The sequence below is a fragment of the Saccopteryx leptura genome, chromosome 4, assembly GCF_036850995.1.
Source record: "Saccopteryx leptura isolate mSacLep1 chromosome 4, mSacLep1_pri_phased_curated, whole genome shotgun sequence".
In the NCBI taxonomy this organism is placed as follows: Eukaryota; Metazoa; Chordata; class Mammalia; order Chiroptera; family Emballonuridae; genus Saccopteryx; species Saccopteryx leptura.
In genome coordinates, this window is record NC_089506.1 from 189,280,995 (window position 1) to 189,418,614 (window position 137,620).

The 137,620-nt window shown below is 50.3% G+C and overlaps 7 protein-coding genes across 17 annotated transcripts; 4 read left to right on the forward strand and 3 right to left on the reverse strand.

The window, feature by feature from the left end:
- The first annotated feature begins 20,867 nt into the window (after positions 1–20,867).
- ZAN (zonadhesin) lies at positions 20,868–58,447 on the forward strand. Its single transcript, XM_066383655.1, is given in 39 exon segments — positions 20,868–20,922; positions 21,807–21,869; positions 22,373–22,519; positions 22,703–22,974; positions 23,153–23,240; positions 23,981–24,133; positions 27,198–27,362; positions 27,669–27,760; positions 27,941–28,019; positions 28,150–28,304; positions 29,199–29,462; positions 29,759–29,843; positions 30,920–32,191; positions 33,679–33,723; positions 33,726–33,862; positions 36,948–37,089; positions 37,267–37,383; positions 38,249–38,277; positions 38,279–38,374; positions 38,630–38,775; positions 39,382–39,525; positions 40,316–40,423; positions 40,525–40,703; positions 41,401–41,603; positions 43,172–43,322; positions 43,848–44,095; positions 44,341–44,521; positions 44,810–44,921; positions 45,307–45,401; positions 46,231–46,407; positions 47,588–47,796; positions 48,034–48,178; positions 49,535–49,779; positions 49,883–50,047; positions 50,228–50,352; positions 50,692–51,002; positions 55,906–56,137; positions 56,465–56,604; positions 58,341–58,447. Coding segments are annotated over 39 exon segments (6,879 nt in total).
- A 1,864-nt stretch (positions 58,448–60,311) lies between these two features.
- Positions 60,312–79,062, reverse strand: EPHB4 (EPH receptor B4). Its single transcript, XM_066382288.1, has 17 exons — positions 78,559–79,062; positions 75,734–75,804; positions 74,856–75,143; positions 73,737–74,133; positions 71,905–72,060; positions 71,390–71,722; positions 70,962–71,086; positions 70,416–70,581; positions 67,417–67,519; positions 67,146–67,210; positions 66,918–67,031; positions 66,563–66,810; positions 64,009–64,224; positions 63,553–63,702; positions 62,960–63,153; positions 62,614–62,769; positions 60,312–61,392 (listed from the first exon to the last, which is right to left on the reverse strand). Exons 1-17 carry the CDS (start codon positions 78,608–78,610, stop codon positions 61,263–61,265), a joined length of 2,964 nt encoding a protein of 987 aa, XP_066238385.1. The 5' UTR covers positions 78,611–79,062; the 3' UTR covers positions 60,312–61,262.
- A 15,385-nt stretch (positions 79,063–94,447) lies between these two features.
- Positions 94,448–105,621, forward strand: SLC12A9 (solute carrier family 12 member 9). 4 transcript variants are annotated; one of them, XM_066382292.1, is made up of 15 exons: positions 94,448–94,658; positions 95,445–95,498; positions 95,882–96,104; positions 96,271–96,405; positions 96,859–96,990; positions 97,399–97,707; positions 98,342–98,449; positions 98,583–98,694; positions 99,240–99,397; positions 99,505–99,587; positions 99,757–99,881; positions 100,019–100,211; positions 100,347–100,521; positions 101,825–101,971; positions 104,336–105,621. In XM_066382292.1, exons 3-15 carry the CDS (start codon positions 95,924–95,926, stop codon positions 105,223–105,225), a joined length of 2,748 nt encoding a protein of 915 aa, XP_066238389.1. In that variant the 5' UTR covers positions 94,448–94,658; positions 95,445–95,498; positions 95,882–95,923; the 3' UTR covers positions 105,226–105,621. The 4 variants fall into 4 exon arrangements, with proteins under 4 accessions (XP_066238389.1, XP_066238386.1, XP_066238387.1 ...); XM_066382289.1 differs by lacking the exon at positions 94,448–94,658 and adding an exon at positions 95,035–95,154; XM_066382291.1 differs by lacking the exon at positions 94,448–94,658 and adding an exon at positions 95,046–95,158.
- Positions 105,622–105,756: 135 nt separating this feature from the next.
- TRIP6 (thyroid hormone receptor interactor 6) lies at positions 105,757–110,235 on the forward strand. Its single transcript, XM_066382303.1, has 9 exons — positions 105,757–106,194; positions 106,471–106,598; positions 106,691–106,816; positions 107,081–107,467; positions 108,469–108,562; positions 108,679–108,848; positions 109,307–109,485; positions 109,740–109,860; positions 109,969–110,235. The coding sequence occupies exons 1-9, from the start codon at positions 106,086–106,088 to the stop codon at positions 110,098–110,100; spliced, it is 1,446 nt and encodes a 481-aa protein (XP_066238400.1). The 5' UTR covers positions 105,757–106,085; the 3' UTR covers positions 110,101–110,235.
- A 1,171-nt stretch (positions 110,236–111,406) lies between these two features.
- Positions 111,407–125,129, forward strand: SRRT (serrate, RNA effector molecule). Of its 3 annotated transcripts, none has more exons than XM_066382294.1 (20): positions 111,407–111,716; positions 111,971–112,110; positions 116,894–117,022; positions 117,229–117,375; positions 117,623–117,811; positions 119,596–119,765; positions 119,897–120,081; positions 120,294–120,392; positions 120,476–120,593; positions 120,776–120,933; positions 121,651–121,712; positions 121,823–121,901; positions 122,525–122,713; positions 123,040–123,213; positions 123,301–123,454; positions 123,624–123,817; positions 123,995–124,151; positions 124,514–124,615; positions 124,731–124,857; positions 124,945–125,129. In XM_066382294.1, the coding sequence occupies exons 2-20, from the start codon at positions 111,989–111,991 to the stop codon at positions 125,015–125,017; spliced, it is 2,628 nt and encodes an 875-aa protein (XP_066238391.1). In that variant the 5' UTR covers positions 111,407–111,716; positions 111,971–111,988; the 3' UTR covers positions 125,018–125,129. The 3 variants fall into 3 exon arrangements, with proteins under 3 accessions (XP_066238391.1, XP_066238393.1, XP_066238392.1); XM_066382296.1 differs by having other exon boundaries at positions 124,526–124,615; XM_066382295.1 differs by having other exon boundaries at positions 111,407–111,622.
- A 138-nt stretch (positions 125,130–125,267) lies between these two features.
- Positions 125,268–125,875, reverse strand: UFSP1 (UFM1 specific peptidase 1). Its single transcript, XM_066382304.1, has one exon. The coding sequence runs from the start codon at positions 125,742–125,744 to the stop codon at positions 125,322–125,324; it is 423 nt and encodes a 140-aa protein (XP_066238401.1). The 5' UTR covers positions 125,745–125,875; the 3' UTR covers positions 125,268–125,321.
- A 67-nt stretch (positions 125,876–125,942) lies between these two features.
- ACHE (acetylcholinesterase (Yt blood group)) lies at positions 125,943–132,111 on the reverse strand. 6 transcript variants are annotated; one of them, XM_066382297.1, is made up of 7 exons: positions 131,086–131,219; positions 130,754–130,938; positions 129,365–130,451; positions 128,538–129,022; positions 127,599–127,768; positions 127,420–127,480; positions 125,943–126,736 (listed from the first exon to the last, which is right to left on the reverse strand). In XM_066382297.1, the coding sequence occupies exons 3-7, from the start codon at positions 130,427–130,429 to the stop codon at positions 126,652–126,654; spliced, it is 1,866 nt and encodes a 621-aa protein (XP_066238394.1). In that variant the 5' UTR covers positions 130,430–130,451; positions 130,754–130,938; positions 131,086–131,219; the 3' UTR covers positions 125,943–126,651. The 6 variants fall into 6 exon arrangements, with proteins under 6 accessions (XP_066238394.1, XP_066238395.1, XP_066238396.1 ...); XM_066382298.1 differs by having other exon boundaries at positions 129,365–130,454; XM_066382299.1 differs by lacking the exons at positions 130,754–130,938; positions 131,086–131,219 and adding an exon at positions 132,018–132,111.
- Positions 132,112–137,620: the final 5,509 nt, after the last annotated feature.

Below are 137,620 nucleotides of genomic sequence, written 5' to 3' on the forward strand. Positions count from 1 at the left end.
GGGTCACCATCAATGTTGTGTCCTGAGACTCACAGCAGGGGCAGTAGACAGTGGGACAGAAGGAGCCACTTTCCCAGACAGCCCACTCATTGAGCACTCACTTTGTGCCCAGTGCTTCTCTAGGAAGCTCACTTCTGGGACCTCATTTTATTCTTCACACAGCCCCGTGAGGAAGTTGCCACTGTCATTCCAATTGTATAGAAGTAAAGTAACTTACTGAAGGCCAAGACAACAGGAATTCTGCCAGCATTCACCCTTCCCTCTTCTGCTTATTCCTCCCACATAATCTCTACCCGCTTCAAGCTGCCTCCTCCCCTCGGATGGGGAACTCAGAACAAACTAACTCAACCTTCACTCCCGATCCCTACTTCTTATCTGACCCTTTACCCTGACAATCAACTTCAAATTCTTTCCCAGAAGTGATGCTTCCAGGGGCAAAGCAGTGCCCAAGAGAGACCTGTGCAGACAGCAAAAGATGTCATAAACTGTATCTGTACTCCAGTCCTGGCCATTATAGTACACATGGGGATCAATTTTTCCACTTATATCACAAAACTTGGAGAAGTCTGCCTGTGCCCCTGAAAATATGCAAAAGGGAGAGAATGTTTTGCAGTTTGCAGCAGAAAAAAATTATGGGCAGGTTGGGGGGTTGGAAGGTATTTGCCAACCACATGTGAGGGGAGGGGACGACGCTGTGGTGGAAGGAGACAGCAGAGGGGTCTCCTCCAAGGCAAATTTTTATCTTGGCCAACCCAACTCCTGGTCTACAGTGCCCTCTTCAGGCCCTATTAGGAAATGCTAGAGAAATCTACTAGCAATAGAATCCTTGCGGTTCTGGCATCGCACGTTTCAATAAAAATTTGTATCGTGGTTTCCACATGTGGCATCTGGTTCTTGCGCCACAGTTGTGAAATCAGTAAGGGAGGAATCTCTCTTTCTTGCTGGTGGAATTGAAGCCAAGGAATCCAGCTAAAAAATGACAGCTAGGATCTGAACTCGAGATTTAAGACTCATAACTCCAAAGCCTTGTCCGCCTCTTGTTTAGCCTGATTTGCTGCTTACACATTTCCTGGCTCTTTTGTCCCCAGAATTCAGGGCCACTGACCATCGATTTCTCTTCAGATTTCTTCCTGCTTTCAATTAAACATAAAAGGTAGTTAATGGTACCTGAACTATGTGATCTGGGCAAGTATGTTAAGAACGTTAAAACATAATTCATTTATTCCACATTCATGGAGTGCCAACTGTCAGCTAGCCTTTGCACTACGTGCTAGTGAAATGTCGGTCTGTGCTACTCAAAGCCCAGTGTCCTCCAAGAGCTGGCAGTTCGCAGGGATGAAAAGACAAGAGCTCATTAATTTAGCCATAGTCAGTTTGGTGTGTGACTTGAGGGCTGGGATGTGGGATACCCAGGGACCCAGGATGTAAAGAGCCTGGTAGAACCAGAGTCATTGTGCAGAGACACAGACGCACAAGGACGGCGCTGGCAAATTTGCAATGTTCTTCAAGTGCAGGACTGAAGTGTGAATTTTCTTCCATGCTATTATTATTATGATTAACAGTACATTAAACTCTGGTACCTACATGATCTGCTGTGATTCACACCACAATGCCATGAAATAGGAGAACAATAGGTACCACTCCCATTTGTCAAGTGGGAAACTAAAACTAAGTTCTGCCAGGTAAGTGATGTAACCAACTCTTCTGACTTTCTGGTGGGACAATAGCCAGTGCAGCCCAGTTCTGAGTCAGTAGGTTACATAATTAATTAATTAATTAATTAATTAATTTTGTGTGTGTGTGTGTGTTTTTTTCTGAAGCTGGAAACGGGGAGAGACAGTCAGACAGACTCCTGCATGCGCCCGACCGGGATCCACCCGGCACGCCCACCAGGGGCGACGCTCTGCCCACCAGGGGGCGATGCTCTGCCCCTCCAGGGTGTCGCTCTGCCGCGACCAGAGCCCCTCTAGCGCCTGGGGCAGAGGCCAAGGAGCCATCCCCAACACCCGGGCCATCTTTGCTCCAATGGAGCCTTTGCTGCGGGAGGGGAAGAGAGAGACAGAGAGGAAGGAGGGGGGGGGTGGAGAAGCAAATGGGCGCTTCTCCTATGTGCCCTGGCCGGGAATCGAACCCGGGTCCCCTGCACGCCAGGCCGACGCTCTACCGCTGAGCCAACCGGCCAGGGCCTACATAATTATTTAATAGAGATACCTTCTGTTCATAGAGTGCTTTGCGATTTACAAGGCACTTTCCTGGGCATCTTTCATTTGCTTTCCTGATCCCACGAGGAAGGCAGGGACGGTAGAGGACCCCCACTTTGCAGTATAAGAAACCGAGTTCTAGGCCCTGGCCGGTTGGCTCAGCGGTAGAGCGTCGGCCTGGCGTGCGGGGGACTCGGGTTCGATTCCCGGCCAGGGCACATAGGAGAAGCGCCCATCTGCTTCTCCGCCCCTCCCCCCCTCCTTCCTCTCTGTCTCTCTCTTCCCCTCCCGCAGCGAGGCTCCATTGGAGCAAAGATGGCCCGGGCGCTGGGGATGGCTCCTTGGCCTCTGCCCCAGGCGCTAGAGTGGCTCTGGTCGCAACAGAGCGGCGCCCCGGAGGGGCAGAGCATCGCCCCCTGGTGGGCATGCCAGGTGGATCCCGGTCGGGCGCATGCAGGAGTCTGTCTGACTGTCTCTCCCCGTTTCCAGCTTCAGAAAAATACAAAAGAAAAAAAAAAAAAAAGAAAAAAAAAAAAAGAAAAAAAAGAAACCGAGTTCTAGAGAGTTTATGAGCCTTCTTCAGGTCATTAGACATTGAGAGGAAGGGCCAGGATTATGAGTCAAGCTGCCTGAGTCCATGTTCCTCGTCTATTGGAAGCACACATCACTGGCGTAGAGGAGAGAGTAAAGGGAGTGGACAAAGTGGAGGAAACAGCATTAGGCCTGTCTGTCTCTCACTACCAACTCCTTCCCACTCCATTCCCTGCCTTGGGTTCCCACTTCTTCCCTGGATAGGCAGAAAACACCTGCCATTCTCCCCATCACCCAGTCTTCCAGCTCGAGGGGCCAATTCAGCCACCTCCTGCAGCCCCAGCTCCCACCTTGACAGCAGCCTCTTGGCCTCGGGCACTACAGCTCTGAACCCTCTCCCTGGGCCTGAGCATCAGGCTGACAAACGCATCTGCCTGACCCCTGCTCAGGACTTCTCTGGAAGCACTCAGTCTACAAATCTCATAGCAGGTGACTATTGCCGGAGTTGAGTTAGTTAAATGGGGCTTTTAAGACATTGGAATCTAAACTGAAACTTAACTGTATTATTTCCAGCTGGTCAGGCTAATTACTCTAAAATTTCATCATAAAGTTGTGACATTATGGGAGAGTATTGGCAACAGAAAAACAGACAGCATTATGGTTTTCCAACTTATGTGAGTCATGCTTAAATGTCTAAAAACTCTATTCTTTTTTCTTTTTTACAGAGACAGAGAGGGGGACAGACAGGGACAGACAGACAGGAACGGAGAGAGATGAGAAGCATCAATCATTAGTTTTTCGTTGCGACACCTTAGTTGTTCATTGATTGCTTTCTCATATGTGCCTTGAGCACGGGCCTTCAGCAGACCGAGTAACCCCTTGCTTGAGCCAGCAACCTTGGGTCCAAGCTGGTGAACTCTGCTCAAACCAGATGAGCCTACAGTCAAGCTGACGACCTTGGGGTCTCGAACCTGGGTCCTCCGCATTCCAGTCCGATGCTCTATCCACTGTTCCACTGCCTGGTCAGGCTACTCTCTTCTTGATTTTTAAAAATTAATTATTAAAAAAAGAATGTGACACACCATTTTAAAAAAGATTTTATTTATTTATTTTTTTAGAGAGAGAGAAAGATGGCTAGGGGGTGGGGGTGGGGGTGGGAAGAGGAGTGAGAAGCATCAACTCATCTAGTAGGTTTCCTGACCAGGCAAGCCTGGGGTTCGAAACTGCTGACGTCAGCATTCCAGGAGGATGCCTATCCACTGTGCCACCATACGTCAGGCCACAGTTTTTTGTTTTGTCTTTTTTTTTCATTTTTAGTTTATTGTGTTGAAATTATTTCAAGTGTCCCACTCAATAATAATATCCTTGACATACCGCATCACGCCTCCCATGCCACATGGAAAGTCTCTTCCTACTCCCACTTCCCCTCTTTGCCTCCCTTCTTCCTACTTCTTCCTCCCTTTCCCTCTGGCTATTGCTACCCTGTTGTCTGTACCTATGTGTTCTGTATATATGATTTTGGCTATTCCCTTCACCTTCTTTGATCCCGTCCCCTCTTTCTCCTTCCCTCTGACAGCTGTCCATCTGTTCCCTGTGACCTTGTCTCTGTTTCTGTTTTGTTCTGCAGTTCACTGTGTTCATTAGATTCCACATATAAGTGAGATCATATGATATTAGTCTTTCTCTGCCTGCCTTATTTCACTTAGCATAATAATCTCCAGGTCCATCCATGTTGCAAAAGGTAAGATTTCCTTCTTTTTAATGGCCATGTAGTATTCCATTGTGTATATGTACCACAGCTTTTTATCCACTCGTCCACTGATGAATACTTGGGCTGTTTTCAGATCTTGGCTATTGTAAACAATGCTGCAATGAACATGTGGGTGCAAAACTTCTTTTGAATTAGTGTTTTGGGATTCTTAGGATGTATTCCTAAAAGTGGGATAGCTGGGTCAAAGGGCAGTTCCATTTTTAATTTTTTGAGGAATCTCCATACTGTTTTCCACAGTGGCTGCACAACTCTGCATTCCCACCAGCAGTGCAGGAGAGTTCCCTTTTCTTTACAACCTTACTTCACTTATTGTTTGTTGATTTGTTAATGAGAGCCATTCTTGTAGGTGTGAGGTGGTATCTCAGTATGGTTTCAATTTGCCTTTCTCTGATGATTAGTGACATTGAGCATTTTTTCATATTAGGCCACAATTTTTTATTTTATAATTATTTTTATTTATTTATTCATTTTAGAGAAGAAAGGCAGAGAGAGAGATACAGAGAGAATGGGAGGAGCAGGAAGCATCAATTCCCATATATGCCTTGAGTAGGCAAGCCCAGGGTTTTGAACTGGTGACCTCAGTATTCCAGGTCGATGCTTTATCACAATTTTTTTATTAAAAAAAGACTTTGGCTGGCCCTGGCCAGATAGCTCAATTGGTTAGAGTATCATCCCGAAGCACAGAGGTTGCTGGTTCAATTCCGAGTCAGGGCACATACAAGGAACAGATTTATATTTCTCTCTCTTTCTCTCTCTCTCTCTCTCTCTCTCTCTCTCTCTATTTATCTATCTCTCTCCCTTCCTCTCTTGCTGAGATCAATTGGAAAAAAAAAGCAAACAAAAAAACTTTAGCTGTGCTAATCTGTCCTCTCCATCTTACAGATCAGGAGACTGAGGCCCAGAGAGAGTGATCAAAGTGCCTGAGGGCAAACAGTGATCCCAGGAGCGACTCCAGTTCTCTGAAATAATTCCCAGGGGTTTTCTACTTCCCAGGGTCTCTGGCACCTATTCTTGCAGTTGCCAACCTTGTCAGGTGACAAACCCTCTGGGACCTTGCCTGTTCCTAACTCCCCAAAGTGCGGAGCTTAACGATTCTCTCCCATCACCACACCCTTCCCTTTCTGTCCTGCCGTAAGCTCCCAACCCCCACCTGCTGGCAGGTTGGAAGCTGTGCCTGTCCAACTGTGGCGCCAAAGGGCGGTCAGGAAAAGCAGCCCTCAGAGGCCTTATTGCCCAACCAAGAGGGGCTGTGGATCAATTGGCTTCTGCTGCTCTTCCCTGGGTTAACCATTTCTTGGCTTAGTCCCTCTATTGATTGCTCTGCTAGCTTGGTCTGGAGGAAGTGTATACCAGGTTTTATATGGGCACCTTTAGATGGGCATCCTTTATATCCCCAGCTTAGATGTAAAGGGGCTGAAGATCGCTCTCTTCCTGGGTCTAACCCTGGTATGGGCCTTGTTGGTGCTCCTTTGGGCAGAGGAGTCCCCTCCTTCCCAGTTTCCAGACTGTAAAAGGGGCCTGCGGACTTCCATCTTGGATGCCTGGTGCTCAACTGTGCCAGACCCTCCCTGATAGACCAGGATGCCTGGTGCTCAACTGTGCCAGACCCTCCCTGATAGACCAGGATGGCCCACCTAGGCCTCGCTGTCACCTGTCAGGCACCCTGGGCAGAGATAAGGTAAGAGGGGGGGGGGGTCAGACATGGTTAATGAAGGACACTGAAAGTTTCTAGGAACATGTAGGTGTGATGGGATATAGGAAATCTGGACTCACGATAGTTCAGCACACTGTGGGCCAGCCCTCCAGCATAGCTACAGCTCTGTACATGCAATGAGAGCCAATGGAGTTTTTACCCCCCCCCCAAAAAAAAAACACCCTTTCAGCTGAATCTTATATAGAATTGCCACTTATGAAACTGATAAAAGCATAGCTGTTTTGGCAGTGTATCCCCCCACCCCCATTTGAATGCTCCCAACAGCTCCTGAGGGGCTCCTTACAGAACTGTGGGACTAGGCAGGACATAGTGTGGGGACTGTCAGCGCCATACTGTTATGCTAGGCAGTTGACTTCATCTCTCCAAAGCTCAGTTTTCACATCTGGAAAATGAACACAATATCTTTGCTATGAATAGGACATGAAGTTTAGTTAGGTTAGCCTGTAAGAGATGCTGTTTCAGGTTCTGTTGGGTAAACAAGTGTATTTTTTTTTTTTTTTTTTTTTTTTTAGTTTTGTTTGCTTGTATTGGGGCAGTGCCTTGTGTGTATAGTCTATAGAAAGCTGCGGGTGCTTGCCTCAGGGTGGTGGCAGATTGCAAATTGTGGACTGCCTGCTGCCATGGGGAGGGGCGATTGTTTGCTGGAGAAGGGGTTTTTAACCCCAGTCTGTTCTGCTGGAGATGGCAGAAAGAGAGAGAGAGAATTGAAGGACTTGGAAGCTCTACTGAGGCTGGTGTTGGCCTGTGAGTCCAGAATGCTGAGCGGCTTGGAAACCCTGCCTGTTTGCTCATCTGCCCCCATGAGACTTTAATAAATGGAACGGCCCACTATATAGAAAGTAGTCGCTGCTCTCGTGGCCATGCACATGCAGGTTCACATTAGATTCGAACAGACAGTAAAGAGACAGTGGAGTCAAAAAATGGTAGGCCATTCTTTTATTCAAGTCTCCTACTGGTTGACAAGCAAACACACAGGGAAAACACTTCCCTTTCACTCAGAGCTCACAAAGCTACTGACACATTATTCGGTTCCACAACCAGGAGAATCTTCTTCGGTTTCTCCTAGAATCAAAGGCCTCACCAGTCCCAAAGCCCCTTACCTCTGGTTCCCCAGCTTCTCCTTCAGTATTTTGCCTTCTCTCTCTCCCTGTCATATTGGCTTCTCTCCTTCCTCCTTCTCCTTCTCTCCTTTCAAAACTTTTCTGAGTGTCGACCTAGAAATGCTGAGGTTGCCGGTTCGAAACCCTGGGCTTGCCTGGTCAAGGCACATATGGGAGTTGATGCTTCCAGCTCCTCCCCCCCTTCTCTCTCTCTCTCTCTCTCCTCTCTCTCTCTGTCTCTCCCTCTCCTCTCTCAAATGAATAAATTAAAAAAAAAAACTTTTCTGGTGAGAAAACCCTTCCTCCAGCAAACATTAGCAAGACAACAGCCCTTCCCAAGCAGGAAGGTAATTAGCAATTTCACAGACCACATACCTGGTGCTGCCCAGCACCCTTTTTAACAATAAAAGTAAGCAAACTTAAAAAATACAAATTTTACAAACTCATTTGCCCAACACCTACCATTTAGAGTCTCCATCTACACATACATTAAATCCACCTCACTTGACAGGTGGTAGTGCAGTGGATAGAGCATCAACCTGGGATGCAGAGGATGCAGGTTCAAAACCCCGAGGTCGCCGGCTTGAGCGCAGGCTCATCTGGTTTAAGCATGAGCTCACCAGCTTGAGTGTGGGGTCACCAGCTTGAGTGTGGGATCATAGACATGACATGACCCCATGTTCGCTGCTTTGACCAAGGGTTCGCTTGCTATGCTGTAGCCCCCAGTCAAGGCACATTTGAGAAAGCAATCAATGAACAACTAAGGAGACAAAAGAGCCTCAACGAAGAATTGATGCTTCTCCTCTCTCTCTCTTCCTGCCTGCCTGTCTCTGTCTCTATCTGTCCCTCTCTCTGTCTCTCTCTCAAAATAAAACAAAACAAAACAAAAATCTACCTGCACTACATCTCACTTTCCACAATCTACTCTCCTGCTTTCTTGTCTCCCTTGCTCTGACCAGGCACTCTCTGATTCATACTCCTTCCCACCCAGCCCACCCCACCCCCAGCAGCCTTTTGAAAATGTAAGTGACTTAATAGTCACTCCTGTTGCTTAAAAACTTTTGGTGGCTCCTCAAAGCTATGGTATTTGAGGTCTCCTAAAGAGGATCCCTGCCTTCTCCCAGTCTTACACACACACACACACACACACACACACACACACACACACACACAGCCATTCTTTTTTTTCTTTTTTTTGTATTTTTTCCAAAGCTGGAAACAGGGAGGCAGTCAGACAGACTCCCGCATGCGCCCGACCGGGATCCACCCGGCACGCCCACCAGGGGGCGATGCTCTGCCCATCTTGGGGCATCGCTCTGCCGCAATCAGAGCCATCCTCAGTGCCCGGGCAAACTTTGCTCCAATGGAGCCTCGGCTGCGGGAGGGGAAGGGAGAGACAGAGAGGAAGGAGAGGGGGAGAGGTGGAGAAGCAGATGGGCGCTTCTCCTGTGTGCCCTGGCCAGGAATCGAACCCGGGACTCCTGCACGCCAGGCCGACGCTCTACCACTGAGCCAACCGGCCAGGGCCCACACAGCCATTCTTGAAAAGTGTCATGCTCCCTGCAAGATTGGAACATTGCTTAATTACATCTCTTTGTCATTTAGAAAGCTCCTCAGGTGTCAACTTCTGCAGAAGCCTTCCTTAACCGGCTCCCTCCCCTGCCTGTCAAGGTGACCTGAGTCAAAGACCCCTTCCATAGGCTCCCTACCAAGCACTGATCTGTCTGTCCACCAGAGCAATGCAGATTGGAGTAAAGTGTTGACAACATTGTAAAGTGTGACAAAAGTTGAGAAGAGGTGGGTGGAGGAGAGAGGGCTAGCATCAGCACAGCAGAAAGGTGTGGGTGAGCTGGCCATGGGCAGAACTAGCATGAAGCTCATCTAAGAGGGTACTACTGTGGCCTTCTTGTTATTGAAGACTTCTCCATTTGCCTCCTACTTCACAGATGTATGGCCAGTAGTCACCGCCATCTTCGTCATGGCCATGCACATGCAGGTTCACATTAGATTCGGACAGATGGTAAAAAAACAGTGGAGCCAAAAAATGATGGGCCATTCCTTTATACAAGACTTGCACCAGCCGACGAGCAAACACAGGGTTCCCAAAGCCACTGACACATTCTCTGGTTCCACAGCCAGGAGAAACTTCTTCGGTTTTTCCCAGAATCAAAGGCCTCACCAGTCTCAGCGGAACTCACAAAAGCCCGTCACCTCTGTTCCCCATCTTCTTCTTCAAAATTTCTGCACAAACTGACTTCTTCTTCAGCACTCTGCATTCTCTCTGCTCGCACTCTGCAAACATGACTTCTCTCCCCTCCAGCACACATTAGCAAAACAATGACCCTTCCCAAGCAGGAAGGTAATATGCAGTTTCACAGATCACAAACCTGGCACTGCCCAGTGCCATTTTTTTTTTTTTTTTTTTTTTTTGTATATTTTCAAAGTTGGAAACGGGGAGGCAGTCAGACAGACTCCCGCATGTGCCCGACCGGGATCCACCTGGCACACTCACCAGGGGGCGATGCTCTGCCCATCCGGGGTGTCGCTCTGCCGCAATCAGAGCCATCCTAGCGCCTGAGGCCAAGGCCACAGAGCCATCCTCAGCGCCCGGGCAAACTTTGCTCCAATGGAGCCTCAGTTGCGGGAGGGGAAGAGAGAGACAGAGAGGAAGGAGTGGGGGAGGGGGGGAGAAGCAGATGGGCGCTTCTCCTGTGTGCTCTGGCTGGGAATCGAACCTGGGACTCCTGTACGCCAGGCTGACGCTTACCACTGAGCCAACTGGCCAGGGCCCTAGTGACATTTTTTAACACTAAAAGTGAACAAACTCAAAAAATACAAATTTTACAAACTCATTTCCCCAACAACAGATGAAACAGAAGTCACTAAATATGTGTAAGGCTAGGAGCTACCACTGAGGCCTTGCAGATTCAGATTCCCATTGGATTCGGGCAGATGGTAAAGAAACAATGGAGTCAGAAAATGGAGGGCCATTCCTTTATTCAAGTCTCATGAGGGTGGACGAGCAAACAGGCAGGGCTCCCAAGCCCCTCAGCATTCCAGACTCACCTGGACTCATAGGCCCCCACCAGCTTCAGCAGAGCTTCCAAATCCCTCAATTCTCTCTCTCTCTCTCTCTCTCTCTCTCTCTCTGCCATCTCCAGCAAAACAGGTTGGGGGAAAAAAAAACCTTCTCCAGCAAACAATCGCCCCTCACCATGAGGGCAAGACAGTCTGCAATTTGCAATCTGCTGCCCTGAAGGCAAGCACCCGCAGTTTTCTATAGACTATACCAGTGGTTCTCAAACTTTTTGAAGTCGGGGCGCATTTAAAATCTTACAAATAATTGTAGGTGCCCTGTTGGTCAAATAAGTTTATAAATGTGATATATATATATATGTTTGCTCACTTATAGTTTGCATTGGGTGTAGGGGACAGGCTGTAAGCAGGAAGGGTGATTATAGCCTAAGGCAGGGGTCCCCAAACTACGGCCCGCGGGCCGCATGCGGCCCCCTGAGGCCATTTATCCGGCCCCCGCCGCACTTCCAGAAGAGGCACCTGTTGGGCAGATAAAATGTATTATGCCCACTTTGTTAAAGATAACACGAGGAGGCTGTCGCCCAGGTGATATTAGTGTGTGTTGGGGTGGGCTAAAAGCAGGTAGAATCCTTGTAGCCTGGGGCTTGGTTTTGGGATTAAGCCTTTCCTACCCTTTTTGATGTGGGGTGGTACAATCCAATCATGCCTTAGAAAGTGACTTTGTATTAGAGACTTCCTTATTTTGTATATTGGATTAAGGGTTTGGATTTCTACACTATAAAATGGGGACGAAGCGGGAGCTTGCGCTCTTGGTTCCTGAGGTTAGCATGAGAGAGCAGAGAGAGTAGAGCCAGCAGCGGAAGGAGGCCACGTGGAGGAGGCCAGGAAAAGCAGCCAAGATGGCGGAGTGCTGAGTGAGATGCCAGTTTGTGCAGAGTTTGTATCTGGGATAAGGAAGGAGATGGGGAACTGAGGAGAATAAGTCTGGTGAGCTAGAAACCTTTGATTCTAGGAAACTCGGATAAGTCAGTGGCTTTGTGAGCACTGAATGTGATTGGGTTTTGGAGCCCAGTGTGTGTTTTTACTTGCCTGCCGGGTGCAAGCTAGGATTAAAGACTATGGCCCACCAGTTTGTGGCTCCGTTGTTTCTTTACCGACTGTCCGAATCCAATGGGAACCTGCATGGGCCGGGCTGCTTTGATGGTGACCCTGGCCCTGGCTGCTGGCTTTACAGCACCTCTTTCATTGGTGATCAGTGAGAGGAGCATAGTTCCCATTGAAATACTGGTCACTTTGTTGATTTAAATTTACTTATTCTTTATTTTCGATATTGTATTTGTTCCCATTTTGTTTTTTTACTTTAAAATAAGATATGTGCAGTGTGCATAGGGATTTGTTCATAGTTTTTTTTATAGTCCGGCCCTCCAATGGTCTGAGGGACAGTGAACTGGCCCCCTGTGTAAAAAGTTTGGGGACCCCTGGCCTAAGGCTTAGTTTTAAGACTAAGCCTTTCCCACCCTAAGTGACCTTGTATCAGAGACTTCCTTGTTTGTATATTGGATTAAAGGTTTTGATTTCTACACTATAAAATGGGGCAGAGGAGCCCATGCTAGAGGAGAGCAGAGAAAGGCCATGTGGAGGAGAGGAAAAGCAGCCACGATGGCGGAGTGCTGAAGGAGAAGCCAGTTTGTGCACAGTTTGTGCAGAGAGAAGGAGATGGGGAACAGAGGTAAATAAGGCTAGTGAGGTAGAACCTTTGATTCTAGGAAACTCGGATAAGTCAGTGGCTTTGGGAGCCCTGAATGGAAAGAGAAGTGTTTTCCCACTGTGTGTATTTCTTGCCCGCTGGGTGCAACCTAGGATTAAAGCTGATAACCCACCAGTTCTTGGTTCCGTTGTTTCATTACCGTCTGTCCGAATCAAATGTGAACCTGCACTGGCCAGGCGGCTGTGACGGTGGCCGTGGCAACTGGCCATACACGCACTATATACAAATTTCTGAAAAATATGTTATAATAATTAAGTCAAATATTAAAGAAAAAAAAATAAAGTCCAAGCGTGTTTTTATGGTAATTAAATGAAATAAATATGACAATATTAAATTTATTCTGGCATTAAAAAACATTTTTATGTTATATTTTTTGAGTTATGCTTTTTAAGAATTCATAAAAAAGAGGGGTTAAAAAATTTAAAAAATGACAAAAAAGTTATCTTTTCATATATATAGATATATTCTTAGCAAGATTTAGTAAATTTGGCAGGTCCCAGTGCGAATGTGTTAAGTTTTTTCATTCTTGTGTTTATGAGAAACATAAGCCTAATGTGTCCTAGCGATTTCTTCAATGTTTGGGCATATATCTGAAAGGCAAACTCTCATTTCCTCGTCAATATATTGAAGAATTCCTCTCTTTTTACTCTTAATTGTGTTGAGTGCAGAAAACCCCCACCACACATATCATCTTAACTTTACACCAAACAAAGGATAGAAGAAACTCGCCTCCAGTCTTTCCCAGGAACATGGGGGTAGTGTAAACAATCCATTACCACAGCTTAACAGCCTTCCTTTTGCAACTTAATCAGGCAAATAAGGTGGGGGTTGGGCAGACTGTCAGTTTACAGCAAATTCCCCACACCTCTGTCCCCCAAAAATCTAAACTCTAAACCATAGGGCTCACCTGGAAATCTTCTAGGGTGCACCAGTGTGTCCTGGCGCACACTTTGAGAACCACTGGACTGTACACACATGGCGCTGCCCCAGTACAAGTGAGCACACTAAAAACATTCATTTACCCAACAATATACATTTGTATGGTCCCCTCCCTACTCCCTTCACATGCTGCTGGTCCCTCCTGTTGTCTATGTTCTAGAGTTCTCAGAAGCCCTTTTCTCAGCCCTCTCACTTGTTGCACGCTTTCCTTTTTTTAAAATTTTATTTATTTATTTATTTATTTATTTATTTATTTATTTATTTATTTATTTTACAGAGATAGAGAGTGAGTCAGAGAGAGGGATAGACAGGAACAGACAGACAGGAACGGAGAGAGATGAGAAGCATCATCATTAGTTTTTCATTGCGCATTGCAACACCTTAGTTGTTCATTGATTGCTTTCTCACATGTGCCTTGACCGCGGGCCTTCAGCAGACCGAGCAACCCCTTGCTGGAGCCAGCGACCTTGGGTCCAAGCTGGTGAGCCTTGCTCAAACCAGATGAGCCCGCACTCAAGCTGGCAACCTCGGGGGTTTCGAACCTGGGTCCTTCCACCTCCCAGTCCGATGCTCTATCCACTGCGCCACCGCCTGGTCAGGCTATTGCACCCTTCCCATGATCATTTACGTAGGCTCAAATTTCTATTTCTCTCTTTTTCTTTTTTTCTTTTCCAAGTGAGAGGAGGGGAGATAGAGAGACAAATTCTTACATGTGCCCCTACAGGGATCCACCCAGCAACCCCATCTGGGGCTGGTGCTCTGCCCATCTGGGGCCATGCTGGCAACTGAGCTATTTTTAGTGCCTGAGTAGGAGGCTCCAATGAGCCATCCTCAGCGCCTGGGTTGCAGGTGGAGAAAGAGAGAGAGAGAATAGGGAAGGTGGAGGGGTGTAGAAGCAGGTGGTTGCCTCGCTTGTGTGCCCTTACTGGGAATCAAGCTTGGGACATCCACACACTAGGGTGATGTTCTACTACTGAGCAAACTGTCCAGGGCTCTTTTATGTTTTAAAAAAAATTATTGATTGATGTTTAGAGAAAGAGAGGAAGAGGGGAAATAGAGAGGGAGGGGGAGAGAGAGAAACATCATTTTGTTGTTCCACTTATTCTTGGTTGATTTTTGTATGTGCTCTGACCAGGGATCGAACTCACAACCTTGGCTTATCTGGATGATGCTCTAAGCAACTGAGCTACCCAGCTGGGGCATATGTCTCTTATCTTGAAAAGACCCTACTTTGTTCCAATTTTTGCACCTACTCTCCAAGTTTCCTCTAGATGGCCAACCAGCTTTAAAACATTGTCCCTGCTTCTTGTTGGAATCCTGTTCAAATTCCAGTCTCTCCTCATACCCTCTAGTCTGGCTTCTTCCCAGTCAGATACCTCAAATGACTTCCACTAAGGTGTCTATTTAAAAAAAAAAGATTTTATTTATTGATTTTGTGTGTATGTGGGGGGATAGTGATGAGAAGTAGTTGCTTGCCAGGCAAGCCCAGGGTTTCGAACCTGTGACCTCTGCATTCTAGGTTGACATTCTATCCACTGTACCACCACAGGCCAGGCTCACTAAGGTGTCTATAAAAAACCAAATCTATACACAGGAACGCCTGGATAAATAACTATGCGGAAGACATTAAAACCTTGCTTGCCACTTCTCAGGGGTCACCATTGTGAACAGCTTGCTGTGTGTCCTGATAGTTCCATCTTATACCTCGACCTGAATATGTACATAAACTCATACCTTTGTTCTGAGATTTTATATAAGTGGGCTCACACTATAAATTTTTTTCTGTGTCTTACCTCTTTTGTTTGATATATCGCTAGATGTTCTTTCCACTATTGGACTCTATGGACCTACCACTATTCCTTTTTTGGTTTTTTAAGTTTGGAATAAACTCTAATCATATTATATTATCAAGTAATTCTTTAAAAAATTATTTCTTAAAATTGTGGTAAAATATTTATTGTCTTAACTGTTTTTATTTTGGGGTTTTTTTTGTTTTTTATTTTTTCTGAAGTGAGAAGCAGGGAGGCAGAGGGACAGACTCTTGCATGCGCCGGACCAGGATCCACCTGGCATGCCCACAAGGGGGCGATGCTCTGCCTATCTGGGGCGTTGTTCCGGTTTAAACTGAAGCTATTCTAGCGCCTGAGGGAGAGGCCATGGAGCCATCCTCAGTGCCCAGGCCAAACTTGCTCCAAGGAGCCTTGGCTGCGGTAGGGGAAGAGAAAGATAGAGAAAGATAGAAAGAAAGGAGAAGGGGAGGGGTGGAGAAGCAGAAGGGCGCTTCTCCTATGTACCCTGGCCAGGAATCAAACCTGGGACTTCCACATGCCTGTTTTTAAGTTCACAGTTCAGTGGCATTAAGTACTTTTATATTGTTTGTGCAACCATCTCCATCTTCCATCTCCACAACTTTCATCTTGTAAAACTGACACTTGATATCTATTAAACACGAACTCTCCATTCCCCAGTCACCACAGCCCCTTGCCAACTACCATTCTAGTTTCTGTCTCTATGAATTTGCCTACGATAGGTATCTTGTATGGGTGGAATCATATAGTATCTGTTCTTCTGTGACAGACATGAATTACACTTAGCATAATTCCTCAAATATTGTATCATGTGTCAGATTTTTTTCTTCCCTTTTAAGGCTGAATAATATTCCACTGTATGTATATATTACATTTTCTTTATCTACTTATTGGTCTTTGGACACTTGTGTTATGTAAAGCCAGTGGCCACGGCCAGGTCCACCATCACAGCAGCCTTCTGGCCTATGCAGGTTCGCATTGGATTCAGACAGTCGGTAAAGAAACAATGGAGCCAAAAACTGGTGGGCCATAGTCTTTAATCCTAGCTTGCACCCGGCAGGCAAGTAAAAATACACACTGGGCTCCAAAACCCACTCACATTCAGTGCTCACAAAGCCACTGACTTATCCGAGTTTCCTAGAATCAAAGGTTTCTAGCTCACCAGACTTATTCTCCTCAGTTCCCCATCTCCTTCCTTATCCCAGATACAAACTCTGCACAAACTGGCATCTCACTCAGCACTCCGCCATCTTGGCTGCTTCTCCTGGCCACATGGCCTCTTTCCGCTGCTCTCTGCTCTGCTCCCTCTGCTCTCTCCTGCTAATCATTCCAGGAACCAAGAGCGCAAACTCTCGTTCTGCCCCCATTTTATATTGTAGCTTCACAACCTCTAATCCAATATACAAAATAGGGAAGTCTCTAATACAAAGTCACTTCTCTGAGGCATGATTGGATTGTACCACCCCACATCAAAAAGGGTGGGAAAGGCTTAATCCCAAAACCAAGCCCCAGGCTACAAGGATTCTACCTGCCCACAGAGACACACATTAATATCACCTGGGCGAGGGCCTCCTCGTGGGCAGCACCGTCTTTAACAAAGTGAGCATAATATATTTTATCTGCCCAACATGTTACTTTCGTCTTTTGGCTACTGTCAATAATGCTGCTTATGGACATGGGTATACTAATAGCTGTTTGTAAGGCTAGGAGCCGCTGTTATGGTCTTGCAGGTTCTCATTGGATTTGAGCAGGTGGTAAAGGAACACTGGAATCAGAAAATGATATTCCCTTTATTAAAGTCTCATGAGGGCAGATGAGCATACAGGCAGGACTCCCAAGCTTCTCAGCATTCCAGACTCAGCCAGATTCACAGGCCCCCACCAGCCTCAACAAGGCTCAGCCAAACAGGCTCTGCTGAAATCTCTGGTCTCCCAAGCCAGAGACCACGGGCCTTCAGCAGACCAAGTAACCCCTTGCTCGAGCCAGCAACCTTGGGTCCAAGCTGGTGAACTTTTTGCTCAAGCTAGATGAGCCCGCGCTCAAGCTGGTGACCTCGAGGTCTTGAACCTGGGTCCTTCGCATCCCAGTCCGAGGCTCTATCTACTGCGCCACTGCCTGTTCAAGTTTGTTTTTTGCATTGTATTGTGTGTACAGTCTAGGAAAGGCTGCTGGTGCTTGCCCTCAGGGCTGCAGATTGCAAATTGCTGATTGCCTGCCAATGGGGAAAGGTCATTGTTTGCTGGAGAAGGTTTTATTTCCCCCAGCCTGTTTTGCAGGGGAGTGCAGAGATAATCCAGAGAGATAGGAGAGAAAGGGTGCTGAGGCTGGAGGGGGCCGGTAAATCCTGGAGAGTCTGGAGAATGAGTCAGGGCTTTGGGAGCCCTGAGTGAGAGGGAAGCGATCTTCCCTGCCTGTTTGCTCATCTGCTGTTATGAGACTTTAATTAAATGAATGGCCCACCATCCTCTGGCTCCATAGTTCTACCGTCTGTCCGAATCCAATGGGAACCTGCATGGCCAAGGTGATGGCCACTGGCCTTACAGTGTGTCTACTATGCTGTGCAAGGGCACAGTGCAGAGTTGCAATTACTCATGGATGGATTTTAGGGAGAAATTTATGATTAATAACTGTAAAGCCAGAAGCCACGGCCAGGGCCACCATCACAGCAGCCCGGCCCATGCAGGTTCACATTGGATTCAGACAGTTGGTAAAGAAACAATGGAGCCACAAACTGGTGGGCCATTTTCTTTAATCTTAGCTTGCACCCGGCGGGCAAGTAAAAACATACACTGGGCTCCAAAACCCACTCACATTCAGTGCTCACAAAGCCACTGACTTATCCGAGTTTCCTAGAATCAAAGGTTTCTAGCTCACCAGACTTATTCTCCTCAGTTCCCCATCTCCTTCCTTCTCCAGCGTCAAACTGCACAAACTGGCATCTCACTCAGCACTCCGCCATCTTGGCTGCTTCTCCTGACCACATGGCCTCTTTCTGCTCTCTGCTCTGCTCCCTCTGCTCTCTCATGCTAGTCATCCCAGGAACCCAGAGCGCAAGCTCCCACTCCATCCCCATTTTATAGTGTAGAAATCCAAACCCTTAATCCAATATACAAAATAGGGAAGTCTCTAATACAAAGTCACTTTCTGAGGCATGATTGGATTGTACCACCCCACATCAAAAAGGGTAGGAAAGGCTTAATCCCAAAACCAAGCCCCAGGCTACAAGGATTCTGCCTGCCTTTAGCCCATCCCAACACACATTAATATCACCTGGGCGATGGCCTCCTTGTGTTATCTTTAACAAAGTGAGCATAATACATTTTATCTGCCCAACAATAACAATAAAAAATAAGGCAAAATCAAAAGGGTTTTGAACTTATGTAACCCTCAAGTAGAATAAAGAAAAAGAATCAATGCAATGATAAGCTACACAGCATCACCAGATGGAGAAACATCAACCTGGGCTCTAGAGCAGTGGTCCCCAACCCCTGGGCCGCGGACCGATACCGGTCCATGGGCCATTTGGTACCGGTTCACAGAGAAAGAATAAATAACTTACATTATTTCCGTTTTATTTATATTTAAGTCTGAACGATGTTTTATTTTTAAAAAATGACCAAATTCTCTCTGTTACATCCGTCTAAGACTCACTCTTGACACTTGTCTCGGTCACGTGATATATTTAGCCATCCCACCCTAAAGGCTGGTCCATGAAAATATTTTCTGACATTAAACCGGTCCGTGGCCCAAAAAAGGTTGGGGACCATTGCTCTAGAGTAATACACTAATAAAAAGAGATTCATGAGTACGTATGTACACATCTCACCAAACTACGGAGGAACACATCACCAGACGTGGAGGCCTCAGCCTAGGCTCCAAAGTGGGCCACCCATCCTGTGCATCCACAAAGAAGAGTTCTCTAGCTTCAGGGGTGGTCTGAGACCCTACCTATTTTATGGGGAAAAATTTTGGCTGGAGGTTATTACACAAGGGACCTTTGTGCATAGCCTCTAGGAACAAAGAAAGGTCACCACATTCTGGAATAATTAACTAGGCCAGCAGTCAAGTGATAAGAACATCCTCTCTGACTTCAGGGGGAACTGCAGCAGGATGTCTTACCCCACCCTGAGTAAATGACTCAGTCATTCCGGTAACCATTCTTTGTGACTGTTGGGCAGATAAGATATATTATGCTCACTTTGTTAAAGATGGCACTGCCCACCTGGATAGCTGTTGCCTAGGTGATAATATTAATGCCCTTCTTGTTTGGGAAGGGGCATGGCTGTGCTAATGTGTGTTGGGGGAGGGCTTTCACACCAAAAGATTTTAAAAAGTGGAGCTAGAAAAAAAAAAAAAGTGGAGCTAGGAGGCCAGGTGAGGAGAGTGGTTGTGTTCTTGTAGAAAGGAAAAGCCCATGGAGGCAGGGCAGGGAGGCTACGTGGAGGAGGCAGTCAAAATAGTGGAATGGGGAAGGAGAAGCCAGTTCATGGAGGAGAAGGAGATGGGGGACAGAGGTGAATAAGACTGATGAAGTGGAAGCCTTTGATTCCAGGAAAACTCAGACAAGTCAGTAGCTTTGTGAGCGCTGAAGGAGTGGGTTTTGGAGCCCAGTATGTGTATTTTCTCGTCCGCCGGGTGCGAGCTAGAATAAAGGAATATGGACTGCCAGTTTTTGGCTCTGTTGATTCCTTACCGTCTGTCTGAATCAAATGCGAACCTGCATTGGCCAGGCGGCTATGATGGTGGCCGTGGTTACTGGCTATACAGTGATCCTTATTGTTCATGTTCACTTGAGCTCAAATTCATATATTTTTTAATATACTGTTCTTCCACATCTACCTGCATATTGGCCAACACTCATTACTATCAATCTTTAAAAATTTTTTTTATTCATTTAAGAGAGGAGAGGGAGAGAAAGAGAGAGAGAGAGAGAGAGAGAGAGAGAGAAGAGACAGAGAGAGAGAAAGGGGGAGGAGATGGAAGCATCAACTCCCATATGTGCCTTGACCAGGCAAGCCCAGAGTTTCGAACCGGTGACCTCAGCATTTCCAGGTCGAACTATCAATCTTTTAAATTGTCAATACGCCTTGGCCAGATTGCTCCTTTGATTAGACAGAGCATCATCCTCATATGTAAAGGTTGCTGGTTCAATTCCCTGTCAAGGCACATACAGAAATTGATGTTTCTCTTTCTAAAATTAATCAATAAAAATTTTAAAATAAATAAATTGTCAATATGACAGTTTCATTTGTTTAGCATTTGCCTTATCACTAGTGAAGCAGTGTATCTTTTTAATGTTTACTGGCTGATTACATTTCTTCTGTGACTTGTCCTTTTTAATTCTTTGTCAATAAGCATTTCAGTCCTCACTTTACTTGACCTTCCTGTTGCCTCTGCCACTGTTGCCAGCAATAGAATTTTAGGTTTGAAATGATTTTCTGTTGGAATTCTACAGACAAGGTTCTGTTGCCTCTTAGAATCCATGGTTGCTATTGAAAAGTCCAATGCCAGACTGATTTCTGATACTTAGTATGTGACCTACTTTTCTCTGTCTGAGTGTTCAGGATTTTCCGTTCACCCTTGATATTCTGAAATTTTATGACATGCTTTTCATGGGTCTCTCTGCACTCATCATATTAGACTCCTTTTAATCAGAAGATCCATGTTTCAATTCTGGGAAATCTTGTGTAGTTTTCCTCGAGTAAATTTTTCTTCTGTGTTTTCTTTGTTGAACTCTTTCGGTTGGACGTTAGACATCCTAGACTGATTCTCCAAGTGGCATTCTCTTTTCTTTCTCTCTCTCACTCTCATTTTATTTCTCTCAATTTTGATTTATAACTCTATTGGATTTTAAATTTCAGCCCTCAGAGTTTTTATTTTCAGTTCTCTGTTCAGTTTTCATGGCATCCTTGGAAGGATGCCCAGTGAGGAGGGTTGGGGTGTCTAAAGCAGCCTGGGCTTCTTACTCTGCCTTTCCCCTTATTCCCTGAGAGCCGATTATGAGGTCCTGCATGGCTCCACCAGTCTGGACTCTGGTGCTAATGATGGCAGCTGCCTGCAGCCAGGGTCACATGCCCACCGTTGTCTGGTAAGCTGGGCTCAAGGAGTAATTGGGAGTGGCTCTGAGGAGGAGTGAGGGACAAAGTGGGAGGGGATAAGCAGGCTAGTGATGAAGAGCACAGTCCTGGGGAGGAAGGCGGGAGCCCCATGGGATGGAGAGAGGACCAAAATAAGAGACTCTACAGCCTCAGAACCAGGAACTGAGTGGTGTGGGAGCTCAGTGTGAGCAAGACAGAGTCAAAACGTGAGGAAAAAGGGAGTAGGTGCAAAACTGGAAAGACAGGTCTGAGGATGGCAGGGGAGGAGAGAGAGGCCAAGCCCTCAAAAAATGGACAGAACCTAGAGCAAACCCAGTGCGTAGGAGAAGCAAGAAGCGATAGATAGCTCAGTGTCCTGGAGCTTGCTTGGGGAGATTTGAACAAGTAAAATTTGAAAAACTAAAACCAACAGCTGTTTTATATGACCCATGCCACCTGGGGAGGGACAAGGACTTCTCTGTAGAATGCGTGGGGTGAGGAGGGGTGTCCTTCTGTCAGTCCTCTCTATGCTCAGTTGCATGTAGTTGAGGCGATACCACTCCTGCCCACACTTGCAAACAGGGAATCCATAGAGTCCCCACTTCATGGGGAAAAGCTGGGTTATAGGATAAGATCTCAACACCAAGAAAGGAGATTCCCCAGGTTTAAACTGGTTCCTCCTCACCTGAGCCTCCATCACACCCAACGTCCAGGGCATAGAGGGATGGAGGGTACTGGAGGGGATGTGAAGACCTCTCCTGGAAGACAGTTTCGTAGATGAGAACCTAAGGTGAGCTCGCAGTCACTGAGGCTTAAAATTCTTGATAATGACAAAGATTACATTTTGTTCTTTCTCCAAATCAACCTCCAGGAAAGAGAAACCTCCAGGCCAGAAGCCAGTCGCCCACAGTTCTAGGGACAACTGTGAGTTGGAAACCAGGGCTGCTCAGAATTTCTCTTCCTCCTAGGGTGGCCACCCATGCGCCCTCCGGGCCGGGCAATAACATAAACATGTAATAAATGTCTCCAAGGTAGCCCTTGGATGACAGAGGGCGAAGGGAACTGTGGAGGAATACAAACCCTGCCCGAAAGATTCACATTAAAGTTAATAACAACAACAAAGTGGATGCTGCCCAGACAAAGCCTGCCCGCCCCCTGAATCCAGCGCCCTGGACCTCAGTTTGTGATTCCAGACCTAGACATTCTGCCACTCTCCCACCTGCCCTGAGGTTCTCCTTAGAGATGACTTGTTTCTCACATTCTCTTTGCCAAATCTCTGCTCTGGACTCTTGGTAGCTGCCTTCTCTAAGTTCAGCAGTCTGGCTAACACCTCCCCTTAACCCCCCCCCCCCCTCCCGCATCACCAGTTTGGCTCTATAGCTGGCCCTCTTCCCTCTCTGGGCCTCACAGTGGCCTTTTCTTCCCAGCCATTATCAACCAGTGTGATTTTGAGGACAACTTCAAACCCTTCTGTGACTGGACTCAAGCATCCACAGATGATGGGGACTGGATTCGAACCAGTGGGTCCTCTCCTATTGGCAGCATTGGGCCTCCCGGGGGGTATCCCAATGGAGGTGAGAAAGCCTAAAGTTCAGGGAGGTGCCTGGGAGGTGGACATAGGCAGGTTTGGGTGGAGGGAGCAGGGAAGCAGCTTGGAGCGGGCCCCAGGGCTCTGGGAAAGGGTTGGGGGCAGCCTACGGGGTGGGGGGAGAAGAGGGTGGTGGCAGGGCTCATCAACCTGGGCTTTGCCTCCTCAGAGGGCTACTACCTGCACGTAGACTTGAATCCCTTCCACTGGAGTGGGGTGACCCGCCTGGTCAGCTCCCCCATATGGGAGCAAGGCCCCCTGTGTGTGCACTTTGCTTATCACATGTTCGGAATGCCATGGAGTGCCCAACTCAAACTGCTGTTGTTCACGGGCACCGAGAACAAGCACCCTACCCTGCTCTGGAAACACGTGAACACCCAGAGCACCTCCTGGATGTCCACTGCTGTCACGGTGCCCAAGGGGCGTGCCCTGCCCAACCAGGTAAGGCTGAGGGCAGAGCCTGGAGCACAAGTGGGAATCTGGGTATCAAGGGGAACCCAGGAGGGACTGGGACAATAAGGGCGTGTGGGAGTGGCTGGGCCATCTGAATTCAGGCAGGACACTGGGAGCCTGAAGCAAAGGGGCTCACAGGGTGGTTGATCCCTTCTCCCTTCCACAGCTGATATTTGAAGGAGTGAGGGACAGCACTGCTCTTGTGGACATCTCTCTGGATGCTGTCTCTATCCGTCGTGGCTCCTGCAGTTGGGGTGAGCCCCTGCCTTTCCTTCTCTTTCTCTCCACCCACCATCGGCCTGGGGGAGCTGGGGCAGCTCAGCGACCAGGACCCTGGTTTCTTCCTAAGTTGAGGCCACTTGCTCTTTACCTTCATACCCTGTACCTTTGAACTCCTGAAGCAGCCACATTGGCAGCATTGGGCCCCCAGGGGGTATCCCAATGGAGGTGAGAAGTTCTCTTTAAACACAGAGTTGTGGTGATACCTGTGCTGGAGTGATCAACCACGCTGGTTTGCCCTGGGCTGTTGCTATTTTAGCACTGACAGTCTTACATCTCAGGGAACCCTCTGTCCTGAGCAAACCTGAATGTTTGGTCACTCTGGCTGCTACCTCAGCTCTGTCCTGAATTAGTCCTCTAAACTAATGTTAGAAATTTGAGGGGAGCAAATTCAAGGGAAGGACAATTCCAAAAGCTGTGTGCAAGGAACTGCGAGTTACTAAGCACAAGTACTGTGCTAGATGGTCCCCCCACACAATCTAGTTTAGAACATGTGGATGGATGCTGTGATTACCAGTTTACAGATGAGGAAACTGAGGATTGGGCAGTTTAAGTAATCTGTGCCTAGAACACAGCCACTAGGAAGCAAAACTATAGCTGGATTGAGAGCTCTCCAGGGTTAGGGTTAGGGTGTCTGACTCCAGACTGAGGCATACTTTTCAGAAGTGCGTCCTCTTAGGAAATGCTAAATCCTCCCTTCTTTCATGCCCTTCAGTCTGCATGATGCAAATGTGCAGCTTCGACACTCAGAATGATCTCTGTGGCTGGAGCTGGATCCCCACAGACTCTGGGGCCAAGTGGGTTCAGAAGAAGGGGTCATCAGGAGTGCCAAATGTGGGACCTAAGGATGACTTCTCCAGCCCTGGCAGTAAGTAATGGCCATGCTCCTGTCCTCTGACTTCCTGGACTTCTAGTGACCTCACAAGAGTTTCTGAGGTTTGCCTGACAACTGTACAGTAATTGAACTTGGAGAGGTCTGGGGTGAACCCCAGCAATCTCAAACCTCTATCAGCCTGAACTGTCTGGTGGAATGCAAACTCCAGGCTGCCAGCCAGCTTCCCCCACTGCCACCTCACAAGCTCTACCTGGCAGAACCAGCACAGCCTGCTCTTTGTCTGCCTTCCCTTGCCCCTTTTACTCTTCATTCATCCAACCAATATTTGAGGCCCTGGCTAGTTGGCTCAGTGGTAGAGCGTCGGCCTGGCGTGCAGGAGTCCCGGGTTCGATTCCTGGCCAGGGCACACAGGAGAAGCACCCATCTGCTTCTCCACCCCTCCCCCTCTCCTTCCTCTCTGTCTCTCTCTTCCCCTCCTGCAGCGAGGCTCCACTGGAACAAAGTTTGCCCGGGCGCTGAGGATGGCTCTGTGGCCTCTGCCTCAGGCGCTAGAATGGCTCTGATTGCGGCAGAGCGACGCCCCCAGATGGGCAGAGCATCGCCCCCTGGTGGGCATGCCGGGTGGATCCCGGTCGGGTGCATGCGGGAGTCTGACTGCCTCCCCGTTTCCAGCTTCGGAAAAATACAAAAAACAAAAACAAAAAAACCACCAAGAAATATTTGAGCACCTATACTGAGCACCTACTGTCACAGGCAGTTAAAATACATCAGCTTATAAAACAAACAAGGAGCAGTGAGGGGCCATGGTTTTAGAGGGGACAGTTCCTGAAACAATAAAGAAGCAGTTATACAGTTGGAAGGTGAGCAGTGCTGTCAGAAAAATATTAAAAGTTAAATAAAGTAAGGGGATTGGGAGTGCAGGGGTATGGTGGGCTGTTTGTTTTAAGTAGGGTGGTCAGGGTAGGTCTCATTCAGGTCACATGTGAGAACAAACTTGAAGGAGGTAAGGGAGTGAGGCATGAAAATTTTGAAGAGAACCTTCTAACCAGAGGGGCCAGTCACACAAAGGCCCTGAGGTACAGTGGGCTGGTGGGGGGGGGGGGGGTTGAGGGGCTGTTGAGGTACAGCAAGGGGCCATATGACCGGAATGGAGAAGAAGAGCTCAGGTAGGTTCTATGAGTAACAGATTATGTGGAGCCTAGAAGGACTGTGGCTTTTATTTTACATGGATGGGAGCCTTTGCAGATATTGAGCAGAGGAGTGCCTTGATCTAACTTATGTTGGAAAGAATCACCTGGTTTTTCTGTTGAAAATCCACTGAAGGGAATGCAGGGAGGCCATTTAGGAGGTTTTGCAATAGTCCAGGGTGATACTCTTTTTACTTCTTCTATTCCGTGTCTATCCTTAGCTTCTTTTCCACCACCTCCCTGTGCTTTGGGCTGGGCTTTTCTTCTTTTTTCTTCTTCCTTTCTTCCTTCCTTCTTCCTTTCTCTCCTTCTCCCTCTCCTCCTGCCCTCTCTCCCTCTTCCCTTGTTTCCTCCCTCTCTTTCCACCCTTCCTTCCTTCCTTCCCTGCACTTTGGCTCCTTTTCTCTCCTTCACACCAGCCACCTCCTCTCAACCTGCTCCACACAACACACACTTCTAGCCATCACCGTGTGCGTGCTCTGCCAAGCTTTGCAGGTCAAACAGAGAAGATCATGCTCACTAATTTCCTCTTTGAGTTTTTACCTCTTCTTTCTACTCTTTCCCTTTGCCTTTCTCCACTCTCAATTCTTTTCCTTCCACCTTATTTTCATTTTCAAATTTTTATTTGTTGATTTATTTAAGAGAGGAGGGTGAGGGAAGAGAGAGAAAGAGAAACCTGGCTTTGTCGTTCCACCTATTCATGCATTCATTACTTGACTCCTGTATGTGCCCTCACTTGGGATCAAACTTGGCATATCCAGACGGCGTATCCCAATCCCCTTACTTTGTTTTGGGTTGCACATATGCAACCTTGTCATATCTGGACAACGCTGTAACCAACTGAGCTACCTAGCCAGGGCTTATTTTATTTCTTTTCTCTTTGTCTCCAGCTTTCCCTCTCCCTACTCCATATTCTTTTCTGCCCCGTCCAATTCCATGCTCTCATTCCTCCTAGCTTTCCTGCTGCCCGAGGTTTGCCTTCCAGATAGATACTGAGAAACCCCCAGTACACCTGCATTCTCAGCCCCTGGAGAGCAGGGCAGGGCCACCCATCTCTGTAACTCCCCCACCCCTGCATTTAGCACTGTATCCCATGCCTAGTAGTTTCAGAAAATGTTGCTGTTTTTTACTTTCTCTCCTTTTTTCCTTTTTTTTTTGCTCCATTATATTTTTTCACCTTCCTTTTTCTCCTATTTCTTCTTTTCCATCTCTCACATGTCCCAATGTTGCCACTCCTTGCTTTCTCTTTCACCATTTACCATTTCTTTTCTTTTGCCTTCTCCGTCGCTGTTTTTTTCTCTTCTCTCCCACTCCTGCTTATTCTCCTCTTCAGCCCTCTGCTCCCCTTTTCCGAAGCCCACTTTCTGGGGCGGTGAATGCGCTCACCAGGCAGGACCCCTATCATTGGGCGCGTACAACATGCATGCTGTCAGTGGCCGCCTTAATTTCCCCCTGGCTACCAGTTGCGTCATGGAGCGAGGTCCAGGCTGATTGGCTGCCTGAGGTGGTGGCAAAAGTAGGTTGGGGAGATGACAGCTCATCTTTGTCAGGCAGGCGCTCTCTCACCAGTGTGTGTGAATCAGCTATGTCCAGGGTCAAGATAAGGGAGAGGATATGACTCTGGGGGACATAAAAAGTCAGAAGCCAAAGAACAAGGTTCTGTCTGCTGCTTCTGAGAGGATTTTACATATGGTGACGCCCACGTCCTTACCCAGACCTGCCAAGCACTTCTGGAAGGATTCAAGGCCACAGTCAGTAGTGAGAAGTGTGTTGATCTGCTTCAGCTCTGGCTGATCCTAAGCAGCTTTGGGGATCCCCACGGCCAGAACCCCTACCCTCACAGGACCCTATCACTGTGCCGTACTTCCCCAATTTCAGCCACCCCATCTTACTGACCTTTTTCTTGGCAGGTGGCTTCTACATGCTCCTGGACCCCAAGAATGCAAAACCAAAAGAGAAATCTGTTCTCCTGAGCCCCGTGAGCCAGTCGTTAGGCTGTCTGGGTCTGTCTTTCCACTACATCCTCCACGGCCAGTCTCCTGGCGCAGCCTTCACCATCTATGCTTCTGTCTTGGGTGAGAGTGGCGAAGTCCCGGGATTTACTGACCTGAGGCTCATCTCCCAGGGTTTTGTTGATGGAGAGATATGGGTCTAGAGAAATCTGGGCTATATGCAAGACTATTCCAGAATGGAATCAGGAAGCTGGCCAGGCACTGGGTTCTGAAAAAATAGAGTGCTGGATGAGAGAGAAGGAGGTGCTTGCATCTGGGGGAGAGGAATACACCCCAAGTATTCCCTTTACTACTCATCCCTCTGAGTACAGGTTTGAAGTCACTTTCCAGTCCTCTTAATCTCACTTCCTCGGATGACTTTCATTGCAGGCAGCATCCAGAAACACACTGTTTTCTCAGGACAATCTGTATCCAACTGGCAACGTGTTTCTGTCAATTACACCGGCCAGGGACAGATTCAGGTACAGAGGAGCAAGAGGTCAGGTTTTCTTGCCCATGGTAGGTACCCCAGATATTGAAATGGACTGAGGGCCTGGGCACTGGGAACGAGGTGCTTGGGCCTCTGAATAGAATAAAATCAGATGGGGTCTTAGGTATTTAAGCTGTTTTCTCATGCCTAGCCCCCACCCCTCTCTCCTCAGTTCACTTTGGTGGGCATGTTTGGAAACATCCCAGAACCAGCCTTGGCAGTGGATGCAATCAGCATTGCTCCCTGTGGGGGTAAGAGCAATGCCCTGGGAGGTCCAGATCACATAGAATCAGGGTTGGGATGGAGGAGGAATAGAGAGATGGCCAAATTTTCTTTTCTTTTCTTTTCAAATTTTCTTAAAGTCCTATTTTTATATCCTAGAGTGCTTTCCTTGCTGTGACTTTCAAGATGCTGCCCATCCCTTCTGTAACTGGGTCCAGACATCAAGGGATGGTGGACACTGGACTTGGGGGAATAAAAATATGTCCATCCAAGGTACAGGCCTTGTTGGAGAGTCTCTTAACAGAGGTGAGTATATTGAGGACCCCTCAAGCCAATGAATTACTGAATCTTGCTCCTAGCTAGAAGGTTGGCTGGTGTGATTGATGGAAGAAGATGTTGTAGGTTGTGAAGATCGGTCAGCAAGTGTTTAATGGGAAGTCTCGTGGGGCTAGAACTGTGGAGATGACAGAAGTAGAGTGAAGTGAAGATTCACATGGCTGTGGAGTCATTGAAATCCCAAAAAAATCCAAGCATCTCACTTTGAGCCCAAGACTTCAAAATCCACTGTCTCATTTTTAGTTAAGACATTTATTGGTGTGGCCAACAAAGGAATCTGGGTTGCTGGTTTGGTTTTCCCTTTCTTTCTGATCCTGTCAGTTAAAAAAATCCAAAATGAGCCTGACCAGGCGGTGGCGCAGTGGATACAGCGTCAGACAGGGATGTGAAGGAGGCTCGAGACCCCAAGGTCGCCAGCTTGAGCGCGGGCTCATCTGGCTTGAGCAAAAAGCTCGCCAGCTTGGACCCAAGGTCACTGGCTCGAGCAAGGGGTTACTCGGTCTGCTGAAGGCCCGCGGTCAAAGCACATATGAGAAAGCAATCAATGAACAACTAAGGTGTCACAACAACAACAACAAAAACCCTTGATGATTGATGCTTCTCATCTCTCTCCGTTCCTGTCTGTCTGTCTCTATCTATCCCTCTCTCTGACTCTCTCTCTGTCCCTGTAAAAAAAAAAAAAAAAAAAAAAAGATCCAAAATGAGCACACACACACACACACAGAACCCAAAAACACTATAATGTGAGGAATCTGTGTATTTGCATTAAATCTCCATTTGGAAAGCAAGATGTTGCTAAAGAAAGCAGCACTAGACTTGTCTTGTGGAGGTTTCTCATCTTGCCCATTCCCTTCCTTTGCTCAGAACGTGACTATATCTACCTTCAAGCTGACAAGTTCTCCAAGCCAGGCCAGTCTTTCAGACTGGTGAGTCAGCCCTTCTGTGCTCCGGGTGTGATCTGTGTGTCACTAACCTACCACATGTATGGCATTGGAGAGGGCACTGAGCTGAAGCTCCTGTTAGAGAGTCCTGCAGGCAGTTCCCCAACTCCTCTCTGGCAACGTGTTGGGTCTCAGAGCCACGACTGGCTGAACGCTTCCATCACCATCCCTTCAGGACATCAACAGCCCCTGCAGGTGAGCATTTGGAGAGAGTGGGCCCTATAAGTGTCTGTGTGGGGCATGGTAAGGGTGACACAATGCCTGGTATCTGGGAGCATAACCTGGCACACTGGAAGGAGAGCAGAGCAGAGGTGAAGCTGGTAGAACTTCCTGAGAAAGCTCTCTGGCACCAAGAAAGGGGCAAGGGAAGAGTTGGACTATTGAGGCTGAAACAGGGTGACATTTTGGCAGAGGGCAGACTCTATGCCTGGCAGAATCATTGAGGTGCCAGAGTTTCACTTCCATTTCTCTTTTCCCCTCATTACCTTTAGCTGATACTTGAGGCCATCAGGGGTACAAACATGTCCTTTGTCGTTGCTGTGGGTTTCATCTGGATCAATCATGGGACCTGTCAAGGTAAGACAAGACCCAAGACCTCAGAAAGGGGGCCAGGCTCTGGATCAGGCATCCCCAAACTACGGTCCATGGGCCGCATGTGGCCCCCTGAGGCCATTTATCCGGCCCCCCACCACACTTCTGGAAGGAGCACCTCTTTCATTGGTGGTCAGTGAGAGGAGCACTGTATGTGGCGGCCTTCCAACGGTCTGAGGGACAGTGAACTGGCCCCCTGTGTAAAAAGTTTGGGGACCCCTGCGTCTGGATGGTCATCTCCTGGGCTTTGCTACACGTACTGGTTAAAAAGCAACTCTTCTCTGTGCCTGAGTTTTCAGATAGCTTTGTTTTCTGTATTCTGCCTGCTTCTACCTTCCTGGCTCCATCAAGATGCTTGCTTAAATGACTTTGATGCCATGAATTTCTATGGTGAGATCCAGAACTCCTTACCTAAGGAATGGTGATCCTGAAGAGAGGACCATATCCTATTTACTTTGTGTTTTTTGTATTTGGCACAATTGCTGACATATATTAGGAGAAGTAGTTTTTTTGTTTTTTTTTCTGAAGCTGGAAACGGGGAGAGACAGTCAGACAGACTCCCGCATGCGCCCGACCGGGATCCACCCGTCACGCCCACCAGGGGTGACGCTCTGCCCACCAGGGGGCGATGCTCTGCCCCTCTGGGGCGTCGCTCTGCTGTGACCAGAGCCACTCTAGCGCCTGGGGCAGAGGCCAAGGAGCCATCCCCAGCGCCCGGGCCATCTTTGCTCCAATGGAGCCTTGGCTGTGGGAGGGGAAGAGAGAGACAGAGAGGAAGGGGGGGGTGGAGAAGCAAATGGGCGCTTCTCCTATGTGCCCTGGCCGGGAGTAGAACCCGGGTCCCCCGGGTCCCCCGCACGCCAGGCCGACGCTCTACCGCTGAGCCAACCGGCCAGGGCCTAGGAGAAGTAGTTTTTGAGTGTTTATTAAGTGAGTGCAGGTGTGGTAGGGAGTGGAAGGAGGAGTATGAATAAGTTACTCTTCCACTTCAGTTAGATATGAATAAAGAGGGTGGTGGTATGATTTTGACTAAACTCCAGGTATATTGTTTTTCTTTGCAGGACCTGTGCCAACAATACTTCCTTCCAAATTTCCAGTTCCCCTTACTGGCCCTTCTGAGACTACTCTCTCCACAAAAGAATCCACTGGCCCCACCAAAAAGCCTACCATCCCCACAGAAAAATCCACCATTCCCACTGAAAACCCCACCATCCCCACTGAAAGGCTCATAGTCCCCACCAGAAAACCCACTATCCTCATCGAAAAATCCAACATCCCCACTGAAAAGCCTACCGTCCCCACCCAAAAATCCAATGTCCCCACTGAAAGGCTCACAGTCTCCACTGAAAGGTCCACCATCCCCACCGAAAGGCCCACTGCCCCCACCAAAAAGCCTACCGTCCCCACCGAAAAATCTAACATCCCCACTGAAAGGCTCACAGTCTCCACTGAAAGCTCCATCGTCCCCACTGAAAAACCCACCATCCTCACTGAAAAACCCACCGTCCCCACCGAAAGGCCCACCACCCCCACCGAAAAACCCACCATCCCCACTAAAAACCCCACTGTCTCCACTGAAAAACCCATGGTTCCCACTGAAAAACCCACCATCCTCACCAAAAAGCCTACCATCCCCACCCAAAAATCCACCATTCCCACTGGAAGGCTCATGGTCCCCACCGAAAAACCCACCATCTCCACTGAAAAACACACCATTTCCACTGAAAAACCCACAGTTCCCAACAAAAAACCCACCATCCCCACCAAAAGGCCCACCACCCCCACCGAAAAACCCACCATCCTCACTGAAAAACTCACCATCCCCACCAAAAAACCCACTGTCCCCACCAAAGAGCCCATTGTCCCCACCGAAAGGCTCACCATCCCCACCGAAAAACCCACCATCTCCACCAAAAAGCTCACCATTCCCACCAAAAAGCCTACCGTCCCCACCGAAAGGCTCACAGTCCCCACCGAAAAACCCACCATCTCCACCGAAAAACCCACCATCCCCACCGAAAAACCCACCGTCCCCACTGAAAAACCCACTGTCCTCACAGAAAAATCCAATGTCCCCACTGAAAGGTCCACCATCCCCACTGAAAAAACCACCATTCTCACTGAAAAACCCTCTATCTCCACTGAAAAACTCATGGTCCCCACCAAAAAACCCACCATCTCCACTGAAAGGCCCACTGTCCCCACTGAAAGGCCCATAGCATCTACCACACTTGTACCCACTGGGCCTACAGTTTGGGTGATGCCTCCTAGTGATCCAAGTACCTCCATGACCACTGTGACCCTGGCCATCTCTCCAACCCCTAGACCTCCAGGTATGTGATCACCGGACAAAGAGCTGAAAGTAAGAGAAAATGACTAGAAAAGAGAATTAGGGAAAGGGATGCTTCTAGTAGAAAACTGCAGTCTTAGAAGAGAGGTGAATTAGACATGGTTACTTTAGAAGAAATAATGAGGACTGACTACCCTGAGCTACCCTGACAGTAGGGCACAGTGGGTGGGAGCATTTGGGAACCAAGCACCAGAATTTCTTCTCCTTTTTTTAAATTAAAATACAATTTATATACTATAATAGTCATTATTTTAAAATGTACAATTCAGTGATTTTAGTATATTTACAAGTTTGTGAAAACATCATCATTTTTTTCCCTTTTCTAAGTAAGAGGAGGGGAGATAGACAGACTTCCACATATGCTCTGACCGGGATTCACCTGGCAAATCCCATGTGGGGCTAATGTTCTGCCCATCTGAAGCCATGCTTGCAGCCAAGCTATTTTTAGCACCTGGAGTGGAGACTTCGCAGAGTCATCCTCAGCACCCAGGGCCGATGCACTCTAACCAATTGAGCCATGGCTTTGGGAAGGGAAGAGAGAAAGAGAGAGAGAGAGAGAGAGAGAGAAGGGGAGGAGTAAGGGGTGGAAAAACAAATCATCACTTCTCCTGTGTGCCCTGACCAGGAATCAAACTTGAGATGTCCACACACTGGGTCAACGTTCTACCACTGAGCCAAATGGCCAGGGCCCATCATTATTTTCTAATTCCAGAATATTTTTATTTATTTATTTATTATTTTTATTTTTTTTTATTTTTCTGAAGCTGGAAACGGGGAGAGACAGTCAGACAGACTCCCGCATGCGCCCGACCGAGATCCACCCGGCACGCCCACCAGGGGCAACGCTCTTCCCACCAGGGGGCGATGCTCTGCCCCTCTGGGGTGTCACTCTGCCGCGGCCAGAGCCACTCTAGCACCTGGGGCAGAGGCCAAGGAGCCATCCCCAGCGCCCGGGCCATCCCTGCTCCAATGGAGCCTTGGCTGCGGGAGGGGAAGAGAGAGAGAGGAAGGAGGGGGGGGAGTGGAGAAGCAAATGGGTGCTTCTCCTATGTGCCCTGGCCGGGAATCGAACCCGGGTCCCCCGCACGCCAGGCCGACGCTCTACCGCTGAGCCAACCGGCCAGGGCCCAGAATATTTTTATCACCCTAAAAAAACCCAATACTGATTAGCAGTCATTCCTCATTCCCCCCAAGGCCTCCATTCCTGGCAACCACTAATCTACTTTCTGTCTCTATGAATTTACCCGTTTTAGGCATAAATGGAGTCTTTTGTGACTGGCTTCTTTCACTTAGCATAATATTTTTCAAGGTTCATCCATGTTGTAGTTCCTATTAAGACTCCATTCTTTTTATGGCTGAATAATATAGACCTACATTTTAGGGAACCTGAGTGTGGGGGTAGAGGAGAAACAGGAAGTCTCCCTGACAAAGTTGTACTGTGGAGGCTTGATGGAGGCTGTTTTCCCTTAGCAAGCTGCCCCCCAAATGCCCACTATGAACCCTGTGCCTGCCCAGCATCTGCCACAGTCCCAAGCCCAAATGCGAGCTCCTCTGCAAGCCCGGCTGTGTCTGCAATTCTGGCTTTTTATTTAGTGACTCTCACTGCATCAATGCCTCTTCCTGCAACTGCTTCTACAACAATAATTACTATAAGGTAAGACTGCTGGGATGCCCAGATCCCTTGAGGGAGATTGTGAGAGGAACGCCTGGGTTTTGGTTCCATTTGCTCCCCAAGTGATGTGAATTTGGATCCATGGAACAGTCCCAAGGGGTCAGCTCTCAAACACTGGTTACACAATGGTGGAGTCATTCATTAGTCATGTGGTTTTGATTGTCATCTCAGTTCATACAATAATTATTTGTTAAACACCCACTTTAGCCAGGCATGATGCTAGGCCGTACAGATGGGTCTGTCATCCTGTGGTTTTGTGCTAAGTGCTCCTAACTTAATGTTTCTGTGCTTCTCTGCTCCATACTGGCAGTCTTTTTTTTTAATATTTTATTTATTCATTTTAGAGAAGGGGGGAGAGAGAGGAGGGGGAGGAGCTGGAAGCATCAACTCCCATATGTGCCTTGACTGGGCAAGCCCAGGGTTTCGAACCAGTGACCTCAGAGCTTTAGGTTGCCGCTTTATCCACTGCGCCACCACAAGTCAGGCCAATACTGGCAGTCTTTATACATTAAACACTAGACCAATCAAGTGATGCAGGGCCCTTACCTCCATCCTGAGGCAAGTTGGGGTTTCTGGGTATAGAGAGACACCTGGATATTGAGTAAAGCTTCTGGCGCATTCAGGGAAGAACAAAGTCTTTCAGAATCTTCCAAAGGGACTTGCAAATCTTGATAGAATAAGTCAAAAAAGAGGTGTCACTGTTCTTGTCTCCCCTCATTGATATCCCCTCTGGGGAGACATTTGTCAAGAGCACAGGCCCTGAGGGGGCACAGGCTCTGGGCCAGCACTATCAAAAGGGATAGCATTCGTGCTCGCTTCGGCAGTACATATACTAAAAGGGATAGCATTCAAGCCACACATCATTTTATGATTCCTAATAGCCACATTAAAAACAGTAAAAGTAGCCTGACCTGTGGTGGCACAGTAGATAAATCGTTGACCTGGAAATGCTGAGGTCGCCAGTTTGAAACCCTGGGCTTGCCTGGTCAAGGCACATATGGGAGTTGATGCTTCCAGCTCCTCAACCCTTCTCTCTCTCTGTCTCTCCTCTCTCTCTCTCTCTGTCTCTCCCTCTCCTCTCTAAAAAATGAATAAATAAATAAAATAAAATAAAATAAACTCTTTCTTAAAAACAGTAAAAGGAGCCCTGGCCGGTTGGCTCAGTGGTAGAGTGTCGGCCTGGTGTGCAGGAGTCCTGGGTTCGATTTCCGGCCAGGGCACACAGGAGAAGCGCCCATCTGCTTCTCCACCCCTCCCCCTCTCCTTCCTCTCCGTCTCTCTCTTCCTCTCCCGCAGCCAAGGCTCCATTGGAGCAAAGTTGGCCCGGGCGCTGAGGATGTCTCTATGACCTCTGCCTCAGGCGCTAGAATGGCTCTGGGTGTGACAGAGCAACGCCCCAGATGGGCAGAGCATCGCCCCCTGGTGGGCGTGCCGGGTGGATCGCATGCAAGAGTCTGTCTGATTGCCTCCCCGTTTCCAATTTCGGAAAAATACAAAAAACAAACAAACAAACAAACAAAACAGTAAAAGGAAACAGGTTAAACTAATTCCAATAATCTACTCAATCCCAGTTATTCTCATTTTAACATGTAATCAATAGTTACTAATAAGACTGTTTTGCCTGACCTGTGGTGGCGCAGTGGATAAAGCGTCGATCTGGAAATGCTGAGGTCGCCGGTTCGAAACCCTGGGCTTGCCTGGTCAAGGCACATATGGGAGTTGATGCTTCCAGCTCTTCCCCCTTCTCTCTCTATGTTTCTCTCTCTCCCTCTCTCTCTCCTCTCTAAAAATGAATAAATAAAATTTAAAAAATTAAAAAAAAAAAAAAGACTGTTTATATTCCCCTTTTTTCAAAATTAATAGTCCTCAAAATCCAGTGTGTATTTTATACTTGCAGTATATCTGAATTTGAACCAGGCACATCTCAAGAGCTCAGAGGCCACTGTGTGGAACAGAGCCACTGTGGAGTCAGGCCAATGTGAGCTGGAATCCTGGCTCCAGCACTTGGCTGGGTGACCTTAGGCAAGGTTCTTTACCTCCTCAAATCTGTTTCCGTATCTATAAAATGTGCTCAATAAGATGTCCTGCTTCATAAGATAGTTGTGAGATGAAATTAGATCCTGGCACAGACCAATTACTTAATAAATATTAATTAGTATTATTATTATTAGCAATTTATGATAACAGACGTAGCCTATTAATTAACAATACATTCAGTTATTTATTGGTGTTCAGTGACTCATCTCGGCTTTGGGTGTACTTCCTTTCTGTCGTCAGAGTTCCTACTTGTCTCCTTGGGGGCTACTTCCCACTCCAACCCCCTTAACCAGTCTCCTGAGTGACCCCGTGTCAGTGTTGGAATTGGCTGCAGCTGCAGCCTGGGTGGAAAGACCTGTCATAGTTGCCAGCATCAAACATCTCTGCCTTGCCCTGAGAGACGTGTATTAACTTATTACATATTCACTTATACATTCAATGAATGTTTATTGAGTACTTTGAACCCTCCTGGCATTGGTGTCACCATGAATACAGCATTATCCTTGCTCTTCTAATCCTGTCGGATTCTTTGGGATACATAGGGTCTTGGTTCACTCTTTCATTTAGCAGGTATTTATTGAGAGCTCTCTGCCAGGCACTGTGCCATGTGTTGGGGCTAACGAGTAAAGATAGACACGATCCCTGACAGGATCATAATCAAACAACCCCCAAAATAAATATAAAAGTGCAGCTGTGGTAAGTTTTTGGAAGGAAAGGTACCCGGAGCTATGAGGATGACCTAGTCAGGGAAGTCTGGAAAGTCTTCCTAAGAAAACAGTGTCCCTTAAACTAAACCTGCTGGTTGCCTAGGAAACATTTAGAAAGGGGAGAAGAAGAGCATTCTAGGATGAGAGAGAAGCATGTGCAAATGTCCTTTGGTAGGCATGAATATCTAGTAGGGGGTAGGAAGAAGAAAAAGTATGAGCAAGGTGAGGGCAGGTTCGGTGGAGGAGAAGGGAGCTATAGCATGGGAGGACAGGGTCTACCCAAGAGCTACATAGTGTTATGGCCCCTGATCCTTTGCTCCCAGCCTGGGGCAGAGTGGTTCAGCCCCAACTGCACAGAACGTTGTCACTGCTGGCCTGGCAGTGAGACAAAGTGCCAGATCTCTCAGTGCGGGACATACACGGTGTGCCAGCTAGAGAACGGCCAGTATGGATGTCGGCCCTATGGTAAGACTCTCCTCTCATTCTTTTCTTGCCTGCCAACCTTTCAGAGTGCATGTGACAGCAGGGTTCCAATCCCTCCCTTGACAAGAGAAGCTGGGGCATGCCACTGGGTGCGTGAGGTGGCTGTGGGACCGGCCCTGGTGAACCTGCTTTCCATGGTCTCCTCTCTTTCCTCCGCAGGCACTGCCACCTGCTTTGTCTATGGAGATCCTCATTATATCACCTTTGATGGGAGGCACTTTAAATTCATGGGCAAATGCACTTATATATTGGCCCAACCCTGTGGCAACTCAACAGGTAGGGTCCTGAAGATGCTTACACGGCCTGGGGGAGGGGTCTGACAGAACAGTTTGGCATGAAAGCAAATGGGAAAGGCAAGGAAAGTAAGGGTTGACATGTCTATCTAGAACCAGGACTTTCTCAAGACCAGGCTATTGGGGAAAATGCACCGTAAGACACTTCTCTTTATCAGTTGTGTCCTTGGCCAGGTGTTATTTTATTTATTTATTTATTTTTTACAGAGACAGAGAGAGTCAGAGAGAGGGTTAGACAGGGACAGACAGACAGGAACGGAGAGATGAGAAGCATCAATCATTAGTTTTTCGTTGCGCATTGCGACACCTTAGTTGTTCATTGATTGCCTTCTCATATGTGCCTTGACCGCGGGCCTTCAGCAGACCGAATAACCCCTTGCTGGATCCAGCGACCTTGGGTCCAAGCTGGTGAGCTTTTGCTCAAATCAGATGAGCCCACACTCAAGCTGGTGACCTTGAGGTCTAGAACCTGGGTCCTCAGCATCCCAGTCTGACGCTCTATCCACTGCGCCACCGCCTGGTCAGGCTTGGCCAGGTGTTATTGAGAGGTTCACTTGGCATAGTGGCAACAAAAGAATGAGAGAAGTACCACAAATGCCCACCCTGGAGGACATCCCAGTCCACTCAGGGGAGATGGATTGGTGACACGCCATGACAGACTGTTCTGGAAGAGGCAGTCAGTCAGGCCCCACTCCCATGTGGGTCGGAGCTTCCCTCTTGAACTGCAGAGCTGGTGTCTCCGTGGCCCTTTATCCCCCTGGGGCAGGTGTGGGTGCCTCCCTCAGTCAAATCCGAGAAATACTTTTTGAATGAGTCCCTGGGCACTCTTCATTCCTTTCCCCAACCAGAGCCCTTCTTCAGGGTGGTGGGGAAGAGTTGAGGAACAAGGACAGGAAGGCATGTCTTGCTTGAGCACAGTCTCCGTGATGCTGACTGAGACCACTATCACTCTGCTCAGGGGCAGGCGCACACTGGTGAGTCCATTTTCTGTTCAGCTCTGCTGGGGCCACTAGGCCTACCTTTGGCCTGTCCTGTGGGCTGCTGCAGCCTTGCCCTGGCCAGTTCCTGCAGCCTTGCCCTGGCCAGTTCCCGCAGCCTCCAGACCCTCTCAGGGACAGGCTCCAGAGCACTCTGAGTAGAGAGGTCTTTAGGATTATTGTGGAGGGTGGATGTGGGAGTCTTCCTAACCCTCATATCTGTCCATCTCTTTCCTCGGCCCTACTTTCTAGGTTGGAGGTCAACAAGTCACTCTCCCAACCACACCTTCTAAAGGCATCTTCCTGGCTCCCAGTGGGCGGTTTGTGGAGCTGCAGACTGAGTTTGGTTTGCGGGTGAGATGGGATGGTGACCAGCAGCTGTTCGTGAGTGTGCCCAGGTGAGACAGCTGCCACTTCTTCCTGCTCTGCACCCACCTCTCCCAGGACCCTCCAGTCTTCTTCCCCTCCCATTCTAGGCACTAATTCTCAGTCTAGGTAGGAAGCACCTAACTCAACTGGCAGGCCTCCCTTCGGATGAGGAGACAGGAGAAAATAGTTTCCGGGCAGTGGATAATAGCAGGATCTACTCACAGTGCTTTGGGAATGTGCTGGAAGGAGTCGTTAATGGGTTGTGGGAACTTTCAGAAGAGTGGTCACTTGACCCCCAGTCCCTAAGAAAGAGGGGCTCACAAGGGGAAGAAAGACTTTGTAGAAATAGTGAACAGCAAATGCAAGAAAAAACCGAAATGTCTTAGGGCCAGCAAAAGGTTTGTATGGCTGGAAGACGAGGTGTGAGCAGACGGAGAGGAGGGGAGACGGTACAGATGGCTTGGGGATGAGGGCTGTGGGGTACATGTGCCTGGCGCCTCGCATGGAACCCTTGGTCTGGGTCTGCACCTCAAATTTCTCTGCCTCACTCATCCCACGCTGCCCTGCCGTGGTCCCCCTGATGACTAAAGCCTCTTCTATCCACTGACACCTCCTCCCCGCCCTGCCCACCACAGCACCTACTTCAGCAAACTCTGTGGTTTCTGTGGCAACTATGATGGTGACAGTAGCAATGACAACCTGACGCCTGAGGGCAAGCCAGCACGCGATGAGGAGGAGCTGGGCAACAGCCTGCAGACAACGGAGAGTCTGGACCAGGAGTGAGTGAGGACAGCCCCCTCCCTCTCTGTCACTGCCCTCCTGCTCCTTTGCTCCATCTAAGGACCCAGCACTCTGACTGGCATCACCCTTATTCTCTTCTCTCTTCTTCAGCATACCCCCACTTCTGTCCCAGCGAAGTTCACGAACTTAGTGCCAACATGCTCACATGCTCACCCCTACCATCAATGGCCCTCAGGCAACTGTGAGCAGACCCCCTCTTGCTTGCCCGGCCCAGGTTTCTCATCCACTTTAGGTCTTGGTGTTTATTTATTTTATTTATTTTCATTTTTTTTCTTTCTGAAGCTGGAAACGGGGAGAGACAGTCAGACAGACTCCCGCATGCGCCTGACCGGGATCCACCCGGCACACCCACCAGGGGCGACGCTCTGCCCACCAGGGGGCGATGCTTTGCTCCTCCGGGGTGTCGCTCTGCCGAGACCAGAGCCACTCTCGCGCCTGGGGCAGAGGCCAAGGAGCCATCCCCAGCGCCCGGGCCATCTTTGCTCCAATGGAGCCTTGGCTGCGGGAGGGGAAGAGAGAGACAGAGAGGAAGGAGGGGGTGGGTGGAGAAGCAAATGGGCGCCTCTCCTATGTGCCCTGGCTGGGAATCGAACCCGGGTCCCCCTGCACGCCAGGCCGACGCTCTACTGCTGAGCCAACCGGCCAGAGCCTAGGGCTTGGTGTTTAAATGTCCTCTACTAGGAGTTGCTAAGAGCTGGGAGACTAATAGGGTAGGGCCAATGGAGGCAAGCCTTGGCCCTTAGGGCGTTTGGGGTGGGTCTCTTCCAGGTGCCGGAAGAACAAAACAAATCCTCCATCTTGTAACTCAACCTTGCAGAGCACTCTATTCGGGCCAGAGTCCTGTGGACGGCTTATTGTCTCCCATGGACCCTTTGAGTATGATGGATGTGGGGGGAGCTTGGCATCTGGGTCCTCCAAGGCAAGAAGCTCTGCCCTCTCTGCCCCCTCAGTCCCTCTGACCTGGCCTCTTTCCTCAGGGAGTGCTTGCTTCACCTGCCTCACTACCTGGCCTCTGTCTTCTTCCACAACTGCATGTTTGACATGTGTAACTTCCAGGGGCTGCCGCAAATGCTGTGTGCCCATATGGCGGCCCTGACTGAGGCCTGCCAGGATGCTGGCTACGCAGTGCAATCCTGGAGAGGACCCCGGTTCTGCCGTGAGTTGTGCCAAGAAAGGAGGATGCTGTCTTCATACACATGTGGGAGCAGAGGGCCAGCATCTGAGAGTGTTAGCACAGGCTTGGGGGTGCTTGGTTGAACCCCTTTGCTTCCACATGTGGACAGGGAAATCTGCACAGTCAGAAATATCCACTGAGAAAATCAGTTACCTGCAGACACAGAAAGCCTTTTCAGCTGCCTGAGGCTATGCAGAGCAACAACTGGGCGCGTACCTGCCCAGGTTGCCTGACGCATACATTAAACACAGATCTGTGGTTGGGAGGTTGCACCAGGACTGCCGCACAGCTGCTGATTATGACCCAGCTCTCTGGTAGTTTGCTTTAGGGCAGGGCCATGTCCTTGATCAAGGCCCCATGGTTGCTCTTCCAGCTCCTCTTCCACCTTGACCATTTATCTGGGGCATGTCTACATAGCAGCACTGTTGAGGTTCTTGGATCAGTCTGATCCTAAGAACCTGCTTCTTGGTAGCTCCCTGCCGGCCTCTCCTCCCGGCCTAGGGTGGAAGCTGAGTTCCTCGGCCATGCTTCTCCTGGTCCCTCTCTTCTTCTCAACATGGTGCGGAGGCCTCTAGCTGTGTGTCTTCTGAACTCTGGGCTACAAACTAGCTACAGACGTTCTTTCTCTTGTCCTTGGCCTGCCTCACACCCTTCTCACCTGTGCTTCTCCCTTCACCAGCTCTGGACTGCCCACCCAACAGCAAGTATACCATGTGTGCCAAGATGTGCCCCAACACCTGCCATTCTAAGTTCTTTGGCAGGTCCTGCCAGGACCGATGCGTGGAAGGCTGTGAATGCAACCCCGGCTTTGTCCTCAGTGGTCTCCAGTGCATCCCCCAATCCCAGTGTGGGTGCCTTGACCCCACGGGCCACTACTTCATGGTGAGCCCCTGGGGGGGGGGCTCTTAGCCATGCAGCTAGAAAACCCTCCTCCAGGATCTGAAGTCTGCAGCAAGAGAGCAGGGGCTGGGTGGGACCTGCAGGGCTGGGGTTGGGGAAATTCTGGCTCAGATCTCCTTTCCCTTTTCCTTTCTTCAGCTCTAGTTCTTTTCACACAGACAGGGATGGGATCATACAGTTACTGCCTACACTTCCCAGCAGAGCCTGAGACCCCTGCTTCTCTTCCTTCCCATCTTCCCTGCCCTCTATGTCCCTGAGTCACTTTCTTGAATCTGTGTGTCCCCTGCACTCTTTCCAAACACCATCTTCTCTCCTACCAAGTCCCCTTTCTCTGCTGAAGGACTGCAGCTCCCTCCTGGGCCTCTGTCTTCACAGACTTCTCAGAGGCAGCTTTTGGAGCCAGACACTCCTCTGTGTCACTTCTTTCTTCCTTCTTTACTTGTTGCTCACCCAGGTCCTAGAAATGACACTGATATCCATCAAAACTGTCTACCACCTGAGGTCCACTTGGATGTCCTCCCATCAGTCCCGGTCCCAGGCCCATTGCATGCTCTCTGTCCATGCCTTGCTCTCTCAGTTTCACCTTCTTCTCAGCCCCTTTCATCCTGCTCTGCCTCCAGCCACCCAATCACCCATACCTGTTGAAGTTCCTCACCTCCTTTGAGGTCCTGTTGAAATGCTGCCTCCTCCTTCAAGGCTTCTTGATAGGCAAAGTCAGAAAGCACCCCTCTAAACTCTGTAGCAAGTGCTTACTGTTTGTACAGATGGCAGGAAACTCTCACTGGGTGCCCTGCTTGTCCTCGTTGGGTGCATATTGTGTTGGAGCACACGATCTATCAGTTTACATGTTTCCTGCCCTCATTGGGTCATGAGTTCCCTTAGGACAGGGACGTTGTCCATTTAGTTCATTACTGAATTCCTAATGCCTGGCACCATGCAGATATAGATATCTATTGGAATAGTGAAGGAAGAAACAAATGATGGAATGACTGAATAATTGAGTGAATTCCAAACTTTTGCAACTAATCTTGATGCTTTGCGGAGACAGGAATGCCTCCCCAGTGAGCAGGCCAATGATCTGAATAACAGTGGGCTAATAGTCAAATTTGGGAATAACCTCTTTTTCTTCCCTTCTTTCTCTTTTTTTTTTTTTTTTCTGAAGCTGGAAACAGGGAGAGACAGTCAGACAGACTCCCGCATGCGCCCGACCGGGATCCACCCGGCACGCCCACCAGGGGGCCATGCTCTGCCCACCAGGGGGCGATGCTCTGCCCATCCTGGGCGTCGCCATGTTGCGACCAGAGCCACTCTAGCGCCTGAGGCAGAGGCCACAGAGCCATCCCCAGCGCCCGGGCCATCTTTGCTCCAATGGAGCCTTGACTGCGGGAGGGGAAGAGAGAGACAGAGAGGAAGGCGCGGCGGAGGGGTGGAGAAGCAAATGGGCGCTTCTCCTGTGTGCCCTGGCCGGGAATCGAACCCGGGTCCTCCGCACGCTAGGCCGACGCTCTGCCGCTGAGCCAACCGGCCAGGTCCCTCCTTTCTTCTCCCAGGTAGGGCAGCACTGGTTCAAGCCAGGATGCAGACAGCGCTGCATCTGTGAAGGAAAAAATATTCGCTGTATGCTCTGGAGGTGCCGAGCCCAGGAGGTCTGTGGTCAGCAGGGTGGCATCTATGGCTGCCATGCCCAGGTTGAGCAGTCGGGTGGAAGGTGAACAGGGGGGTTACCCCTGCAGCATGAAGCATGGGCATGGCCTTGCCCTAAAGCAGGCTCCCCAGAGAGCTGTAGCATGTCCAGGGGCTGGAAGGCAGTTGCCCAGAACCAGAGCAGTGTCTTCAAAGACCCAGAGAGTGAGGTTGGGGCAGCCCCGGTTCTTTTTTTTTTTTTTACGATTTTATTTATTGCTTTTTCAGAGAGAGGAGGTGGAGTAGGGTTGGGGGTAGCGAGAAGTATCAACTCATAGTTGCTTCACTTTAGTTGTTCATTGGTTGCTTGTCATATGTGCCTTGACCAGACAAGCCCAAGGTTTCGAACCAGTGACCTCAGCATTACAGTAGCTCAACACTTTATCCACTGCGCCACCACAGGCCATGCATTAGCCCCTGTTCTTCACCTCTCCAAGCCAGTCTGACTGCCCAGTGAGCTATGGGGACCCCCCCCCAATGTGGATTTACCAACATGGCACCTCAGCACCAATGTGCCTCCGAACTCCATGTCCCCTTTCCCAGGGTCTGCCACCTGTACTGTCTCAGGGGACCCCCACTACCTGACATTTGACGGAGCCCTGCACCACTTCATGGGCACTTGCAGCTACACCCTGACCCAGCCTTGCTTGTCAGAGTCCTTGGAGAACTACTTTGTCGTGAGCGCTACCCACGAGTTCCGCGGTGGGAACCTGGAGGTCTCCTATGTGAAAGCTGTCCACGTGAAGGTCTTCAAACTCAGAATCGCACTGATAAAAGGCCGCAAGGTTGTGGTATGTGCCTCTGCCTACCTCCCCAGACCCCACAGCACCAGCTTGCTCAGAACCTCCGCTGTGCCCCTCCTTGCCCGCAGACCTGCCCGTCTGGCTTCTGGGGCCCCTTGGGGAGTTTCCTTGCAGTAAACCCGGCCCCGGTTCCTGAGACACAACCTCTGCCTCCCTCCTGCTCATCGGTCGTGGTCCTGTTGCTGTCCTTATTCCAAATGCCTTTCTCTACTGTGTCCTCTCTGCCTTTGTAGCTGAATGGTCACCAGGTGACCCTGCCTGTGTGGACTGCACAAGGTCGGCTAAGCATAAGGCCCAGTGGCTCCTTTATTCTCCTCTACACGGATTTTGGGCTTCAAGTTCGCTATGATGGGAACCACCTGGTCAAAGTGACAGTGCCCTCCACCTATGCTGGCCAGCTCTGTGGGCTATATGGTAAGTTCCCTGGGCACCTGCAGGCAAAGCCATGACAATGGGAAAGAGCCTGTCCTTGTCCTTGCTCACACACACACATAATTAGATGTCCTAAAGTGTTGTCCACCACTTCATGGGTGGAGGGCATTGAGCATGAGGGTGAATGTTAAAGAGAAGCTCAAGCTGAAGAAAAAGTTAACCCTGGTCGGTAGAGTGCAGAGTAAGGGGCCCCTCGGGGGAAGGGAAATGGTGGTCCTGGGACTGGGTCTGCTTGCAGGTTACTTCTGTGGTCCCTGTTTCCTCCTCCAGGAAACTACAACAACAACAGTTTAGATGACAATCTGAAACCCGATAGAAAGCCTGCAGGGAACTCCATCCACCTGGGGGCTGCCTGGAAGTCCAATGACTACTCGGAACCTGGGTGAGCTGGGAATGGGGGTGCCAGGCGTGGGGAGATGGACCTGGGGAAGAGCCTCAGCAGGCGGCCTGCATGTGTCCGCTGTGTGTCCTCAGTCTCTCCGAGACTGGACTTGATAAAAGATTGTTCGGACCTCCCATGCCCCCACCTACTGATTTCTCCTGTGCTTACTAATCTGTCTCTTTGGAGAACCCTTTTGGGAAGTCTGTATTCAGATCTAACCTCTTTCCTTCCTGCTGTATCTTCTGACCTTCCTACTTGAGGGCACCACCTTGTTCTCTTCTCTTGTCTTTATTCACGTCCCTGTTTTCCTCTCCACTTTGCTTCAGTTTTTGGGAAGTTTTCTCCAACCCTAAATTCCTATCCTTTCCCCTCTCTTTTTATTTAGCTGCTTCGTTGAGGGTGCCAGGTCTCCCAGATGCCAGGAGAATGAAGAGGCAGACATCTGGAATAAAAACTGTAATATCTTAATTAACCCTTTGGGTAAGTCTCATTCCCTGCTGGCCCCATTTTCCTCCTCCAGGATAAGAGAAGGAGGAGGGAGATTGGTCAGGGAGGGAAGAAGAGTGAGGCATGAAGTAGACAACCTGACCTGTGGTGGCGCAGTGGATCAAGTGTCCACCTGGAACAGAGGTACCCTGGTCAAAGTACATATGGGAATTGATGCTTCCTGCTCCTCCCCCCTCCTCTCTCTCTCTCTCCTCTCTTCTTTAAAATGAATTTTAAAAATCTAAAAAAATAAAAAGAAATAGGCAGTCAGGAGGAAGGCAAATGAAAATGCAGAGGTAGTGTGCACCTTTTTTTTTCTTTTTCTTTTTCTTTTTTTTTTTTTACATAGGCAGAGATAGGGACAGACATACAGGAACAGAGAGATGAGAAGCATCAATCATTAGTTTTTTGTTGCACGTTGCGACTTCTTAGTTGTTCATTGATTGCTTTCTCATATGTGCCTTGACCGCGGGCCTTCAGCAGACCCAGTAACCCCTTGCTGGAGCCAGCGACCTTGGGTCCAAGTTGGTGAGCTTTTTGCTCAAACCAGATGAGCCCGCGCTCAAGCTGGCAACCTCGGGGTCTCGAACCTGGGTCCTTTCGCATTCCAGTCCGACGCTCTATCCACTGCGCCACCACCTGGTCAGGCGGTGTGCACCTTCTTGGGAGCCTGACAGATAAGCCTTTTTTGCATCTCAGGAAGTAGATTCTCCGTAAATAGAGATTTTGATGGAAATGGATGTTGAATTCACTTCAAGCAGCTGCCTGGTTCTGCTTCCTTCCTAGGCTTCTGCTCTTACACACCTGTGGTTTCTACCTTCAGGACCCTTCTCCCAGTGCCACGAGGTGGTACCCCCACACTCCAGCTTCACCAGTTGTGTGCATGGCCAGTGTGGAACCAAGGGTGGCGCCCTGACCCTGTGCCGCTCCCTGCAGGCCTATGCGTCCCTGTGTGCCCAGGCTGGCCGGAGCCCTGCTTGGCGGAACAGCACCTTCTGCCGTGAGTCACCTGACCATCACTCCTGCAGCCTGGAGGAGTCCCCCTGAACCTCGTCCTTTCCCTAAATTCTGTTCCTCTGCTCTTCCCTTCACGACCTGGTCCTCAGCCCCCAGAAGGGACCTCCTCTGTTCTCTACTTTCCAGTGTCTCCAAGCCCAACCCTCATCTTCTACTTGGCTCCTTGCACTGGGGCTTCCTCTATCTGATTCTCAGCTCACCAAAATGTCCACCTCGTTTGTGTACTGCATCTTTTATCTCTTATATAGGCCAGCTCTGTTAGCTTTCTTCCTGTCTTTCCCAAGAACTCTTTTTTTTAACAATCTCATTGTATGTATGTATGTATGTGAGAAGGTGGGGGGGACAGGGGCAGACAGACAGGAGGGAAGAGAGATGAGAAGCATCAACTTATAGTTGCAGCACATATAGGTGTTCATTGATTGCTTTCTCCTATGTGCCTTAAACTGGGAGCTCCAGCTGAGCCAGTGACCCCTTGCTCAAGTCAGTAACCTTGGGCTTCAAGCTAGTGACCTTTGGGCTCAAGCCAGCAACCATGGTTCATATCTATGATCACATGCTCAAGCTGGCGACCCCATGCTCCAGCGACCTCAGGATTTCGAACTTGGGTCCTCAGCGTCCCTGACCAATGCTCTATCCACTGTGCTGTCACCTGGTCAGGCAGAACTCTTTTTTAAAAAAATTTTTGGTAAAGTATACATATTGTAAAAGTTCCCATTTTAAAGATTTTTAAATGTCCAATTCTATAGCATTAAGTGCATTCACATCACTGTGCAACCATCGCCACCACTCATCTCCAGAACTTTTTCATCTTCCCAAACTGAAACACGAACTTCTCATTTTCTCCACCCCAACCGCAGACACCCACCATTCTCCCCTTTGTCTCTATGAATCTGACCGCTCCAAGGACCTTATGTAGCATAATCACATAGTATTTGTCTTTTTGTGACTACTGGCTTCTTTCACTTAGCGTAATATAATCAAGGGTAATCCAAGTTGTATGTGCTAGAATTTTCTTCTTTTTAAGGCTGAATCATATTTCATTGTGTGTATTGATTCCATTTTTCTTATCCAGTCATCTGATAAACAATCCCAGGAATTCTTGATACCCCAAAATCAGGGAGCTGGAAATCACTCAGCCTTTCCTAACACTGGTTTGTTCTTAGCTCTAAAGTGCCCATCTGGCAGCAGCTACAGCCCTTGTGCCAACCCTTGTCCAGCCTCCTGCGTCAGCCTGAACACCCCACGGGACTGCCCAGAAGCACTGCCCTGTGCCGAGGGCTGCGGGTGTCAAAAAAGTCACATCCTGAGTGGAACTTCCTGTGTGCCCCTCAGCCAGTGTGGCTGCACCGACCCTAGGGGCTCCTACTACCCGGTAAGAGGCCAGACCGCAAGGCGTGCCCTGCTCTTCCAAGCTCCACAAGTTTGGGGCCAGAAGGTATAGGGCAGGCCAATGCTGGAGGTTGAGGAGCAAGCCCAGAACCGAAAGGCTGGGAAAGGGTAGCAAGGAAGGTAACCACTGAGTGAAGTGAGCCTCATGGGCAGTTCGGGGTGGTAGGGGCCCAGTCCGTCTCTGGCTTCCAAGTTTCTATTGCATACTCACGCCCTGCAGGTTGGGGAGAGCTGGTACACGGACAACTCCTGCTCCAGGCTCTGCTCCTGCTTCACCTACAATAACATTTCCTGCCTCCAAACCTCTTGCAAGTCTAGCCAAATATGCCAACCCTTGGACGGGCTGATACTTTGCCGGGCTGCAGGTATGAGGCCACTGAGCATGCAGGAGGACCCCACAACCACCAAGACAAGCTTTCTCCTGTCCTGACCAGTAACTCAGTAGGTTAGAGCATTCTCCCAGTATGCCAAGGTTGCAGGTTCGATCCCCAGTTAGGGCACATATAAGAATCAACCAATGGTGTGACCAGGCGGTGGCACAGTGGATAGATTGTCGAACTGGGATGCGGAAGGACCCAGGTTCGAGACCCCGAGGTCGCCAGCTTGAGTGCGGGCTCATCTGGTTTGAGCAAGACCCCAAGGTCACTGGCTCGAGCAAGGGGTCACTCAGTCTGCTGCAGCCCCTGTGGTCAAGGCACATATGAGAAATCAATCAATGAACAACTAAGGAACCGCAACGAAGAATTGATGTTTCTCATCTCTCTCCCTTCCTGTCTGTCTGTCCCTATCTGTCCCTCTCTCTGTCTCTGCCAAAAAAAAAAAAAAAAGATTAAATTAAATTAAATTAAAAAAAAGAATCAACCAATGAATACATAAATAAGTGGAACAACAAATCAATGTTTCTCTCTCTCTCTCTAAAAATCAATAAATTTTAAAAATTGTTTTTAGTTCCTTTAAAAAAAAAAAAAAGAAGAGCTCTCTCCAATTTCCCCTCGTACTCTCCTCACTGCCATCTGTAGCACTCTGGTTCATGGCCCTGCTGTACCGAAGGGCTTCTGGTGGAGAAAGATGACCATCGCACTGTCGGGAAGTTTTCCTTGGAGTCACTAATGGTTCTCTCATAGCAGACATGAACTTAGATGGGACATTAGACATCTCTTCCTGACACAATAATATTTATTCCACCCCTTAGCCTCACGTCAGCCTGGCCCTGGTGTCTTGATTCTTTTCTTTCCTTTGTTCCCTTTGGAGGCCCCTCTCATCTTTACATCCTTTCCTTGAAGGTGGGGAGACCGCCTGTCCTTTTTTTTTTTTCTCTTGATTTATGAGAGAGAGAGAGAATGAGAGAGAGAGAAGGAGGAGAGAGATGAGAAGCATCAACTCATAGTTGCTTCACTTTAGTTGTTCATTGATTCCTTTCTCTATGTGCTTTGAGGAGCCCCTTGGGGGGGGGCTCCAGCCAAGCCAATGACCCCTTGCTCAAGCCAGCGACCTTGGGCTCAAGCCAGCAACCTCTGGGTTTAAGCCAGTGACTATGAGATTATGTCAATGATACCTCGCTCAAGCCAGCAAACCCACACTCAAGCTGGTGACATTGGGGTTTTGAATCAGGACCTCCATGACCTGGATCATTGCTCTGTCTACTGTGCCACCACTGGTCAGACGAGAGCACCTGTTCTTGATAGGGCTGGGCACTCCTTAGCCACTTCTCTCTCCTGCAGGTATGGGAGTATGCCGAAGCTCAGATAACTCCCAGATTGTGAGCTTTGATGGCAGTTACCATGCCGTCAGGAGCACGTGCACTTACGACCTGGTGAAAACATGCCACTTCACCATGGACCTGCCTTTCTTCAAGATCAGTGGTGAGAATAGAAAGAGAGACCAATCCTCTGAGTTCTACCTCAGCCAGCTCAACATTAATATCTTTGATTCCTTGGTCACCTTGCAAAAGGGCCACCGTGTGCTGGTGAGCTGAGCAGCAAGGAGCAAGGGCAGGGACAAAGGAAGCAAGCTCTGGGGAGAGGGCTCTGGTCCTTCTTCCTACTCACGTGCTCCGCCCTCCTCTGTAGATCAATGGCAAACAGGTCACCCTTCCTTCAACCAACCAAATCCGGGGTGTCAGCATCTCTGCCAGTGGCATCTACACCGTGCTCAGCATTTACATTGGGCTGCAAGTCAAGTTTGATGGCAGCGGGTTCCTAGAGATTGAACTGCCTATAGCCTATCACAGAAAGGTGAGGAAAACACCTGGCTCTTCTCCCAGGGGAGCCAGTCTCCTTGAAAGGGGTCACTCCCCAGAACAAGAGAGGGATGTTGTGCGCTTCTTTCTCTTTAAAGTGGAAAAAGAAGGTGCCAATAAGAACTGTTCTCCTGCCCCCCATCCCATATGGTGAGATTCCCCTTTACCCACCCAGGTCTGCGGCATGTGTGGATACTTCAATGGTGAGGAAGAGGACGAACTAACGATGCCCAGTGACGAACTAGCCCAGGATGACATTGAATTTGTGGATAGTTGGAAAGATAAGGAGGCCAACCCAAAGTAACTGTCCTCAGTATCCATCTGCCTTTTCATAGGAACATGAATTGGGATTCTAGATCACGTGACAGACCTGGGGTCGGGAAATTGGAGCGCTTCCTTTATGTGTGCAACCTGACCTGGAGTGGCTTCTGGGTTCTGAGAACCTGTTTGGGGAAACCTGCAAGTCTTCCTGTTTCGGCTTCTAAACACGGGAGGGAACGAGGCTGCACGGAAGGTGACCAGAGCTCAAACCAGCTTCCCAGTGAAGACAAGAGGCATTTTCAGGGTCATTTGAGAATGCCGAATCATTTTCATAGGTGGGGCAGTGGCTGTCCCTATGATGACCCTTTCCCTTCCCAGTTGCCAACAAGATGACCAAAACGATGACCAGACGAAGACCAAAGTAGAACATCAGGAGAGGCGGACTGCAAAATGCCAGCCAGCTCACCTAGCGGTAGCTCAGGAGCAATGCCAAGTGGCCTTTCAAGCTCCAGCCTGGACAAAGTGTGCCACCCATGTGGCCCTTAATCCCTTTCTGCTCAGCTGTATACACAAGCTCTGTGAGTTTAGAGACCTAACTCGTGCCCTCTGTGAGTCTCTGCCAGCCTTTGAGACTGCCTGCCAGGCCCAGGGCCTCAAGCCACCAACCTGGAGAAACAGCAGTTTTTGCCGTGAGTGTCCCCCGTGGTTACCCCAAATAGTCCCTAAACCCTGTTTCTGTCTGTGGATCCTTTAAAGCTGCCTTGTTGTTTTTCCAATTATTTCCAACCTATTTCTGACCCTTTACTGTCTTTGATGAACACTATTTATAATACCTCCTAACTAGTGCCCCTCTCACCAGGACAGCACAGGCTGCTTCTCATCTACTTCGCTAACACTGTCTTTCCAAAGGATATGCGACTGTGTTACTCCCCTGCATGGTTGTTGCCTGCAAGATTAAGTCCAAGTTCCTGCCTGAAATGTGCAGTATCCCGCACACTCTCCCAGCCTCTCCTCATTCATCCCTTTCCTGTACACCTGCCATCAGCTGCACCAAAGAACCCCATTCCCCACACAAGCCTTACTTTTCCACATCTCTCCCTGCCTTTATACACACTGCTCCTTGCACCTGGAAAATTCTCCTCCCCTCCTGGCACAATGTTAGGCATCCTTCTGTAACTTTCCTTTCAAAAAAAAGATTGGTCACATACCATAATATTCACCCTTTTTAACATGTACACTTCACTGGTTTTTAGGATCTTCACAAGGTTCTGCAATTATCACCACTATCTAATTCCTGAACCTTTTCAATTTTCAAACAGCCTTGGCCGGGTAGCTCAGTTGGTTGGAGTATCATCCTGATACACCAGGGTTGCAGGTTCAATCCCTGGTCCAGGCACACTGAGGAGTTAACCAGTATATACATGGATGAGTGGAACAACAACAGATTGATGTTTCTTTCTTTCCTTCTCCCCATCCCTCCCTTCCTACCTCTCTCTCTAAAATCAATTTAAAATATAAAATAAAATTTTTAAATGATTTAAGTGTTTTTAGTATGTGGTACATTCATAGGATTTAAAAACTTTAAATGTATTAAAATAATCCCAGTGAAAAATCTCCCCCCCACTCTGACCTTATGGGTCCAGTTCCCAGCCTGCTCTTATCAGCATATCAGTATTTTTCCAAAGGTCTTTTATGTTTTTTAAATTTTATTTATTTATTTATTTTTTACAGAGACAGAGAGTCAGAGAGAGAGATAGACAGGGACAGACAGACAGGAACAGAGAGAGATGAGAAGCATCAATCATTAGTTTTTCGTTGCACGTTGCAACACCTTAGTTGTTCACTGATTGCTTTCTCATATGTGCCTTGACCGCCGGCCTTCAACAGACCGAGTAACCCCTTGCTCGAGCCAGCAACCTTGGGTTCAAGCTGGTGGGCTTTTTGCTCAAACCAGATGAGCCCGCGCTCAGGCTGGTGACCTTGGAGTCTTGAACCTGGGTCCTCGGCATCCCAGTCCAATACTCTATCCACTGTGCCACCGCCTGGTCAGGCCAAAGGTCTTTTATTTATGCATATACAAACAAAGACAAACTTTCTTTATTTTCTTACAAATAACATATGAGACACACTGTTTAGTACTTTACTGTTATTACTTTTTTTTGAAAAGTTAAAAATTCTGTAATTTTTTATTCCTGGTATCACTACCACAATTTACAGGACAATATACCTGATATAATAAAAAGAAAAAGATGAAGACAAAGACAGCCTGACCAGTGGTGGTGCAGTGATTGAGCATTGGCCTGGGACCCTGAGGTCCCCAGTTCAAAACCCTGCAGTCACCCGCTAGAGTGCAGTTGTTACTAGCTTGAGTGAGGGCTTGCCAGCTTGAGTGCAGGGTCACTGGCTTGAGCATGGGGTCAACAATGTGATCCCAAGGTCGCTGGCTTGATCCCAGGGTCACTGGTGTGACTCCCCTGGTCAAGGCATGTATGAGAAGCAATCAATAAACAACCAAAGTGAAGCAACTAGGAGTTGATGCTTCTCAACTCTCTCCTTTCCTTCTCTTCTCTCTCCCTTCCTGTCTCTCTGAATGAATGAATGAATGAATGAAAAGACAAAGCTACAACAGATAAAAGACCTCAGAAATGTACATTTAATTAACACTACATTGTATTAATCAAGAGCTGCATTTTTTGCAAACTGTCACTTCAGCTATGACTGTCCTGAACAAGAAGAGTTTCCTTTTTAAGCTGCAGTAACTCTTCTGACATTGTTCCTTCTGTGGCAGATTTTTACAGTTCCTCTAATGTGTTTGGGACAACTGTCTCAAAGTAACCTAAAGCTTTCCTGACAATTCCTCGCTTTCTCTCCTGCTAAGAACTGTAGCCCTTTTCTGCTGAGCCTTTAGAACCTTCTGCTACCATATCCATCACTTCCACCACCAGATCTATAACCACCACCATAGGGACTGCCCAAACTTCTTCCACCAACACTGTCCCACTTCATGGGTCCATAATTTGATTGCTGTTGTTCACTGTAATTTCCAAAATCATTACAGTTCCCACCACCACTGTAGTTACTGCCAAAATCCTCCCCTTCATTCTAACCACATATCCTCCTCCACTGCCGCCATCTCCACCACCTTGGTTTCCATATCCTGGTCCACAGTCACCACCATAGCCTCCTCTACTGCTATAACCAGGATCACCACCATAGTTGCCACCATCACCTCCAAATCCATTATACCCACCTTCACCTCCTCCATAACTACCTCTGCTGCCACCTCCACCACCATAGCCTCTTCTTCCACCACAGTTTCCACCACAGCCAACGTTATCTCCGCCACCTCCAGAATTTCCTCCACAACCCATAAAGTTGCCAGATGCACCTTCACAGCCTCTTTGCAATCCAGCAGACTGCATTTCAAAGAGCCTTTTTCACTTCACAGTTATACTCATTAATAATGTGGTATTTCTTTCCTTTTTTGTGTGTGAGAGAGACAGAGACAGAGAGAGGGACAGATAGGGACAGACAGGCAAGAAGGGAGAGATGAGAAGCATCAATTCTTCGTTGCAGCACCTTAGTTGCTCATCGTTTGCTTTCTCATATATGCCTTGACTGGGGGGCTACAGCAGAGCGAGTGACCCCTTGCTCAAGCCAGTGACCTTGGGCTTCAAGTCAGCGACCTCTGGGCTCAAGCCACCAACCATGCAGTCACGTCTAACATCCCACGCTCAAACCAGTGAACCCATGCTCAAGCTGGATGAGCCCGCTCTCAAGTCGGCAACCTTGGGTTTTGAACCTGGGCCCTCTGCATCTCAGTCCAATGCTCTATCCACTGTGCCACCGCCTGGTCAGGCAATAATGTGGTATTTCTGAACAATATTTTTTCCCTACTGTATCATGATCATCAAATGTTACAAAAGCAAATCCTCTTATTTTCCCATTCTGCCTGTCTTCCATAGTTTCTATGGTTTCAATCTTTCCATATTTTCAAAGTAGTCTCTCAAATTATATTCTTCTGTATCTTCTTTAATACCACTAAAATTTTTCTTTACTGTTGGCTGGGCTCCAGGCTTTCCAGAATCCTTTCTAGAAACAGCTCTTCTGTTCCAATACATGTCCATCAACCCTGTGTGGTCAGCACACATTGCTGCATCCACCTCTTCAACACAGAGAGTAAGTCACAAAACCAAGCCCTGGGGGGCCCTGGCTGGTTGGCTCAGTGGTAGAGCATCAGCCTGGCGTGCAGAAGTCCCAGGTTCGATTCCCGGCCAGGGCACACAGGGGAAGCGCCCATCTGCTTCTCCCCCCCTCCCCCCCTCCTTCCTCTCTGTCTCTCTCTTCCCCTCCTGCAGCCACGGCTCCATTGGAGCAAAGATGGCCCGGGCGCTGGGGATGGCTCCTTGGCCTCTGCCCCAGGCGCTAGAGTGGCTCTGGTCGCAACAGAGCGACGCCCCGGAGGGGCAGAGCGTTGCCCCCTGGTGGGCATGCCGGGTGGATCCCGGTCAGGCGCATGCGGGAGTCTGTCTGACTGTCTCTCCCCGTTTCCAGCTTCAGAAAAATACAAAAAAAAACTCCAAAAAACCCCCAAAAAAACCCAAAAAACAAAACCAAGCCCTGGGAATGTTCTGTTTGGGGAGGGTGTCTCTCATCACCACACACTCTGTGTGTGCCCCGTTTCTCAAAATGTTCTCCTAAACTATCAGCTGTGGTTTCAAAGCTCAGAACACCAATAAACAGTTTTCTCAACTGCTCTGGTTTCTTCGGATCATGGCCCTCCCTCCAAACCCTCTTCCACAAACCCTATCCCCTCCCCCAAATCCCCACCTTTCCACCCTTCTACCCCCCAACTCCCTGGCAGTGGCAGCCAGAATAGGGCTGGGGGCAACCAGGCAGCAGTTTCACCTCTATTTTGAGACCTGACTAGCCTCTTCCAACCCGGGTTCACTGTGACCAGGAAGAGGCATGCGCTTGTTATTTTCTTCACTTGACAATCTAACTTGGAGATCTTTTTTTTTTTTTTTTGACAGAGACAGAGAGAGAGAGTCAGAGAGAGGGGTAAATAGAGACAGACAGATAGGAAGGGAGAGAGATGAGAAGCATCAATTATTCATTGTGTCACCTTAGTTGTTCACTTATTGCTTTCTCATATATGTGCCTTGACCGGGGGACTATAGCAGACCAAGTGACCCTTTGCTCAAGCCAGCAACCTTGGCTCAAGCTGGTGAGCCTTGCTCAAACCAGATGAACCCATGCTCGAGCCAGTGACCTCAGGACTTCGAGCCTGGGTCCTCTGCTTCCTAGTCCAACGCTCTATCCACTGCGCCACTGCCTGGTCAGGCTGGAGATCTTTTTATGTAAGATACTCTCTTCCATGTCAGATAGCCACATTTCATTTTGCTTTACAGCTGAGGAATATTCCATTATTATATCATAATTTATTTAACTAGTCTTCTATCAATGGAGTTTGTAGTTGTTTCCAATCTTTTGTTTCCATGCTGAATAGGGAGAGCCATTCTTTCTTTCTCCCCTTGGGCCCTGGCACTTAGCCCTCGCTCACCAAGTCTACCCCTCCCCCCTTCCCCCCAGCTATGGAATGCCCCACCCACAGCACCTACATGTCCTGTCTTCCCTCCTGCTCACCTTCCTGCTAGGACCTGGAAGGCCAGTGCAAGGACACCCAAGTCCCTTCCACCTGTGAGGAGGGCTGCGTTTGTCATCCTGGCTATGTTCTCAGTGAGCAACAGTGTGTGCCCAGGACTCAGTCTGGCTGCGGGGATGCCCAGGGCCACTCCTCATATGAACGAGGACAGAAGTTGGGGTGGGAACAACACACCTTGTGGATGGCGCTTTCTCCTTTCCTCAATCTCTATCAGCTTGGGGTGCTGATGTCTCTATGACTGGCTCTGCCTGGGGTGTGAAGGCTGGTGACTGGGCAGGGATACTGCCCACCTCTGTTCCTCCAGTTCCTTGACATGGTTTAATGTCACAGAAAACTAGACACTCAGAGCTGCTCCACAGTCTGGCTTCCTTACCTATACCAAGCTGTGTTCTGTGAGTGACCTCGTTCCCCCTCCAGCCCCACACTCCCCGCACCTGTTGAGCCTGCTCCAGCCTGGACACTCTCTGACTGTGACTGTGCCTTCAGCCTTGGTGTGCCCAGCCAATACTATCTATCAGAGCTGTATGACACCCTGTCCCACCTCCTGTGCCAACCTGCAGCCCCCAGGAACTGTGAGGGCCCCTGTGTGGGAAGCCGTGCCAGCCTCCCAGGCTACCTTTACAGTGGTGCCAGAGCCTCTCTCTGATCCTCTGTGGTTGCACCAACAATGGCATCTACTACCAGGTCAGGAGGGCTTGGGAGGCCCTAGGAGGTGGAGATGTAGAGGAGGAAAACCGGCCCTTCTCCCCAGTTCTTCTTCCCTCTGCAGTGGGGTGACAGCTTGGGACTGAGGATTGCTGTCAGCGCTGCCCTGTGCCAGCTCAGATGCCCTGCTGTGTGAGCCTCTCAGCTGCAGCACTGGGGAAGTCTGCACCCTGGGAACTCACTTGTGGCTGCTTCTGAGGCGAGCTCAAACTGCCCCTTGACTTTAAGCTGCTTGCACACCTCGGGCGTCCCTGGACCAGTGATTGTTCTTCTCAAATCCTATGCCTGGGACTCCTCCCCATCAATGCCAGGAAGTTTGTGCCATTTAATTCCACTCCTCACTTAACTCCTTCCTTTTTCTAGGAGGACGATTAAAGACCTGATGTGTCCTGAGCATCTGCTATCTGCTGAACACTTAGCATCAGCTTCCCACGATCTCCTTTAGTCTGTACTGAGCACTTGGTAGCAAGCATAGTCTCTTCATTTTATAGGTTAAACAGAGTCCAGAGGTGAACAATTTCCCTAGAGCCCAAGGCTGGTGAGTGCAGAGCCAGGAATGGAAGCTGCTGGATTCCCTGGGGCCCCTGCTCCCAGCCCCTCTCCGTGACTGTGGGTGCCTCCCAGAGTCGCCCCCCCCCCACAACCCCTCTTTTTTTCCTCCCACAACCCTCTTCATCATTGTATAAAGTCCATGTTTATGGAACCCCTGTCAGAATGGTGGACACTGTCAGGAGCATGGCGCCCACTTCACCTGTGTGTGTGCAAACTTGGTGATGGGAGAGACCTCTGCACGAAGTGTCAGGACGTCGTTCCACTGAAAAGCCGGGTAAAAGCTTCCTCCCAGGCCCTGTCTCCTCACACCTTCCCCACCACCAGCTGCCACTATTCCATGTGTATAATATGCATATCTAATAGATAGGCGTTGTAAACATATAACAGATTGGTAACATAGTATTAATGTAATCTATAATATAAAAAATATAATAATAAATAATATGATCCCGGCCTGACCTGTGGTGGCGCAGTGGATAAAGCGTCGACCTGGAAATGCTGAGGTCGCCGGTTCGAAACCCTGGGCTTGCCTGGTCAAGGCACATATGGGAGTTGATGTTTCCAGCTCCTCCCCCTGACTCTCTCTCTCTCTCTCTCTCTCTCTCCCTCCCTCTCTCTCCTCTCTAAAATGAATAAATTAAAAAAAAAAAAATATGATCCCTTGAGATGAACAGGACAGGGCTCTCAAAGAATCTGAGTCCTTGTGCCCATCTCCAACTCACATTTTCGGATCTGGGACTCACCCATAGATTCGGATTCAGGAGGTCCAGAGTGGGCCCAGAAATCTGCATTTTTAACAAGCTCCCAGGTGACTGGTAGAAGTGATTCCAGGATTCCCCTTTGAGAAGCACTGGCCCAGATGATGCCCCAGACTCCAGGGACTAACCGGATGAATATCCCCCTCACAGGCTGATGGGCGTTGTGTGCCCAGACACAGAAAGGACTCCTGGGGCATGGCACAAAGGCCTCAGAGCCCTTGGGCAACAGCCCCCTAGAGGGAGAACCAGCCACAACCAGGGATGTAGGGGGATGCAGGCACTTCACGGTGGCAACCGAAGACCAAAAGGCAGGGTCTCCTCCTCTACCCTCTCCTATCCCATTCCAGAAGTGTCCAGCTTGGTGGCCATCCTGTTGGGAATGCTGGTGACTGTGGTGGTCACTGTGCTGGCAGTGACCAGAGAATGTGTTTCCAAGTGGAAGAGGAGGAGATGAGTTCTGAGATGAGGGGCAGCTGGGGTGAGTGAACACAGGGAGTGGGCACTAACCCTCCCTGTTCCCCACCATCCCCTGCAGAGCTAGAACAGAGACAGGCTGGCAGACAGGTGAGAACCAGCCCCACTGCCCAGAAGCTCGGCCACTGGGAGTTAAGTCAGCCTACTACAAGTTTTCTCACTTCCTCATTTTATTCCAGAGACTGCCTTCAAAAGCCACTTAATTTTGAGTTGTCCTCAAAAAGAGATAAAATAAAATTACACTGCTCACAAAAATTAGGGGATCAGGGAATGTGCAGATACTCCAGTACTTTCAGCTTTTTGTATAGTGCATTTTCACCAATGAAATAAGTTGGTTTTGCATCTCATTTGTATAACTGAACAACTTTGACTTATCGTTTGCTTTTCTGATGTTCTTAATAAAAAAAATTAAATGCTTTTTTTTATTGCTTCATATTCATTTTGAAATATCCCATAATTTTTGTGAGCAGCATATTTATCTTTGAGATGCGAATTTCCACATAATCATGGTGAAAGAAGGGTCTGAGTCTAGTGGGGAGAAATGAGGGAGACAGGTGTGTGAAGACATAGGGTTCAGTGCCCCTCAAAATGTCCAGAGTGGGGAGGTCTGAGCAGGGGAGTCTGTTTTTAGGCCAAACCACATCAGGGTGAGCAGTCAGCCCTCTGGCTTCTGGGACACAGGAGAAAAGCTTGCACGTGTCATCCCCCCACCCCCAACCAGATCCACCTTCTCAGAGAACTTGACCTAACATCACCTTATCCAGCCAGGTGTCTGGTTGTCAGGAGAAGGCGGTGGCCTGGGCTGGCATCCGCCAGATAGACTTCTTCCTTCTAGACCCAGACACCTTCCATCCTTGGCAGGACTGAGTCCCTCCCTCTCTTGGAGGTATGAAATATAGGGGCTGTCTCATCAAGTGAGGGGACAGAGAAGCCCAGAGGATTAGGGACTCCACAAGAGTCTTATACAGGTAGGAAGCTGGAGATGGATCATTGTCCAAGTCTCCCTGGGCTGAGAAAGGCAGAGCTGATTTAGGACCCTGCACCAACTCCCACACAACAGGGGCAACTGAGATGAAGAAATAATTTGGTTGCTCCACTTAAAGCTGCCCCAGTCCAGGCCTGCCCCTGCAGGTGTCCCTGAGGGTGGGCTGACTGGGGGGAGAGGAAACAAGATAGCAGAGAAAAACAATAGGGATTGACTCCATCTTCACCTTCCTGTTTGGGAGGGAGAAGGGGTAGGGGGAAGACACTCAGGTGGTTTCCCCCTCTCCTTCCTGAGGCTGGCAAAACCTGCCTGGGCAGCATCTTGAAAGGGGGAATTGTCCTCCTGACCCAGCCCAGCATCCGTGTGTGTACGTGTACACACATGGGGGCCTGCATCCTCCAGGCCAGTTTTCTGCACCTCCCCCACAGCCCATGCACTTTCCCCCATGCCTTTAAAACAACCCCAGCTGTCAACATCTGGTCCACATCTGTCTGCATTTGACAGGACCCCCATCTCAGTGGATGCTCCCGCCTACTTCAGGGGGCTGTAAGCTCAGGGCCTTCTCTTTGCCTCAAACAAGCACCCTCCCAGGACAAGGGATTCAGGGCAGGAGAGGAGGGGGCAGCCCCACCCCGGAGGTGCCCCAGGCTCTTGGCAGAACCATCTGGAGCCGTTAGAAGCAGCTGCCAATGACTCATCTCCCATTGCCCCCACCCCACCACCTCCAACACACCCCGGGGCTGGGAACTAAGCACCAGGCCTCCCCAGCTCTGTCTCTAGAACTCCCACCCCTCCATCCCCAGACTCCTCTTTCCTCAGGAGTCTATTCCATCCCCACTCCCAATCACCCCCAGAGCTGTAACACTTCCCATTTTCTTTTATTTATACAAAAAAAATTGTTTTAAATATAATTTAAGAACCCCTCCAAGCACCGGTGTCTGTCTCTGGTTTCCACCACCACCTCGCCCCACACCCCACACCCCCTCATGGACACAGCTAGGGGGTACTTGGTGGGGCAGGGCAATGTCTGGGGGTTGTGGTGTGACCAAGGCACTGTTCTGGAAATAGACACAATGATGGGTCCCCGTTTCAAGTGATGAAACAGGTCCCCTCCAACACAAAATGTTATGACAATGACAGTTAAAAAACAAACCAGAAACAAAAACCAAAAAAAAAAAAAAAAGAAGAAAAAATAAGACCAAAAATAAAAATTAAAACTCAAAAACCTTCAATATGAAGGCAACAGATAGGGGAGGGGCATTTACAAGGGAAAACTGAGTTCCGTGGAGACAGCAGCAAGGTTAGGACATCCGAGTCCAATGATTTTGTCACTGGGCCATGACACCCCTTCCCGCCTCCCACCGTGGTGCTCCACTCCCGAGCTTAAAGGCTTGTCACCCTCTTCTCTTTGGTCTGAGGCCCTTCAAGGTGAGGAGGGGCACCCAGGGGCCTTAACTGGGGATTAAAGGGAGGCTGCAGAGATTGTACCCAACCACCACCAGGAAGCTGGCAGATCTGGGGCACTTCCTTTCCTTCTGGGCACACCCAATTGTGAGGGAAGGGCTCCCACACCCTTGCTGTCGGGTTCCCCACCTAGGGAGCGCAGTATTTCTATACTCCCAAATGGCAGAATCCCCAAATCCTGTCTCTCCAAATTGCCAGCTCCCCACCCCCATATAGATTCAAAGTGCAATCCGATGGGGCGTAGGCATGGGGGCCTCTTGGGTCCCCACCCGACTCTGCCCCCAAAAGAAGGGGAACCGTGTCCCTAGCATGGGAATTCCTGCTGCTCCAGGTGAGGAAGCGCAGGTCAGTACTGGGGGGCTGGTGCTTCCGATCCGCCTGGGGCTCCAGGTTTGGGCTGAGACTTCATGTGCTGGACACTGGCCAGGATTTTCTTCTGGTGTCCCGCAAGAGTAACTCCTATTCGGAGCAGGTCCCTGGGGAAGAACAGAGAGCTACATGAGGCCGTTGGAGTGCTGGGGCTGCGCTCCTAGGTTAGTTCCAGAAACCTGGTCATTGACTAGGGACTGTCAGCCAATCAGGGAAGCCAGCGGGGAGGGGCATACGTCAAAAGTTGCTAGGCAGTTCAGGAGGATTTAGGAGCCCAGCCAGTCTTTTTGCACAGGCGCAGTAGGGGATGGGACTTAGGTATCCCTCAGCCCTGGGCCAAGGGGGCCAGGGTCAAAAGGCGGGAAGTGAGAGTGGGGGTGGGGGGTGGGGGTCTGGTGACTGGTTGGATGTCCAGCAAGGATTAAGGCAGAGAATCAGAGAAGGGGAGAAAGGAGAAAGAAAGGCCCACAAAATGAGGTTGGGGGAAGGGGCTGCACAGATTGCTGTAGAGGAGAAAGCGACAGCAGAAGAGAAAAGGCCAGAGAGAGAGGAAGGGCTGGGTGAAGAGGAAGGGGAGGGAGGGGAAGAAATAAACTACCTCCCCGCTCCATCCTGAGGCCTGGAGACTGAGATAAGGGAGAAAAAGAAGAGAGGGGGAAACAGCATAAACCTGTGTCAAAGAGAAGTTGGAACAAGTTTGGGAGGACAGCTAGCAGGCACAGTGGGCAGACTGGCCTGTGGCCTGCCATGCTAGGCAGAGGGCCTCCAGGACCCTCTGGTTCCAGGTTTCTGTTCCTTCTAGTTCTGTTATTCAAATCTGGGGCCAGAAGTGTCCTGGGGAGAGAAATGGGAAAGCAGGAAGGAGTAGTATCAGAGAAAGGCCAACTAGGGAAGAAAACAGTTTTGGGAAGCGCTGAAATCATAAAACCATTTAACATTAAAGCTGGAAAGGTTCTTCGAGACTTAGTCCAGTCTTCTCCTTTTATGGATGGGAAAACATCCAAAGTTGACACGTTGTTAATGTGAGAGCAGGGTCTGGAATGCAGATAGATGCACAAAGACAGACACAGATTGCCAGTCAGGGAGTGAGATGGCCCAGGGCTGAAATGGTGCAAGGGAGTGAGGTGGCCGAGCTGGCCTGGACGACTCTGGGCTCTCAGCCCCAGCAGCTGTTAGTGCTTTGGGGTGGGGGTGGGGGGCTCTAGAAAAGTTGGCACCAGAAGTTGACCCCAAAGGCCCCTGCTGAAGCAGTGGGCTGGATTCTGGTCCCCATGTGGCCCTCTGACTGCCTGGCTCCAACCCCTACTTCAGCTCCTGCCATGACTTACTCAGCAGAGATCTGGCTGACCAGCTCGAAGGAGCCAAACCCAGCAGCTGCAAAACTTTCTTCGTATCTTCCCATCTTGATGGCTCGAAGCCACTCACCCACAGAGCCAAAAGCTGAGTAGTGAGGCTGCCGCTGATCCAAGAGTGGGTGTGAGGCCCTGGGAAGCAAGGACGGGGAAGACATGCTGAGTAACAGGGCTGTCAGTGTGGCAACGTTGAGCCCAGCCTTGGAGGAGCAGACAGGGACAATCCCACATACCACCAAAGGGACAGATATGTTTTGGGAGGTTCTGGGGGGCTGGGGGTAGCAGAGTGCAACAAGGAGGGCCCATTCTCAGGGGTCCTCACCCGCCATTCTCCCTGGCCACAATTTTGAGGCTGGCAGGATTCCGGATCATCTTGTCAAGGGCACTGACCACTTGGGGGAAGCGAGGTCGTGCATTCCGGTCCTTCTGCCAACAGTCCAGCATGAGCTGGTGCAGGGAGGTGGGGCAGTCTGGGGGAGGGGGTAGCCGGTAGTCCTGTTCAATGGCATTGATCACCTGGAATGACAGAAGCAGTGGGTGAGACTGTTCAGGAAGAATAAGGATGTCAAAGCACCCCAAGGAGATGGAGACTTAACAGATGCTGGATGGGTGCTATAGGCTTCCAGGTAAATCTGGGGGTCCTCCTGGCTGAAGCCAAGGCTGGCTATGGCTCAACACCCTAGTAGTTCTTGGGCTATGATCCAGATGTGTAATCTCCCAACTGTGTTCTCTATTCCTGTGTCCTCCTGTGACCAAACATGCTGTATCATCCTTGGATACAAAGATCAACTCTTCTTTGTGTCACCCTCATCATCTCAAGGACCCAGCAGTGTTAAGCTCTCCAGGAACCTGACCTCCACCCAGATCCCAGGAGAGAACATGTCAAGCAAACATGGTAGGATTATGGACACTTACATCCTGATTGCTCATATCCCAGTATGGTCGTTCCCCAAAAGACATGACTTCCCACATCACAATCCCATAGCTCCAGGCATCACTGGCAGATGTGAACTTCCGGAAGGCAATGGCTTCAGGGGCCGTCCATCGGATGGGAATCTTTCCTCCCTAAAGATAAGGAGAACAAAGATGAGCTGAGGTTCTCATAGGACCCAGGCTCTCTGCTCCCAGCCTTTGCTTTTCCTCCTAGCTCAGGCCACCTATCTGGGACGCAAGCACTCAGCTCTCCAACTCCATTCTTTTCCTAGACACCCAGAACTTGGTTTCCCTAAGATGACCGCTCTCTCTGTGTTCTGCTCCTACAACTTGTTTCTGGACCAGAGTTGTCAATCCCCCTTTCTACCTTCCCTCTCACCTTTTCAACCTTTCCTGCCCACCAGTCCCTAAGTACCTATGTCAGTCCCTCAGTCTCACCAGAGAGCTTGTGTAGGTGGGGTCAGAAGAGTTCTCCTCCAGGAATCGAGAAAGGCCAAAGTCGGAAACCTTGCAGACAAGGTTGCTGTTGACCAGGATGTTGCGGGCAGCCAGGTCACGGTGGACATAGCTCATCTCAGCGAGGTACCGCATGCCCGAGGCAATGCCTCGTAACATGCCCACCAGCTGGATGACGGTGAATTGTCCGTCGTTCAGCTGGAGACCGGACAAGGGAGAGGAGCATGGTTAGGACAGCTCACTCTGCATTCCCCCCTGCCTTCCACATTCTGAACCGTATTAGCTCGTCCAGACTCATCTCACGTTCACCTGCAGAGTAGGCCCTCAGACTTCCCAGGTAAGGTCTCCTCCTTTCTATAATCCTGAGTTCTCTGAGCACTTACTACACTGCTTGTAACTGTTTCAGTTTCAAATATATGTATTCATGCTCTCTGAATTAGAATATAGGAAGAGATTTACAGTTTTTCTTCCTTTTAACCTGGTACAGTGCTTTATACCCAGGACAAACTCAACAAATGCTTTTGATCTAATATGTTTTTTTATTTAATAGCAACAGAGTTCTGACAGGAGTGTGCTCTGAGCTACAGGTAAAGACACATTTGTGCTAATTCAGCTAAATTCTAGCTCAGCCTTCTTGGACCAACTGTGTATAGTATGCAAGAGAACAGTGAGGAATCAGGGTACAGTCAGCAACCACGGCACCAAACCAAGGTCTAAACCCCAACCTTGCCCTTTACAGTTTGCTCTCACCAGGTAAACCAATCAGTCAGGAAAGGTTAACTAATCCCATCTTCTAGTTTAGCTAGCATGCCGGGACCCTCAGCTGTCCTACAGGGCCAAGGATACAGAGTCCAAAACCAAATTCTGAATCAGGCTTAGAGGCAAGCCTGAACTCACCCCAGGCCTTGAATCTGTTTATGGAAACATCACTTGCCAGGTGCTCAGAGTATAGACCTCGGAGTCTTCCTGTCTTTCCCCCCACCCACCACCCACCACTTACAATCCATCAGCAAGTTCTGCTGGCCCTGCTTCCAAAACACACCCCAAATCCAAGCTCTTCTCTGTACCCCACCGTAACCCTCATGGCCTGAGTCACTACAAGTCTTCTCACTGGTTCCTGGGGCTTCCTTCCACTCCCGCTCCCCAGCTATCACCAAAGGGATCTCCCACTGAGATCCCTCCAAAGCAGCGGTTCTCAACCTGTGGGTCGCGACCCCGGCGGGGGTTGAACAACCAAAACACAGGGGTCGCCTAAAGCCAAAGGCTTCCCGTTAAACTTCTAATCAAATCAAAATTCCTGACCAAGGTCATGAGGCCCATGTGGCAGGGCCGCCACCTACATCAAGATCCACCACGGTCCCCCTGCTCCCCAGGTTCAGCCTCACCTGCCTTTCTGCATCTTGTTGAGTTCTTGCCTGGTGTGGTTCTCTACTCTCTGCCTCCAACAGGATTCTCCCCCATCTTCTCAAGGTTGGCTCTTTCCCATCTACCCGAATGTCATCTCTTCTAAAACAGACCCCCTCCCCTCCCTGCAACCGGATCTTAGGGGACCAATGGGACAGACTCCTGTGTCCACAATGGAGGGTCAGGCCATCCTCACACTACTCCAGCTCAACTTCAGCATCACTCACGATGACAGCCAGGTGGCCTGTGTCACCTGATGGGGTGTTCTGTGAAGTTACAGCACCCCCAATGTAGGCTGGCCACCATTTAATTTTGAATGTATCAAAATATTGCAAATAACTTCTCTTACAGGAAATACAGAGAAACAAGCAAATGACCCCACAGGGAAGAATCTGATTAATCCACAATGTGAGACATTCATGGGGACAAGTAGCCCAGCTCTTCAACATGTCAGGGCCATGACAAAGGACAGTCTTGGCTTTAGAAGAGGCTCAAAAATGATAACGACCAGGTTTAATGCTTGATCCTGAAATGGATGGTGGTTTGGATAAGCCAGCAGTTAGGGACATTTTAGAGACAACTGAGGAAATGTGGATATAAACTGAATATCAAAGGATGCCAAGGAATTACTGTAATTTTATTAAATGCAGTATTATTTTGCTACGTAGAAAAATGTTTTGGTTTAAAAAACAATGCAATCTAAACTTAGCAAAACAATAAAATTGAGTAAAACCTGTTGAAGTGACAAAAATAAGCTTATCTCTAGCCCACTTTTCCATGATCTTGTTTAATTGTTTTCACATCTAGAACTACCTATTAACTTTTTACAAAAGCTTGATTGTTTACTTGTTAATTTTCAGTCTTCTCCATTAACTGTCAGCTCCCCAAGAGCAGAGATTATTCAGTTTTATTCCCAGGGCTGAGGACAGTGGCTGGCACACAGGAGGTGCACAGAGAGGCCAGCTCCACCCACGGCCTTGGGAAGGGCCAGGCCCAGGGACTCAACCTTTCCCGAAGGGAGAAGAAAGGGCGAAGGGGGAATGATGTGGACCCATCTGTCCTGGGTTCTGAGCTCCCTGACTGCACTGGGAGAGCACGGGTGCACTTAGGAGGCTGGGGCAGGGGAGCTCACCCGCAGGAAGGAGTCCAGGGCACCGTTCTCCATGAACTCAGTGAGGATCATCACGGGCACGCTGTTGGTAACCACGCCCTCCAGACGGATGATGTTAGGGTGCTCGAACTGGCCCATGATGGAGGCCTCGCTCAGGAACTCCCGCCGCTGCCGCTCTGTGTAACCGCCCTTCAGGGTCTTGATAGCCACACAGCTCTCCTTCTTCCCCGGGGCCTTGAGCCGCCCCCGGCACACCTCCCCAAATTCACCTTAGGAAGAATGCCAAGGATCAGCTCGCCTCCTCCTGGTCTGGCCCTGCCTTCCCTCCCTACCCCATTCCCCTCCCAAGCATCTATCTCGCCATCTTTCCGCTCACCTGCACCAATCACCTCTTCAATCTTGACATAGGAGACATCGATCTCTTTTGCAAATTCCCTCACAGCTTCATTAGGGTCTTCATAAGTGAAGGGATCAATGTAGACCTTAGTACCTGAGGAATCACGCAGGGCCCATTAGCCAAGTAACTTCCCCTGCACTCAGATACCCTAGTTCTTGGCTCACAGCCTTACCCTAGCCCTGTTTCCTTCAGGATAGGTCTACCTACCATGTCCAATGAGATACTGCCCGTGTTTGTCTGAGTATTCAGCTTCTCTCCCATTGCTCTGCTTCCTATGGACAATAGGGGGGGAAAGGTAAATTGAGTCACATATCTATGTTCCCAGAGGGACAGGATGGGAAGAGAGAAGCAGGGATCAAAAAGGATTCCAAGTGGAAACGAGCTCTTGGGGCACCAAGGGAGGCTTGCTCTGGAGCAAGAGGGCAGGTGGCCATCTATACAGGTTTCACAGGGGCCTCCAGGTGCCCAGAGCCCTCACCTGAGGCAGAGAACAGCGATGACAATGACCACCAGGACCAGCACCACGCCCACCACCGCAGTGCCTGCAATCAGGGCTAGCTGCTCTCGCCAGCTCTCGTTCTCTGGGTGAGAAAAAAACATGATCAGGAGAACCTGATGGCCTTCAGGGGCCCTGCACCAGCCTCGAGAATGATCTGTGGTTCCCTGACAACAGTGTGGCAGGTGGGAGAGGATGAAGGAAAGCCAGGGTTGGGGAAGCACAGTGATTTCCAAACTGCTTCTCATGGGCCACGGGGCCCTCCAGACCGTTAGGGCAAGGGAGGAAGTTTCCCAGTCATATTACTGCCAGAGCAGGTTTGATCTTGTTCTAAGTACGGGTGACCACGAAATGTCTTATTTGAATGAAAGGTTCCAAAGGTTAAATAAAGTAAAAGTGTTTATAGTCCCCAAGTGGAAACAACCCAAATGTCCATCAGTGAATGAATAGATAAATAAAATGTGTCACAGCCACTCAGTGAAATCTTTTTCAGCCACAGGAAATGAAGCACTGATACTGTTGTATCAGAACAGCGAGAAACAGATGTTTTTGCCACACATTTAAGTAGCCAAATTAAGGAGTCTTTATTTAAAGCCAGCGACTACATGGAGACCTTAAGTCATTCAAATCATGCGGCCCCAAACACAGTTTGGGGATAGCTTTTAAAGACAAAATTACTTACTGATTGGGGAATGGGGAGGAGAAGTAAGCAGTAAAACAAAGCAGTGACACAAGCTACAAGCTCTCTTATAATGTTTATCTATAACAGTGGTCCCCAACCTTTTTTGGGCCACGGACCGGTTTAATGTCAGAAAATATTTTCACGGACTGGCCTTTAGGGTGGGATGGATAAATGTATCACGTGACCCAGGCAAGCGTCAAGAGTGAGTCTTAGACGGATGTAACAGAGGGAATCTGGTCATTTCTAAAAAATAAAACATCGTTCAGACTTAAATATAAATAAAACGGAAGTAATGTAAGTTATTTATTATTTATCTGCAGACCGGTACCAAATGGCCCACAGACCAGTACCGGTCCACGGCCCGGGGGTTGGAGACCACTGCTCTATAAGATTAATTCAGGAAGAAACATTCCAGGAAGAGCTGCAACCTTGCAGACTATCTCAGGCCACAGCCTGGGAAACGAACCTCAAGGCCAGGGGTAGGGAGTCTTTTTAGAAAAAGTAAGTTCTGCTAAAAGTATCTTTGTTTTAGAGAAAGTTAAGTTCTACCAAAAATTACTCATGGTAAGAGCCTTTCTTTCCTATTTATTTATTTATTTAACAGAGACAGAGAGAGAGTCAGAGAGAGGGATAGACGGGAATAAAGAGAGATGAGAAGCATCAATCATCAGTTTTTTGTTGCGACACCTTAGTTGTTCATGGATTGCTTTCTCATATGTGCCTTGACCATGGGACTACAGAACACTGAGTGACCCCTTGCTTGAGCCAACGACCTTGGGTCCAAGCTGGTGAGCTTTGCTCAAACCAGATAAGCCCACGCTCAAGCCGGCGACCTCGGGGTCTCGAACCTGGGTCTTCCACATCCCAGTCCAACGCTCTATCCACTGCGCCACCGCCTGGTCAGGCTCTTTTCTATATTTCAATACATGCTAAAACATAGATGAATTTTGAAAACATGCTAAGTGAAGGAAGCAGTCACAAAATACCACACATTGCCTGATCAGTGATGGTACAGTGGACTGAGCATTGGCTAGGGATGTGGAGGACCCCGGTTCAAAACCCTGAGGTCGCTGGCTAGAGCATGGGGTCACCAGCTTAAGCATGGCCTTGCCAGCTTGAGGGTGGGGAAACTGACTTGAGTGTGGATCGTTGACATGACCTCAAGGTTGCTGGCTTAAGCAAGGGGTCACTGGTTCAGCTTGAGACACCCCCAGCCCATCAAGGCATGTTTGAAAAGCAATCAGTAAACAACTAAAGTATAGCAACTACAAGTTGATGCTTTTCATCTCCATCCTCCTCCATCTCTCTCTTTCTCTTAAAAAAGAAAGAAAAGCCTGACCAAGCGGTGGCGCAGTGGATAGAGCGTTGGACTGGGATGCGGAGGACCCAGGTTTGAGACCCCAAGGTCACCAGCTTTAGCGCGGGCTCATCTGGTTTGAGCAAAGCTCACCAGCTTGGACCCAAGGTCGCTGGCTCGAGCAAGGGGTTACTCGCTCTGCTGAAGGCCCATGGTCAAAGCACATATGAGAAAGCAATCAATGAACAACTAAGGTGTTGCAATGAAAAACTAATGATTGATGCTTCTCATCCCTCTCCGTTCCTGTCTGTCTGTCCCTCTCTCTGACTCTCTGTCTCTGTAAATCCAAAAAAAATCCAAAAAACAAAAAATAAAAACAAACAAAAAATTATATTAAAAATAAAAAGAAAGAAAGAAAAGGTCATATGATTCCACATGTATGAAATGTCCAGAACAGAAAAATTCAAAGACAGAAAGTAGATTAGTATTTGCCGAGGGCTGGGGGGTGATAGAAGGGGTATAGGGTATAATTTCGGGGTACTGAAATGTTCTAGAATTGTGATGGTTGCACAACTCTGTGGATACACTAAAAGCCAATGAGTGAAAAGCCACTTTAAATGGATGAATTGTATGTATCTGAATCGTATCTCAAAAAACTGTTTAAAAAAATTAAAAGGTTTAGAAAACCCCTGGGCCAGCATATTACAACAGGTGTCATCACATTTATTCCCTGGAGCCCTGTGTGAGAGGCCTCATATTTCCTTTTTTTTTTTTTAAATGAGAGAGCTGGGGCTCAGGGGTCAAGTTTTTGCTACATCAGGTCAAACAGCTGAGGGAAGGCTGCTGAGCATGTCTTCACACTCAGTGTTGGTTTGGGTTTCTACATCCTATGCTCCCTTACTGAGCCAAAATGCTTCTTAGTTGAGAGAAAGAGAACACGGGGATGCGACTTTGCGGGTCCTTCAGGGGCAGCACCCTGCCCGTGCCTATTCCCAAGCTCACCATCCAGCTGGGTCTGGCTGTGGTGCTCCTGGCCGAAGGGCCCGTAGCCGGCCTCAGAGCGGGCCCGCACCTGGACCAGGTAGCTGGCTCCCCGCTTCAGCCCCCGCAGCTCTGCCCGGTTTTCCGATGTCTTCAGGAACCGAACACTGCTGGGGCCCTCTGCACCCTGTCCAGGAGAAGGGGTTGGTTATAAGTAGAGGTGCCCCATTCCCATTGCTCTTCCCATCTCCCCCTGCCCTGCACCCCTAGCACTAGCATCTTGGTCCTGTTACTTAGCAGGTGAGGCCTTTGTGCTCTCTTATGTGCACTGCGCTGTGTTTTGCATTCATTGTCTTATTTAATCCTTGCAGCAATTCTGTGGGGATAGTATCATTATCACAATTATTTTATAGAGAGGGACACTGAGCTCAGAGAGGCGGAGGGGCTGGCCCAAATTCCACGTATAGCTAGTGGCAGTGTGGAATTCAAGGGCCTGCAGTTCAGGTGTCCCACTCTTGGAGCACACATCACTGCCCACCCCAAGCCCAGGGGAGCACCTGGTCTCACCTTCTCATAGTACTTGACCTCATAGTCCAGCACGGCTCCACTGGGTGCCCGAGGAACAACCCATGCCAGGCTCAAGCTGTTAGGTGAGGACCAAGTGACTCGGATGTCGGACACTGGGGGTGGCACTGTGAGAGACAGGACATGCTGGGGCTCTTCCGCGTGGCAGGTCTGTCTCTTATCTTTCCCAACTCTTCTGCTGGCTACACTTTTCTTGGTCCTCCAGATGTTTCAAGAATTCCTTCCAGCTCCCATCCTCAACTCTCCAGACTCCTCTGCATCTTTTTCCCTCTCTTTCTGCCTCTTGCCCACAAAGCCCTGATCCTCCATACTTCTTAGGAACTCCACTCCACAGCTTCTGCCTTTTTTCCTTTAAGACCTCCCTGGACTCTCCCATTTGACTTCGGGCCTCCCCCAGCTCCTAGTCTCACCCTCACGGTCAGTGGTGACATTCACAGCTTCAAACGGGACGGGCCCAGTGGCTAAGGAAGATACTCCATTCAAGGCAGTGACCTCGAAAGTATAGGTGAAGTCAGGACGCAGCCCACGAATTGCAACCCAGGGTTCCACCAGGTCCCGAGGGCCAGGGTCAAAGGTCAGGTCTCCTCCACAGGGTGTGCACGACCCCCCAGGACGGCACTCCCGGCACCGGAGTGCATAGGTGAGGTCCTCTCGGCCACCTGACTCGAGGGGGGCACTCCACTCCAAGCGCAGGGAAGAGCCATTCAGGCGGGAAACCACACTTCTTGGAGCTGATGGAGGAGCTGCAGGAAACCAGGGAATCAGACAGGCTGAGCAGATGTGAGGGGTGGGCAGTTGGACAGATAGGCAGTGAGACAGAGGGACTGACTTGGCTGGGCACCAGCAGGCCAGGGTCAAAAGGAGGAATGCCTGGGAAGATGGGGTTGGGGGTGGGGGTCCATCTCAGGGGTCACTGGTCACTTACTGGTACAGGGCGCACCCCGGGGGTCTGTGCGGGCCCGAAAGTATCCTATGCGGCACTGGCAGACAGATGAGCCAATGGTGTTTGAGTGACTGTTGGCTGGGCATGGCTGGCAGGACCCCTCCCCAGACAGAGGTTTAAAGGTGCCCTGAGCACAGGCTGAGAGAGAGAGAAAGCATTCACCAAAACACGCATCAAAAACATGCAGCTGTTGGGTTGCATTTTTCAGGGATTTGGCATGGTGATGGGGCCAATTTGGACTTGGTGAACATGTTAATTAAGGACACTACTCTTTTATGGATTCTTGCTGTATTGGCCAAGAGTTTGCTTAAAGGCTTTTAATCACTGTAAAAAAAATAGAAGACTGGATAAAGAAGATGGGGCACATATACACCATGGTATACTATTCAGCTAGAAGAAACGATGACATCGGATCACTTACAGCAGAATGGTGGAACCTTGATAACATTATGCAGAGTGAAATAAGCGAATCAGAAAAAAACAAGAACTGCAGGAGCCCATACATTGGTGGGACATAAAAGCGAGACTAAGAGACATGGACAAGAGTGTGGTGGTTATGGGGGGGGGGAGGGAAGGGGGGAGAAGGAGAAGGGGAGGGGGAGGGGTACAAAGAAAACTGGATAGAGGGTGACGGAGGACGATTTCTCTTTGGGTGATGGGTATGCAACAGAACTAAATGACAAGATAACCTGAAAATGTTTTCTTTGAATATATGTACCCTGATTTATTGATGTCACCCCATTAAAATAAAAATTTATTTATAAAACAAACAAACAAACAAACAAACATGCAGCTGCTCTTAAGCCTGCATGAAATACAAAGGGGGAAACAGGTCAGGAAGAACTCAGAAACATCACTTCTAAGAGGAGACCTGCTCCAGGTCAGAGATTAACCCTAACACCCACAACCCTAACCCATGGCAGTCTGGTAAAACTCAAAGACTGCTGCTCAAAATAATGACTTAAAATACACACTACAAGCCTGAGCAGGTGGTGGCGCACTGCATAGCATTGCAACTTGGGACGCTGAGGACTCAGGTTCAAAACCCCAAGGTCACCAGCTTGAGTGCGAGCTCACCAGCTTGAGTGTGGGGTCACTAACTTGAGCACGGGATCATAGACATGACCCCATGGTCACTAGCTTGAGCCCAAGGTCACTGGCTAGGCTAGAACACCCCCTACCCCCCACCCCCAGTCAAAGCATGTATGAGAAGCAATCAATAAACAACTAAAGTGCTGCAACAAGTTGATGCTTCTCATCTCTCTCCCTTCCTGTTTGTCTGTTTCTCTCGCTAAAAAAAAAAAAGCACACAAAATGCACTGGATTATAAAGTAAACCAAGTAAGTTGAAATACAATGATTAAAACATGAAGAAAAGTTTGTGACATAATAATGTGTGTGCTTCTTTATTAAAATGATAGTGGCGAGGAGTAAACACATCATTTGACATTGTTGCATTATCTTTCATAATGGGCTCTGTAAATAGCCAGGAACCATAATGAACAACAGAGACCATGACACCTTTGTCCTCTGAGCTCGCTACGGTGCCCCCACCTGAGGACAGTCGTGCATCCCTGGACAGCCTCCCATGTCCAGAAAGCAGTGGATATAGGGGAAAGCGTGTGGAACTATTCTGGGGATGGGCAGGAGTTGGAGGAAGGGAGCAGAGATAAAAACAGGCCCTCCCAGGAACTGAGTGCCCAGGAGAGCAAAAACTGTTCAAAATGGAAATTTAAGAAGTGGGGCCATGAGCAGGGCACAGGACCTCCTACTCAGGGTTTGGCAACGCTTTCTCAGGGTCACGCCAGCCCTTACCTCGGCACCTGGTATTTCCCTCGGCGGCCTCAAACCCCGGAGCACAGCTGCAGCCCGTGACTGGCTGCTGGGCCCACTGGCCATCCTCGCGGCAGTAGAGGCTGGGACTGGGGCCGGGGGCCGAGATGGCATCAGCCACACAACTCCCTGCCACTGGCACCACAAGCTCCCGAGGCACGGTCTCCGGGAAGTAGGTGAGGTTCACGGTCAGCTGGGCACACTTCTTGTAGAAGAGGTGCAGGGACAGCAGGGCCATGCAGGCGCCCTGGTCCTGGAAAGCCAGGTAGAAGCCAGCCTTGGTGAGTGGACCCAGGCGCAGGGTCTTGACGTTCATTTTACCAGTTGCCTCGGCCCCAGGGCGCTTCCGGGTCAGGTGCTCAGCGGCCACTGTGTCTACCTGCCGGCCCAAGGAGAGACTCAGCTGTTGTTGTTCTCCACTCCCCAAGGACCCAGTGGACTGTCTTGTTCTTCTTAGCTTACCCTCTCTCCTTTGTTCCAGAACCTTCTCTCCCGCTTTCTCAACCCACATCCTCCTCCTCCTCCTCTAACATTTTTCACGAATACTTGCTGAGCTTCTGTAATGTGTCCAGCCTCTGTCCTGCACCACCCCCTTTTCGTTCATTCATTCATCCTACAAAAATTTATCAACACCTATTCTATGCCAGGCCCTGACCTCAGTGCGGAGGAAACGGAAACGAAGGAAATACAGATAAGTTATAAAGTGTGTGACGAGTGCTATGACAGGTGGGACTCCAGAGCGGGCACCTCAGCAAAGGCATCCCAAGAGAGACCTAGGAGCTGGAACTCAGAAGACAGAGCAGGTGGGTAGAAGAGGCAGAGAGAAGGCATTCCCGGGTGAAGGGCAGGGGGATACAGGGTGATGTATGGGGCGGCCTAAGTACAGTGGATTAGAATGACTGAGAGGACTTTTCCTGGGGGCCAGGTTGGCAGCCCAACTGCATGCTACTGCTCCACCTAGCAGACCACCTTCTTCTCTACCCAGACCTGAGGCTCCTGCTTCCAGTGCCCCAACCAAGGGTCTTGAAAGTTTGCCTCCATTGTCCCTAGGCCACAGGCCCGCCCTAGCCCCGCCCTGGCCCATGGCTATACCCTGGATACCTTGATGTAGGGGTTCTCCATCCAGGCTGGTGTGAGGGCTGTGGCTGTGTCAGCGTCACTCTCGAAGTAGAAGACTGTAAAGGTCTCCTTGCAGGAGCGCCCAGCCCGGGGCAGGGACAGGCACTCGAGCATGGTGAAGCGCAGTGTGGCATACACGTGGACAGCACCTCGCCGGGGGACCCAACCAGTGCGCAGCCAGTGCGCGCGGCCTGGGGCCCGCTGGACATCACATACCTCATAGGTCCGAACACTGTGTTGCTCCTCATCCAGGCCACTCAGCTCTTCCCACTGTGGGCAGAAGGGGGTCAGCATGGGGGCTGCTGACTGGCTTAAAGGTCAGTGGGAGGGTGTTTGTCATCAAGTAGCAGTGACTAGGGGAGGGGACCTCAGAGAGCAAGAGCTCAGAGGACACTGGTTCCTGCTGCTGTGATGTAAGGGCCATGGAAAGCAGGTCAGCACTGGTATTGCTTGGCCCTTATTTTCCCTTCTGAATCCCAGCTATTTCTTTTTTAAGTGAGAGGAGGGAAGACAGAGAGACAGACTCCCATACCGCCTGGCAGCCCCAGAGCTACCCCTGTCTGAGGTCTATGATTGAATCAACCAAGCTACCCTCAAGCTCAGCACCCGAGGCCTATGCTCGAAGCTCAGACCAACCCAGCTAACCTCAGCGCCTGGGCTGAGGCTCGAACCAATTGAGCCACTGGCTGCGAGAGAGGAAGAGATAGAGAAGGGGGAGAGGAAAGGAAAGAGAAGCAGATGGTCGCTTCTCTTGTGTGCCCTGACCAGGGATTGAATCCGGGATGCCACAGGCCAGCGGCATGCTAGGTGATGTTGTATCCACTGAGCCAACTGCCAGGGCCCTGAACCCCAGCTCTTACCTGCCCTTCCACCTGAGGAAATGTCACCCACTTCAGATCAGCAGTTTCCAATTTTGTGTTCAGCAGGGTCTCTAAGATAGACAGACAGACAGACAGACAGAATCAGTCAGCACTTAGGGGAGACACTGGGAAGACCTGATTCCTGGGAACAGAGACAGGGGGGTCCTCTTAGCTCTGAATTAGGGGTCACTTAGACTGAGACAAGATGAGGACAGGAGTGAGCCCTGCCCTTCCATTTCTCACCTCCTTTTTGAATGCCAACCCAACGCCTAACAGATGGCAGGCTTGCTGCCCCCTCAGGACGCCCAGATCTAGGTCTCCCTGAACCACTGTACCCTGGAGGAGAGAGGAAGGAGCAAACACTGGAAGGGGAGAAAGGCAAACAGCTCAGAAAGGATTAAACTAGAGCCCTGAACTGGCTCTGACCCTTTGGTGGGCAAAGGGCTAATAGCATGGGGATACCCCTACTTTACAGGGCCTGCCAGGGCCTTCACAGTCCCTTTCTCAATTCCTAAGTTGCTGCCTCCCTGCAACCAACTCTACTCCCCTTCCATGTCCCTCCTTCTTTTGGGACCCAACACTCCATTCCTTCAGATCCAGGAAGGTGGTGCTCAGCTCCAGAGGCCCAGCCAGCACTCCCACTCCCTCCCCTCTCCCTCAGCTCACTGCTGTCAGAGAAGGAAGTACTGGAGGCCAGGATGCTTGGGTTCCCGCCCTGGCCCCTGCCTGCAGAGGCCTCACATCTGGATTTGGTTATGGGGAGGAAAAGGGGAGGAGACTTTAGGGGTGTATGTATGGGGGGCGGTGAACACACCTGGCTCAGCTAGGCTTGGGGGAGGGGAACTAGAAAGGGGTGGGACTCTGGCAGAGGGGGGATTAAGGTAAACTGCACAGGCCCTAGCAGGGGAGGGTGCAGGGAGGCTGGGGAATACCCCTGGAGGCCAGGGCAATGTGCCCCCTTCCTTGCCTGACCTGGGAGGAGTAGAGGGGGGCCCCCAGGGGAACTAGCAGCACACCTGGGACCAGGTCCCCACTTCTGCATGGGGGCTGCTGGAGAGAAGGGAGGACAGGTGGGTGGGGCAGCTTCCTCCCAGGGACCAAGTGACATCCACAGAGGGCAAGGGATCAGGCAGACTGGCCAGCCCCAGGTAAGGCTCTGGTCCCCATGGGTGGAGGGAGACGGCCCAGCAGGCTGGGGACAGGATGCCCGGGTTCTGGGAAAGGGGTGGATAGAGGCTGCCGTCTCCACCCTCCATTGTTCCAGCCTGGATAGTGTTTTCCTGTCTCCAATTTACACACTGTCTCTGTTTCAGGGCTGTCCCCTGTGCTCTGAGCAGCTCACTTTCTCTTACTCTCCCTTGGTCTTGCCTCTTCCTCCCGCTCTGTCAGTTCTCCTGCTTCTCACCTCTCTCTCCGCAGCTCCCTCTCCACCTCCATTTCTCTTGCTGTCTCTCTCTCTTCTGTCTTACACTTACCACTTTCGCTAGGGTACTTGGCCTTGTATAAATTACTTAACTCTTCTAAGCTTTTCAGGCTCTTCATCTGTAAAATGGGACAACAATCCCTCCCACCTCCAGGGCTGTGGGAAACATGAAAATATAATGCCCTCAGCATGGGCCTGGGGCTTAGAAAGCACTTGGCAACAGCAATTAATTAGAAGTGACTCCCTCTGCCTCTTTGCATCTTTCTTTCCCTCTCACCCCAATTCATCCTGGTGTGTTTTCTCCCCGCTTTGCTTTCCTTTCTCTCTCAGTCTTTCCTCTTCTTTCTCTGAGCCAGGTCAGTCTTCTCTCTCCCCACACCCCGATTTTGATCCCCAGCCCAGAGCAGCACAGCCCAGTCTGGGAGAGAAGGGTTTCTAACTGCCTTGGGTTCCTCCTCCTCAGCAAGCCCCCCAAAACCCCCTCCCTAGAGACCCCTTTGATTCCAGGCAGTGAAGGGGAGGAGGAGGCAGCTCATTGAGAGGAGATTAGGGCAGTAGGAGGAGGGTTTATAGGGCTCTTGGTTCCCCCTCTAGGGGGTGAGGGGAGGGGAGAGACTCATGAATAAAGGAACATTTGGGGGGGGAATATATTAGAAAAATTATAAAGTTAAGAGAGATGAGGAGGTAGGTGGTCATTAGGCTGAGTCAGGGCAACACAGGGGCTGTACATTACTAAGGTCAGTTTCTGCTGAACTGTAGGTCTGGAGGAAAGCGGACTTGTCTAGGACTTGGGCAGTGTTGGGGTCAAGAGAGCATTTAAAGGGCTGGGGTGCAGCCTAGGGAAGCCAGGAGGGGGCCTCTCTGTGGCAGGGGCCCTGGCTTCGGGAGATTTGTTTGGAGTGTAAATGCAGGTGGCCATCCTGACAGCCTCGAGTGGAATTGTAGGATCAAGGTGTGAACGCTAAGGAGTGAGGGATGGGGGCATTTTTATGGCCTAGCACAAAATTCTGCCTTGTCTGAAGTTGTTTCTCCAGAAATCTTGACTTCTTTTTAGCCGAGATGGGAAGAGGGTGGGAAACTTTGAAGAGAGTTTTGAAGATTGGAGTAGGGAGAAAAGAAAAGGCCGCCAAAGGCGTCTAGAGTCAGGAGGGAGAGTTTTGGGAGCCAGGGTTAGGTGCAAAGTCCCGGGACTGAGCCCGACTCCATCTCTTTCCCAAACAAAAGAAAACTCCACTCCCCGCTGGGCCGCCTCTTCCCCGCCCCCCGCCCGGTCTAGTATTATTGGTCCGAAGTGTTCGGAGTTGAGGTGCCGGGGTAGGGGTACAAGAGGGGTCGGCCCCTCCACTCCGAGACCCAACTTCGGGGGCCCCAGGAGTGGCGAGATGCCCCTAAGGAAACTCACCTTCTAAAGCGGCTGCCAGCGAAGCCCAGCAGAGCAGAGCCCGGAGCTCCATGGCGCCGCCTCACTCGGGTTGGATTTGATCTGAGTTTGGGGGGCGCTAGCCCCCCCAGTTCTGAGACCCCCTGAGCGGGTAGACCCCGACTCCCCGCACGGAACTCTCGTCGGAGTCTCAGCGTGGGCCCATGCGGGTGTGCCGGGCACCGGGCAGTGGCGCCCAGGTGTGGCCCCGCGTCCCCGCCGCGCCAGCGGGCGGGGGGCGTCCTTGCAGAGGACGCGCCGGGAGGGCTCAGAGAGAGACGTGGCTGGAGTCGGGGCCCTCCGAAGCCTCGGGGTCCCTCCCTCCACGGCTGGCTGAGGGTGGGCCCGTCTCGCGCTTTCTCCCCCCCTTCCCTGGAGTGGCGTTGCTCGCGCCGCGGGGCCGAGTGCGTTTAGCGCGGGCGGGGAGGGTGGAAGCCGGAGCGGGGACAGAGCGAGAGGGAGGGAGACTGCGGAACGGGGCTGGACGGCCGGGGCTGGGTTGGGCCGGGCTAGGACAGGGCCGGGCGGCGCCTGGAGAAGGAGGGAGGGACGCGCGGGAGGCTGGGGAAGCCGCCCCCAGCCCCAGCTCCGCCTGAGGTGGGGGGGAAGGTGCGCTGATTGGACCACGCGCTGCTGAATAATTCACGAGGGAAGTGGAATGGGGCGCGGAGCGGAGCTGGTCGGGAAGTTGGGAGAAAGTTTGGAGAAGGGGGAGGGGCGGCGGGCGCGGAGCCCAGGGACCGCCCAGATGTGCACAGGGGCTGTGTACCCTGGTTCGGATCACGCGTGTCTGGGCTGGGGCCCAGGGACCCCCGTGCCAGGCCCAAACCCGGCGGACACCAGAGAGCAGAGAAGCACACCTAGCAGCACGGAGGGCCCCGTAGAGTGAACATTCTCTTCCTGCGGACTTCGGATTCTTCAGGATTAGCCCATTACTCCCTAGTTGGCGCAGTGGACCGTGTTTGGGGAAGTTTTTGAGGACTAAAGGTGGCGCTGAGAGCCCAGAGGCAGCGATCTCAGCTTAGATAACCCTGGAGCGAACGTTCACACAATCATTCAACAAACATTAAGTATTAGGGACTTACTGTGTGCCCTCAGCGTAGCGCTGAAAAATGCCGGGAGGAAGAGAGGCAACTAGGTTGAAGCGGGGAGGAGTATAGAAAAGTCAAGGAAGCAAGAGTAAATAAAAGGTAGGTGGTGTCTGAGAGAGTGAAGGGTCCAAGTGGATTCCCAAATCATCGTCCTCCTTCTCACTCTCGCGGTTGGGAGGGCTCCGCGCAACCCGCAGCCCTGACCCTTGGGGCTGAGGCCGGGACTGCTGCTGTCTTTCCTGAGGCTGTTTCCTGTCTGGCTCCTGGGGGCCCTCGGGATGGCTGGGAGGGCCCTTCCTCTCATTGCCACCACCCTCCCCCCATCCCATCAGTTAGAGGGGAGGGTCCAGAAAAGCAGTGAACCTCCCACCAGTCCCCTTCTGCATTAGGGCACCTAATGTGAGTCATGGGGTGGATGGAGGTGGCTGCAAGAGTCTTCCAGTGGAATAAATGGAAGGAAAGAGTTTAGAAAGTATTTAAGGGATACAGAGTCAGGAGGAGCTGAGGAGCCAAAAGAGAGGGAAGGAGGAATCAGGGATGCCTGGGGGCCTGCCAAGCACCTCTAACTGCCTCCCACCCCCAGAGAAGACAGCCAGGCCTCTAGTGACCTCTTGTCCCAGCTCACTTATCTTCCTGCCACAAGTGGTGCTCCCCACGCCCCTGCCCTTCCTCACTGCCCTGCCTGGGTCTTGCTCCAGGGTGGGGGGTCACAAAGGGCAGGAAACAGCCGGCTTGGCTGGAGCCAGGCAGACCAGGCCTGGGCTGGGAATACCACCCTCCTCCCTCCCTGATCTAAGTCCAGTCTCCCTTTTCTTATTCAGTTTCTCCTTCAGGTTACACTCTCCTCTGCCCCTTCTAAAAGTTATGTCTCCTCCTGGGTTCTGCTTGAATTTTCTCATTTGGTAGTGGTGGGGGGCACTTATTACAGATGAATCATGATTATCATGATGAGGTGGGGGTATGATTGGCCTAAATGGTAGAGACCAAGATGCACAGAAAAATGAGGCAGGGTGGACAGAGGAGTGGAATTGTGGAATAGCTCACCACAGACTTGGACCCTGTGTTTCTGATCCTTAAAGATCAGGCCCTCCTCGGCTAGAGAAGAGAGCAGCTTCAGTAAGAAAATACCCAGCCAATCCTGTACCATTGGGTCCTCAGCTCCCCCCCCCCCCCGCCCCGGTATAATCCAGTTTTTAGTACCTAGTGTATATCAGGAAAAGAATAAAATTATTGAGCACCTACTATGTGCTGGGTGATCACTGTGCTAGTTTGCAAGATTTGTAAAACAAATCTTTGAGGCTCCTGGCCTCAAAGATCATATAATCTGGCAGAAATCCCTTTACTTCCCCTTTCTATGGAGATGATAAACTGAGATTTTCACTTTAACATTTAGGAATCACCCTCAGTCTATTTTGTAGGTGTGAGGTCATTTCCTCCACCCTCTGACCACCCAGTACCACTTCCTAGGCAAGCTAATTCAGTATCTACTGAATTATATTAAACAGGTGAGCATCCATGTCACTACCTAAATTGGCCTAAACAAATCTCAGCCCCTCCTTTCTTTGCTATTAGAACACTTAGGGCACTTCACTGTCCTCCCACCTTAAACATTAGGCTGTGAACTTATCCCCTGCTCATGATCAATATGCTGCTGTCACTCATCACCATGGCAGTACCTACGTGGAACACACCCACCCCACTCCCTAATAGCTGGTGGGGCTTTCTTTTTGCTATCCACACATCATTATAGTTATTTGAAGCAGTCTCGGAGTTAGGACTTTTCATATACATAGTAAACAAACAATCATCTCTTTTCACCATAAATTGTAGAAATTGTCACTCCTCTTTGCATACATATCCCAGCCTCCATTCTCTGGCCTATATAACGCTGTCAAGTCTAGTTAAATTTACCTAGAAGCTCATGAAGTTTACACTTTGGCAACCCTCACCTGCCTGACTCCTCCCACAGCCCTGGTGAATCAGTGCCATCAATTTAAACAGTTTTGGAGGTGAGTCACAGACTGAGAATGTTTGAAATGGTCTGGAATCTTATAGCTCCTGTAGGAAAGGAATTTGATAAAGGTTTTGACCTTACCAATAATGGTTGAAGAGATGCTTGGAAACTCAAAGCCAAAAGAGACATTTCTGAACTCAATAATCAAAGGAAAAATTAAATTGTTCATACTAGAGGGAAGGTTGAGATAGAGAGAATAGAAAATAATACAAAATCATCATCATATGAAGGAGTGGTCAAACAGTACACCTGTAAGAAGTATCATAGCATTGTATCGTGTAGTTATTTACTACAAGTACGTTATTCATCTAGCCTTTTAAAAATCAGTACATGATTATATTTAAACATACAACTTTTTTTTAACTTTAAAAAATTTTTTATTGTTTTTTTTTTTGTTTTGTTTTTTTTTTTTTTTTTTACACAGAGACAGAGAGAGAGTCAGAGAGAGGGATAGACAGGGACAGACAGACAGGAACGGAGAGATAAGAAGCATCAATCATTAGTTTTTCGTTGCGTATTGAGACACCTTAGTTGTTCATTGATTGCTTTCTCATATGTGCCTTGACCGTGGGCCTTCAGCAGACCGAGTAACCCCTTGCTCAAGCCAGTGACCTTGAGTCCAAGCCGGTGAGCTTTTGCTCAAACCAGATGAGCCCGCGCTCAAGCTGATGACCTCGGGGTCTCGAACCTGGGTCCTCTGCATCCCAGTCTGATGCTCTATCCACTGCGCCACCGCGTGGTCAGGCTTTATTGATTGATTTTAATGAGAGAGAGGAAGGGAGAGAGAGAGAAGAACATCAATTTGTTCCTGTATGAACCCTGACCAGGAATCGAACTGGCAACCTTTGTGCTTCAGAACAATGCTCTCACCAACTGAGCAATCCAGCCAGGTCACACAACTTTTGTACAACCAAAAGATAAACACCACAGTAAAAATGATAGCAAAATACATGGTATTTCATTTGTAATGCATAATAAATAATTAACATCTTTAGTCATAAATGAGCTCTTACATATTTTATAATATTTATGGTATTTGTCACCTTAACATTTGCAACTGGTTGTGATTCCTCAATCTAAATAAACATTCACTTTTGTACCTAATTCTATATTCATAATTTTGTTTCTTTTTAAAAGATTTTATTTATTGATTTTACAAAGAGAGGAGTGGTGGGGATGGGGGGAGTGAGAAGTATCAACTCATAATTGCTTCACTTTAGTTGTTCACTGATTGCTTGTGGTATGTGCCTTGACCAGGCAAGCCCAAGGTTTTGAACTGGTGACCTCAGCATTCCAGGTCAACACTTTATCCACTGTACCAGCCAGGTCAGGCATAATTTTGTTTTCTTAATAAGGGTCCCCAAATTGTATAAACTTCAGGAATCACAAAACCTAAATCCAGGCCTCATCTGATTACCACAATTTTTCTGAACTCATCATATACAGAGTTGTATTAGACACACATAAAGGCCTTTAATAATTTATTAGATTGTTTATTTACTTGTATGTGTCCCTAAAATTTATGAAAGCAGGTACAACATATACTCAACATGTACTATCTGACCCATAGTAAATACTCAGTAAATATTAAAGTATATATTCTTTTAAAAAAATTTTTTTGTGTGTGTGTGTGACAGAGACAGAAAGAGGGACAGACAGGAAGGGAGAGAGATGAGAAGTATCAATTCTTCATTGCGGCACCCCAGTTTTTCACTGATTGCTTTCTCATGTGTGCCCTGACCAAGGAGTTACAGTAGACTGAGTGACCCCTTGCTCAAGCCAGCAACCTTGGGCTCAAGCTGGTGGGCTTTTGCTCAACACAGATGAGCCCGTGCTCAAGTTGGCGACCTTGGGGCTTCGAACCTGGGTCCTCTGTGCCCAGTCCGATGCTCCATCCACTGCGTCACCGCCTGGTCAGGCTAACTATATACAGTATTCTTAAAAAAAATTTTTTTTTAATATATTTATTGATTTTTTGGAGGGGGAGGAAGAGAGAAAGAAACATTAATTTGTTGTTCCACTTATTTACTCACTCATTGGTTGATCCTTGTGTGTGTCCTGACTGGGGATCAAATCCACAACTTTGGCATGTCAGGAGGACGCTTTAACCAACTGAGCTACCTGACCAGGGCAGTTAACTATTTTATACTTTATTGACTTAGCCATTCTGGTTTGTTTGTTTGTTTGTTTGTTTGTTTTTTAAGAGAGGGAGAGGGACAGACAGACAGACTAGAAGGGAGAAAGATGAGAAGCATCAACTCCTAGTTGTGGCACTTTAGTTGCTCATTGATTGCTTCTCAAACATGCCTTGTGAAAGGGCTCCAGCCAAGTCACTGACCCCATTTTTAAGCCAGTAATCTTGGGCTTCAAGCCAGTGACCATGGAATCATTCTGATGATCCTTTGCTCAAGCTGGTGAGCCTGCGCTCAAGAAGGATAAACCTGTTCTCAAGCTGGCAATTCTGGGGTGTTGAACCTGGGACCTCAGTGTCCCAGGTCAATGCTCCATCCACTGTGCCACCATTGGTCAGACTTGAATAATCAATTCTTTTTTGGGGGTATATTTCTGAAGTGAGAAGCAGGAAGGCAGAGAGACAGATTTCCCCATGTGCCCAACTGGGATCCACCCAGTATGCCCACTAGGGGGCAATGCTCTGCCCATCTGCAGACTTGCTCTGTTGCAACTGGAGCCATTATAGCACCTGAGGTGGAGGCCATGGAGCCATTCTCAGCGCCGGGGCCAACTTTGCTCCAATAAAGCCTTGGCTGTGGGAGGGGGGAGGGGAAGAGAGAGACAGAGAGAAAAGAGAGAGGGAAGGGTGGAAAAGCAGATAGGCGCTTCTCCTGTGTGCCCTGGCTGGGAATCAAACCCAGGATATCCACATGCCAGGCCGATGCTCTACCACTGAGCCAACTGGCCAGGGCATTGACTAATCACTCTTTAATTTATTCAGCCTGACCTATGGAAGCACAGTGGATAAAGCATCAACCTAGAATGCTGAGGTTGCCGGTATGAAACCCTGAGCTTGCCTGGTCAAGGCACATATGGGAGTTGATGCTTCCTGCTCTTCCTCTCCTTCTCTCTCTCCCCACTCTAAAATGAATAATAATAAAAAAAATCTTTAGCCTGACTGGTGGTGGCACAGTGGATAAAACATCAACCTGGAATGCTGAGGTTGCCAGTTCGAAACCCTGGGCTTGCCCAGTCAAGGCACATATGGGAGTTGATGCTTCCTGCTCCTCCCCCTTTTTCTCTCTCTCCTCTCTAAAATGAATAAATAGTCTTAAAAAATATTTTCCTCAGCAATTGTTTATTGAACATTTTACTATAGACCAGGACTGGGGACACAAAGTCATACTTTGCCTTCCAGGACTTGTCAGCTCAGGGATAGAAATAGCCATGAAACTTCTAATATAGAAGACTATGTGTTGAGCATAAATAGTGACATACAGACAGTCCTATGGGATCAGGAAGGAAGCACACCTAATTCGGCCTGCAGGGTCAAGGTGAGCTTTCTAGAGAAGATGCTGCTGCCTGAATGAGTCCTAGAGGAGACTGGCAAGAAAGGTTGCTTTAACAGCAGAAGGAACAGATACAAAAACATGAACATGGTGAGACTGTCCTTAAACTGCCAAGAGTTCACAATGCCAGGGTGCAGAGTATAAGGACAGTGACAATGGATGATATAGAGAGGTAAGCAAGGGCCAGCCTTGGTTATTATAGGACCTGCCAGGAGTACATACTTGCCCTGAATACTTTGGGAGCCACTGAAGTGTTATAGGCAAAGATGCAACATTGGTGGATTTGTCTAGAAAGATCTCACTTAAACAACTTTGGAGAGTAGATTGAAAGGGATCAAGATTGAAGGCAGAGAAACCAAATGCAGTTCTCAAAATAACAGTGAGGGAAGGCTTGAACCAATATAGGTGTGTGTGTGTGTGTGTGTGTGTGTGTGTGTGTGTGTCTTAGGGGAGAACTTAAGGAGATGTCTAAAAGCTAGAGTAGGCAAGACTTAGAATCTGGCTACAGGAGCGAGGGAGACTGAAACCAACAATAGTTCAAGTTTCAAACTTCAGCAGCTTGGTAGGAGCTAGTGAAATGGACCATCATGGGAGGAAGATGATGAGCATGTTGAGTTTGAGATCCCTGTGTACTATTTGGGAGTTAAGACAGCTGTTTGGCTGGAGATGCAGGTTTGGGAGTTTTTGGCATTAGTGGTGATAGAAGCTGCAGGGAGTGGAAATGGAAATGGGGGTATGAAGGAGATTATAGATTGGGAAGACTGAGGAAAGCTTTACTATTCATCTTTTGTTTTAACGCAAACATTATCATATTTAAATCATCATAAGAACCTTGTTGGGGCAGGAGGGCATTATGACATCTACTTTAAAAATGAGGTTCAAAAGGTTAAGTGACCTGTCCAGTGCACTCACTAGTAAGCAGCAGGTCAGCCTGACTCCACTGGGTTGCTCTTCTGCTGCACTCAGCTCCCAGAACAGCCTTTCAGCCCAACTTCAAGGCCCTTTCTTACTTCCTTTCTTACCCATGCCAGGCAGAGGGCATTTCCCTCCGACTTGGAGCTTTTCTCTTGCAGAACTTCTATTTTCCACTAGCCCTTAAAGGGGTGTGATTTCCCCCTAACATTCATCAGAGCCTTCCCCATCCAGCCTCTAATCTTGGCACTGGGGATACAGGAAGGGAACCTGAGCATTGATAGGATAGCAGGGGACTGAAACAGCTAGGACTGGGGGTGGGCATCAGTGGGACCTGATAGGAAGGAAGGAAGGGAAAGAGCAGAGCTCACAGCAGAGGCCAAGGCTACCAGAGGACAAGGAGGTGGTAAGAAGGGAGGCAAAAGGCTGGGGGCCAGAGCTAAAAGGGAGAGGTTGAGAGGGGGAGGAGAAAGGTAGTGGGAGGCTCATTGTCCCAGCAAGGGGAAGTCTTTTGTTTCCTCTCTTCCCTTGGCTGCAGGACAGGCTATGAGGCCAAGCCCCCTCTCCATGCCAACATCCCTCCCCCCCACCGCTGGATGTGGCCTTTCCCTTACCATTGTGTTCTTGACAAGAATGGGGCAAGGGTATTGGCTCTAGGAGGGAATTTAAAAAGAACTATTTGTGGTTGGGGGATAGGCTACCAGGGTCCTGAAGGGACAAGAAGCTCCTGGGCTGGTTCATGGAGCTTGGCAAGGGAAAGCTCTATGCCTGGGGAGGAGCAGGAAGTCTGGCTTGGGTGGGGCCAGCACAGAGGGTAGCAGGTCAGGCCAGGGGGCTGTAGGCTGGGCCCCAGAGGAGATGACGCAGGGCTTCAGGCTTCTCCCAGCCCCCACCACCCCAGCCTCAGCAGGGCCTGAGAACTCACCTGAACCTTTGTTCCCCCACCCCCTCCATTCCCTAAGGTTGACATCACTCCCACCAAGGCAGTAAGCATCTAACAGAGCCCAGCAAACTCAGGTGATATGCCTGGGCTCTCTACATCCATTTCCCGGGACTCCCTACCTCCCAGAGATGTAGGAATCTGGCCTCCCACTGCAGTCCTCCAGGGACCCTGGAATTTCAACCCTCCCCTCCGCTCCCTCCAGGGCCAGTTTGCTCCATCAGCTGTTCCTGCAGGAAGGGCGCCCTGCTCAGCCTCGCAGCTCTTTCCGAGCCTTTTGTTCGCTGGGTCTGCAGGAAATTGTAGGGGCGGTGGCCAAGAGCTCATCTGCCCCAGTGGCCTGAGGGAGGGGATGTCCTGATTCACTAGATTTAATCTTGGGGACCTCAATGCTGGGGTAGGGAGGGTGGATCGCCAGTAATTAGCAATTAGCATTTAGAGCCTGAACTCAAAGTGGGGTACCCCGGGGGTGGGCTGATTGGATGTCCTTGTCCCTGACGGGCGGACGGGGTGTGTGTTGGGGGATCCTTAGAACTGGAGACTGGACAGACACTCCGAAATCACCTAATATGACCCGGGAGCCAACACCAGGGGAGAAAAACCCAGATACTGAATCCCACAACCTCGTCCTACACGCCTCGGATTCCGGGGATCCCAATCGGTGGAAAGGCGGCAGGCAGGTCTGACCAAGCAACCTCTGAAAAGTGGCTTTTATTTTTTTTCCCCCTTAAAAAATGGTGGGGAGGAAAACCAGCACACAGCCGTAGAATTCGCGCCTTCCCTGGAAGCAACCGCAGAGTAGGTGGCCGTGTGGACGCTCTAGTGGGCCAGCGCCCTCTCGTTGGTTGCTCTCTTTCTGAGGCCACCGCGGGCGCCGCCATCTTCCCTTCCCAGAAGGTGGGGCGGGGCCACTGCAGTCACGTGAGAAATAAAGCTCAGGTCTTCGAGTTCCTTTGGTCAGTCAAAGAATGGTTATTAAGGGCTGCTCGAATGTCAGGGACTACTAGAAGCACCGAAGCTAAGCAAAGAGCATACGAGTTCCTACTGTGGAGATTAACTATACTAGGAGGAGACAGTCAATGAACAAGATAAGACATACATGGGGAAATAGGAAAGGGGATGGGAAGGAAAATGTGGCTCGATTTGAATTGGGGTTGGCGGAAAAGATTTCACCAAATATAATATTTGAGTCCAGAAGACAAAGGAGGCTCATGCCTTAAGAGCCACAGCACTTTTCAGGTACCAGTCTAGAGGCCATTTGGGGGCAGGAACAGGAGATTAACAGAGGTGGGGAAAGGATGTAGATCCGGTAGGGCTTCATGGGTGGGTTGGCCATACAATATATAGACCACTCTGGGTCACGTCTAAACAAAGGAAATGCTGTTAATATACATGTCAAGGCAACAGGCATAAACTGTGTGGTAGGACTGTAGTCAGTGAATCAGGAGGTGGGTCTGATTGGCTACCCTATGTATAAGGGCCTTTGGCTGTCACTTTGAGGAAAATGGAAAACGATTGGAGAGTTTTGAAAAGAGAAGTGTCATGACTAATACTTGCTTTAACAGCATCACTCTAATTGCTCTGTTGAGAATACACTACTGGGGCAAAGGTAGAGTAGGAAACCAGTCAGGGGGCTAGTGCAATAATGCAGGTAAAAAATGATGGTGGCGCCTGACCTGTGGTGGCGCAGTGGATAAAGCGTCGACCTGGAAATGCTGAGGTCACCGGTTCGAAACCCTGGGCTTGCCTGGTCAAGGCACATATGGGAGTTGATGCTTCCAGCTCCTCCCCCCTTCTCTCTTTCTGTCTCTCTCTCTCCTCTCTAAAATGAATAAATTAAAAAAAAATTAAAAAAATAAAAAATAAAAATGATGGTGGCACCTGACCTGTGGTGGCGCAGTGGATAAAGCGTGGACCTGGAAATGCTGAGGTCGCTGGTTCGAAACCCTGGGCTTGCCTGGTCAAGGCACATATGGGAGTTGATGCTTCCAGCTCCTCCCCCTTGTCTCTCTCTCCTTTCTCTCTCTCTGTCTCTCTCTCTCCCTCTTTCTCTCCTCTCTAAAATGAATAACTAAAATAAAAATTAAGGAATTGCTGATGGGTTGGATGTTGGGCATGAGAAAGAATATGCAAACATAATCCCAAGGTTTTTTACCTAAGCAACTGGAAATGTGGGAGGATCACAAGAAGAGTAGGCTGTGGGGTAAGTATAGAGGTGTGATTTTGGACATACCAAATTTGAGGTGCCTGATTGATCCAAGTAGAGATGTTAGTATGTAGTTGGATATACAGTCTGAAATTCAGAATAGAGATCTGGCTGGAGATACAACCTTGGGAGCACTATTATAGAGATAGTATTTAAAATTATGAGAATGGCCTGACCAGGCGGTGGCGCAGTGGATAGAGCATTGGACTGGGATGCCGAGGACCCAGGTTCGAGACTCCGAGGTTGCCAGCTTGAGCGTGGGCTCATTTGGTTTGAGCAAAAAGCTCACCAGCTTGGACCCAAGGTTGCTGTCTCCAGCAAGGAGTTACTCGGTCTGCTGAAGGCCCGTGGTAAAGGCACATATGAGAAAGCAATCAATGAACAACTAAGGTGTCACAATGTGCAACGAAAAACTAATGATTGATGCTTCTCATCTCTCCGTTCCTGTCTGTCTGTCCCTGTCTATCCCTCTCTCTGATTCTCTCTCTGTCTCTGTAAAAAAAAATAAATAAATAAAATAAATAAAAATTAAAATTATGAGAATGGAGCCTGGCCTGTGATGGGCAATGGATAGAGCCTCGACTGTGAACACTGAGGCCACCGGTTCAAAACCCTGGGCTTGCCCAGTTAAGTAACATACAACCAGCAATCAATGAACAATTAAAGTGAAGCAACTGTGAGTTGATAGTTTTGTTTTTTTTTTGTATTTTTCTGAAGCTGGAAACGGGGAGAGACAGTCAGACAGACTCCCGCATGCGCCCAACCAGGATCTACCCGGCACGCCCACCAGGGGGAGATGCTCTGCCCACCAGGGGGCGTCGCTCTGTCGCGACCAGAGCCACTCTAGCGCCTGGGGCAGAGGCCAAGGAGCCATCCCCAGCGCCCCGGCCATCTTTGCTCCAATGGAGCCTCGCTGCCGGAGGGGAAGAGAGAGACAGAGAGGAAGGAGAGGGGGAGGGGTGGAGAAGCAGATGGGCGCTTCTCCTGTGTGCCCTGGCCGGGAATCAAACCTGGGACTTCTGCATGCCAGGCCGACGCTCTACCACTGAGCCAACCGGCCAGGGCCAAGTTGATAGTTCTTGTTCCTGTCCCCCTTCTCTCTGTAAAACCAATATAAATAAAGCACTTTAAAAAATAAATAAATAAGCCTGACCAGGCAGTGGCGCAGTGGATAGAGCGTCGGACTGGGATGCAGAGGACCCAGGTTCGAGACCCCGAGGTCACCAGCTTGAGCGCAGGCTCATCTGGTTTGAGCAAAATCCCACCAGCTTGAATCCAAGGTCGCTGGCTCCAGTAAGGGGTTACTCAGTCTGCTGAAGGCCCGCGGTCAAGGCACATATGAGAAAGCAATCAATGAACAACTAATGTGTTGCAACGCGCAATGAAAAACTAATGATTGATGCTTCTCATCTCTCTCCGTTCCTGTCTGTCTGTCCCTGTCTATCCCTCTCTCTGACTCATTCTCTGTCTCTGTAAAAAATAAAAATAAATAAATAAATAAATAAATAAAATGATGAGAATGGATAAGATCAAGAGAGTGGGTATAAATGGTACTGCCAGCAGGTTAGCTCAGTTGGTTAGAGCATGGTGCTAATAATAACAACAACAACAATAATAATAATATTAAATTGGGAAAAGAAGTTTGAGCATTGAGGTTCCAGTCCTCAATAGAGCCTCCAGTCCACAGTGACCTGTTGGTTGTTCCTCCAACAACACCTAGGGGTGCTCCTGAGTTGAGAGGAGAGATGAGGAAGAACCAGGAAAAGGGAGTGAGTAGGAGAAAATCTATGAGAGTGTGGTGTCCTAGAAGCCACATGAGAAAGTGTTGGAGAAGGTAGTGATCAAGTATATGAAATGATGCTGGTAGTTTAGTAAAATGAGGACTGAGCAATGACCCATGGACTGACCAAACAGAAGTCACTGATGACTTGATGAGCAGTTTCCCTTTTGCTGAGGGACAAAAGCCTAAGTGTAGTGAGTTTAAGAAGAAACAGAGGAAGGGACTGGAAATGACTAGTATAGACAGCTCATATATGAAGTTTTGCTATAAGGAAGAAATAACAAAGAAATAGAGTGATAATGGGGAAGGGTGTAGTAGATTAAAGAAAATCTTTTTCTTTTTAAGAGAAGAGAAACAAAAGCATATAATAAAAGCATGGGAAAGATCCAATGGAAAGGGAAAACAAGATGATGATGACATGGGACCTAGTGGCAGGTTAACCTTAAATGGGAGCATAATCAATTAATTTATCCCTAGGAACAGGAGGTAGGGCAGAGCAAAGTGTGGAAGGTAGATATGAGGTTTTAGAGTTTCATCTGATGGCTTCTGTTTTCTCAACTGGGAAGCAAGGCAGTGAACTGAGAGTACGAACAGTGGGGGAAGCGCTGGAGGTTTGAAGAGAGATTTGAAGATTTAATAGTCATCTAGGGGTGTAGGAGAGTAAATGGACTAGAGAAAAATTGTCTGAATGTGGGGCAGCATTAAGGACCCATTTACGGCTCATGGTCACGAACTTGAAATGAGACTGGCTGCCATGGTTGGGTGGTTTTGTTTTTTTTTTGCTTTTTCTGAAGCTGGAAAAGGGGAGAGACAGTCAGACAGACTCCCGCATGCGCCCGACCGGGATCCACCCGGCACGCCCACCAGGGGCGAGGCTCTGCCCACCAGAGGGCGATGCTCTGCCCCTCCAGGGCGTCGCTCTGTTGCGACCAGAGCCACTCTAGCGCCTGGAGCAGAGGCCAAGGAGCCATCCCCAGCGCCCGGGCCATCTTTGCTCCAATGGAGCCTCGGCTGGGGGAGGGGAAGAGAGAGACAGAGAGGAAGGAGAGGGGGAGGGGTGGAGAAGCAAATGGGCGCTTCTCCTGTGTGCCCTGGCTGGGAATCGAACCCGGGACTTCTGCACGCCAGGCCGACGCTCTACCACTGAGCCAACCGGCCAGGGCCGGTTGGGTGTTTTTGCCAGCTACATTCGACTGTGTGGGCAGGCTAAGGGTAGATGTTTACCAGGGCTGTCGTTTTTGTTTTTTTTGTGGCAGAGACAGAGAGAGTCAGAGAGAGGGACAGATAGACAGGAAGGGAGAGAGGTGAGAAACATCAGTTCTTCATTGTGGCTCCTTAGTTGTTCATTGATTGCTTTCTCATATGTGCCTTGACCGTGGGCCTTCAGCAGACCGAGTGACCCCTTGCTCGAGCCAGTGATCTTGGGTCCAAGCTGGTGAGCTTTTTGCTCAAGCCAGATGAGCCCGCACTCAAGATGGCGACCTTGGGGTCTCGAACCTGGGTCCTCCTCATTCCAGTCTGACGCTCTATGCACTGCGCCACCGCCTGGTCAGGCCAGGGCTGTGGTTTTGCCAAGAGGTGTAACTAAGTGAGAGAAGGGCAAGGAGTGCTTTTCACTGACCATCACTTTTTTTCTTTTTTAGGATTTTTTTAATTTATTCATTTTAGAGAAGAAAGAGAGAGAGAAAGAAGAAAGGGAGGAGCAGGAACCATCAACTCCCATATGTGCCTTGACCAGGCAAATCCAGGGTTTCAAACTGGCGACCTCAGTGTTCCAGGTCAACACTTTATCCACCGCGCCACCACAGCTGACCATGACTTTTAAACTTGGTATGAAGGGAAGTGAATGGAGGACAGTGGAAAGAGGACAGGATCAACAGATCCTGTAAAGTGGGTTCAGTAAGGTGGAGGTTGTCGGGGTCAGAACATGATAAAGACCTCTTCTGGACTAGGTCTTTTTTTTTTTTTTTTTGTGACAGAGACAGAGAGAGGGACAGATAGGGACAGGCAGACAGGAATGGAGATGAGAAGCATCAATTCTTTATTGTGGCTCCTTTGTCTCCTTAATTGTTCATTGATTGCTTTTTCATATGTGCCTTGACTGGGGGGCTACAGTTGAGCCAGTGATTCCTAGTCAAGCCTGCGACCTTGGGCTCAAGCCAGCAAACTTGGGCTTCAAGCCAGCGACCTTTGGGCTCAAGCCAGCGACCATGTGGTCATGTCTATGATCCTACACTCAAGCTAGTGACCCTGCACTTAAGCTGGTGAGCCTGCACTCAAGCCAGCGACCTCAGGGTTTCAAACCTGGGTCCTCTGTGTCCCAGTCTGACGGTCTATCCACTGCACCACAGCCTGGTTAGGCTGGACTAGGTCTTGACCTTGGTCCCCATCCTTGCTGGGCCTGCCTAGCCCAATTTAGAAGATATCTGTTATCTTGATATCTGATCACTCTGGCTTGCCTTCAGCAAAAATCTTGTTAAGTTTGTTTAGCTAGAATCCCCCTATGCTTGGCATTTCCTCTTGGTAATTTTCTATTCACTAGTCCCCTCATTCTGCCTTGTTACATATAAATCCCTAGCTGTCTTTGCTGTATCTGGGGGTTGAACTTCACCTCTCTCCTCTATTGTGATAATCTTGACATGTATTGCAGTAGTCCTGAAAAAAGTCTTCATTACTGTTTAACAAACAGCTGATTCACTTTTTTTTTTCTCAACACGCCTACTAAATGAGATGAACAGAAAGAAGGACTTGCAGGTATTGGTAAGGACAAGGTCTAAGCATGACCACTGGGTAGGGTGGAGGATAAGATCTATGCAGAAGTGAAATTTAAGTAACTGTCAGGCCAGGGTGTTGGAAGTCTCATCAATGTGGATATTGAAATCACCAAAAATTGTGTCCAGGGTGGTTTTAGAGAGATCCAGGAGCCACACTCTGTTGTAGGCAGCAGAGATGCCAATTGAGGGTTATGAGACCTTTCCTTGGCAAAGCCACATATTGGCCTGTTTGAGCCCCTTCCTCTCCTAATGAAATGTTGCAGATAACCTACAGCCAAAGACCAGTGGAAAGAAAAGTGGTGTTCATTTCCTGAGGCTCAAATGACAGTATAACCATAAAGGAAAGTTAGGTTATTACTGAAGTTCAGTTATTACTGAAGCTCTCTAAGCTTCAATTTCCTAATGAAAAATGTAAATAATAGCAGCACCAACCTCCCTCACAGAGTGGTTATGCATATTTAATGTAGTATTGCATTTTGCATAACATTGAACATTTCAGCATTGTTCTCAAGTGCCTTCTAGTTCGTTTAACTATCAGAAGAACCTAACGTGGGAGGTTGTAATTAATCACCAGTTTACATATTAGAAGCGTTGCTAGGTGGTGCTGATGTTGCTGGTACCTGAAGAGTGAAAAAGGCGCCCTAACTTCCGGGGAGAACACCGTACGGGAGCGCTCGGAAGCAGGCGGTAGACGGAGAGGACAGGCAACGACTTGAGCCTCCAGGTCACGTCTGGATGAGCGGTCAATGTCTCCCTCAGGTGGATGAAGCAAAAAAAAGCAGCCGGTGGTCTGGACTGCGCGCGACCAGAGGGCACCGGGACGGACATCCCTGGCATTCCAGAGGTTGGAGTGGGACCCTCGAAGGCGTAAAGTGACGAAGTCCCGCGTTGCCGGCGACGCACCTGGGCTAGGTGTCGCGGCCCCGCCCACCTGAGGCTGCCTGACGCCGTTAACACACACCCCTTTCAGCGGTGGCTCTTCGGGACGCCTTCGAGTTCGGAGTAGGGTCCTGACCAGGCGACGGAGGCTTGTTTGCCCCAGGGCGGTGTAAGACCCGTGGTCCACACGGCGGGCCTCAGGGGTAACCCGGCAGCATCCCAGGCGCACGTGGAGCGGGAGACCCGCGGGCCACTAGAGCCTCGAGGGGGCGTGGCTTCCCCAGACTCGCCCATGGGGCGGGGCTCGTCCTAGGGGCCAATGGGATGCGCGTGCTTGGTGGGCAGGCTCCAGGCCTGGCATCCCGGTAGCCGCAGCTGTCTTTCCCGCACCCGTGCTCCCTCCTCCCGTAGCGGACCCCCTTAGCTCTCGGGAATCACCCCCGAGCAGCTGCGTCCTCCAGGTGGGTGAGTGAGCGCTTTGCTGCAAACGAGCTGTGGGGGTGCGCCTGGCCAGGGAGAAGGGGATCGCGGCCCCCTCCTACACGCCCCGGGAGAAAGTGGGCAGGAATCGGTGGGGAACGGAGGACCCACTTTGTCTTGCCTGCTTGTGTTTCTGTTTTGGTAGTAGAGAGGTATATTTGGGGGGTGTCTCATGTGGTGGGAGGGATCTGGTGAGGCTAAGGAGAGAAGATGGGTTGAAGAAGAGGGAAGGTGGGGCGTGGGAAGATTTGGAAGTTTCTTGTTGCCCTAGGTGAAGCGACTGCTTCAGGGAGCTTGGGGGGCTGCGACTCAGTTCTGCGGAGAGGTGAGAAGGGCTTCCTGCTCATAACTCACTTCCCTTTTAGAGGATTTGCTTCCTCTTCTACTGCTAGTTAAGTGAGAGGATCTTTGCCTCTTTCCAGAATCACTGCCATCCCTAGTGTCAGAGATATGGGGGAAGGGGTGGCCTTCTGGAGCGGAAAGGGGCCTTGATACCCAAATTCTTCCATTGTTGGGGCAGTGACCAGGGCCAGTCAACCCCCCAGTGTGTGTGTGTGTGTGTGTGTGTGTGTGTGTGTGTGTGTGTGTGTGTGTGTGCTTCCTTGCAGCTCTCCCTTTGGGTGAGGCTTCTGGGTATTGGCTTAGAGGTGGGTTTTTTTTGAGGGGGTCAGCAGAGCTGCTTTCCAATCAGCACATTCTCTTGTGCAGGCCTCATAATCCACTGCTGTATTCCTCTACCTGCTCTCAGCCATGGCCAGTGAAAACTCTCCTTTGCTGGCCTACCGCCTCCTGGGGGACGAGGGGGTTACCTTCCCTGCCAATGGGACTGGAGGGCCTGGAGGTGAATCTACCCGGAAGCTCTCTACCTTCCTGGGTGTGGTGGTGCCCACAGTCCTGTCCATGTTCAGTATAGTTGTCTTCCTGAGGATTGGTGAGTGGATGGGGGAGGAGCTTACTAGGGGGTACAGTGGGGAGCAGGGGTCTGGGATGAGGTTGTGGAAGGGCTGGAGGTAACTGAGGACCAGTGGGTGAGGGGTGGGTGTGGGGGTGTGGGGGTGTGAGCCACCTTTTGACCTGCTTTGCCACTCCTGTTCCAGGGTTCGTGGTGGGCCATGCTGGGCTGTTGCAGGCTTTGGCCATGCTCCTGGTTGCCTACTTCATCCTGGCGCTTACCGTCCTCTCTGTCTGTGCCATTGCCACCAATGGAGCTGTTCGGGGTGGCGGAGCCTACTGTATCCTCCAACATTGATGGACTGGGGTCTGGGCTCTTCCATCTTGTAGGGAGGAGGAAGGGCCCCTTCCTCTATCCCCTGGCGGGGGGCAGGGGGGAGTACGGCAAAAGGGAGGCAGGTTCTAATGAATATTTCAAAAGCAAGACGGTATGGGGAAAGAGACCAACATGGCTTTCTATTTTAGTGCCACTTTCTAGTCCACCAGGTGTCTTTCAGCTGTCATTTGGTTCTCCTAACAGTCTTGTCAATTAGATCGCATTCATTTTATGGAGGAGGAAACTAGAACTTAAGAGCATTAGGGACTTGTGTGAAGCCACATGATTTGGGAATGACTGTGCTGGGACACATTGCCTCTGATACCTCAGACTGGGGGGCCAGCTGCAGAGTGCTTTGTGCCAGGGCCCTTCCTCATGCTCCTTTCCCTTAACACTCACCCCCTGCTTCCACTTTTAGTCATGATCAGCCGGACCTTGGGGCCTGAAGTTGGAGGCAGTATTGGCCTCATGTTCTACCTGGCTAATGTCTGTGGCTGTGCTGTCTCCCTGTTGGGGCTGGTGGAGGCCGTGCTTGATGTCTTCGGGGCTGGTCTGTCTTCTCCCTGGTCATGGAAACTGTGGATTTGCAGGGTCTGGGATGCTGAGATTATGAGAAAGAGAGGCCCTCTCCAGGAGAGGAGCAAAGTGCTCCATTAGCTTGTCTTTCTCAAGCTTTTACCATGTGCCCAGCCATGCGTAGATGTCTGAGAGACTGTCCTGGGCCACAGTGAGCTTACCATCTAGTTTGGAGGATAAGTTAATAACCCTAAAATTGATAGCAAGATTGGTGGTACTCACCAGGCAGGGCTAGGATGCTGGGTTTCAGTTTAGTGAAGGAATATGGAAGATGGCCTTTCTGAGGACAGGTGGGCAAAAGCATGGGTATATTCCTGCTTTGTGTTATGGTTGGGGTTCCTTCTTGGGGGCTGGACTTCTAACTCTGTTCCTTCCTCTGCAGATTCCACAGCGTCTAGTGGGCTCCGAGTCCTGCCCCAGGGTTACGGCTGGAGTTTGCTTTATGGTTCCCTGCTGCTGGGACTGGTGGGTGGGGTCTGCACACTGGGGGCTGGCCTCTATGCCCGTGCCTCCTTCCTCACATTCCTTCTGGTCTCTGGTTCCCTGGCTTCGGTGTTGGTCAGCTTTGTTGCTGTGGGGCCCAGGGTCATCCAGTTGACCCCTCGGCCTGGCCCCAATGGCTCATCCCTGCCAACCCAGGTCGGCCACTTCACTGGCTTCAATAGCAGCACCCTGAAGGCCAACTTAGGTGGTAAGCTGGGCTCAGAGGTGCTGGGATTCTCAGGGAAAGGGGCAAGCACGTGTGGGGCTGCACCCTTAGAATTCCTCCGTGAGAACAGATGTCAGAGAGAATTGCAAGCAGGAGATCTGGACCTTGAAGTAGAGCATTTTAATTAAGATCTGTTCAGTATGTATTGGCTGCTGTGTCTCCAGTAGGGCCCAAGAGTTGACCGCAAGACAGTCACTGGCTTAGAGGAACTTGTTTAGTTGGAGAGATAAGATTACATTCAGGAAACAATTAAATACCATAATAGACTGAATGTGATTCAAGTAGACAAGAATCACAGAGGAGTTTTGAAGGGCCAGATGGAAATATAGGCCGGGGAGGGCGGGAGTAGGAGGAACTGGAGGTGGCCCAAGGTGGGGAGGGTAGGTGTCTTAGGAAAGAGTATGGATATGGCCTGGAGAGAGGAACAGAGTATACAGGAGAAGAAGGTGAAGAGCTGAGCCAGGTCCATTGGTGGGTCAGGGATGAGGTCTTGGTGAAGGTGGTGGGGGAAGAAGGGGGTTTGTGGACTATGAGGAGCAGGTGGCAGGGCCAAGATGTCTGGATCACTAGGAGGGATGTTGACACCCTCTCCTCCCTGAGAAAAATCCCTTTTCAGCTGGCTACGCCAAGGACTACACGACAGGGGCCATGATGACCTTTGCCAGCGTCTTTGCTGTCCTTTTTAATGGCTGCACGGGCATCATGGCTGGGGCCAACATGTCTGGTGAGAGTTCCTGCCTACCCCCTCTTGGGGGTGTGGGGCTGCCACCTTGTGTTCCTATCTGGTTGCTGAGGGCTCAGGTATGTAGGGGATGGTGGAGGGCTGACTTCTCTTCCTCTACTTCCCCCCCAACCAGGGGAACTAAAGGACCCCAGCCGGGCGATTCCTCTGGGCACCATTGTGGCTGTTGCCTACACCTTTTTGATCTACATCCTGCTTTTCTTCCTCTCTAGCTTCACCTGTGACAGGTGCCTGGGGAGGGGGTGAGCCTGGTCTTCTAAGGGGTGAGGGGATTGTTTGGACAATGTTGATGCATCTGGATCACCAAAGATCGGACAGGCTGGGGGGAAGTTACCCAAGTTGTTGGGGTACAGGGAAAATGAGAACTATTTCTCCCATGGGAGAGAGATAGAGCTGCTGCTACTGATGGGAGGGCTGGCTAAGTGGTGCTAGATAACCCACAGCCAGCCTTTGCCATGTGCCTGGTACTGTTGTAAGCACTTGGTTTGGGGCTGGGGAATGGTTTTCCATAAACAGTTGGTTCCTTGTGCTTATACTATTGGGAATATCTGTCACGTGATTAATTCCAAAACAGCCCAATGATAACCAATGAATGCCAAGTCTATCCCCCAGCACACTTGATCCATTACTGTGGTTCTTGAGAGAGGGGGCTGGATCAGTTGAGAATGCCCAGCTCTTAACCTCACACAATGTTGTTGTGAGTGCTGTTCTCACGAGGACCCCAAATGGCTGCATATTTATTTTCTGTGCCCTCCTATTTCCCTTCTTGTAGGGTCCTGCTGCAGGAGGATTATGGGTTCTTTCGTGCCATCAGCCTATGGCCCCCACTGGTGTTGATTGGTATCTATGCCACAGCTCTCTCAGCCTCCATGAGCTCCCTTATCGGTGCCTCCCGCATCCTCCACGCCCTGGCCCAGGACGACCTCTTTGGTATGCTGCCCCCTGCCTCCTTACCCAGCTCTGAGCATGTCCTCTGTGTCTGCCTCAGTCTGTGCTTTGCCCAGGCTGATGTGTCTGCTGCATTGCTGTTTGCACAGGAGTGATCTTAGCGCCAGCCAAGGTGGTGTCCCGAGGGGGAAACCCCTGGGGAGCCGTGCTCTATTCGTGGGGCCTAGTACAGGTAAGCCTTCCTTTTTAAATTGCCTTCCCCCTTACTCTAAGCCCCTCCTGGTTATGCCTGCAGGACCAGGAAGAGCTTAGGAGTGGGCTGGGAGATGGAAATGAAAAGGCAAGATATATTGGCATTTGATGGAGGTGGCCCAATGCCGAACCTCTGGGTTCTTGTCCAGCTGGTGCTCCTAGCTGGGAAGCTGAACACACTGGCTGCTGTGGTCACCGTTTTCTACTTGGTGGCCTATGCTGCCGTGGACCTGTCCTGTCTGAGCCTGGAGTGGGCATCGGCCCCCAACTTCCGGTGAGAGAATGACTGTGTCTCCCCAAAAAGAAGGAGGAATGGAAAAGACCAAGGGAGGTGAGGCTGGGAATGGAATGAAGTGGCCTGGTGTTCAGGGCTGGCCCTGAATGTCCTTCCTTCTCTCTGTCCCCCTGCAGCCCCACCTTCAGCCTGTTCTCCTGGCACACGTGCTTGCTGGGGGTAGCCTCCTGCCTGCTCATGATGTTTCTCATCAGCCCTGGGGCTGCTGGCGGCTCTCTACTACTCATGGGCCTGCTTGCTGCCCTGCTCACAGCTCGAGGTGGCCCCAGCAGCTGGGGCTATGTTAGCCAGGCCTTGCTTTTCCACCAGGTTGGGGGGCCGCAGAGGAGGGTGGGGAGGGGAGGAGGCGATCTGGGAAAACCCGCCTAGAGCTCCTGTCTGTGAGTTGTTGAATGTGGGTTGCCCACTGGAGCTCTTCCCTCCACCACCTCACCCTGTCTCCAGGTTCGTAAATACCTGCTTCGACTGGACGTGCGGAAGGAGCATGTGAAATTTTGGCGACCTCAGCTGCTGCTCCTGGTGGGGAACCCCCGGGGTGCCCTGCCTCTGCTTCGGTTGGCCAACCAGCTCAAGAAGGGAGGCCTCTATGTGCTGGGCCATGTCACCCTGGGAGACCTTGGTGAGTTGCCCTCCATTCCTCCTTTCCATCTCGGTCTCAGATATTCTTGGTGTTCTTTGTGTCCCAGAGGCCTCATGCTTCTTCCCAGCCAACCCTTCCAACCAGCACACAGCCCTGTCCAGATGTCTGTCTTTCTTTTTCTGTTTTCTTTTCTTTTTTTTTTTTTTTAAGAGAGAGAGAGAGAGACAGACAGACAGACAGGAAGGGAAAGAGATGAGAAGCATCAACTCTTTTTTTTTTTTTTTTTTTACAGAGGCAGAGATAGACAGGGACAGACAGACAGGAACGGAGAGAGATGAGAAGCATCAATCATCAGTTTCTCGTTGCGCGTTGCGACTTCTTAGTTGTTCATTGATTGCTTTCTCACATGTGCCTTGACCGTGGGCCTTCAGCAGACCGAGTAACCCCCAGCTGGAGCCAGCGACCTTGGGTCCAAGCTGGTGAGCTCTTTGCTCAAGCCAGATGAGCCCGCGCTCAAGCTGGCGACCTCGGGTCTCGAACCTGGGTCCTTCCGCATCCCAGTCCGACGCTCTATCCACTGCGCCACCACCTGGTCAGGCGAGAAGCATCAACTCTTTATCATGGCACCTTAGTTGTTCATTGATTGCTTTCTTATATGTGCCTTGATGGGGGAGGGGTGGAGCTCCAGCCAAGCCAGTGACCCCTTCAGCGACTTGTCTTAAAAAAAAATAGAAAAAGAAAGAAAGAGCCTGACCAGGTGGTTGTGCTATGGATAGAGTGTCGACCCAGGATGCAGAGGACCCAGGATCGAAACTTTGAGGTTGCAGGCTTGAGCCCAACGTCACTGGCTTGAAGCCCAAGGTCGCTGGCTTGAGCCTAAGGTCACTGGCTCGAGCAAGGGGTCACTGGCATGGCTGGAACCTGCCCCCCCTTCCCCCTCAAGGCACATATGAGAAGCAATCAATGAAGAACAACTAAGGTGCCACAATGAAGAGCTGATGATTCTCATCTTTCTCCCTTCCTGTCTGTTCCTCTCTCTCTCAAAAAAATAAATAAATAAAAGGAAAAGATTTTATTTACTGATTTTAGAGAGAGGAGAGAGAGGTGGGTTGTGGAGGAAGGAGTGGGAAGTACCAACTTGTAGTAGTTGCTTCTCATATGTGCCTTGACCAGGGCAAGCCCAGGGTTTCCAACCAGTGACCTCAGCATTCTAGGTTGGTGCTTATCCACTGCGTCACCACAGGTCAGGCTGCCAGACCCTTTTCTTCTGCTCACTTGTGATTTGGACCATAGGAGAAAGTGCATGAGTTTGGTCTACATTTGCTGCCTTCTTTTTCTACAGATTGCCTGCCCTCAGATCCTGTGCAGCCACAGTATGGGGCGTGGCTGAGCCTTGTGGACAGGGCCCAAGTGAAGGCCTTTGTGGACCTCACCCTCTCACCCTCTGTACGACAGGGAGCTCAGCATCTGCTGCGGATCTCAGGCCTTGGTGAGCCTTTTACAGTCTCCACTACCCTCCCCTCCACCACCCAAGAGAGTAAACCACAGATTGCAAACTCCAAAGGAACCCACAGTCTACTGCAGATAAGACATGGCATTCAAAGATAATAGTATGTGATCAGGGCCTGAAGAGATGCTTAAGGGCTAGAGATGGAATGACATTATTTTTTTTGATGCAAAAATAGGGGCACAGGCACTAACGAGCATATTGTATTTCTGGGGACAATGGAAGTATTATTTAAAGCTGGTGGCTGCCCCATCAAATCTATGGCAGATGGTTTCTAACCACCTGAGTTCAGAGAAAGGAAGACCACTATACACTTACGTGGCCAGCAAAGGTCTGTAACAAGATCTCAGTTGGGCCTTGGAAGGGATGAAGAAATAGGGAGTGGTGTAACATGGCTTCTGCAAAGATTCAAAGGGTGTGTGGGGCTGATGCTTTGGGGTAGAGCGGAAGATGCTCAGCTTGTGACTGTGTCTTAGTGCTGAGGCCTCTGGTCTTGCACCTCAGCTCCCTTCCAATCTGTGCTCAGCTGCCTCCTTTGCTCTTAAGCTCGGGACTGGTATCTGTCCCCTCTCTGAGTGCTTCTTTCTCCACCTAGAATCTGGCTAAAGATCAACTGTTGGACATTGCCCTGTTTGGTGTAAATCAGAACCCTGGCAAGTGCTCAGGAGGGGGTGTGACTAGTTTAATTGTCAGGATCGGCTAGAGTTCACACCTGCTGAAGTGTTTTTGGGATGTTATCAAGCATTAGACCCTGGAGCATCTGTGGGTCTGGTCTCATTTGTGGGGAAGCCTGTGCCAAGAGCCTACTAACTTCATGAAATTTATCCTGCAGAAAATGATTCAAATAAAAGGAGAAGGATTTCCTTTAAATAGTAATCCTCCTGGCAACCCATCTGTTTCAAAGAAAGGGTCTTAGGTCCTGGCCAGGTAGCTCAGTTGGTTAGAGCATGGTCTTGTAACACAAAGGTTGTGGGTTTGAACCCTGGTCAGGACATATATGGAACAGATTGATGTTTCTCTTTCTCTTTCTCTCCCTTCCTCTCTCCCTAAAATCAATACACAGCCCTGGTCAGATAGTTAGGTTGGTTAAAGCATCGTTCCAATATGAAAAGGTTGAAGGTTCAATTCCCAGTCAGGGCACATACACGAATGGATCAATATTTCTGTCTCTCTCTCTCAAATAAAAATAAATAAATAAATAATAAATAGCCTGACGTGTGTGGCGCAGTGGATGAAGCGTCGACTTAGAACGCTGAAGTCCCTGGTTTGAAGCCCTGGGCTTGCCTGGTCAAGGCACATATGGAAGTTGATGTTTCCTGTTCCTTCCCCGTCCTTCTCTCTGTCTCTGTCTCTCTCTTTCTCCCTCCTGCCTCTCTAAAATGAATAAAATTAAAAAAAAATAATAAATAAAAATAAAATCAATACATAAGTTGAAGAAAAAATTTTAAAAAATAGAAAAAAAGAAAGGTCTCAGAGTCTTTCTGTATAGTCAGCCCTCTTAAAGGGAGGAAGTTATCTGATTCCATATTGGGTATTCAAAAATTAAACACCAGGAGCTGTTGGAAGAGACTTGGAGCCACCTAAGGCTCAGAGAACGGGCTTAGGTGCTGAGTACATTGTGTTTACCTGCCACTCCAGTATCTACCAGTCGTGAACCTTTGGGCAGGTGACTTCACTGTTCTGTGCCTCAGTTTCCTTATATGTAAAAGGGAGTGAATAAATAGTCCCTCTGTAATAGCCTTGCTTCAAGCATCAATGAGTTAAGTAAAACACAAAGTACTTTCCACAGGACATGGCCCTGGTTAGCATGCAGATGTTAGCTGTCTCTTTTCCAGGAACCGTGCTTGGGATATGCCATCATTAGGGAAACAGATTGCACAGCCCCAGCACTGAGTTCTCCTCCTCCTCCAGCAGAGGCTGGGTGCTGTTTCCTTGGATATCGAGGCCATAAGCTTGACTAATTAGGAGTCTGGTCTGCTCAGTGTATTCAGACTCATCTCCTATCATGAAAAAAGTATTCTGGTAGAAGCTTGGAGTGAATACATTTATTGCCACCAAAAATGCTCATTAGTTAAAAGAATAACAAGGTGAACTTTGCCTATTTAAATGGGGAAGATTAGTCTTGGAAGTAAATCAAATAAATGCATGAGAAAGTATTTGGGAAAACTAAAAGTCATGTCAAACTCGCATAATGTTGTCCTAAGAGCCCAAGCACAGTGCAAACAAATGTCATACCTGATGTTGCCATCAGCATGTATGAATGGATGTGTGTATAGTGTGGTGTAAACTCAGCTGGTGAGTCTGATTCCTCTTGGTTACTTTCTACCTCCCCCTCTCTGCCCCCAGGTGGCATGAAGCCCAACACATTGGTTCTGGGTTTCTACGATGATGCTGTGCCCCAGGATCACTTCCTGACAGATCCTGCTTTCTCTGAGCCTGCTGATGGCACCCAGGAGGGCGGGTCCCCAGCCCTGAGTACCCTGTTCCCTCCACCCCGGGCTCCTGGGAGCCCACGGTCTCTAAGTCCCCAGGACTACGTGGCCACGATGGCTGATGCCCTCAAGATGAACAAGAATGTGGTTCTGGCACGGGCCTGCGGTGCCCTGCCCCCTGAGCGGCTGAGCCGGGGGTCCGGGGGCACCTCTCAGTTGCATCATGTGGATGTGTGGCCCCTCAACCTGCTGCGGCCTCGGGGTGGGCCTGGCTACGTGGATGTTTGCGGCCTCTTCCTGCTGCAGATGGCAACTATCTTAGGCATGGTGCCTGCTTGGCACAGTGCCCGGCTCCGGATCTTCTTGTGCCTGGGGCCTCAAGAGGCCCCTGGGGCAGCTGAGGAACGACTCCGGGCACTGCTGAGCCAGCTGAGGATCCGGGCTGAGGTGCAGGAGGTGGTGTGGGGTGATGGGGCTGGGTCCAGAGAGGCTGAGGAAGAGGAGGAAGGGGATTTTGTGAACGGCAGGCAGGGAGACTCCGATGCAGAGGCCCTGGCATGCAGCGCCAACGCCCTAGTTCGAGCCCAGCAGGGGCGTGGCAGAGGAGGGGGGCCTGGTGGGCCAGAGGGTAGGGATGGCGAGCAGGGGCCTGCCACAGCCCTCACCTTCCTGTACTTGCCACGGCCACCTGCTGATCCTGCTCGATATCCCCGCTACCTGGCGCTGCTGGAGATTCTGAGTCGAGATCTGGGCCCCACGCTGCTTATTCATGGTGTCACCCCTGTCACTTGCACTGATCTCTGATGCCCCATTCCTGAAGTAGATTGTCCAGGTCTGCAGCCCATCTTGATTATCTGATGAAGTGGGGAAGGGCCACTTCCTGCCTACCCTGCACCTGGACACAGAGCAGGGTGGAGGTATTAGGGGATCCTGGGCTAGGGCATCTCTAGATCTCTAGGAGAGGGGCGCTGGTGCACTAATGCAGGGCAGCTGTTCTTGCGCCGCCGCCAGGGGAGGGAATCTGCTGTGCCCCCTCCTTCCCGTCACCGGTGCCTTGATGGGGGCTGGGTCTCTGCTTGTGACTCTAGGCTACCTCAGTCTCCCCCTCACCTGACAGACTCACTGACCTCTGAGGTTGTGAAGTTTTTGTTCTGTTTTATTTTTCTAACTGCTGAATGTGAATAAAAGACCAAAACACTACAGGCTGGCTGAACACTGCTGGTGCGAGGGTAGGGTAGGTGGGACAGGAAAAGGGAGAGATCTATGGGGGAATGTGGGGAAAGGAATGGCCCAGTGGGGAGGAGACCACATGCAAGACTTGGGGCGCCAGCCTGGGGGGACTCGTGAAAATGGGAGTCTGTCCACATCACCCCAGCCTGGGGCTCCCGCAGAAAGCCCTGCCTGCTGGGCAGCAGGGGGCCGACTAAGGGGGGGGAGGAACGTGATTTAGGGCCTAGGGAGCCACGTGACTCTCCCCCAGGAATGTGCTGACGTCACCGGGGGCGTGGCCGTCCCCCAAATTGGGGAGGAAGAGGGGAAAAAAGCCAGAAAAAGTTTTTTTTCCTGGAGTCCCAAACGAGGTGTGTGGCGGAAGAAGGTTTCAAGGCCAGAGGCCCGGGGCTTCGTGGTCCCTGACCGCTCTCTCGAGTCCCCTGTTCCAGGCCATGTCGGGACCCACTTGGCTGCCTCCCAAGCAGCCAGAGCCTGCCAGAGCCTCTCAGGGCCGAGCTCTCCCCCGAGGCGTCCCGGGGCCGCCGCCAGCTCACGGAGCAGGTAAGGCAGCCCCAGTGCGGCGGAGGCCACCGGCTGGCAGGCGTCTGCATCCCGCCGATCCTGCGCCTGCCGCCCCTTTCCCGAAGCTGGGCTGGAACCAGCGGTCCCTGCTCTCTCGGTGGTCCTTCTTGCCTCCTGGCTCATTCTCGGACCCCAGGTGTGGGTAGGGGTGGGATGGAGGAAAGAGGAGAAGAGGGACCGAGAGGGCAGCCTCCACAAGTGTCACCCTTGTTGTCTTCCCCATATCCACCTTCGTTCTCTTTTCCCTCACCCCAGCACTCCAGTCCCATCCCAGGGTCAATTTTTGCCCGGTTCCATCAGAGCAGTGTTACCAGGCTCCGGGGGGAACGGAGGATCGGGGGCCAGCCTGGGTGGGGTGCCATGGAGCACCCCAGCGCTCACAGGTAAAATCTGGGGTTGAAGGGTGCATGGCACCCAGGGCAGGAGAGGAGGCCGTGTGATTGACATTCTCCTTGCTTTTGCTCTTATTCCCTAGGCACTCCCCCCAGACAGGGGGGGCCTGCGCCCAGGAAGTTTGGATGCTGAGATAGATTCCCTGACTAGCATGTTGGCTGAGCTGGATGGGGGTCGTGGTCATCCCCCACGGAGGCCTGACCGGCAGGTGACCCACCCCACCCCTCCCCTGCTCCTTGTCCTCTGCCCCCAGCCTGGTCCGTTCTCTGTTCACTCAGCCACTCCTGTCCCCTCATCCTCTGTGTAGTGATGCACACACCAACACTGAAGGAGCTGGGCCACCAGAGTAATGGGTTGTCAGCCACTCAAGGCTGGGTCCTTGGCAAAAACCACATGGGGTGGGAAAGGGTTTCCACAAGTGTGTGTCCTATAATAGGCCTGCTCAATCCTTTTGGTCTGCATTTCTCCCCAGGCTTATGAACCCCCTCAGCCCCCTACCTACCGCCCTGGATCAGGCTCCCTGAAGCCAAATGGAGGAGGTGTTCCCCCCCTGCTGCTCCCAGCATCCCCCTATGGGGGCCCTACTCCGGCCTCCTACGCTACAGCCTGCACTCCTGCTGGCCCTGCTTTTCCTGTGCAAGTGAAGGTAGCACAGCCAGTGAGAGGCTGTGGCCCCCCAAGGGGGGGGCCCTCTCAGGCCTCAGGGCCCCCACCAGGACCACACTTTCCTCTCCCAGGCCGAGGTGATGTCTGGGGGTCTGGCTATAGGAGCCACAGAGAGCCAGGGCTTGGGGGTAAAGAAGAGGCTGCTGGGGGCTGTAGCCCTGTAGGAGGAAGAGGAAGCGCTTACGGGCACCAGGTAAGCCCCAGGCACTGGGATTTGGAGACTGTCGGGTGGGGTGGGGTAGTGTTTTAAGGCCTGGTTTTCAGAGGTTTGTGGTGTCAGAGCTCTGGACCTCTCTACTGCCAGGGGTGTGAGGCAGGTCAGGAAATGTAGGAGGGAGGGCACTGGAGTGACACACTGGCTCCTCAAGGCATCTGGTCCAAGGGCATCCTTGGACCCTGGGCTGAGATGTTCTCCAATGAGCTTTCTGGGTAGAATTGCCTGGTCACTGTCAGATGTTTAATTTTATTTTATTATTTATTGTGACAGAGAGAGGGATAGATAGGGACAGACAGATAGGAAGGGGGAGAGATGAGAAGCATCAATTCTTTGTTGTGGCACCTTAGTTGTTCATTGATTGCTTTCTCATATGTGCCTTGACCGGGGCGCTACAGCAGACTGAGTGACCCCTTGCTTGCTCAAGCCAGCGACCTTGGGTCCAAGCTGGTGAGCCATGCTCAAACCAGATGAGCCTGTGCTCAAGCCAGCAACCTCGGGGTTTTGAACCTGGGTCCTCTGTGTCCCAGTCTGACACTCTATCCACTGCACCACTGCCTGGTCAGGCTATTTATTTATTTTTAAGTGAGAGGAGGGGAGATAGTGGGACAGAATCCTGCATGCACCCTGACCAGGATCCACCCAGCAACCCATCTGAGGCAGATGCTTGAATTAACTGAGATAATTTTAGCGCCTGAGGCTGAGGCTCAGACCCACAAGCTATGCTTAGTGCCCAGGGCTGAGACTCGAACCAGTCAAGCCACTGGCTGTGGGAAAGGAAGAGGGAGAGAAGGGAGAGAGGGAGGGAGAGAGAAACAGATGGTCCTTTCGTCTTGTGTGCCCTGACCAGGAATTGAACCTGGGACTTCCATATGCTGGGCCAATGCTCTATCCACTGATCATCCCACCAGGGCCCCCTCAGGTATTTTAACAGCATCAAAAACTACAGACATGCTGAATCCCTGATTCTCACCTCCCAGGTCCCTCTGAGCCAGCCTCCTGAGGAGGAGCTTGAGAGGCTGACCAAGAAGCTGGTGCATGACATGAGCCACCCGCCCAGTGGGGAGTACTTCGGTGAGCTGAAGGGTGGGTGGAAAGGGTGGGGGGCTGGAGAGTCAGAGGGTCAGCGGATCTGGCTTCCTGGCCTATGCAGGTTGACTCTGTCCCTCCCTGTCCCTCCCTGTCCCCAGGCCGGTGTGGGGGCTGTGGAGAAGATGTGGTTGGGGATGGGGCCGGGGTTGTGGCCCTGGACCGCGTCTTTCATGTTGGCTGCTTTGTGTGTTCTACATGCCGGTCCCAGCTTCGGGGCCAACATTTCTATGCCGTGGAGAGGAGGGCGTATTGTGAGAGCTGCTATGTGGTGAGTGGTTGGGACTGGGGGCTGGAGTCAGCAAGGAGGTGGGGGGCTTTTGTCCAAGGTGGAAACTAGATGTCCATGTCCCAAAGAGGAACAGGGCTCAAGGCTGGGGTAACTAAAACGGATACAAAAAAAGGGGGGAATTAGGTTGCTAAATACTGGCTGTTGGAGGGGAAGGACAACAGCCCCTTACAAATGTGAGGCATTATTTTAGAGTTAAGAGAGAGTGTTAAATTCCTACAATATACTGTAAGGCAGGTATTGAAGGAAAATTAAGCTCAGAGAGATTACATAAGTTGTCTGGGAAGCTGCAGTACTGAGATCTGCACTCAGATCTGTTCAAGGGCACCTTTCACTCCCACGCAGGGGACTACATAAACAGATGGGTGGGCTGGCAGGATGCCTGTAGGGCTGCTGTGGGTCTCCTCAGCCGCCAACCTTTTGGCCCTCCTTCCCAACAGGCCACTTTGGAGAAGTGTTCCACATGCTCTCAACCCATTCTGGACCGAATCCTTCGGGCTATGGGGAAGGCCTACCACCCTGGCTGCTTCACGTGTGTGGTGTGCCACCGTGGCCTTGATGGCATCCCTTTCACAGTGGATGCCACCAGCCAGATCCACTGCATTGAGGACTTCCACAGGTCAGGCTGGATCTCCCACCTTTGTCTCAGGATGTCTGCCTTTCCTATCTTTCTCCTTTCTTCTTCATGTCCCACCACAGTCTCTCCTGTTTCCCACCTTTGCCATGCCTTTTTCTCATTAACATCATTCTCTTCTCCAAGATCCATACCTCTGGCCTCTCCCCTTCTGTCCCACATCCCACCTTCTGTGGCTTCAGTGTTAGTCTCCTCCAACCCCAGGGCTTGACAAGCCCCTTGGATCTCTTCTACTCCAGGAAGTTTGCTCCACGGTGCTCAGTGTGTGGTGGGGCCATCATGCCCGAGCCAGGTCAGGAGGAGACAGTGAGAATTGTTGCTCTGGATCGCAGTTTTCACATTGGCTGTTACAAGTGCGAGGTCAGGGGGCCTGGGCAAGGGGAAACGTTCTTGGGGTCTGGGCTCACTTAGGGTGGTAGAACCCAGGGGTCTTGGACTGATGGAAAGCTGTTGCTTCTTTCCTAACAGGAGTGTGGGCTGCTACTCTCCTCTGAGGGTGAGTGTCAGGGCTGCTACCCGCTTGATGGACACATCTTGTGCAAGGCCTGCAGTGCCTGGCGCATCCAGGAGCTCTCAGCCACCGTCACCACTGACTGCTGAGTCTTCCCAGAAACTCCTGCTGCATTCTCCCTTCCCATCCACCACCTTCCCTGACATCTGTCTTTACAACTGTCACCAAATGCTGTCTCCTTTTCCTCCAATCATGAAATAATAATCTCTCAAGAGTTTACAAGACACTTTCAAGTCTGTTGTCTCATCTGATTCTCACAGCAGCCCAACAGAACACAACTATTGTGACTGTCCGCATTTTTAGCTGAGAAGTGACTTCCCAGACTGCATGGTTCCCAAGTGGCAGAACCTGGGTTTTCTTAGCCCTGGTCCATTTTTTTGCAACTCTTTTACTACAGTCGGTCCTCTGTATCTCTGGGTTCACTCAACTGATAGAAATTATTTGCAAAAAAGTTATTTTTTGCTAATGTGGACTATGTGCTTAGGCCTACTGGTTGTACCTGATACTGAACATGTAGACTTTTCCCCTTGTCATTATTCCCTTAACAGTACAGTATAACAACTATTTACATTGTATTAGGTATTATAAATAATCTAGAAATGATTCAAAGTATTCAGAAGGATGTGCACAGGTTATATGCTATTTACTATAAGGGACTTGAGCATCTGCAGATTTTAGTATCCCTGGAGGTCCTGCAATCAATCCTCTGCGATACCAAGGTACACCAAAGGGATGCCTGTATACACTTTTTAATGTAGTGTGCTGTAAAGACACCGCTCCTCTCAGTGCTGGGAGTAAGGCACCAGCATGCTCCCAGGAGGCATTTTCTAGTAGTCTTCATACTTACTGAGCAAGGGTGGTGGTGCAATTAATCTGGGGCAAGCCAGATACTGCCTATTGGATCAGAAGTCAACCTACAACCTGCGTTATCGAAGCACTGGCTGAGGATGAGGCTGAGATTTGCCAATTTTGCTTACAAAAGTGGGCACCTTTGCTGAAGAAGAGCAGGAACAATGGGCTTTCCAGGTAGCACATACCAACCACCAATAAAAGTTGGTTATCTGGTGGGAGTACAAAATGGTGGGAGATGCTTTAAAATGGTTGCTCTATCCTGTTAAACGCTCCCACCCAAGCCCCTGGCGTGCGTGGAGAGTGGGGACATGCCCCGGATGAAGATCCCAGGTACCCCGTGCAAGGGGGTTGGGAACAATGCCTAGATGGTTTAGAACCGGACACTTCCGGTTAATTGCGAACTTCAACCTCCGTGGGAGACAAGCCCAGCCGACTCTACCACCCTCAGCGGACTATATTTGGTCCAGTCCAGCTTCCGTAGTTCTCTGTCTCTCAGTTCTCGTCCTGGAAAGCTCGCGAGCTTTCCGGGTCCTAGTCCCTTCCCATCAGCCTTTGGTGCTCCTGGCCTTTCTCTTTTTGGTTTAGTTCTAGTTAGGGCCGCGCGGGTAGTAGTTTGTAGTTCGAGGAGCCGTTCTGTGAGTGACGCAGGCGCTGCGCGAGCGGCGCGTGCCGACCGCCCATCCGCGGCTGTCCCACTTTCTTCGTGTTTCCTCGGCTTTGTAGCTGAGAGCCCTAGGTCTTCCTCTCACCCTGTTCCTGGTACTATTCGCGCGCCTGAGGCAGGGGGCGGACCCAGGTCCGCCAGAGAACTAGCCAGCCCGAGCGCGAGACTAACGGCCGCGACCCCTCCCAGGTGGGGGAGGGGAGGGGCCTGGAGACCCGGGGCTGGGGCGGGCGAGGCGACCCGGCCGTTGGGGATGGGCGGGAGACCCCTGGGGCGAGTGGAGTGTCGGGACTGTCCACCTGCCGGGAGAGAGGGCTTAGGATGGCGGGGGCCGCGAAAGGCTGGCCTTTGTGGGGAGAGGCGGGTGTGCTGCTCCCGAGGGGCGAACGTTTCCTCTTCTTGTCATTGTCCCGCACCCTGAGCACCCCCTGTCTGGGCTCCAGGCCTCCTCACACTGTACCATGGGTGACAGTGATGACGAGTACGATCGAAGACGCAGAGACAAGTTTAGGAGAGAGCGCAGCGACTATGACCGTTCGCGGGAAAGAGATGAAAGACGTCGAGGGGACGATTGGAATGATCGGTAAGACACTTATCCTTAATGTCCCATCTCGTTCTGTTGCACTCCACCCGCACTGTGTTTCCTTTAGATTATTTAGTTAGGGCAAACCATATGAAACTGCTCATAGTGGACCGTTTCATGTGATTCATTCAATTTATTTGCTGTTGACCAGAGATTTCTGATCTATCCATGATATCAAAGCAATAGAACTACGAATTTGAGTGTGGATTTTATTGTTGTTTATTATACCTCAAAAAAAAGTTGATTCTAAAAAAGTAGTTTAGAATTGACTTGACGCCTTGGCCTGATAGGTCAGTTGACCAGAGTGTCGTCCTGAGCGATTCCAGGTCAGGGCATATACATGAATCAACTCCCTTTCCCTCTCTCTCCTTCTCCCTTTTCCTCCTCTCCCTCCCTATCTCCCTTTATCTCTTTTTCTCGCTCTTTCTTTCTCCCTCTGCCCCCCAAATCAATTAATAAATAAAAACATTAAAAAAAGAATTGACTGGGCCTGACCTGTGGTGGCGCAGTGGATCAAGTGTTGACCTGGAAAGCTGAGGTGCCAGCTCGAAACCCTGGGCTTGCCTGGTCAAGGCACATGTGGGAGTTGATGCTTCCTGCTCCTCCCCCTGTTCTCTCTCCTTTTCTCTCTCTCTCTAAAAATGAATAAATAAAATCTAAAACAAGAACAGAAAAAAGAATTGACTCAATGAAGAGGTTGTCAGACCAGTTCCTCGACAGAATATGATTAAATTTCTTGTAATTGTCTTGTCTAAAATCAGAAAGTTCTTTGGATAGTAATGGTTGAGTTTGAGAATGATGAAAATTAGGTTTGATTTGCTAGTGATTAGTTTTCTGGTATATTCTTGAATTAATTATAGTTAGGGTGTTTCCATTAAGAAACATTTGCTGTAATTTCAAATAAAGTAATCTAGATGAAGAGGAACTGTGGAAGATTTTTTGAATATAAGGTGTTGCTAATATCTAATCACTTAGCTGATGGCAGTGGCTTGAAACATTACCAGAAAAAATATTTTTGCTGACTTATTTTGATAGCATTTATTTATTTAATGTGGTGGTTTTTTTTGTGTGTGACAGAGACAGAGAGAGGGACACACAGGGACAGACAGACAGGAAGGGAGAGAGGTGAGAAACATCAATTCTTCATTGCAGCACCTTAGTTGTCCATCGATTGCTCTCTCACATGTGCCTTGACTGGGGGGCTACAGCAGACCAAGTGACCCCTTGCTCAAGCCAGCGACCCTGGGCTCAAGCTGGTGAGCCTTGCTCAAACATGATGAGCCCGTGCTCAAGCCGGTGACTTCAGGGTTTAAAACCTGGGTCTTCCGCATTCCAGTCCGACGCTCTATCCACTACACTACCGCCTGGTTAGGCCATTTAATGTGGTTTTGAAAAATAAATTTAGTAGCCTGACCAGGTGGTGGCGCAGTGGATAGAGCGTCGGACTGGGATGTGGAGGACCCAGGTTCGAGACCCTGAGGTCGCCAGCTTGAGCACAGGCTCATCTGGTTTGAGCAAAAGCTCACCAGCTTGGACCCAAGGTCACTGGCTCGAGCAAGGGGTTACTCAGTCTGTTGTAGCCCTACGGTCAAGGCACATATGAGAAAGCAATCAATGAACAACTAAGGTGTCGCAACGAAAAACTGACGATTGATGCATCTCATCTCTCTGTTCCTGTCTGTCTGTCCCTATCTATCCCTCTCTCTGACTCTCTCTCTGTCTCTGTAAAAAGAAAAAAAAAAAAGTCATTGCGTGTATCTCTTCACTGTGGAGACTCTGGTACTTTGTTTCCTTGGTATTTTCTAAGAAGGAAAAGTATTCTTCTGAGTTCTGAAGGTGAATAAGATGTAGTTATTGCTCTTATGGAGTTTACAATCTTGGGAGCAAAATGTATACTACAAATGAGTATGTATGAGAGATCATCATAAAGATGGTAAGCAAGCATTAAGGGAACAGATGTTTTAAGGGAGTGGCGTGATGAAGGTGGTGTATCAGGGAGAGCTATAGGAAAGTGACACTTAGCAAAACTTGGAAAGTTGAGTGGGAATTCCCCAGACACAGGTGGTGTGAACAGCTTTGAGTTGTGGATATAGCGGTGCAGAAAAGAGCACATATTCTAGATTTTTTTAGAGTAGTGGTTCTCAAAATGTGGTCCACAGACTGTAGGGGATGTGTGAGAGATTACAGCTACTTTTATACTACATAGTACTAAGTATTGTTGTTTTCACTGTATTGACGTTTGCATTGATGTGCTTGCTATAGCAACGGTAGGTAAAACTGCCGCTTGTCTTGGTGTACAAATCAAGGCAGTGGGCCCTGGCCGGTTGGCTCAGTGGTAGAGCATCGGCCTGGCGTGCAGGAGTCCCAGGTTCAATTCCCGGCCAGGGCACACAGGAGAAGCGCCCATCTGCTTCTCCACCCCTCCTCCTCCCCTTCCTCTCTGTCTCTCTCTTCCTCTCCTGCAGCAGCCAGTGCTCCATTGGAGCAAAGCTGGCCCGGGCGCTGGGGATGGCTCCATGGCCTCTGCCTCAGGCACTAGAATGGCTCTGGTTGCAACAGAGGATGCCCCAGATGGGCAGAGCATCGCCCCCTGTGGGCATGCTGGGTGGATCCTGGTCGGTGCATGCGGGAGTCTGTCTGACTGCCTCCCCGTTTCCAACTTCAGAAAAATACCAAAAAAAAAAAAAAGACAGTAGCACCAAATGGGGGGGGGGGGCACGACTAGTTTCATTTCACATCCTTGATGAAACAGTAAAAGTTTTATTAAATTGGATTCTTGAGTATACACCTTTTTAATACACATGCATAAAGCACTTCTGCATATAGGAGTAAAGTGGTTATCTTGAGGAAGAGTATTTGTGGGATTGAAATGGCAGCTGAAGAACAGTTTTGTTTTGTTTTTTGTATATGTGCTGCCGAAGCGAGCACCAGTTTTGTTTTGTTTTTGTTTTATGAGATGCCTTTTTAAAAAATCTGAATGAAAGACTGTCAAAAAGCAGTTACTCTTATTTGGCAGAGATTTTCTTGAAAACTAAGAGAACTTCAAGAAAAATTGTCAGTGTTTTTGGCAACAAGGAAATGGAGCTTTCCAGTGAAAACTGAAGTTTTGGAAAACTTACATTTGCTAATGTGAGCTTGACAACTTTCCACTACTTTAAGACTTTTCTGAGGAGATACAGTACTAATGAATGTGGTCTTTTGATATTGTGTAATGAGATGTGTCAAGATATATTCAAAGAGCAAGATAGAACAATGGATTTTAATGTAGAAAACTACCTCTTGTCAAGTTTTGGGTGGTATCAAAGAATATTCCCAGTCCTCTGAAAAGGCTATTAAAGTATTCCTTTTCCAACTACATACAGTGAGAGGTCAGATTTTCGCTGTATTTTTTTTTTTTTTTTTTTGTAAAATTTTATTTATTCGTTTTTAGAGAGGAGAGAGAGAGAGAGGGAGAGAGAGAAACAGAGAGAGAGAAGGGGGGAGGAGCTGGAAGCATCAACTCCCATATGTGCCTTGACCAGGCAAGCCCAGGGTTTCGAACCGACAACCTCAGCATTTCCAGGTCAACGCTTTATCCACTGCGCCACCACAGGTCAGGACTTCGCTATATTTTTCAAACAACACTTCAATTAATTTAAGAAAAGAAAAACCACTGAGTTAGAGCAAAGGATTTGTTGTTGTGATGGAGATGGGAGCGTCTGGTGACTGGTGGGGAGGATGAGGTGACAGCCAGGAATGAAGGTTGTTTTTGTTGTTTGTTTTTTTAGCAAGAGAGAGAAAGAGACAGGAAGGGAGAGAGATGAGAAGCATCAACTTGTAGTGGTGGCACTCTTAGTTGTTCATTGGTAGCTTCCCATACATGCCTTGATGGGGGTGGGGGTGGGGGCTCTAGCTGAGCCAGGGACCTTGAGTGTCAAGCCATTGATTTTGAGATAATGTTGATTATTCCATGCTCAGGCCAGTGAGCCTTCGCTCAAGCTGAATGAGTTTGTGCTCAAGCTAGAGACCTCCATGTTCCAAACGTAGGATCTCAGTGTCACAGGTCAATGCTCTATCCACTGTGCCACCACTAGTCAAGCCAGGAACCAAGGTTTTGAAGTGTTGTGTACTGGCATTTAAAAAGGGCCATGGCACAATCAGATTTGTGTTTGAGAAAGATTACTTTGTAGAGAAGGGGGAGAGCCCAGAGGCAGATAAGCAGAACCAATGCTGCATTCACAGGAGCAATGACCAGGAGATAAAAAGGAAGAGGGCAGCTTTGATAGGCTTTGAGACAGAGGATTAACACACCGATAACAAAGTAGTGGTGAGGGCGATACTTGATAACTGGATACATGGTGGTATATTGATATACCTAGCATGGGAAACAGGAGTTGGGAAGCAAGTTTGGTCCCATAGTAGTGGGAATAATAGACTGAATTCTGACATGTTGAAATTAAAAACAATTTTTAAAAAAATTTTAATTTATTATGTTGACATGGTTTCAGGTGTCCCACTTAGTATTCTGACATACTGAATTTAAGGTGACAGTGCCATCTAGTAGGAGATTATTAATGTTAGTCTGGCACTCAGAAAAAAGGCCAGGCTGGAAGAAGAGTTGAGAGCCATCAGTTTGTGGGTAATGGCTGAAGTGATGAAAGTAGGCAAGTCTTTCTGTTTAGAGGGTAGGTTTATAATTTTAGTCTTTTAATTTGGCATCTCAGGATTGGAAGGGCCTGTTTAGGAGTGTGACCTTGGGATATCCAGTTGTATCTTATTTACTGTTACTTGTTCTTATTTCCAGAGAGTGGGACCGTGGCCGGGAGCGCCGTAGTCGGGGTGAATATCGTGACTATGACCGAAATCGGCGAGAACGCTTCTCTCCACCTCGTCATGAACTCAGCCCCCCACAAAAGCGCATGAGGCGAGACTGGTGAGATGGCAATGGTTTCTGTCTGCCCTCACTTCTGCTGAGAACTTGTCATGTCTTTTTCTGAAACTTTATAAACCCATCTTTTTTTGACCCTTTAAACCCTTGGGTGAAAGACCACATTCCATATGCTCCTCCCTCTGTTCCATCGTCCTTCATGCTTTGGAGAGATGATTCTCTCCTCTGACTTTTGTGTCCCTCACCCTCAGGGATGAGCACAGCTCTGACCCATACCACAGTGGCTATGAGATGCCCTATGCTGGGGGGGGTGGGGGCCCAACTTATGGCCCCCCTCAGCCCTGGGGCCACCCAGACGTCCACATCATGCAGCATCATGTTCTGCCTATCCAGGCCAGGTAAAGACCTGCGGTTCTAGGGTTCTTGGGAGAAGGGAGTTACTGGGCTTGGGGAATAATTGGGATTGCTGAAGACGGTGGTTAGGAAGTGGGTTAGACATACACAGCAGTGCCTGTGGGAGGGGTAGCAGTTAATTCCTGGGGTGAGGTCCTTGTGGGCAAAGCAGAGGGGTAGTTGGCTACCTTGGCCCCCCCAACCCCCGCTCCCCCACATCCAAGACTTCCTGACTGGCCCCACACACACTAGGCTGGGTAGCATCGCAGAGATTGACTTGGGTGTGCCCCCACCGGTGATGAAGACCTTCAAGGAGTTTCTCCTGTCGTTGGATGACTCTGTGGATGAGACAGAGGCAGTTAAGCGCTATAATGATTACAAGCTGGATTTTCGAAGGCAGCAGATGCAGGATTTCTTCCTGGCTCATAAGGATGAGGAGTGGTAAGTGCCCCGACTTCCTTGTTATCTTTTCCCTAGCATGTTTCCCCTGGCCTTGCCAGTGGAGCCTGCAGCCCTGTCCTTTTTTCCATTTTCCCCAATCCAGAACTTCCTGGGGGTGGGGGATGGGAATTACAACAGCATTGGCTGATGGGTTCTCCTCCTCACTTCAATGTCTGCCCCGGCCCCCCACCCATCTCCCTTCCCCACTGTCCTCAGTCAGTGGGACACCTCCAGGCAATTTGCCAGAGCCACCTGTTCCCTTGGGGCAGCAGACAGACTGCTTTCCACTTGCTGGATTTGGGGCATTGTCATCCCTGATCGCCGGGACCCTGTGTGGCTGTGGCATCCTCCCAAAAGCAACGAGTGAATCCAGACAAGAAAAGCAAAGATCTCAGGGTCATTTGACAGAAAAAGAATTTTAATTTTTTCTTTTTGTGGATGTTTTAATTTTAATCAACCATCTTTTCCCCCCTTCCTGCTCCTCCTCCTCCTCATTCTCTTTCTGCTCCTCCTCCTTGAAAAGAGCCAGAACTGGGAACTACACCCGCTCATCGTCGGAGCTCGGAGCAAACCCACCTCCACCCCCACCATACCCAGCCCATACATGAGCCCCTGGGCTGAGCCGCGCTGCCCCGGCCAGGCAGACAGGCAGGGCACTGCTGTGCACAATGCAGCAGTTTAGCTGAATGTGATCACTCAGGCAGTCAGTCAGTCAGGGCCCCCACCGCGGAATCCCGCGGGGGTGGGGCATCCGGGCCGGGACATCCCAGCCAGGAGCCAGCCGGTGGCCCACCTGCCAGCATGGGCCCTGGGCGCTAGTTAAATCTTGAGCTCTGTTTGACCAAGCGGCCAAGGTAAAGATCCTGGAGGTGACGCCTGCAGCTTTTCTTTCCTCTAATACTCAACTTGTGGTTCTGTCTTTCACTGTCCTCTTTCTTTCTCTGTCTCACTCTCATGTACTTTTCTCTCTTTGTTTCTGTTCTTGTTCCCTATCTAATACTACCTTTTTTTTTCGTTTCCCAGTTTCTGTCTGGTGTTCAGTTTTTTCCCTTTGTTTTTGATATCTGGGACTTCCACTTTCTCCTTTTTCTCATACTCCTAATTTCTTGCTTTTTTACCGTAAGGTCCTATTTTAAATGTTTTCATGCTCCATCCTAATCCTCTACCCTGCTCTTCTCGCTCTTCCTGTGGGCAGTACCTGAGGTTATGAGGGCCTTTTACTTTCTCCCTTTGGTCTTTCCCTGTCCCTTTACCATCTGCTTATCTTCCCAAAGAGGGGAATAATGGTATCCTGCCTTTTTTGGCTTTTCCTATCTGGTGCATTTCAGGTTTACCCCTGTCTTCCACCTAGGGATGGAGGGAGTTGGTGGGAGCAATCCTTTTAATGACTCTAGTTTGGGATTGGCAAGGAGAGGGAGGTTCTTTGGGGCCTACTAATTAATTAGCCTTCCTCTCAGAAGCTTTACTTTTTAAGTTACTGTTTCCCAGAGGCTTAAGATAATCAGTCTGCCTCTCCAACCCTGGCAACCCCTGTAGTCATTACTCTTCCAAATTCAGAGCTTTTAGTTCCTGGCTGTCCCCCAGGTCTTCTCAGAGCATAACCTCTGGTTCCTTTGGGGTGTTGGATGTTTTATTATACCCCTCTCCCCAATCTGTCTGCTTTTATGATCTTTTGTGGGTGTGAGAGGATGGGGGCAAAGTCTTGATTTTCCTGGGACCCTCCCATGTTTTGGCTCTGGCCTCCAGTGACTATTTTGTCTCTTCCCTCCCCACTTCCTTTATAGGTTTCGGTCTAAGTACCACCCGGATGAGGTAGGGAAGCGTCGGCAGGAGGCCCGGGGGGCTCTGCAAAACCGACTGAGAGTGTTCTTGTCCCTCATGGAGAGTGGCTGGTTTGATAATCTTCTCCTAGACATAGACAAAGCTGATGCCATTGTCAAGATGCTGGATGCAGGTGTGTGAATTGGTTGGGGCAGTGGGTGTCTGATGACCAAGGTATTGGTTGGGAAAAAGAAGTAGTTTGACAGAAAGCCAGAAGCTGAAGGCCAGGGCTTGGATTGTGACTTATGCTCCCTTTGTTGGTAGCTGTGATTAAGATGGAAGGAGGTACAGAGAACGATCTACGCATCCTGGAGCAGGAGGAGGAAGAGGAACAGGCAGGAAAGTCTGGGGAGCCCAGCAAGAAAGAGGAAGGCCGGGCTGGACCAGGCCTGGTGGATGGAGAGCGCAAGGCCAATGAAAAGGAAGACAAGAAAGAAGATGGCAAACAGGTTTGAATGCTGGGGCCTCTGGGTGCTGCTGGTGAGTACCAGGGAAATAAAGCTGTTCGATGTCGGTGGGGTCCCCAGAAACTGGAACTAGAAAGCTATGTATTGGGTGGGGCAAGGTGAACTTCTGGGCTCAGCTGTTAGGAGTGGGGGGGGGGTCCTCTGATAAGGGTTAATTGGGAGATGGTCATCCCAGTGACTGCCTCTACCTGTAGGCTGAAAATGGCAGTTCTAGTGATGACAAAACGAAGAAATCTGAGGGTGATGGGGACAAGGAAGAGAAGAAAGAAGACTCTGAGAAAGAAGCCAAAAAGGTAGGGAATCTCTTGCGGGAGGTCAGTATCAAGGCTGGGGTCTTGGTTATCTGGCTCATCTCCTTTTGCTGTGGCTCCCACAGAGCAGCAAGAAGCGGAATAGGAAGCACAGTGGTGATGACAGCTTTGACGAAGGCAGTGTGTCTGAGTCGGAGTCAGAGTCTGAGAGTGGCCAAGCTGAGGAGGAGAAGGAGGAGGCTGGTAGGTTTTATTTTCTGTTTCTAGTCCATTCTCTTCTTATGAATGGGTTGGGGAGGAGAGAAATTGGTGAAATCCATGGGAGAATGGCCTCTTAGGAGAGACTGGGGGGTAGGGTAGGAGTTGACAGCTTTTCTATCCTCTTCCAAAATCAACAATAAAAACTCTCACCACTTCCTATGTAGACGAAGCACTCAAGGAAAAGGAGAAGCCCAAGGAAGAAGAAAGGGAGAAGCCCAAGGAGGCACCTGGGCTGGAATGTAAACCACGGCCTCTGCATAAGACTTGCTCTCTCTTTATGCGCAATATAGCACCTAACATTTCCCGGGCTGAGATCATTTCTGTGAGTAGGGAAAATGGCATCGGGGGCAGGGACGACACCCAGGTTTCATCCTTTTGGGGTGGGGGGAAGATAATCTGGAACTGCTTCTGACATACAACCTTGTTGCCCTGAAAGGGAGGCTCCCTTCCTACAGGCCCATGTCTTTCAAGCACTGGTTCTGGTTATACCATTTGCTTTCATATACTGTTACCTTTTTTTTTAGCAAGAGACAGACAGGGACAGGGAGGGAGAGATGAGAAGCATCAACTTATAGTTGTGTCACTTTTAGTTGTCCACTGAGTGCTTCTTATTTGTGCCTCAAGCTGAGCCAGTGACCTTTGGGCTCAAGCTAGTGACCATGGGGTCATGGTTATGACCCAATGCCCAAGCTGCTGAGCCTGTGCTCAAGCCAGTGGACCTCATGGTATTGAACCTGAGTCCTCAGTGTCCCAAGTTAATGCTCTATCCATCCCAGAGGCAGTCACTGGGATGACCATCTCCCAATTAACAGTTATCAGAGGACCCCCCCCACTCCTAACAGCTGATCCCAGAAGTTCACCTTGCCCCACCCAAACCTACCAGCATCCAGGCCAAGTGCTGTTATTCTTAAGCTCTTTGATGGTTTTTCCTTGTTGGAATAAAGACTCAAAGGCAGTTCCATAGGGTTCTGAGTACATGGGATTGAAAGAAGTTACCCTTGAATCACTAAATGGGGTTTCTGTTTCTCTGCTTTTCCAGCTTTGTAAAAGATATCCAGGTTTTATGCGTGTGGCATTATCAGAGCCCCAGCCAGAAAGGAGGTGAGGAATGGAGAGAAGTATGACCATGGATACCTTGGGGAAAAGGTGTAGGGAAAGGTTAATGGCCAACATTACCTCTGCCCCAGGAATATGTTGACATCTTTGTTTAGGTTTTTCCGTCGCGGCTGGGTGACATTTGACCGCAGTGTTAACATTAAAGAGATCTGTTGGAATCTGCAGAATATCCGAGTAAGTGATGGGAACAGGACTGTTTTGAGGAAGAGGTGTGGCTCTGTGCTGCACACTCCCAGTTGCTTTGTTCATTTATTGCTTCTCTTCATTCTGTCCCCTACTTCATCCACTCAGTCTGTTCACATTGTGTACTGTTGTCTTGGGGCTAGGCCCTGGGATTGTTGTGAATATACCTGATCGCTGTCCTCAGGTAACTCTTAGTCTAATCCAGGGGACCCCAAACTTTTTACACAGGGGGCCAGTTCACTGTCCCTCAGACCGTTGGAGGGCCGGACTATAAAAAAAACTATGAACAAATCCCTATGCACACTGCATATATCTTATTTTAAAGTAAAAAACCAAAATGGGAACAAATACAATATTGAAAATAAAGAATAAGTAAATTTAAATCAACAAACTGACCAGTATTTCAATGGGAACTATGCTCCTCTCACTGACCACCAATGAAAGAGGTGCCTCTTCTGGAAGTGCGGTGGGGGCCGGATAAATGGCCTCGGGGCCGCATGCGGCCCGCGGGCCGTAGTTTGGGGACCCCTGGACTAATCATTGGTGCTCTCAAGTGGGCCAGTATTTTGAGTTACTGCTTCTTGAGCAAGTGTTAAGCTTTCTGTTCCTTCCAGCTCCGGGAGTGTGAGCTGAGTCCTGGTGTGAACAGAGACCTGACACGTCGCGTCCGCAATATCAACGGTATTACCCAGCACAAGCAGATAGTGCGCAATGACATCAAGCTGGCAGCCAAGCTGATCCATACGCTGGATGACAGGACCCAGCTCTGGGCCTCTGAACCTGGGACACCTCCTCTGCCAACAGTCAGTGACTCTCCATAGAACTTTTTCAAAAGCCGCCATTATCCCCTCATCTGCTGTGGGCACCTCTGGTCTTACAAGATCTGTAGCTGACTACTTGCACCCACCCACTTGGCCCCTCTCTATCTGGGTAACACCTCCAGCTTCCAGCAGAACAGATTGGTGTTAGTGATTATTTAGCTAAAGTAGAACAAATACAAACATGAAAACAAATCCTGAGGCACTGATAACAGGCCAAGTGACCCTTGAATTTTCAGATGAGGTTCCTAGGCTACCTGCCCTGAGGGACTTTCTCTGCCTCACTTTTTTCTCTTCTCTCTCCTAACTAGAGTCTGCCCTCTCAGAACCCAATCTTGAAGAATATCACTGACTACCTGATTGAGGAAGTGAGTGCTGAGGAAGAGGAGTTGCTGGGGAGCAGTGGGGGGGCCCCCCCTGAGGAGCCTCCTAAGGAAGGAAACCCAGCGGAGATTAACGTGGAACGAGATGAGAAATTGATCAAGGTGCTAGTCAGAGCAGTGCGTAGGATGACAGCCTGGCTTGGGGTGGTAAAAGCAAGTGTGGTATTCACAGCTTCTTAATTTTCTTAGGTTTTGGATAAACTTCTCCTCTATTTGCGCATTGTGCATTCCCTGGATTATTATAACACATGCGAGTATCCCAATGAGGATGAAATGCCCAACCGTTGCGGCATCATCCATGTTCGGGGACCCATGCCACCCAACCGCATTAGTCATGGAGAAGGTGAGCTCCCTGCCTGACTCCCCTTAGGTTCCCCTGTCTCCCCAGCTGCCTCTGGTTTTAGTTTTGCTCTGGAGCAGAGCTTTGTCACCTTCTCCTCTAATCCCCTCCTTGCTTATTTTTTGCTTCTGGCTCCCTGCTCCAATCTGCTGTGTCTGCTCCTAAACCACAGTACTGGAGTGGCAGAAGACATTTGAGGAGAAGCTAACTCCGCTGCTCAGTGTACGGGAATCTCTTTCCGAGGAAGAGGCCCAGAAGATGGGTCGTAAAGATCCTGAGCAGGAAGTGGAAAAGTTTGTTACCTCTAACACCCAGGAACTGGGCAAGGATAAGTGGCTATGCCCTCTCAGTGGCAAGAAATTCAAGGTCTGGGAATGCTACGAGTGTTGTGGAACAAGTGGGAGGAGAGGCTGGAGCCAAGAATTTGCCTCCAGGCCTGGGAGGAAATTGCTTTTTGGTATCAGTTGGGAAGAGTGATTATCTTGGGGTCTGGGGAGTTAGGGACCTCTTAGTCAGTTCTGACCCTCTTCTGTTGGTATCCAGGGCCCTGAGTTTGTGCGCAAACATATCTTCAACAAGCATGCAGAGAAAATTGAGGAAGTGAAGAAGGAGGTGGCATTTTTTAACAACTTTCTTACTGATGCTAAGCGCCCAGCTCTGCCCGAGATCAAGCCAGCTCAGCCACCTGGCCCAGCCCAGAGTAAGATACGATCCATGAGGGTCTGCCATATTCCCTCTTTCTTGGCTAGTCAAGGATTGGTTTTTTATCCCGTTGTCCCCTGAAAAGTTTTTTTTTTTTGGTCATTGATTTGAAAGGGATAGAGAAACGTTATTTGTTGTTCCATTTTAGTCGTGTTGATTGCTTCTCATATGTGCCCTAACCAGGGATCTAACCTGTGACCTTGGTGCACCAGGACATGCTTTATTCACTGAAACATACAGCCAGGGCTGCCCCCTGTAAAGTTTTTGCTTTACCCTCAGGCTATATTCCTAAAAGCCTATTGTCACTGTTTCTTCCCCCCTCAACCCCCTACCCAGTAATTCATGTTCCTGTTTGTGTTGTACTCCCCCCAGGCCTAACTCCAGGACTCCCCTACCCACACCAGACTCCCCAGGGCCTGATGCCCTATGGTCAGCCCCGGCCCCCCATTTTGGGCTATGGAGGTAAGTATAGGAGGGGTTTGAAAGGGCTTGGTGGTTGTGGGGGTTGGGAGAAAGAATACAGATGAGATGTAGTTGAGGTCATAGGTTTTCAAATCAACACTGATCTTTTTCTTAGCTGGTGCTGTCCGCCCTGCAGTCCCCACAGGAGGGCCGCCGTATCCCCATGCCCCTTATGGTGCTGGTCGAGGGAACTATGATGCCTTCCGAGGCCAGGGAGGTTATCCTGGGAAACCTCGCAACAGGTGAGAATGAGCTAAGATGTCCAAGCTTTCTTGCCTTCAATCTGGGACCCTCAACTCTCATCCCACTTTACCTCTTTCTCGTCACAGGATGGCCCGTGACCCACGGGCCATTGTGGAATACCGTGACCTGGATGCTCCAGATGACGTGGATTTCTTTTGAGCCATCTACTTTTCCTCTCAGTATCATCTATAGTTTTGACTGCCTTGTCCCATCCAGCTCAGAATTTTTTGTACATCCAGCCCTACTGCCAATAAAAGCACTTCCACAGTGACTCCTCACTGAGTATATAACTTCCTAGAGCCTCCCAAATATTGGCTGGGGCAGTAGTTAAGCTGGGCCTTGCTACTTTATTGATGCCAAAGTTGCCAGGCTCTACTGGGATTTCCCTGGGGGCCTGACGTTGGGCAGTTTCTAAGCCTCTGCCTTTGCAAGCGAGTGTGAGGGACCAGAGATAGTCTTAGTCCTAAGTGTGAAGTTGCGTTTTGGAGTTACAGCTGGTGAAACATAGGTTGTAGAAGGAGTTGGGGTCAAAGGTTGTGCTCACCTCTCGCCAGCCCACCCACCCAGCAGCCTGTAGTTCACTGGGGTTTTTCGGAGCACCCCAGAAGTGAGGGTCCAACACCAGTACGTAGGCTTCAGTGCCTGGCCCCAAGCAGACTCCCAGCAAGGCTTTGGATTGGGCATCCGCATCTCCCCCAACCATTACAGGCCCCCCGCCCCCTGCGAAGTGGGAGTAAAGCCTCTCCAGTTCTCCCTGAAGTCCAGCTCCGCGGGGGATGTGGCATATACGCCCCTGGGGCCCTCCGAAATGGTCAAGGCAGAGACTGGCCTCTATACAGCCGATCCAGCTCCGGGAGCCCCGGAACCCAGGGGGCTTGTCGCCCATATCCTCAAGTGCAGCCTGCACATCCGCCAAGCGGGGCACGCTCCCGGGCTGCCCCTCTGGCCAGGAGCACAGCGTCTGCAGAGTGCGGTAGCCGCAGCCCCATCCCCGGTCGTCCAGGCCGTCGCAGCCGTAGTGATAGTAGAGGTAGTGGCCCGAGAGAATGGCCAGGCGACCGCGGCCGGGTGGAGAAAGGCCCAGGTGGACGTCCTTCAGGGGCTCCAGGGCGGTAGGCGGGGGCGGAGGTTGACGAGGCAGGGCAGATGTTGCGTCTGCAGCGTCGAGAGAACTCCAGGGAGAACTCAGGTTCCAGTACTTACTCTTGGCCCCGATCTTGGCTAGTTACCGGCAGGAGCGGCGCCCAAGTTCTGGCGACGATCTCGCTGGGTACGACAAAGCAATGGAGGGCAATCCTGGTGGTGATAGAGACCAAGCCGACCCGCGGGCTTCCCACAATGCACCGCTGCCCTGCTTCGATGCGCCTGCGCAGCCCTTAACGCGCAGACGCGAATTCCACCTCGCGGGGTGGGCTGTGGATGCGCGTCCTGTGTCCAACTTGAGTGGGACCAGCTGCCGGTTCTAGTGACCACCCTTTTCCTCGGCCCCAATGGTTAGGCACTCTGCCGACCCCCGCTTCCCAGTCGCGCACACGCCTTTGGCTGTAACAGTTTATTGGCAGCCCAGAGGGGCGAAGGCACCGTAGGGTAGGGGGCTCGGCCGAGACATGCAGAGGACCAGGAGCCTCGGGGGGAAGTCAGGGTGGGCAGGGTCTAGGGCTCCTCTGTTATATCCCAGCCCTTAGATTAATAGTATGTACAGCTAGGGGGCCTGGAGGGGCGGGTAGAGCAGCGGAACGTGGGGGTCCCGCCTGAGTCACAGGTCTGAGCAGCGATCCTGCTTGCTGTAATGGTCAAATTGGTTCTTCCAATGCACCATGTAGGAGCTCCAGCGGTGGAACTCGGCCTTCCACTGGCGCTCCGCCTCGTCCAGCGTGTCTGCGGCCAGGAAGCCCGGCAAGTGGGTGGGAGAAGGACGTGGGGAAGGTCGGGGAACGGACATTGGGTGAGGGGCGTGAGTGCAGGAGGACACAAGGAGTAAGTAGGAGGCCGTGAAATGGTGGAAGGAGGATCAGGAGAATAAAAGACGAAAAACCAGAGAGGATGAGGGTAGAAGTAGGGCCAGAGAAGGATGGTGGGAAGGAGGAGGGAAGGGGTGAAGGTGACCAGAAGACCAGGGGAACAGAAGGGATTAGGAGGGGGAGTATCAGTGGGTTGTTGGGGAAAAGAGAAGAGACAGAAATGGTTGACGGTTATAGCCCCACTGGGAGACGCTATCTAGCCCCAAGTCTTCCTTTTCCCCCCAACACCAGGCTCAGGCTCCAAGGAATAATTTTATATATATATATAAAAATTGGCTTTTTCATTTCCATTTAAACAACAAAGGCGTGTGCGTCCCTGAGAAGGGTCGTAGGTCACCCCTCCCTACACGTGGTTCCGTTTGAATCTCGGTTGGGGGGGGAGGGGGCGCTGGGTAGGAGATCCCTGAGTGGGGCCCTTCCTCACAGTCCGACCACTCATTAGAGGAGGGGCCCCTTGAGGCCGGAGGGGGAAGAGGCTGTGGTCACAGCCGCAGGAGCCGGGAGAGGAGGAAGAGGAAGAGGGGTAGGGGGAGGCCGGACCTGGGCCTCGGGGTAGCCTCCCCGTGGGCGGGGCCTGGGCAGGTGCTGGGAGCCTCCAAGGCTGGTGGGGAGAAGAGAGGGGTTATACCCCGCCGGCTTCCAATCCTCCCCTTCCCCCCCCCCCCCCACATTCTATTTCTCCCCCTCTGCCCAGCCTCTGCCCGCTGGCCCCTGCGTACCGGTGGCGCTGAGTAATTTGGGTAGGAAGCCGTTCCAGAAGGCGCAAGCCTGGGCGCGCAGACCCCGCCGCACCTCCAGCGGTCGCAGGTTGAGGCTTACGTACTGCTGCGCTCCCCCTGTGTACGGTGGCCACTGTGGGGCCTTGGGATCCCGGGGGTCATTGGGGTTCCTGTGGAAAGAAAGGGAAGGCTCAGCCTCAGGGTTGCCCGCCCCTCCCTGGGGTTGGGGAATGGAGGTGGAGAGGATGAGGAGGAGGCAGGTTGCTTCCAGACCCCATGCCCTCTTTGCTCCTAGGAGAATCCCATCCCTTCCCTCCCACTGCCGCTTTAATCCTTCTTTCTCTTCTCCAGTATCCCTCATCATCTAGAGTCTTCCCCTGCCTCCTACCTTCTTTCTGTCTCTCCTCTCCCTTTCCCTCAGTTTTTCCTGCTCTATCATTGTCTTTGTTTCTCTCATTTAAAACGATTTATTGAGCTCTTACTATATAACTGGGTCCAGTTCTAGCACTACAAATGTCACATTTACTTTTGACAACACCCACGTAACGTTAGATATATCGTCCCCTTCATATATAGGTAAGCTCTGGTGTGCATGCGCGCGCACACGTCACAACGTAAAATCACTGGTCCAATTGATCCAGCTGTACAGTTCATGCTCTTAACTACTATGGTAATACCTTTGTCTCTGTCCATCTTTTCACTTTGCCTCCCTATGCTGCTGTCCTTGTACCTTCAGAACCTGCCACCCAGCTTCCTCCTTCCTCTCTCTTGTATTCTCCTTTGTCATTCTCTCTCCCCCGTTGTCTTCTTTTCTTTATGAAGTTTCCCATCTCTTTCTGGCCCTTCCTGTCTGTCTCTGCTTGTCTTCCTCTCTCTCTCTGTTGGTCCCCCCCTGCCTCCCCGGCTCCCGGAGGCGGTCCTCCCCTTGGCACTGCTAACCCTGTGCGGGCGAAGTTGGCCCAGTATTTCATCAGTCGCTGGGCAAAGGCTCTCTCCTCGATGGTGTAGTTTAGCGAGGGTTCCAGGGGGAGCCCAAAGATGAACTCGATTTCATAGCCGTGGGGCACCCCCATCCAGAGGGGCCAGGAGAGTGTGGACGCACGGTGTTCAAAGACGTAGGCATAGACCCGAGCACCCTGGGCGGCCAGTCGCCCAGCCATTTGGACCACAGGGCACACAACATTGTGGTCGCCCACCACATCATTCATGGCTTCCCTCAGGCGTGCTGGATCCTCAGGGTGCAGCCAGTCTGTGTAATGCAGGACCACAGCCTCGGCAGCCAGGTCACTCGCCTGGGGCACCCCGACCCGCACCCCAGCCAGGAACTGGGCCCGGCTGATGAGAGACTCGTTGTCTTTGCTGAAGCCTGGGGCCCCGTAAACCAGAAAATAGGATCCCTCATCCTTCACCACACCCACCAGCACCTGGGGGAACAGGATGAAGGAATGGGGAGTAGGGGATGGACACAGACAGACAGGCAGACAGAAACAGGTGGACAGACAAAGAGCCAGAGAGATGAACAATTACAGACCCAGAACCACAAAAGAAGAGCATATGAGATTGGGGAATGAATGGAGAGGAGAAAATATAGCCACATTTTCTTTCCTCTGTCCCACTAGCCACCCTGGGATCTAGCCCTCAGGGAAGAGAAGCCTGGGCCTTTGGGAGTGGGTCTTGCAGAGCCCTCATACCTGGGTTCCCAGGGGGAGGGCAGGTGGGAGAAAAGGCCTAGAGGAACCAGCTCCACCCCTCTAGCCACTAGTCACCTGCAGGCCTTGGAAGTCTCCAGCATTGATGAGGGCCTCAGGTGTGTCACTGAGGAAGTCTCCATCCACCACAGGCACAAAAGAGAAGCGGAAGACGCTTTCCTGAGGCAGCACATGCCACTCGTGGTCCACCAGGTCCTGAGCTTGCCGTGTTCGCAGGCATGCAACCAACTCTGTGTCATTGCTACCAGCCCCACCTGGAGGACAGCCTACAAGGCGGGCCAGTAGCGTGGCCCTGCGGCGGGCCTCTCCCATGCCCACTGTAGCCCAGGGCCCATTGGGTGCACCACTCTGTAGCACAGCCCTGTGGAACAGGTCACGGCTTGGTGGGGACAGCAGGTGCATGCCCACGGAGGCGGCACCTGCACTTTCCCCAAACAGAGTCACTGACATTGGGTCACCCCCGAAGGCTGCCACATTCTCCTGCACCCACTTCAGGGCCAGCCTCTGATCAAGGAGACCTACATTGCCTGGGGCCTCCCGACTCCCTGGCAGGGCCAGGAAGCCAAAGGCACCCACCCGGTAGTTCATGGATACCAGCACAGTGCCCTCTGCTTGGGCCAAGAAGCGGCCATCATATACATCCAAGGAGGAGGCCCCACTGTAGAAGCCACCCCCATAGATCCAAACGAGGACAGGGGTGGGGGACACAGGCCGAGGGTATGGTGTCCACACATTGAGGTAGAGGCAGTCCTCACTCAGCTCACGGTTGGGGTTCCACATCTCGGTGCCCTCAAAGCCAGGGTACAAGGTGTCCACGTATTGGTAGCAGACACTTTGGAAGGCTGTGGCATCCAGCACCCCTGGCCAGGGCTGCTTGGGCTCCGGTGGCAGAAAGCGACGGGGGCCCACGGGTGGTTCTGCGAAGGGGATTCCCAGAAAAGCAGAGACAGGGCCTCCAGGGGCCATCAGGCGGATGCCCCGAAGCCGGCCCCCACGCACCGTCACCAGCAGTTCTGGGTCCTCCGGGTACTCAGCCTCTGCCCATCCTCCCAGGAGGAAGAGGAAAAAGAGAAGTGGGGACGCTGGGAAGGGAGTGTGCAGAGGACACCATGGGGGCGTCATGGCTGCCAAGGCAAGCGGGCGGCTGCTGGGAGAAAGAAAGGCAGAGGGTGAAGGCCTGAGACTGCCAGGAGGGAGATTAGGAGACACTCTTGCCCAGGGGTTATCGCTGAGTTGCAGAGGAGGTGGGGCAGGTTGGCAAAGAGGAGGAGAGAAATGGAGCGAGGGAGACAGACAAGCAGAGACAAGAACACAGGCAGACAGTGAGAAGCAAGAGAGTACAGAGATCAGGCACATACACACCCAGAGAGACAAATGTAAGGAACAGAGATGAGACCTGCCAAGCAATACCATCCCCTGCCGTCACAGAGGACCCAGCGCTCTCACCTTCTTCCCCCAGCTGGGTGGACTGGGCTGGGTCCAGTGCTAGCCCTGCGGCACCCGCACCAAAGGCCGCAGTCCACTTACAGGCCACCCGACAGGGGCGGGGCCCTTGCTGACCGGAGGCGCGGATGGGGGCGCTTGCGGTGGCGTGAAGGCGCAGCCTCTCCTCTTTGGCCAGGGCCAGGGCCCTGGAGGGCGGGTTGGGCATTGAGGGTGTGGAGCCACAGACCCTGGGGCATCCCAAACCCTTCCTACTCCACCCTGCCCCGCCCAGCCCGCCGCATCCACTGTCTGGCACAGCACGTTTGTACCCGTGGGCGCCCGTCGTTGCGCACCCCAGTCACCTAGCCTCAGCAAACGGTTCGTCAGCCTTGGACCCCAGTCCCCCTTCCGTCCAATGCTGATGTGCATGCTGTCGCCAGCGGGGGGCAGTAGAGACCGAGGAAATTGCGGCGCTCCCCGCCCGGAGTATAGGAGCCAGGAACTTGGGGCGGGGGTCTGAGAGCTTGAGGGCATTGCGGAGGGGTCTGAAGGGCGAACCAGGACGCCTGTGTTCTTGGAGCTCCAGAGATCCCCGGCTGCAGGGGCGGGGGCGCTATTTTGGGGCAGCAGCTGCTGCAGTTCCGGCATCTCCAGCCAAGGGATCAAAATTCCCCGGGTCGGAACTCCCCCCCGCTCTTGCGCCGGTCACCCCTCACCCAGCCCCGGATGCCCTGAGCCGGGGTAGTGCTGGTGCTGAGATTAACTAGGAAACCCGAGTGTGGCTAATTATAACTGGGGCTTCCGCTGAGCCTCCCCTAGCTCCAAAATAGAGACGGAGTCCCCGCGGGAGGGGGATGCCTGAGCCTGGCAGGGGGCTTCGGCTGGGCGCTGCGCCGGAGCCCTGGGGTCGCCAGATTGAGGTGGGGCGGGGGAAATGGCAGCCAGGAGCCAGGAACCTGCGCAGCCCGGGTTCCGCCCCAAGCAGGGGGCGTCTTCCAGTAGCCCCAGACTTGGGGCAAGGGGCGCTCGGGGTCCCCAAAGGAAATCGAGAAAAGAGGCAGCGGCCCGCCCTTCCGGGTGCCGGCTCCCGCGCTGGCGACCGAGTCCTCAGCGGCGAGCGAAGAGTTAAGGATGAGTGTGGGCGGGAGGGGGGAGTCGCTGGGGAGGCCCGGGGGTGCAGTGGGCGTCGGGTTTGGGGCCTCGATCCCTCCAGGAGCGTGCCATGCCCCTGATGCGGAAGGGACCGCGGGCCTGGGGAGGGTCCCGGGAGGGGCGGGGGACTCACCTGAAGCGGTCGAGCCGGGCAGGGCCGCGCCGGGAGCTGGAAGGCGGCCGATGTTCCCCGGCGCAGGCTGAGCTGACTCTGACAGCCACCGCCTCCGGCCCCCCGCACACACCCCCTCCGGCCCCGCACTTCGCCCCTGCCCCCGCCCACTGTCTCCGCCCTAGCCCCTCCCCACCACCCAGGGCTGCCACCTCCTCTCCCTCTCCCTCCCTCGGAGCCGAGAACCAGAGACCCCGGGGCCCAGACGAACGCCAGTATACAGACACCTACAAACAGACACCCGGTGACCGACACGACCAAAAGACTCGCAGTGGTAGAGCAGACACCCACAGTCACAGACAGACGAACAGAAGCCCGAGGAGACAGACACACGCAGACGGACCGTCTCATGCAGTGACAGACACTGACAAACGCAGTGACATTCACAGACGGACGGACACTCTTGGACATGATGACAGCCTCTGTCGGGGCTGGAGGCCGAATAAATGAACATTTCTGGCCACCACACAGCAGGGGTGGCATGGGGGAACCGGCACGTAAAAGTGTGGCTGAGGAACCCCTCAGAGGATTGGGTAACAATGGTGGAGAAAAGATGACACGGGACACTTTGGGAACGAGGGAACACCTGTGGAAATGAAGACGTGAACATGAGATCACGAGTGGAAATGAAGGGCTCCCATATAGAACACTGAGTGTGTGTGTGTGTGTGTGTGTGTGTGTGTGTGTGTGTGTGTATGGGGGGGGGGGAAGTGACTCGAGGACACCCCAGGGGGAAGGTCAAAGTGGTGGCTCGGCTGCGGTGCGAAGCCGCACTCCGCCGCCGCAGTGGAAACTTCCGGAACCTCCGCGGGTGGGTTTGCGCTGGTTCCCTAACGGGTAACCTCGGATTTTCGTCACTAGGGTCCGGTAGGGGCATGACATCACTAGGCCAAGCTCTCATTGGCCGCCGCAGCGGGCAGGTGGGAGCGGCCTGGCCTCGGCGCCCCGAGACTGTTCTGAGGGCCCGGAGCCGCACGGACCCCCATGTCCCATCCTCCAAGTGTCACCCGGAGGATGCCGCGGGGAAATGCGGCCGCGGCAGCATCTCACGCTCGAGGTGAGAGCGAAAAAGTGTGAGGCTGGGCCCGCATGATTACGCTGCGCAAAGGTGCCCTCCTTTCTTGAGGTGCCCTCGGTCTTGGGAACCTACGGCCAGCTGAGCGGAGGACCCGCCGGCGCGGACTAGCGTCCTGGAGTGCGTGCGCGCGCGCGGCGGTGCGGGGCGCCTCGTGAGGCGGGCGCGCGGGCGCGCACGTTCACTCAGTGGCTTAGCATCCCGCAGCGTGTGGGTCCCACATCTGCCGCCGTAAGAGTCCAAAGGCACCGGTTTTAGGATATCGGGAGTGTTGGGGGGTCCGCCGGAACTCAGAGACGTTCCCCTCCCTGTGCTGCACGGTCCTGGTTCTTCAAGCTGGATGCGCCCTAGCCCGCTCATGCACCCCGCGGGTACCGGCCCCCGCAGGGCCGGCGACCCTCGCTGAGTCTAGTCTGCTCCTCCTCTTGAGAGCGACAGCCGCCAGGTGGCGCCGAAGGCAGCCTCTGCGGCCTCGGAGACTGCGACGGGATGCGGAGACAAATCCCTAGTCATCTCTTCCCCACCGTTCTGGCTTTTCGCGTTCCACTCTGTAGGCACCCCAAATCCCCTGCAAGGATATCGAGGTTCCCAGCACCTGTCCTTCAGCGTCCTGGCCCCACTGGTTGAGGGCTTCCCAATGGTCAGACCACGTCCCCAGTCATTAGGGCTGTGGGTGGGGTTAGGGGACAGAAAATGGGCAGTCACTGTGGCTGTGGGAGAAAAGGAATTGAGGCAGGTTAACCCAGAGTGGGAATTATAAATTATTACAACGATAAAAATCAAGTATGAATGAATGAGCAGAGGCCTGCTCCAGGCTTAAGGCTGTGGAGATTTTGGCCTGTCAAGTCCCTGACAGTGATGGGGCTTATTTCCCTGTAATTCTCCAAAAAGGGCTGTGCCATTGCAAGCGCCTCTCCTGACTTCAACAGCCAGCAGTCCCTGGGCTTGTACCATGAAGAGAGGGACGGCAGGGACAGTTTATAGCCCAGGGTTATCATAAACTAGTGATACTTTAGATAGTTTAGAAGGTAAAAGGACAGGACATGTTTTAGGAGCTGGTTCAGCAGATTGCCTCAGAGAGGTCAGTGCTGAACTCAGCCTGGACCTGCTGCTGGAGTCAAGGACAGGACAACCTTGGTGGACTTGACTTTCCCAGGGAGGTAGAGCCTATATGCATCTGAGTGGTGGTAAGTAGATTTAGCCAGAAAAGGTGTTCAGATGTGTCTGTAGGGGCTGGAGTGGGGAGCAAGGCCGAGGGCAATTCCTGCCTGCTTGGGCATGGCATTATTAGCAAGCCAGTACCTGTGAGGGATCCATGGGAGATAAGGGCAAGGCAGGTTGTGGAGTATTCTGAAGCCAGTCAGAACTTGATTCTTTTCTGGGGGTAGGTGTGGGTGGGGACTATGGAAAGTCAGCCAGCAGGAGAGGGAAGGGGAAATGTAGTTTCCAAAGATGCTGGAGAATCTGGGGCAGGAAGAGGATGCAGCCATTTATGTCAATATCCCCTCCCCACTCCCTAAGCCTGGGGAGATGGGAAGGACAGGCAGGCCCAATACCAGTGGGGAGGTGTTGGGAGATTAGGTTGCAATCTGAGAAGGGTGTCCTTCTCCTGGAGTCCCTGATCTGTTTCCTCAGACCTTGGGTCAGAGAGGGGTCAGTTGAATGACCAGTCATGAATCTGCAAGACTGCATGGAGTTCTAGGTCATGCCGGCCCTGTGCCTGTGAGGTAGGTGTTGCAGGAGGCAGGGTTCCATAGCCACAAGCAGCTCTGGGACATGTGCCTATGGGGCACAGGTATGTCCTCAGTCTGCAGTTTGTCCTGGGATTGTGCAGATGGAGGAGACCAGGTAGATTGTGTTTCCATCTCGGAGTTTTATTTTAAAAAATGTTTAAATGATTATTTATTTTTAGACAGTGATAATATATATCTTTATTTACTTTGTTGAGTCAGAGGGTTGTAAAAAATTATTGCTAAAGTAGATATCAGGTAAACGGAAATGTGCTTTAGAAGTCCAGTTACCTTGGAGTTTGTTTAAACTAAGAGAAAAGGATCACAATGTTTTCATGTGTAACACATGCTTGGTTCTTTCAATAACAACTGGGACAAATAAATTAAGGAATGCTACACTTGTGATCCATATACAACACCAACATTTTGGGTTTTACATAATTTAAAGAAACACTTTTTAAAAAATCTATTCCTTTTTTAATTCTGACAGGAAATTCTTTTTTTTTTTATAAAGATTTTATTTATTCATTTTAGGGGGGTGAGAGAAAGATAGGGGGAGGAGTAGGAAGCATCAACTCCCATATGTGGCTTGACCAGACAAGCCTGGGGTTTTGACACTGAGGACCAAGGTTCAAAACCCCCAGGTTGCTGACTTGAGTGTGGGATTATAGACATGATCCCATGGTCACTGGCTTGAGCCCAAGGTCACCAGCTTGAGCCCCCTGAACAAGGCACATATGAGAAATCAATCAATGAGCAGCAACTATGAGTTGATGCTTATCATCTCTCTCCATTCCTGTCTGTCCCCTTCTCTCTTTCTCTCTCTCCCTCTGTCTCTCTCTAAATAAATAAATAAAAGACATTTTTAAAGAAATCATACACACACCCCTTCAATTATATCCCACTGGCCAGAACCTAACCCTGAGGTCATAATTGGCTATGCAGAGTTTCAGAAGTGTAATTGTTTTGTTCTGGATACATGTGTAGTCATCTAAAAACTTGCTGTCCTAATTCTAAGGAAGAAGAGAGGGCAGATACTGGGAGTGCCTTTGTTTGAGGCCACTGCCCTTAGCCCCTGTTAAGCAGGGTTGTGGAACTGCAGAGTTGGGAGCCTGAGCAAGGCAAGAAACTTTCCTCCCCTTTCCCTACTGCTTCCTGTGACCCTTCTGAAGATCTAAAATTCATACTTAACCCGTTACGTTATTTCACATAATTCCTCCTTAGACTTATCCATCCATCCTGTTTTGTTTGTAACTTGTCGGGAGCCGATCCACTAATGCTGGCTAACTAGGTCATAGCAGGAGAAGATCCACAACTGCTGGTTGACAAAGTCACAGCAAAAGAAGATCGATGGCTACTGGTTGATAGAGTCACTGCAGTGAAGACCAACAGCTGCAGGTTGACAAAGTCACCGCAAAGAAAAGGCACAATGATACTTCCCTCTTTAATCTTTTGAATTAATCTGGCCTTATATTCCCCCCTTTTCTGGGTGTGTGCTATTGTTTATGGCACAGGGATAATAGTACCGTGCTTTCCCTGTAGATTTGTAGTAATTTCTTTGGAAATGAGACAGAAGGTGTAAGTTGCACAGAAAAGCCTGTAAGCTCCTTGAACTGGGCTCATAAACATAAGAGGCTGGCCATGATATCCCTCGTAAAGGGTTAAGTTTGTAGGAGAATTTCTTCTTATTAATCATGTTAGAAAAAATAAAGTTAGAACTTAACTAGTGTATGAATATAGTAAATGAATAAAGTTTAACTAGACATTGGAATCTTAGGTAAAGTGTAGTGGAGTGGCCTGTTGCGTGGCCTTGGATAGGAGCGCAGCTGGCAAGTAAAGAATGTTTTGTTAAAAGACTTGTTTTGTCACTGAAGGCAGTTGCTGGGCTTTTCTCAGTAAAACATTCTCATGAGATTTTTGTATTTTCCAAGAATAAGGAGAGGAATGTGGTGGGATTCATGGCAGCAATAGCAATTAATGCCTTCTGATATTATGTTGCTACTAGCTATCTTGCAGGTGCACTCTATGTATCTTTAAGTAAAAGTTACTCTTAACGCTATGTTAGTTTCTTAAATAGCAAGCCTTTTGTAGTCTTGTGAAAATAGAATTAGGACACTACATGAACTCAAGGCTATTTGCTTGAGCAAGCGGTGGTCCTTTGCTAGTCCTTGATGATTTTGTCTACTATCTCTTTCTGCGCCCTTGACTCACAACAACAGTAAAATAGAGTTATTAATTAGTACTAATCTTTTAGAAGTTTGTACCGATATTGTTATTACTATTCAAGTTATTGTATAACTGTACTTTGAATAACTTACCACCTGACTTGTAGCTTATAGATATGAATTAACTGTTATCTAGAAATATGTAACCATAGTGAAACTAAAACAATAATGTATTCAAAATACCATGTGATTGTAACTTAGTGTGTGTGCATAAAAAGTAAAGTTAGACCAGCCATTGGCAGAGATGCCTGGCAGTAAATGCTAACTAGAGAATAAAGAGAAAGAAAAGAATTCGGCTCTCTCACTCGATTTTCGCCGACGCCGTCTCCTCCTGTGGGACCCCTGGATCCCTCCCGGGGCTGGACCCCGGCAGTAACTTTTTGTTCCTTTGCTAGTTTTCATCATTTCACACAATTTTTAGCCTATCTCTGGATAGTCTAAATTTATTTTTTACAATTCTGTTAAATATTTAACCAGTTTACAGTATTTCCCATGCAGTTCATTAGACATCCTTCTGCTTATTCTCGCACCCTT

What these genes read in the sequence shown, in the direction of transcription:
- SRRT (XM_066382294.1), top strand. Translation starts at nt 111,989, where the DNA reads ATGGGTGACAGTGATGACGAGTACGATCGAAGACGCAGAGACAAGTTT. An exon ending in GCTCATAAGGATGAGGAGTG is followed by an intron (nt 117,812 to 119,595) that starts GTAAGTGCCCCG and finishes CTTCCTTTATAG; the next exon opens with GTTTCGGTCTAAGTACCACC. An exon ending in GGACACCTCCTCTGCCAACA is followed by an intron (nt 122,714 to 123,039) that starts GTCAGTGACTCT and finishes TCTCCTAACTAG; the next exon opens with AGTCTGCCCTCTCAGAACCC.
- EPHB4 (XM_066382288.1), bottom strand. Translation starts at nt 78,610, where the DNA reads ATGGAGCTCCGGGCTCTGCTCTGCTGGGCTTCGCTGGCAGCCGCTTTA. An exon ending in AGGTCAAGTACTATGAGAAG is followed by an intron (nt 70,582 to 70,961) that starts GTGAGACCAGGT and finishes TCTCCTGGACAG; the next exon opens with GGTGCAGAGGGCCCCAGCAG. An exon ending in CCACCTACACAAGCTCTCTG is followed by an intron (nt 63,703 to 64,008) that starts GTGAGACTGAGG and finishes CCTTATCTTTAG; the next exon opens with GGAGGAAAGATTCCCATCCG.
- SLC12A9 (XM_066382292.1), top strand. Translation starts at nt 95,924, where the DNA reads ATGGCCAGTGAAAACTCTCCTTTGCTGGCCTACCGCCTCCTGGGGGAC. An exon ending in GGCCCAGGACGACCTCTTTG is followed by an intron (nt 99,398 to 99,504) that starts GTATGCTGCCCC and finishes CTGTTTGCACAG; the next exon opens with GAGTGATCTTAGCGCCAGCC. An exon ending in GCATCGGCCCCCAACTTCCG is followed by an intron (nt 99,882 to 100,018) that starts GTGAGAGAATGA and finishes GTCCCCCTGCAG; the next exon opens with CCCCACCTTCAGCCTGTTCT.
- TRIP6 (XM_066382303.1), top strand. Translation starts at nt 106,086, where the DNA reads ATGTCGGGACCCACTTGGCTGCCTCCCAAGCAGCCAGAGCCTGCCAGA. An exon ending in GCCCAGTGGGGAGTACTTCG is followed by an intron (nt 108,563 to 108,678) that starts GTGAGCTGAAGG and finishes CCCTGTCCCCAG; the next exon opens with GCCGGTGTGGGGGCTGTGGA. An exon ending in TTGGCTGTTACAAGTGCGAG is followed by an intron (nt 109,861 to 109,968) that starts GTCAGGGGGCCT and finishes CTTTCCTAACAG; the next exon opens with GAGTGTGGGCTGCTACTCTC.
- ACHE (XM_066382299.1), bottom strand. Translation starts at nt 130,429, where the DNA reads ATGACGCCCCCATGGTGTCCTCTGCACACTCCCTTCCCAGCGTCCCCA. An exon ending in CAAATTACTCAGCGCCACCG is followed by an intron (nt 127,481 to 127,598) that starts GTACGCAGGGGC and finishes TCTCCCCACCAG; the next exon opens with CCTTGGAGGCTCCCAGCACC. An exon ending in GAGGCTACCCCGAGGCCCAG is followed by an intron (nt 126,737 to 127,419) that starts GTCCGGCCTCCC and finishes TCCTGGCCGCAG; the next exon opens with ACACGCTGGACGAGGCGGAG.
- UFSP1 (XM_066382304.1), bottom strand. Translation starts at nt 125,744, where the DNA reads ATGGGCGACAAGCCCCCTGGGTTCCGGGGCTCCCGGAGCTGGATCGGC.